General features: G+C 39.2%; 1 protein-coding gene and 1 long non-coding RNA gene across 10 annotated transcripts; one reads left to right on the forward strand and one right to left on the reverse strand.

Annotated features, from left to right (window-relative positions):
- Positions 1-4671: 4671 nt before the first annotated feature.
- Positions 4672-114200, forward strand: chd9 (chromodomain helicase DNA binding protein 9). 9 transcript variants are annotated; one of them, XM_038302987.1, is made up of 39 exons: positions 4672-4934; positions 26223-27826; positions 60441-60862; positions 75491-75599; positions 78074-78220; positions 80420-80488; positions 80595-80650; positions 81520-81637; positions 81971-82057; positions 82319-82456; positions 82935-83056; positions 83866-84109; positions 86573-86749; positions 86857-87000; positions 87268-87523; positions 90616-90826; positions 92007-92202; positions 92425-92607; positions 94139-94324; positions 94785-94895; positions 95002-95198; positions 95490-95689; positions 95806-95965; positions 100483-100572; positions 102451-102554; positions 102872-102989; positions 103072-103129; positions 106794-106842; positions 106963-107215; positions 107331-107536; positions 107805-108674; positions 108775-108944; positions 109350-109580; positions 110474-110651; positions 111239-111387; positions 111482-111703; positions 111807-111956; positions 112087-112191; positions 112364-114200. In XM_038302987.1, the coding sequence occupies exons 2-39, from the start codon at positions 26327-26329 to the stop codon at positions 113330-113332; spliced, it is 8955 nt and encodes a 2984-aa protein (XP_038158915.1). In that variant the 5' UTR covers positions 4672-4934; positions 26223-26326; the 3' UTR covers positions 113333-114200. The 9 variants fall into 9 exon arrangements, with proteins under 9 accessions (XP_038158915.1, XP_038158913.1, XP_038158914.1 ...); XM_038302985.1 differs by having other exon boundaries at positions 4675-4934; positions 110477-110651; positions 111206-111387; XM_038302986.1 differs by having other exon boundaries at positions 4675-4934; positions 80423-80488; positions 111206-111387.
- Positions 53978-56808, reverse strand: LOC119795146. Its single transcript, XR_005282298.1, has 3 exons — positions 56432-56808; positions 56161-56331; positions 53978-54277 (listed from the first exon to the last, which is right to left on the reverse strand). It is a non-coding gene; the product is annotated as an uncharacterized LOC119795146 (long non-coding RNA).
- Positions 114201-144179: the final 29979 nt, after the last annotated feature.

Here is a 144179-nt window from a genome sequence, read left to right on the forward strand (position 1 = left end):
ACTAATAGCTTCATATTCCCAGCAGGACCTTTTGCATTTAAAGGAAAGAATCAAAAATCTAACTTTTCTAATCAAACCCTAAACGTCAACCTTGGTAACCACAGGAGATGATTGTTAATATTTGCATGAAAAGCGTTCCGTCTTCTTCATGGCTGTTCAGTTATTGGTGAAGTTTAGAAAACATCCTGTAAAACCGAAATGACCAGTGCTCTGCTAAAATATGAAATCACCTGTCCTGTTGTCTGACACCTTAATTAAGCAAGGATTAACGTTTTGGTTGTGTTAGTTGTGACATCTCTAACGGCAATATATGATCTGATGATTACAGTTCAATCTGAAAAACTCACATTAAGAGAAAAGACAAATAGGAGAATTTTATTGATACAATTATCTTTGGCACTCAGACCTCAGCAGGAAACATGGTGCTTAATTTTGATATATTCTTTGCATGAACAGAGCAAAGAATAGGGCCGTTTTCCCCCAGGCCTGAAACTGGTGGAGTGGAGATAGATGAAGTTGGTCAGTCTGTAGACTGCTGGTTAGCGAGACGGTATGGGGAGATCCAGTGGATTGCGTGAGCTGATACTAGAGCTTCACTCATGGACCTGGAAGATGGAAGTCCAGTTGGATAACACAGGTTGAGAGAACCTGTCCATGATGAGCAAGCATGAAGCGACAGTGGAGAGGAAAAACTCCCTGTTGGGAAGAAACCTCTGGCAGAACCAGGCTCAACATGGCGGTCTTCTGCCGGACCGGTTGAGATGAGACTGGAAACGCAGTAGAGTCAGGAAGGAATGACCCTCTGATGAAGCTTTAGCTACGATGGTGGAGGTGGGGCTGCAGGTGGGTTGAAACAGGGTCATCTGAATAAAGTCACAGTGCATCCGCCGCCTGCCCACCGGAGAACACAAGAGTGGATCAGAGTCCCTTTAAGATGAACTTTGGATGTCGATTGGCTTTCGTGGAGGTTTGGTTCAAAGCTGATTTGCTGTATCACAGGTGGACGAAAGAGAGCAATAAGTTTCTTCAGTTGAACTTCCGCCTAGGCTCCATTTAACGTGTCACTGGTGCCCTGAAAAATTTATCTACGGTTAATTTGTTGTTCTGCGGATTGGTTTTGTTTTATTATTGGATAGAAACAAAGACCTGAAGCTATTATAAAAATAAAATATGGATGTGTCAGATATTTCTGTCATTCTAGTAAACCTAAAAGTAGGGCAGGACCATTAGAAAGATGCTGGGTGTTTATGGTGCCCAAGTCAACTAAACTAACGCAAAAGATAAATTGAAGAGGGTGCAAAAACATCAGGGAAATCCACAGCCTTGTAAGGATTGCTGCAAAGTCAAAAGAGCTATGCAAGCGCGTCCTCTGCCGCTGCATACTCATACAGGACGAGCCAGTTCTGCAAAGTTAATGACAATCTGCTGGGTTTCCTCAGAAAACTTTCAACCGATCCGTATGAACTGATTGAATCGACTCTGTAGAGTGTCTTGAAATGACATGTTGTGAATTGGTTCTATTTAAGGAAACTGGACTGATCAAAAGCTCTATCAAGGTTTAATGGAAAATTCCAAAGGTTTAGCTTGCTTCTGGAATCGAGTTGAGTTTCAAAAGGGATCACAGAAATGTTTGACATGGGCTGGAAATCATGCAAACCATCAATTTAACAGACAGGTTCAGATAGAATTAGGATTTCTGGACATTATTCCCTTAATGTGTCATTATTTAAAAAACACTTAAATACATGATTTTTAGAGTTTTTCAGTGCATTTCTTAACAGTGTTGTGTTTTAATAGCTAGTCTGATGATGCACATCTTTATATTATCATAGTTCCTGAAGATTCCAGAACAAATAATGCAGTTTAACTTCATTTTAGATGTTCAGTGAAGAAAAGAAACACTGTTAGCTCATTTTAAAAAAGAGCAAAGGTTTTAGGTATTCGTAAAGTGAAATTCCCCACACACATTTAAACAATGGTAATGAATCCTTAGAAAAACCTGTGGGTCATTTATTAATCAAATTACTTTTTTTTTATGAGTGCAACTGCTCTGTGGTCGTCCTGGAGTAACTTCTCCTCCTTTAGATTTACTTCGAAACTTAGTTGCACGAGTGCAGATGGGGAACCGTTAACCTCATCACCCATGCATCTGTAGTAAAACCTAAACAACTGAACAGAAAACAGACGTATAATTATAGGTGATAGTTATGAAGTTGATATAAGCAGCCTGCATTTTCCTGGTGGCTTATTGATCGTCAGAGTCCAAATGCTCAAATACATGAACATCAGAAATTAATTTAACTTGAGCAAATTAGGAAGTAATGATCAAATCTGGCAAGTTCTTTCTTCGGCAGATCTTAAACAATAGAGTAACAGTTTGGACGCGCTTATAAAAGTATTAAGGTGCAGTGGGCATTTTAGGATACTGCTGGTACTACTCAAGCACAGCAGATTTGTTAAATGATCACATTTGATTTAAGGTTTGTAAATGATGCAGTCAGACAGATGTTATGTGTAAATTATATTTGTTTTAAATTAAATAAATGAAAATACAATCGAATACATAATTACAGAATAACAAATTCACATAAAGGAAAAACCTTTCCAAATCAATTTCTTCCGATGTTAATCTTTGTAAACCCAATCCTGAGGGTAAATGTTACAAAATATGTTACAAAAGGATAAGGAAAGTCCACTGTTTATTGCATCTCACCAGATCTTAGAATAAATACAGTTACTCAGACTGAACAATGTAACCAAAAATCGTACTGAAGAAGGAGTAGTCATACTTCCCAAGAATATTACTCAAGTAAAAGTATGAAGTACTGTAGAGTAAAACTACTCCTTCAAAGTAAAAAAAGGTTTTTAAATTCTTGTTCAAATAAATGTTAGAAGCAGAAGAGTTAAGAAGCTTTATAAGAAAACAAACACTTCTGGCAAAGTGTTTAAAATTCAAAATCGTCACTTAAAAAACAAAGAAAAAAGCCACTGTTTTGGCTGTTTATGCTCTTGTAAAATCATACCGGTGGCTTATTGATTTTGAAGAAATGTTTCTATGCTCAACAAATTGTTTAGGTGATGGGTTAACTCTGGTACCATTTTGTGGCTCAAAATCCTGAAAAATTAAAATTTCCTTAAAATGTGCATAATTTAACTTTATCTAATCTGCCAAAAGAGAGATTATTTTAGCCCTTAAAAATTGTAATTATATACCATCTACCTGAAGATAAGATGAGATAGACTTGATTGATCTCACAGTTGTGGATTTCGTTTCGGCTCAATATTCAAAAGAAGGTGCCTAAAGGAGGAAAAGGTGCATGGAGGGGATTGAGAAAAAAGGAATAAGGCAGAGATTTAAGGTGACTTATGCACATTTAATGAGACCTACAGTATACACGTATGGATTTGGCGTTGTACATTTAAGTGGTACCAGCTAAAGAACAACAGTGAGGCAGTGAGAGAACTATAACAGCTGAACTCTCTTATTTAATGGATAATTTCTATTTTTTCAAATGTAAATGATCTTATGACCATGAAGGAAGGAATGTGGGATTACTCGGCTTCACTGACAAAGTTGTGAGTTGTTTGGGAGGGCCAGTAACATATAGGTGGAAAATTACAGAATTAGGCAACTTTTTACGTGCCCGAGGGGTCCCGGTGATGCTGTTTTATTAATGGAGGAGCAGAAGGTGATTAAAACAAGAGAGATTGTTTGGTCTTTAAAACAGACATGGTTACAGCTTGATGCTAGCATGTTTGTTAGCAGTCAGAATTCAGTCAGCATTCTTAGAAAAAAGTCAGAATTATGAGATTAAAGTCAGAATTCTGAGATTAAAGTCAGAATTCTGAGATTAAAGGCAGAATTGTCAGATTAAAGTCAGAACTCTAAGATTAAAGTCAGAATTCTGAGATTAAAGGCAGAATTGTCAGATTAAAGTCAGAACTCTGAGATTAAAGTCAGAATTCTAAGATTAAAGTTAGAATTCTCTGATTGAAGTCAGAATTCTAAGATTAAAGTCAAAATTCTAAGATTAATGTCAGAATTCTAAGATTAAAGTTAGAATTCTCGGATTAAAGTCAGAATTCTCCGATTAAAGTCAGAATTCTAAGATTAAAGTCAGAACTCTGAGATTAAAGTCAGAATTTTAAGATTAAAGTCAGAATTCTCGGATTGAAGTCAGAATTCTCAGATCAAAGTTAGAATTCCAAGATTAAAGTCAGAATTCTGACTTTTTTTCTCATATTATACTGAAATAAAATCTAAAAATCAGTTAACTTTTTTTTTTATTGTTTTCAATGGCCCTAATCCTCTTCCGTACAGGCTTTATTTGATGTAGGTAAGAAACATTTATTGGGTCATAGCATACTCAGTGCTACCGGCCTGTTTACGAATGGCTGCCTCCTAATGCTAGATTTCCGCTCTGCCAAACCACGCAGTGCTTTTCCATCTGAACACCACTAGAGGTCACTATAAACCCACGGTGAACACCGTCGCTCCCACTCCGTGACATTCTCCTCCAGAAGACGCTCCGGTCCATGTGCGAAAGTAAAACCTCTCCGGATTGGCTGCGGCAGCAGACGCGGCCATCTTATGCTCTCTGTCAGCGCGGCCACCGTCCAGCTGATAACCTGATTTAATCAGCGGATCTCAGGGGGGCAGCCGGAGGCGCGCCGCGCGCATCGCTACACCCGCGCCGGAAACCGGAGTTTTAATTCGACACGAAATCGGTGTAGTTTGAGAAAGTGTCGTCTTGTCCAATCACAGACAGAGTCACTAATATGCAAATGCGCTGTTATCGCCGTCACGTCAGCAGCAGCAGAGCCGCTGCGCCGTGGTCGCCAGCAGGAGTACAACTAACAACACAGCCCCAACTTCGCCCCGCACCACTCCGCCAACACTGACGCCTAGAGTTGCGCTTCGGGGTTACTTTCAGGTAAGAAATAAACCCTATTTTATTTTTTTTATTTTAATTAAATGGACGTAGAATTTCGGAGCGGTTCCGTTTCATTCAGGCTCGGAGCTGTCAAATATCGGCCAGTCAGTTGGTGAGGGTCGGCTCAGCTGTCTGATGACACACCGCCTTATCTGCCTGCGCGTCTATCCTCCTCTGCAGGCGACACAGCGGTGAAGAGCCAAACTTCACTTTCCCCTCGTTAGACAACATTAAAACAAGCCTTACTGGAAGAGTTTAACCAGAAACTAATAATAATAATAATAAATAAAAAAAAGTATTCTACTTCTTTCTTGTTGGAGCTGCTGGTGGTCCTGAACTGACAGCGACCAAACCGAGCTGAGCCAGAACCAGAACGGTATGGAAACACTCTAAAGATGTCGATAAGGTTTGTTTTTAATGAAAACGAAAGTCGAGTTGGTTATTATCACTGGTACCATCACCGGCGACCTCTCCATCCATCTTCGGCCTCATCTTCCTCCCCCCCTCCTCTTTAAGCGTGTCCACCGTGGAAGAACGTCACGACACCTTTTGAATCCAAATTGGAGGTTCGGCCACGTGTGACGCGCTCCTGTGGACAGCTCCAGGCCCGGAGTTCAGCCTTTTCAGGACAGATATCCCGCATGCATCGCTTGGTTTCTGCTTTTAAAAAGTAGCGCAACACATTGTTGCTTCATTGGTTCATCAGACAGAGAGCTGAAGCCAGAGAGATCAAATGGATGCTCCTCAGCACAGGCAGCAGGGCTGCTTTCCTTTCAAATTAAAAGAAAAAAACACATGAAACCTGTTGCTTTTGCAACTTTCCTAATTTAACCCTTTACAGGGCACCCAGAAAATCAATATTCAATAGTTTTATTGGAATCCAGGACAAGACCTTATTACCTTTGGAACATTAAAAATACGGATATTTCGATGGCAAAAATGTATGTCAATGTAATAACAAGAAACGCCAACTTGCCTGTATATTTTACGAAAAATAACAAAAGTGCTTCTATAAGAAATTTATGAATAAGAAACACATTTTGTTTTGGTCCAACATAACCTTAGAGGCATTAATGCTGATACTGGCAGTAGTTTATAAACCTAAATATATTTTTTGACTATGCTTATTAACTTTTTAACTTTTCAATTTGTTTTTAACCTTTTTTTTTTCTTGTCTTTTTTTAAAAACTTAAAAACTTAATTTACAGTAGGTAATATATAATTCAAGGGCTCATCGTCCAGTTTTTGTTGATATGTATCCCGTAACTGCACGTGCGTGGGCGTCACGATTAGAAGGAAACAGATGGAAACCCACGAAGGAGGAACAGCTGGGAGGCATTTTAATCCAGAAATCAGTCCGCTGAGTTCATGGAAAATATGACTTTAGTTAATAATGCTGTTATTCAGAAGGTTAATTTGATCATTTAATATTTAAATCAAACTCATTGATAGGATGAATATCATTATTCTGTTGTTTTTTTCTGTTCACATCACACAAGGCGACCCTGAATACTGAAGTATTCATACCATTTGAAGATGTTACGCCTCCTTTTATAGAACCAGCTTTTACTGCAATTATTGCAGTTTTTAAGGTACATCTATAGGCTTTAAGTATTTAGAATGGAAATGTTAACCTGTTTCAAGGGTTTGGGTTCTCTTATGTTTACTCGGCTAAGAGTGCTCACAGCAATTCTCCATTTTTACCACACAAGAGTTTAGATCTGGAGTCTAACTGAGCCTTTCTATCACGTGCGTATGTTTTGATCTTCATCAGAAAAAGCAAATCTGCCAAAATCCTAAAAAGTTTAAGCAGTCTGAATATTTTCTCAAGACCTTTTCTAAACATCTATTTCTGCTGTGACCTTTGATGTCATTTTATGTTGCATCTTCAAATCAAAATGAATTCCACTTCTTTCGTAAATCCAGTTTGGATGTTTTTTTTTCTCCTCTGCTGGACTCTTACAACGTCTCTGCTGTTATTTAACAAATTGGACTAAATAATTTGTGTTTAATATTCATTGGAAGTCCTTACCATGAGGTGCTATCTATTTTGTTGGTGTTAATTAACTTCTATGGGGTTACAGTCAAAAGGGCACACATACTGGATTTCTATTGATTGTTTCTGAACAAACCCAGAAGTGTCATCACAAACGATCGGGGCACATGAATCCATTTCTATCACTATTCAAGTAAAACAGCCAAAGAGATGAGGCCCTAAGCTACATACAGATGGTGGAATGCTAAGGGCCAAATCACACCGCTTGTGTCTTACTCCATTAGCTCCCATCAGATTTCTTTATTAAAACAAAGGCTCTTATCTGACCAGGGGCTTCTTAGGTTAAATATTCTAAAAAACGTAAAAAAAAACAATCCACTGGACTTTGTTTCCAAGTTTGAAGACGTTTGCTTCCCATCCAGGAAGCTTTTTCAATCTAAAATGTGAGAAATGGCATTGAGTTCCAGGCTTTATTAAGGGGACCAAAACCAAAGCCTTGTTTTGGCTTAGAAAACATGCAAATTGAACTGCACAAACGGGTCCGCCCCTTAGGAACGGACATTTGGTTGGGTTCTTTGTTAGCCTGCAATATCCAATGCTGGTCTATGTCTCTGAAAGGGGGGGGGGGGGGGGGGGGTTGGGGGAATTCTTTGCCTGGCTGAACAGGCAAGATATTCTGGTCCCCTGTATGGGGGTGGGGGTTGCGATGATAGGGGGGGACCAACTCAACTGTTGCATCCTTCCCGCTATCATCGCAACCTCCACCCCCATACAGGGGACCAGAACACCTCGCCTGTTCAGCCAGGCCAACAATTCCACCTTACTACCCCCGTTCAGACATAAAGACAGGTACCGGGTATTGCAGGCTAACAACGAAGCCAAACGAGTCCCATTTCAAAGGGGCGGACCTGTTCTTTTGGTCAATTTGCATGTTTTCTAAGCCAAAACAAGGCTTTGGTTTTTGGTCCGCTCTATAAAGACTTCAAGTCAACGCTATTTCTGACATTTTGAATTGGAAAAAGCTTCCTAGAGGGGAACCTTAACATCTTCAAACTTGAAAACGAAGTCCAGTGGATTGTTTTATAACTTTTTTGGAATGACTATGACCTGGATGACTGAGAATCTTCACCAGCATCTGATTAACATGATTGAGTTGTCGCGTGAGGGCCAGTGTGTGAATCCCAAAACTGCATTTGCTATTTGGACATATTTTTTTATATGACATAATTCTATAAAATTTTTTCTGCAAAAAAGTGTCTTTCCCACTTCGGCACAATCATTGAGCGATATAATACCAGAATAAGAAGAAAATTTAAATGAACCAGCGTAGAGACCAAGCCTTAAAGGTATTTGTTTTTAGGGCCAATATTGATTATTTTGACATGAATAATGATTCCCGATATGTGCTGCTACGTTTGTGCCAATTCTTAGATTCAACATTGCTTTTCCTTCCCCCATTTACATGATCAAAATGTTACACAAGCCTCAGTTTAAACAAAGAAGAAAAAATTAACAAATCAAACAAAAAGTTAACGAAGAATAACAAAATGGGGAGTGGCAATACATGAGCTTGACTCTCAGGGCATGGCTATTAGATGCACTAATGAATTGACCAACACATTCTGATTCAAGAAAAGATAGGCGATATATTGGTCTATCTTGAACCATGCATTTAAACCTAGGATGGGCAATTCCAGTTCCTGGGGGCCGGACTCCTGCAGCTTTTAGATTCATCCTTTGTCCAACATGCCTGAATCAAATGGCTAAGTTATCTCCTCAGTAGGGCTGGGTAAAAAAAACTGATTTAATCGATTTCGAATCGATTCCTTTACATTTTTGCAAAATCGATGTCTAGGGAATAAGATCGATTAGTTTTATAGTGACGTGCGTGACGTTCACATTCAAATGAGCAGGAAAGATGTACTTAAAATACTTCAAGCCAGACAGCTGCAAATATAGCTAATAGGTTGATTGAAGGCTGATCAGCAAACACCCTGTAGTTGTTACAGACAACGCTGCAAATATGGTTTGTGCAGTGGAGATAATGCAGCTCATGCATGTCCGCTGTGTCACGTCTGCTTGCTCGAGTGAGGCTTTTTCACTTTTCACAAACAAGTTTGCACTTTTGAGACAGTTTTGTTCACAGCTCAAGTTTAAACTGTCCAATTTACAAGTTTGCACTTTGTGTTTAATATGACAGGAAAAAATAAAATACATAAGTGTTTTGAAACACAGTTGAACCAGTTTTATTATTGTAAAAACAGATCGAATCGAAATTTATCGATTTAGAACTGTATGAATCAAAATCGAATCGATTCAGGACTTTGACGAAAATACCCAGCCCTACTCCTCAGTATGCAGTCTGTTTCTCTAGAGTCCTCTCAATCATTGAATTACTTGATCCAAGTGTGTTGAACCAAAGGTACTTCTAAAAGTTGCGGCCCTCAGGAACTGGAATTGCCCACCCCTTATTTAAACTATATTTGCACAAATCTGTAAGGCTGTGAACTTTACTGTTTGTGTAACTTGTTTTTGTGTGTAAAATCATTTTGTATTCATGATTTTCATATGTATGCATGCCAATATGCATTTATGAAACGTTTGGTCCAAAATGTTTATTATATAAAAAATCATGTAGTAGAAGTACCCAGAGCAAGAACAGACAAGGATTCGCCAGGATTTGTGTGATATAGAAACACTCTGACATATGCAGAGTTGTCAAATTTTCCAAACACGTCCAGAGAAGTGAAACTGCCACTATCAGACGTACATGGACCCTCATCGGATTAAGGATTGGCATGAACCACCCCTTCAATTAGAATATGATTTAAGTGTGATTTAAGTCAATATTCTGATCGGTCATTTTGCACTGATTATTTACATCCATGTAAACGTAGCTAAGATGACCAAGCAAGAGGAAACTGGTCTGATATTATAAACGAAGCACTGCCAAAATCAAAACGGGTGAAGCTTGATGTTTGCTGCCGGTGTGGAGATGATTGTGAACCTGAAATGTATCCTTTCGGTGACATTCCACTCATTACAAACAGATCTTTGCTTTTAGACTTATTTTGTTAAATGTCTTTTTGTTATTTCCTTAGAGTTAGAAGACAGCAAATAAATTAAATGACTCCAAAAAACTCTGAGACACAGGTCATAGATTTAAAATAAATCTTTTCCAATGCCACTTTTTTGTTCTTTTATTTAAATAGGAAAGTTTTGGTTTGCGTCAACGCTGAAAACAACATGGTTTCTATGCAAATATAGTTCCTTCAGACGTGCACTTCTTTTCATTCATTAATTAAAGGAAAGATAGTGTAGTGTGTTATCAGAGGGTTGTACTGGCCAAGGTTGTCTAACAAGCTGAGAAAAGATAATTATTGCATTTATATTATATTAACTCAGTCAAACTCTGTGCAAATGGGATGGATTGATACACATCATCAAATATATTAGCATTTAATAAACATTAAGGCAATTAAAGTGAATTTAAAAGTGCAAGTTTAGTTTGATAGTAATCAAATCCAGTTAAAAGGAAGATGAAACAAAGCTAGGTGACTCTGTCTAGTATAATTTGAGGTATAAATGTGAATAAGCAGGTTGAGTCCAGAAATCCACTGGGATCAGATCATATCCTGAATTTAAGAATCAGTGGCAGGCAAATTGGACTTCACATAACCTCCTATGGCTGCTTCCAAAAAAGTAAAAAACAATCCACTGGACTTTGTTTCGAAGTCTAAAGACGTATGAAGATGTTTCGCTTCCCATCCAGGAAGCCTTTTATTTCAAATTCTACTTTTGCTGGTTTAAACAGCGATTTTTGGGCTGCAGACGGCAAAATCTTATATAAATCTTAAATGTTATAGCTGCTATAGCCTGGTAAACGGTCATTGTACAATTTAAACAAACTGGAAATCGTGGTCTTTGGTTTAGTAGGTTTGGTTTAGTAGTGGTTTAGTAGATCCATGCAGCATAGATTGTCATGGAACAGTTTTCTTAGACTGCTGAAATCCCACAGTGTAGAAAAACATCCGACCTATTGACTCAGATTTGTTTCTAATTAGATATTCTGGCTTTTGGTCAAGCTTTTATTTCAGTATTGATGTTAATAAAGATGAAAGCAACATTTTCAGGTGATGAAATACAGATTTTTTTTATTCTGAAAAACAGGAAACCCCTGAATTTTCTTTAGGTAGGAAACAGACTTTCCTAGAAGACATACATTGCTTTCTGCTAATCAAGTTTTCTGGCATGTTGGAAGTCAGCAGGTTAAATTCTCATCTGGCTCTATTATTTAGAGCAATTTTTCAATGTTAAATCTTTGAGTTTTCAGATTCTGATTTGTTGATCAAGGTTTTGGTACATTTTTTTGTGTTAATTTCTTGATTTCTTTTGAAAGGGGAATTTTGATTTTTTTCATTGTAGAATATTTACAAATTAATACACAAAATGTTAAAACAGTTTGTTTATAAAGATTTGTATTTTATTGGAAATCTAAAGGTGTGGGAGGAGTACAGGATGGTGACATTCATCCAACTGAGATAGAGAGGCTCTTCATTATGATCTTCTTTAAAGGTTTTTCATTTTTTTCATTTATTTTCATCGCTGCTTTAAAATATAGAATTCTGTTGTATAAAAAAAAACTTTTTTTTTTTATATTTAACAATCAATTTTAGATTCAGATTTGTATTCTTTTTAATCCAATCCAGGGTGATCTCCGCTTGGATTGCTACTATTAAACACATTACTTTTAGCTGTTACCTGAAGTGCATGACTAATACTAATATTAACATTTATTAAAATTCAGCAGCAAATTAATATAGCATTGGTCATTGATGGCAGCTGTAAGACTATGGGAAACGCATTTATTAAATCGATCTTTAATTGTCCATCCCTCCATTTTTCCATCACGCTTTTCCCAGCTGGGGTCGCGAGGGGAGCTGGTTCCTATCTTCAGCTGTCCATAGGCGAGAGGCGGGGTACACCTTGGACAGGTCTCAATCTTTGATTGTATAAAAAGATATTTAGGAATTAATAAGAGGATTGATTAAGAATTGGAAAATCTGTTTTTTTTTGTTTTGTTTTTTTTTTAGATCTAGAAATAAGTAAAAACTTCTCAAATTAAGTGTATTTCCCAGTAATTTGAGTAGGTAAATGAGATAGTTTGCCAATGGAACGAGTATTTTTACTCTTAAAATAAGAAATTTAGATAAAATGCTCATGAAATAAGACAATGCAATTGTGTTTTCTTATTTTAAATGTAACTTGTCTTGTTCCATTGTCAAAATGTGTTTACCTCCTCAGTCCAAGAACACATGACTTATCTAGATTTCGTTTTTTTCCAGTGTGACGGATCTGTAATATTCTTAAATGAATTAATTTTGTTGTTGTCTGCATGAATGTACAGCTACATAACTATACAGTGTGTTCTGAATGTTTACATGCTCTCATTGTGGCATTGAATGTTATCATTAATGATGGAATTTTGCTTATTCATTCAAAGCAACCTGTAACTCTAAATTGATATTTGGAATAGTTATTTTTTTTACTTCAGTTTGTCAAAGTTTAACCTAGTATGCCCAAATATCGCCCTATAATTTGAAAATAATAATAAACAAAATACAGGATCTTAAAAAAAAAAATGGCAGTAACCACGAAGGGCTAAAGTTGATCATAAGCCAGATGATGATGCTGCTGCACTAGTGTAGCTTTCTGCCCTAAAAAAGTTCAACTCAAACTGAGAGCCGACTGATCAAGAACAAATTGCTCCAAAACAAACGTATCAAGTTCCTAACCCAAACTAATCATTTTATGTAGAAAAGTTAAACTCTGAGATATATGGCAATGATAGCACAGGGTTCTCGCGGGTCCTTAAAAAGTCTTAAAAGGCATTGAATTCTTCAAAATAAAACTAAGGCCTTAATTGGTATTAAAATGTCTTAAATCAGTCTTTCTTAGGTCTTAATTTTTAAAACATCATAAATAGGATTATTTTTATTACGATTTATTCTTGTAATCTAAATAAAACGGGGCGGCGGACGTGGCTGTGCTGCTTTGGCTTCGTCCGGTGGGGGGGCGGCGTGGTTCGCTCCGCTCTGGCTTTGTGCTGCCCCTCGGGCTGCTGGGGGGGGGTGGTTGCGCCGGCTGCGGTCTGCCCTTCTTGCGGTTTTGCGCCGGGCGGCTTTTCTGCTCTCGGGCTGATTCTGTGCGCGGTGTGTTTCGTTGCGCGCTGTTGGCGTCGGTCTTGGTGGGGTGGGGCTGCGCTTTTGGCCGGGGGGGCGTTTTGGGGGGGTCCCGCGGCGCTCGCGGCCGGTTCGCGGCGGATGCGCGTGGGCCCCGACCGCAGGCGGGGCCGCCTGAGTGTTTTTCCTGGGCGGTGCGGTCGCGGTGGGTGTTGCGGCCGGTCGCCGGGGCTTGGTGCCGGGGGGCGGGGCGTGTTTCGGTGCTCTGTGGGGCTGGGGCGTTTCGGTCGGTGCCGTGGGGGGGCTGGTGTTCGGTGTCCGACCCTACTTCGGGGTGGCCGGCTGCCGGCGGGGCCGGCGGACTCGTCCCCGCGGCTCCCCGGGGCGGTGGCTGGGGGGCTTCTTCGTGGCTGTCTCTCCTCCTCCCTTGGTGGGGGTCTGATTTCCGGGGCTGGCCCCGCCTTGGTGCCTTCGCTTCTGGGGTCCCTTTAGGCGCCTGGGGCTTTGGGTCTCCCGGCGCTGGACTCAGTGCTCTGGGGGGGTGTGCCTCTCCGGCTCTCCACAAACACTATTGAGCATTTTTTCTATGGTTAAAACTTTACATGCACAAGTTCACCCTCACAAACAACTACAGGTGCTAGGCTTCAGGTACTTAGAGATTCACTTCCAAACAGAAACCCCACATTCATATCTTCAGGTAACACAGAGTACATGTCAGACTTAATAATATTACTTTAGCGATAGTTTCAAGGTGTTTGCTTTATTGTATATCTCGTATTATGTCTTTTGTTTGTGCTGTTCTTTTTTTCATCTCATTGCAGGTGATGAAGCAGACTGAAAATGTTTTGTCATTGTCTCCTTCCTATCTCCTCTTTCTTTCATCTTTTGTCCTTTTTTTTTTCTTCTTCTTCTGTTTTTCTGCTCTACTTACATTGCAGTGTCCATATGAACTGTAAAACTCCCTGCATAATTATAATAAAGCAATTTATGTACATGAAACAAGTGGAGCAGTATGGCAATTGCCATACCGCTACACTTGTGAAAGTAAAATCTGTTGGGCTCCTTTTGGCATCAAGACAATTATTCTTATTGCCACCTTGCCAGACAGGACACTGTAGAAAAAATAAATAAATAAATAAAACGTTAAAATTGACAAAAATGTCTCGCCATTATTGGTTCCGTCCCAATAGCGGAACCAATAAAAGCGTTGTTGCGGCCGGGACATTTGGGAGATGCGCCATTAACTTTTTGACTGGAAAATATTAGTAAGTGTAAATGTATCAAAAATTAGCTACCCAGCCAAGAGTTTTCTCCATGGCTAAAACCAGGGAACATACATGAGGCTCAGTGGATTTTGTGCAAGAAGTCATTCAAGCTCGGAACGATGGGAATTAAGGCAGTGGAGTCGCACATGCGAAGCATGAAACACGTCAAAATGGAGTTACAGAGAAACAGCCGGTATTTCTCAGTTTAGTTCCACCCTTATCTCTGCAACGCCTCCACTTATCACCAAATCAAACCTACTAAGAAAACCATACAAAGAAAAATAGCTGCAAAAAAGACTTAGCACTGGTTATGTTGTAAAACTGATTTGTTTTGTTCCCTGCTAAAACAAAGTTTGTGAATTCAGTTAAATAATTGTTAAAATACATCTGTTATTTGTGTGTTTTTAGCTTTCTTCCTGTATGGGAAGCTTTTCAAATTTTGAAACATTAGTGCAGTGGTTTAGGTTAATATAAACCTTTGGGTTAGGTTGTCGCAAGCAGGTTTTTCTTGTGAATTTGGTCTGAAATTTCTATTTCAAGTGTCATTAAGAAGTCTTAAAAAGTCTTAAATTTAACTTTCCTTATGCTGTAGGAACCTTGTAGCAAGAAGTGTGGTTGGAGGACTAGAGGTGACTTGTAATCCTAACAACATTTGACCAAATGTCAAGCATGGTGATGGTTTGCTCTGTGACCAGTTCTATTTGTGTAATACACTACAGGACTAGATTAATAAAAAAAGGGATGCATGGTTTTTAACAGGAGCACTAGTGCCCTCAAATGTAAAAAATTAGGAGCACAGAAAAATTTTGAGGAGCTATGAAGTTTCTTCAATAGCACCGTAAAAAAAAAAAAAAATGTAATTAACCTAGGTTATAATTCATGTCTCGTGAGGCTGTCTTTTTCTTTTTCAAATGGGTCACAAATGCTGAGTTACCTGCCATTTTCTGCCCTTTGCGATTTAAGGATGTACTCAAAGTCAATCCAAGGGAAGAATTGGATCCAATCTGATTTAACCCACTAAACCTCGTTAGCGGTGTCGCTAAGAATCATTAAAACACATAATACTGAAGGCCTCTCCTGTTTGCTGACATCTCCCATTAAAAAAATGTTTAGACTTCAAAGTTCCATGCCTCATGTTGTCATGGTAATGCTGATATAACCCACGGGGTTACACTTTAGTTACGCTGAGGTTAGAACGCAGGTCTGCTGCTGAGGCCAGAAAGTCCTAATTCACAGCTGATCACTTTCAACCATTGTGTTTGAGGTCTTTGAAGTGTTCACGGGGATTGACGTCTGAATCTTCGGCAGGCGTAGAGCTAACAGAACTGGCAGCGTTGTGAGGCAAGGGCTCAAACATGTACGGCTGGAAGCCTTCGACACCAAATGAAGCTTCTGCCGCCCTGGCGTCCTCTTCCATAACATCTTCATCCCCGCTTTCCTCCTCTAAATAAAAAATGTATGACAGAGGAGACTCATCCACGACCTCATGGATCGTGGATACACGACCCATGTATGGAGTCCTTGGTCCTTGACGTGGCTGATCAAGGTTGGGATCCAGCCTGTGGTCCTTTTCCGCATGTCTCTCCCCCTCTCTCGTACCCCCTTTCCTGTAAGCCTATTGTCCAAAAAACAGCCACTAATGCTGTAAAAAAAAATATGAGAGGAAAAAGAGAGTGAAATCACAGTAACTATTATGTTATTTAAATAATTTTTTGATGCTCTAAACCCTGTGACGTAACGTGATGTGGTCTTGTTCCCTAAACTTGGCAGTTTTCATATATATCATTATATCAATATTATTTCATTATATCGATATATTTTAGGGATGCACGATATAATTGGCCCCCTATCGGTATCGGCCTTAAAACTGAATATCGGACATCGGCCACCCCACCGATATTTAACCCGATATTTGATCAGCTTCTGAGTTTCTAAAGTTAAAAAAAAAAAAAAAATACTACTTCTTCTTCTTCCTCAAAAACTGATTTTTTACAGACTTAAAAACTTCTAAAGACGAGGGAAAAAATATTGATACATTAAAATATCACAATATCTTCATATGCTGATATATTGCCATTTAAAAACACCATATCAATCTCTTTTACTAATGAAATATTGCTATATGTCATCGTTATGCTTCGTTATGCTACGAAATATGTTGATATATTGACGCGGTATCGATCTATTTTACTAACAAAATCTCACAAGAATTTGCAAAATATCACGAGAGTTTGTAACAGAACGATGAAATTTCACGAGATTTTGAAAGTAAAATAGATCGATACCGCGTTTTTAAAAATCTATTTGATATCAGCATATGAAAATATATTTGAGTATATTATTTTACAAAGTGTCAGAAATGGATAACAAAACTGCTATTTTCAATGACTACTTATTTTTGTCCAGCTTTAACATCGGTATCGATATCGGTTATCGGCTATCGGAATATCGGCATATCGGATATCGGCCAAAATCCCAATATCATGCATCCCTAATATATTTCTATTATAGTTGTAACAAATTTAGTTGAACTACTATTGAGGCGGGAGCGTTGTTTTTTCAAAGTTGAGTCCTGCGTTCAAGTTCTAGCAGTGCTTCTCTCATGCTTACGTGCAAATAAGGAGGAAAAAAGTGTGCACACTTTGATGCTGCATTAGATATTGCTACCTGAAACATTGAAGTCTTGTAACTTCCGTAAGCATTTTCCCCATGCAAATTTACCATTTGGCTTTTTGGAAAAAAAAATTTCTTTACATATGTTTTAAAAGACGACTAGATATCTGGTCGTCTGCGAATGAAAGGGCTGAAATCTGTACTTGCACGCATGCCCCTATTTTATTTTATTTTTTTACTACTCGTACCAGTCTATTTGTAGGCACAAACGCTCGCACTGTAGAGCCCTGCTCCAGATTAGTCAGTTTGACCTCGGTTTAACCACTTCAGCGGTGGACAAAGTTGGAGGTTTCAGCAGGTTAGCCCTGGCTTTGTTATGGATGAAGCTGGCGAACATTGAGCTTGTGGAATGTCCTAGGCCACGACCTGTTGACAAATAGTGCTCTATGCTTAACGAACACCCCAGTTTAAATGAGATCCGCTGTTGCTGTTAATAGAGGTCAAATATTCAGCTGGAAATATGTTTTATTATTCTGAAGGATACAATAACCTGTTGGGCTTTTGTCCTGAAATTTGAGGACATTTTTGGATGTCTATAAATGTAACACTTTAAATCTGTTGCTGAAATTGTGGTGTTGGTGCTCCACGCCTGACATTTGGTTTCCCGTCAACTAGTGCAACCAAATCTGCTTTTATCACTGGGGTTGCTGTGGCAATTTCAATATAATGTACATTGTTTTTTTCTTTTAGCCTTTGAATGTATGTTGTTTTTTTTAAACCTCATATAATTACAAAGCTGCCCTCAGTTCTATTCTTATTAAACTAATTCAGCCTCTTATATTGTTGGGGCCTATCAATCTCATAAGAGTGAGTGGTTTTAAATTGCTCCAACTTGTGAAATTCAGACCTATTATTATTCAAAGCCCAAGATTGCAACTGAATATATCTGCATTCATAAGCTGTGAGATGGTGTCGTAACACCTGTTGGGTACCTAAACTACAAGAAAAGTCCAAATTAGGCCAAGTTTTTAGGACTTCTGGTGATGAAGTTGTTTTTCTTTGATATTCAGAGGGGCCAGCTTTCTTTAATTGTAAAATGTTCAAAACAAACGTTTATATTTAAAAATTCTAACCTTATAATTATATGTATGATTCAATTCAATTCAATTCAATTCAGTTTATTTATATAGCGCCAAATTCACAACACATGTCATCTCAAGGCACTTTACAGTTCAACCAGATCATACAGTCAAATTGATACAAAGTTTTCTATCTAAGGAAAACCAGTTGATTGCATCGACTCAAATACAATCCCTCACACTAAGCATGCTTGTAGCGACAGTGGAGAGGAAAAACTCCCTTTTAACAGGAAGAAACCTCCAGCAGAACCAGGCTCAGTGTGAGCGGCCATCTGCCGAGGCCGACTGGGGTTCAAGGAGACAGAAGCAGAGATACAAAAAGCAGCTGTAAAAGGCGGCCCCGTCCAGGAAACACACAGCCAGGCAGACAAGCTCCAAGGCAGCTCCCATGCCAGAGGACGAAGAGAGCACATCCAGCCAGTCACGGTCAGAGAAACAGGACCACTCTGGAAAACAGGCCGATCTCCAACATCTATAAACAAGGGTGTTGATGGAAGCAGCACAGCTGATGTTTCTTTCCAGGATGACGTCACAGCCAAACAGGAACAGACGAGGCAAAGCTACTCTGAGGAAAAGCAGAGAGAACAGAAGGTTAGAGATTGAACTAAGAGATTCTGCAGTTAGGAGAACAGAGAGAGAATGAAGCAGAATGATGAAATGGGGGTCCCTATGTCCTCCAAAAGTCTAAGCCTATAGCAGCATAACTATAGAGATAGCTCAGGATAACCTGAGCCACTCTAACTATAAGCGTTATCAAAAAGGAAAGTTTTAAGCCTAGCCTTAAAAGTAGACAGAGTGTCTGCCTCACGGACTAAAACTGGTAGTTGGTTCCACAGGAGAGGAGCCTGATAACTAAAAGATCTGCCTCCCATTCTACTTTTAGAAACTCTAGGAACCACTAGTAAACCTGCAGATTGAGAGCGAAGTGCTCTGTTAGGAACATAAGGAACAATCAGATCTCTGATATAAGATGGAGCTTGGCCATTTAAGACTTTATATGTGAGAAGGAGGATTTTAAATTCTATTCTTGATTTAACAGGAAGCCAATGAAGAGAAGCCAGGATAGGCGAGATATGATCTCTCTTTTTAATTTTCATTAGAACTCTGGCTGCAGCATTTTGGATCAGCTGAAGGCTTTTAACTACAGTTTGTGGACTTCCTGATAGTAAAGAATTACAATAGTCCAGCCTTGAAGTAACAAATGCATGGACTAGTTTCTCAGCATCACCCCTGGACAGGATATTTCTAATTTTTGCAATGTTCCTCAGATGAAAGAAGGAAATTCTAGAAACCTCTTTGATATGGGATTTAAATGACAGGTCCTGATCAAAAATAACACGACAACAAATAACACAACAGATTTTTTACTTTATTATCTGAAATCAGTTTAATCCCATCCAAATGAAGTGACTGGCTAATCAGTTTCTTTTTCAGAGACTCTGGTCCAAAGACTATAACTTCTGTTTTATCTGCATTCAGAAGCAGAAAGTTAAGAGTCATCCAGGTTTTTATGTCTTCAAGACATGCCTGTAATCTATGTAATGGGTTAGCTTCATCTGGATTTATAGCCAGATATAGCTGGGTATCATCAGCATAACAGTGGAAATTAATCCCATGCTGTCTAATAACTCTACCAATTGGGAGCATGTATAAAGTAAAGAGAATTGGTCCTAGCACTGATCCCTGTGGTACTCCACAGGTAACCTTTGAGTGTGTTGAAGATCTATCATTAACATGAACAAACTGAATTCGATCAGATAGATAAGATTTAAACCAGTCTAGTGCTGTTCCTTTAATTCCAACAAAATATTCAAGTCTTTCTAAAAGAATATTATGGTTCAACTGTATCAAATGCAGCACTAAGATCCAACAGGACGAGCACAGATACAAGTCCATTATCTGAGGCCATGAGAATATCATTAGTGACTTTCACCAGAGCTGTTTCAGTGCTATGATGAGCTCTAAAGCCAGACTGAAAATCTTCAAAAAGTTCATTATGGTGTAAGTGATCGCAAACTTGTTTGGCAACTACTTTCTCAAGAATTATGGATAAGAAAGGAAGATTGGATATAGGTCTATAATTGACCAAGTCATCTGGGTCAAGAGACGGTTTCTTAAGCAGAGGTTTAATTACAGCAACCTTAAAAGCTTTAGGTACATATCCCTGTAACAGAGATAGATTAATCACATCTAAAATGGAGGAGGAGATCAAAGGGAATACCTCCTTAAATAACCTGGTTGGAACTGGATCTAACATACAAGTTGAAGGCTTAGATGAAGACAATAATTTTGCTAATTCAGAAAGTTCAACTGGATCAAAGCAGTCTAAACCCGGTTCAGATTCCATGACTACCTCAGGTACAATCGCGGATAGAGGAGTGCTTATGATTTTATTTTTAATAAGATCAATCTTATTTATAAAGAATCCCATAAAATCATTGCTGCTAAGAACAGGTGGAATGGACGGTTCAACAGAGCTATGGCTCTGGGTGAGTTTGGCAACTGTATTAAAAAGAAATCTAGGATTATTCTTATTCTCCTCTATTAATGAGGAGAAGTATGCTGCTCTTGCTTTACAAAGGGTCCTCTTATACAGCATTAAACCATTTTTCCAGACTAGGAAGGACTCCCGCAGGCCTGTGGAGCGATATTTTCTCTCCAGTTTCCTAACATTTTGCTTCAAAGTACGCAGCTCTGCATTAAACCAAGGAGCAAGCTTTCTATTTTTAACGGTTTTCATTTTCAAAGGAGCTGCATTGTCTAAGGCAATACGCAGAGAACTAGCAACCCCATCAACAAAATCATCAACCTGTGAAGGGGAATAAGCTATGCTTTTGCACTCTGCAGCACTGCTCAGCGACACAGAGGAGAGAGAAAGTGAAGCAGATTCTTTAAAATTTATAACTGCACTATCTGATAAAGATCTACTAAAATTGAACCTTCTTTTGGGGGAGGAGAACTCTGTTAAAGTAATCCTGAAGGTTATTAGAAAGTGGTCAGAGAGGACAGGGTTGTGAGAAAATACTGTTGTTTCTTCACATTCTATGCCGTATGTCAGCACAAGATCCAAAGTATGAAGATGAGAATGTGTGGGACTATTCACATTTTGAACAAAGCCAATAGTGTCTAAGATAGCATTAAAGGCTGCTCTTAAGCTATCGCCTTCAATGTCAGCATGGATGTTAAAATCTCCCACTATGATGACCCTGTCAGTATTTAATACCAAATCAGAAAGGAACTCTGAAAACTCATCTAAAAATTCAGAGTAAGGACCTGGTGGACGATACAAAGTTACAAAAAGAAGAGGTTTTCTTGCCTTGAAATTTGGATCAGGGAAATTAAGGGTTAAATGTTCAAAAGAGTTGTAGGTATTAACTGTTTTGGGAGTAATCAGTAAGTCAGACTGGAAGATTGTTGCTACTCCTCCTCGCCCAGAACTTCTGGGTATGTGAAAATTTAAATAGCTTGAAGGAGTTGCCTCATTTATGCTCACATAATCCTCTTGCTGCAGCCAGGTTTCTGTAATGCTGTGTTCAAACCGGGGGCAGCAAAAGCAGCAAAATCGCGTCTGCTGCTTCATTTTTGCTGCTTGTACCAGTAAGTTCTGACGCGCGGCTGAAGCAACTTTGCTGCTCTGCCTGCGCGGTCCAAAAGTGGCTCTGACGCGCGTTGGGCGGAGCTTCACTATCCTTTCTCTGCCTTGCAGCTATATTTGCTGTGATCAGTGGGAATAAAGTAGTTTTAATATATTTTTAAGTGAGAAAATACACCTGAAAACTTCATCAGTGCAGTCAGTTCATCCAGATTACAATCCTGCCTCCCAATATTATTTCTGTCGGAGCCGCTCAGACCCCCACATACCGGCGGTGCGCCGACAGAAGGAATCCATTCATCAGCAGCCTCTGGCGGGTCGCCTCCTCGCGGTTTACCGCGGCGGCTGGTAGGTGTTTTTCATCTAAATAATCCGATCTGCAGGCACCACAATAATAAAAGCGAACATATTCTGCCGGCAGATGTATATATTTTAAGTTAATCATGCGTTAATAAACTGTTTAAGAGGAGTAATCAGAGCGGTCTGTGTCATCAGCGCTGTGTCTCTCTCCCAGCCAGCTCCCAGATCAGCTTCTCTGATTGGTTTACGCGGCGCGTCGAGCAGCAAAAATTAAATTTTTCCATCTCGAGCAGCAACGCGTTTGCGGCGCGTCACGCGCGTCAGATGCCAAAACGCGCCCGACGCGCTGCTTCAGCTGCTCAGACGCGCTGCGCTTGCTGCTCAAAACGCGCCGCGGGACCTTTTGCTGCGCCTTGGCGCGCGTCAACCATTGACTTTGCATGTAAAGTCACTGCTTCTGTCGCGCCAGCTGCCCCCGGTGTGAACGCAGCAGTAGGCAAAACAAGTCAATGTGATTATCACAAATCAAGTCATTAACTAGTAGACTTTTAGGGGAAAGCGATCTTATGTTAAACAGACCGCATTTAATTGTTTTAACTTTTTCCCCAATTGGAGTTATTTTGATTTTAATTAGATTATCATGATTTACTCCTTTGGGAATCTTTGCTAATTTATTAGATTTTGGTCGTGGACAAGACACTGTCTGGATGGAGTAAAGAGTGGGTAACAGTAGAGAAGCTGCAGAGAAGTGTGTTAAACTACAACTCTGCTTCCTGGTCTGCACCCTGGGTGGTCAGGGTTTTGGAGGACTAATAAATGTGGCCAGATTCCTAGAAAGAAGAGCTGCCCCATCCAAAGTGGGATGGATGCCGTCTCTCCGAATCAGACCAGGCTTTCCCCAAAAGGATTGCCAATTATTAATGTTGCCCACGTTGTTTTCAGGACACCACCTAGACAACCAGCGGTTGAATGACAACATGCGGCTAAACATGTCATCACTGGTCAGATCAGGGAGGGGACCAGAGAAAATTACGGAGTCCGACATTTTTTTGGCAAACTTACACACCGAAGCAACACTAATTTTAGTGACCTCCGATCGGCGTAACCGGTTGTCATTACCACCAGCGTGAATAACAATCTTACTGTATTTAACCTTATCCTTAGCCAGTAGTTTCAGGTAGGATTTGATGTCGCCCGTTCTGGCCCCCGGAAAACATTTGACTATGGTCCCTGGTGTCTCTAATGCCACGTTTCTGACTATGGAGCTGCCAATCACCAGAGTGGGCTTCTCAGTGGGTGTGTCACTGAGTGGGGAAAACCGGTTAGAAACGTGAACGGGTTGGTGGTGACCAGTGGGCAGAGATCCACGACTACGCTTTCTGCGTACAGTTACCCAATCGCCTGGCTGCTCAGGCACTTTTGGAGGACAGCTACGTGGGGGGCCTACTTTAACTCCTGGATGTTCAACAGCCTGAAGCCTGGATTCTAACTCTGACACCCTCGCCTCCAAAGCTACAAAAATACTGCACTTATTACACATCCCATTATCACTAAAGGAGGCAGAGGAATAACTGAACATTTGACACAGAGAGCAGGAGAGAGGAGAGGAAGAAGGAAGAGTTGGAAAAGAGTCAAGGGAGGGAGAGAGAGAAGCCATAGCAATGCTAAGCTAGCGCTAGCCTAGGCTAGCTACTCCTTGCTATCAGAAATAAAACCGTGTGAAACTGACAAGTGCTCAGTAGAAAAGTACAGTAGAAGGTGCTATGTTTTAAAGTAGTCAGTTAGAGTTACTTAGATACAGAGATATCACAGAGAAAATAACTTAACTTCAGATGGAGTTCCTCTGGACAGCTGCAACAGCTGCACACTCAGTTAACACTAGAACTACTACGGAGGGGTCAATTGTCCTTTTTACCTAAAAGCCCTACAAGAGGGTCATTTGTCCCTTTGGACCTCCTGCGGACACTCCTTTTGTTGTGGAAATGTGGCTGTTAGCAGCTCATAGCTGTCACTTGAGTCACAGAGTCGCTTGAGCCTGTGTGGGGAGGCTACACAGGCTCAACTTGGCCAAGGCAAGCTTTTAGTATAGTTTTTAGTGGATTTTTACGCAGTGAATCATCAGGATCAACGAGAATTTGGGATCAAAACTCTAAACATCTATTGTTAAAAAAATACAAAACAAAACATATTTACAATGAATGCAAAAGCAACTGTTTTCCCAGTTTTCGTGTGGAAGGTTGTGGCATAAGTAACTTATTTCAGAGACTGAAAAGAGGGACAAGAGGGACTCTGGAAAAATTCAGACAATGGCTTGAGCTTTCAATCACTGCACTATGGAACTATTGATTACACTATGGAAATACTGACTTGAATTATGTCTAACTTCTTTTACTTCTATATCTCTATATTATATCATAAATGTATCTGTCAACACTCTTTCCTGGTCATGTTAATCTTGTCTGCCTCAACTGACCTAGTATGTTTTTTTGCACATTTTTTTGCAACTCATAGAATGTTCTTTGCACAATTATCTTTATTACTCTTACTTGTACATAACCATTTGCAAGGATGTACTAAATGATTGAGACATATACAAAAGCATTTGAAATTTGATGAAAGTTATGATAAATGCCATTCTGTTGTGAGGAACTGCAAATTAGTTTTGGGATTTGTCCATGTTTTGCGAATGACATCTCAATTTCAAGAAATGAGCCAAACCAAGGGAGAAAAACTGTACTGTAACACACTGGGGAGAAGCTGTCTGTCCCTGTTTGTCTTGGCTGTTACCACTGTGAGGTGTGACCCCCTCACCCCTCACCCCACACACGGCCCATAACAGCCTCATTACCATGACAAAATGAGTGAAAAGTGTATTCGGGAAAAGCCGCCGGGACAATTGACCCCTCCCTGGAAGTTCTAGGTAGGCGGAAAAATCCTGGTATTTCTAGTGTTAATCTAAACAGGAAGTGAACAGGTCCAAACAGGAAGCAGCTCATGGACTGACTGATATTTATGATGTATGTATGATGTTTAATAAGTTATGTTATAGGGCTGTACTATCACCGCCACTAAATTGTATGCATTGTAATAGGATTTATGCGGTAAAGAGAAAATTTATCTTCAGGAGAAAATTAAGGAATACATTGGTTTTCAAAACTTTTTTGCATAACAAACCACATGTGCAGGCATGCCTCAGTGAGGCAAATACTTTGCAGGACCTGGTTGCTGGAATTAGAGCTGCAGGTCTCATAATGATAAACATGCTTTACACATCTAGACAAACTCATATTCACTGGAAAGCATCTGTAAAATGTTATTTCTATAAGTCTGGATTTTAACTGATTAATTCTAACGTTTTGATGGAACCCATTTCATTGTAACTAGCTGTTTTTGTTAAGTGTTGTCGTATTGCTTGACTTTCCTCAAATTTAGTCCTGTTTTCTGCTCCATCCATCTGCCTCTCCTGTGTGTTCCTTGGTCTCTATGATGCTGTTTGTTGTTCTGTATCAAACCTCTAAGGCTTTCACAGGGCAGCTGCAAAAAGGAGCTGAATATAAAAGCATGGTATACCTCCTAGGTTTCAGATAAAAGAAAACCCCTACTTTCTTAACTTCATTTGCTGCTGCTACAATATAGCTAGTTTTAAGACTGGATCCCTAAAGCCATTTAGGCTGTTTACATATTCAAACAGAGCCATTCATTAAGCCCCATGTTAAACCTTTCAAATGGAATATGTCTGTGTTTGGGCTTCTGAGCGCAAGTCAGCATGTAATGACTGACCTGGGAAAGCTTCTGTCATCTTCCGCTGGTCTGTGGTTGCAGAGCACTCACATGCATGTGCTCAGAAGGCCTCTTCAAGCTCTGCCCTTTGCTGCTGAAATTCTATCAGCTGTCTGCACCTCCCACACATTCTGCAGTAGCAGAGCAGGCGGCTTTGATGCTTTCATAGGTGGGGGGTTGATGTGCATGTGTTTGTGTGTGCGTATCGGTGTGTATGCGTGTGTTTGTGAAAGGGGTGGGGGTACAGGAAGAGGAACCTGCTGTTGACTAGCGGATGGTTTACACCAGCTGCTTTGCTCAATACGTGAAAATAATTGCTGATAGATAACTGAGAGAATCAGAATTTTCATTGAATATTAATCAAGAAGTTGTGTTTTGCTTTTATCAAAAAAATAATATTTCTAATTTTACTTTTTGACAGGAACACGATAAGATGGAGATGCTCTAACAGCAAAGATTGTCTCACCGGGACCATCTTGGATCCAGGGTGCTCCCAAAGATTCCCATCACCCTCGGATTTCAGTCATGGACTTCTTTGACGATCCCAACCTCTTTGTTGGGGGTTTGGAAGGGCTGGATGAAGATGGATTCCATTCAGCACCTTCGCTCGTGGATGAGCTCAACCTTAGTGCTGGTTTCGAACCCCTCCAAGTGGAGGCACTTGGTCCAGGGAAGCATCAAGAATTGATGACACCAGTCTCTTCCCAACAAGCTGTGCCCAGTTACAACCAGTCCATGGTTCATTATACTAGCATCAAGGCACAGAATCCCCTTGGTCAGGTATTTTCTAGTTCCCAGAATACAGGTTGCGACATTGGTACTCAGCAACATGGCCAGTACCATAATGCCACCATTAGCCAAGTAGCTCAACCCAATGGGCTGTTTTGCAGCACTGGGAGCCCAATGTGGGGCAACCAAGACCAAAATGGGAATGTGTTTCACCACATGTCTCAGCATCAACAACTTTGTCATCAGCCACTGCACAACCAGCAACTTCACGGCAGACAACATACTCAACAGCAGCACCATTCTGGTCATCAACGGGTGGAGCAACAGCAGAGAATGCAACCTCTACAGCAGCACAGTCATCAGCAGCAGCTGCTTAACCAGCACCAACAAATTACCACAGCGAGTTCTTGCCTGCAGCAACAGCAGCATCACTCTTTCTCTTTCCACCAGGGAGGTCAGGCTAGCAGCCAGCAGCAGATGCACCATTGTCAGCATCAAGCACCTGCAAGAGAATCCCAGTTCCATTCCAGGACTCTTCCAGATAAACCTTATTTGGATTGTCAGAACACTTCTCTGAGCGCGACTTGCTTGCAACCGCGTCAACAGCAGGGGAACTACCAGTTGGTCAGGGGAGGTCCAGCCTTCTCTGGAACAGACTCCCGCCTGTCATTCCCCATACATCCATCGTCTGCAGTTCACTCCATGCCCACATGCTCTGTCAGTTCAGCTCATGCTTACCAAGCGGCTGAGTTCCCTGCCTATCCTGGAGAGCCAGAAATACCCAGTCTCAGTCAGCAGTCTCCATGTAGGCCCATCACTACTGCACCAATTACTACTACAGTGCCTAGGCTGCCTGGAACTGCATGCCAGTTCCAATCCACAGCACATGTGAGTCAGCTGCAGTCCGGAACAGCAGTGAACCAAGCAGACGAGTGTCCCTTCAGAGCCTTACGCTGTTCTGGAGAAACCCAGACCGTCTGCAAGTCAGAGATGTTTGAAGAGTCAGTGAGTTGCTATCCAGGCATGATGAACCACCTGCCCTCTGAGCAGCACATGAGCTGCGGGGTTATTAACATTAATGGGTACCAAGCTTTTGGAGACAATATCCTGCCATCAGAAGCCCAGGATGGAGACTTGGAAGACCTGGATCCTCCTGACCTCCTGCCTGACCTGCTGCCTCAGCTGGAGGACGCTTTCAGGCAGCAGGATGAATCCAGCTGTTCTTGGCTGGAGTCAGGTCAGCAGAACGGACATGAGAACGGGAAACCACCAGCTACTGAATGCAAGGATGAGAAGGTAAGAGTTCAGATTTGCTTTACAGTATCTTATTAATTGTCATCATGTGGTGTTTTTTTATTTAGGCATGAACAGGCAGGAGATTCTCAAGGTTTGGTCATCTTAAAAAAATCCTCATGTCAAAAACATGTTACAAAATTAAACAGTTTATTTTAAACCACAAAAGAACATATAGCCTAACGAGCACTGATGTAACATAGGATATCAGTAATTCGATTTTAATAATGCTGATTTAGATATATTTTTTTTATTTTACTTTTAGTACATAAACTTAAACAAAAATCTATAAAAATAAAACTTGTAATTCTTACTATTTGTGCTCAAGTGTTTATTTTGTATTCAAATGCATAGAAGCCTTTTTTCTGCTAGTTGATCACCAGTATGCAGCAACAGGTGGGGGAGCAGAGTCACCCCTAACTCTGGCACTTTCACTGGCATCAAGAGGACTTTAATCCTCAGAAAGAGGATGACAGAAATGGTTGGTGGTTTTAAAACCCTAAACTTTTAGGGCCTAGGTAAACCTTGTTATGATAATGTTCCTCGGTTTACTGAGAACACCTGTGCTCACTGCTCTCTAACAGTTTTCCTAAACTTACATGTATGCAGAGCTAACCAGCAGGATAAAGTTATCAGCTTAAGATAATTTTTTTTTTTTATTTTCCTTGTGTTTCATGGCACAGATACCAGTCATTTGTGTAATGTTTAACTATCCAAGGTAGAACATGTGCCTCTTTGCTTGGAAACCTGCAATCAGCGGTGCAGTGGGGGGAAGGTGGATATTAGGCGGTTCCTACAGCAGTTTGAAAGGCTTTCAACATGATAATGGTCAGTCTAGCCTGGCCTGTCTATCTGCCCTGTGCGCCGACAGCAGGTCAGGCCTGATTAGGCTAAGAGTGGCAGGAGTGTCTTCAGGACTTAGCTGTAAGCATACTTAGGGCTATATCAAGATGTGGGTCAGGGCAAGCCAGAGGCACTTGCTCACAGCCTCACTGGAGTGTGGGGGTGGTTGCACACTGTTGTGGTTGCTGTCACAGTTTTGTGTGTTTCTCCGCGTGCGAGTGGTGTGCACGTGTGAGAGCAAGCGGTAGAAAAAAAACTAGCTTGCTGTAGGAGAGTGGTTAGCACTTGAGAGACGCGGGGGAGGGGGGGGTTGGTTTGGAGATGGAGAGGGCAGCAGCTCATGGAAAAGGAAGAGAGAGCTTAGGAAAGAAGATGGGAAAGAGACTGAGAGGAAGAGCATGAGAGAGAGAGAGAGAGAGTGAATACAAGTGGAGGGGGAGGTGGAGAGAATGCATTAGCCGGCTGTAACAGGCTTCAGGCGGTTCTTGGACCTCAGTTGGCTGGTAACTCAGCAGCATCCATGCAGCTTCCTGGCCAATGAGTGACACATGACCAGCAGCACATGAGCAAGGCATTCCATCTTTCCCTTACAAACTCAAATAGTTGCAACTTTTGACCCTTCATTTGATCACCTGCATTTAAAAATATGTTTTCCAACTAATGCTAAAGTCAAAGGTAAAAGAGAAATGTGCATCTTGAAAAATTACTATATATATGTTTGAGATATTCAAGCCCAGAAGTTAAATAAATTATATCGATTTTTGACACACACTGATATATTTTAAGTATCCATTTCTCTACATTTTCATATTTGTCGTTTAAAGTTGATGAAAACTTCAAATGTACTTTTAGTGAACTTAGGAGCAATTGTTCTTTTCTGAAAAAGATATTTTTATATTGGTATACTGTAAAGCAGGGGTGCTCAAGTCCAGTCTTCAAGCTGCTATCCTGCAACTTTTTGATGCAACCCATTTTAACCCCCCTGAATCCAATGAGTGGCTCGCCGCCATGATTCCACTGACCTAAACGAGGGGACTGATCCTTTACATTCAAGTGTGTTAGAGAAGTTACAGGATGGTACTGTAGCTCTTTAGGACTTTACTTTAGCAACCATACTTTGTCGGTGCTTCTTTTGAATCAATTATTGCATCAATAGGTTCCCTTCCACATAACCCTTAAAGCTGGTTTTGATGCAACTTTCTAGCTCCTTCATATGTTGTGTGAAAGGATAGATGCAGCAGGGGGGCAGAGGTCAGCCCTACTCTGTTACACTTGTGACTCGCCAAGTGAGGTTTTCGAAGTTTCAGATCAGCTGACCTTTATTCAGTTCAATTCAGTTCAGAAATACTTAATTGATCCTAAAGAGAAATGAAATGTAACTCTGCTGTAAGGTTTTTCTCAAAGCGTTGTTGTATATTTCTATAGCTGTAGGCCTGAAGGGTCTCTAGCAGTCTATCTTACAGTTGATCTGGAGAAGCCTCTGACTGAAGACGCTGTTGTTGTTTAAAAATCTTGTGAAAAGGATGCTCAGTGTTGTCCACAATGTTCATTTCATGAAGAATGCTTCTTTGTGAAATAATCTTCAGAGGTTCCTGAGGAGGTCCTAAAACAGAGCCGGCCTTCTTTATTAGCTTGTAGAGCTTCTTGAAGTAATTTGTTCTGATGCTGCTACCTCAGCAGATGATGAAAGAGGAGATCACACTCTCCTCCACATACTGATAGAAGATACGCAGCATCCTGCTGCAAACACTGAGGGGCCCTAAGCTTCCTTAGAAAGTACAGTTTGTTCTGTTACTACTGCAGCTTCACAGTTTAGTCTCGACTTATTCATCTAAATATCCAAAATCCCATCATTTTTAAGCAATATTAAGATTGTGATTTTATTTGGATGTTCCTTAGCACTTACCACAAGGTTGTAGATATTTCATTTCAGGGTGTCATTTTATTTGTTCCCTTGAAACTTGTTTGTCCAGAGTCGGTTGTTGCAGGACTTTACTGTAATCCTTGTGTGCATGGATCTACATAATAGCTGCAACTCTCTCTACCTCTCTGTGTGGCAGCAAACCCACCTTAAATGTATTACTGCCACCTAAGGGGTCGCAGTGAGAAATGTAATGTCTTTCTCCTGTTGAATGTAATGTGAACAAAATTGAGAAGCTCAGAGATTTCAATTTTGTTTTGCGAAATTACGATAATATTGGAAATTCAATTAATTGCTCAGCCAGTCAGTGGTGTACAAAGTAAAAAGAAAGGTGACAGTAATTTCCCTTGTGCTTCTGTGCTGCTGACTACCGGATTAGAAAGCCGACTCTTCAGACTCATAAACTGTGGTCACAAACTTCACCTGGAGTTTCTTTCAAAGTTAGTCAGGCTGAATTGTGTTAAATGTTATGTAGCAATCAAAGAACATGATGCCTGCAGTACTGTCTGCCTTGTCTAAATCACAGTGGGTTTGTTGAAGCATATGTATGGCAATAAGGAAACTATTGGGGTCCCTGATATCATGGTTGCTTGCTAAAAAGGACAAATGGAAGTCTCTCTGGGACCTTCATGATGGACCCTTCATGGGATGTCAAGGCAACTAGTCTATAGTCACTGAGGAGTTTATTTATTTTTTTGTAGACCTTTAGATTTTAGACCTTAAGAAGATCTGATCTACAGTACAGACCAAAAGTTTGGACACATCTTCTCATTCAAAGAGTTGTCTTTATGTTCATGACTGTGAAAATTTAAGATTCACACTGAAGGCATAAAAACTAGGAATTAACACATGTGGAATTATATACTTAACAAAAAAGTGTGGAACAACTAAAAATATGACTGTGAAATATGACTAGCCGGGTCCTTATGATCCATGTTCCTGCAAATTTGAAATGTCTCTGCTCACTTTATATAAGTTGGCTGTGTTGAGGCAAGTAAAAGACCAGGTTTGAAGACCCAAGTTTTAGGCTCAACATTGCCCGGGCATTTCCCTTCAGACGGTGGTTCAGGAGGGGTTTAACAAAAGGGACGTGGCAGTTGTAGTCCATGTCGTAGATGCATCTGGATTTGGAAACACTGCATCTCCAGTTGCGCTCCCGTTTCCTTTGCTGTGGTGTCTTATGGGTCTTTGTCCTACGGCTCAATTGTCCATTTATATGATTTCATATAGCACTCTAAAGAGCTTTTTGGCAGTCACCTACTGCTGCTTATCATCCTTGTGCATCCTGTCAATATTTGTCAGCTGGAAAATAAAAAGTCAATCAGCCTTTCCCTTAACTTTGTAGGACAGAAGATAAATCCAACATAACAGTCCATGTTTAGAGTTCTCATTTTATTCGTTTTATACAATATTCTGTGTATCTAAGAAACTGAACATTGGGCTGGGAACCAAAATCATTAAATCAAACACGTGTAATATATCCTTCTGTGTGTAATGGATCTATGTGTTACAGGTTTCCCCTTTTTTTTAAATCAAATGTATTCGCGTGGTACATTTTATTTTGAAATGCTCCCATAGATGATAAAATCCTTTTTCAAAGCTTCTTTCTTTCAGCACAGAAGCATTTCTTGTTAGTATGTTCATCTTTTCTCATCTTTTCTAGTTCTGCTCTGACGTTATTTGTGTAGTAATCGTATATGTGACTATAAGGTTAGTGGACCAGCTTGAGTGACTAATTTCTGATGTCTGAAACAAGGTCCACTTCCTGACTGCAGATTCGTCACGTCCCACTGCTTCTGAAACCAGATCTGTGGCCCTGAGCCAAAACACAACCGGTGTTTAGAGTACCCTGACTTTTCCCCAGCAGGTGACAACAAAACTTATGGTCTGCCTTTACCGGCACTCATCCTTACTGCTCATGAACTCATCTGCAGAGGTCCTTGATTGAAATGGGGCCTTGAAGCAGAGCCATACACAGGAGCCTCCTCCCTGCCTGTGTCAACATCCAGGCCTGTGTTGATGCTTACAGGCTGACTGTGCTATTCATGTGCACCGATGTGTGAAGAGCCTGCTGATGGCGTGTTTGCTGAACAGGCAGGGCATCAGGGGAGAGCGACCCACTCTTTACTGCCCCCACAGTGAATGTGACTAATTAGGGTTTCCAGAGAGCGGAATGGTCAGCTGCAGATGTGATGAGCAGCCAAGGTTCAACACCGATCGACTGTCGCAGGAGTCTGTATTGTGCGTAAAATTTGAGTAAAATGGTCATGGCTGGTTGTTAGCTGGGGTCCCAGAATAGCGGCTAGTCATTCCTGCAATCAGAGGACAATTTGCATAGGTTGTCTGTTTGTGATTTTCAATGTCATGTAGAAAAAAGTATAGATTCTTTTTTAGGGCTGCAACTAGTGGGTAAGCCTTTTTTAATTATTTAAGAACCACAATTTTTTCTTTTTGTTTTCCAATTTATTTATTGGATTTTCATTTTGTTACACAAACAAAACATTCTGAACAGGTAGGTAAGCTGAGAGAGAAAAAATAAATGATTACTAATGTTAAGGGTGTATACGTATGTTGCGAGGAAAAGAAACTTAATCAAACAAAAAAAAACATCTAGATAAAAAAAATACAAAAAATAATAAACATAAGTACAATAGAATAAGTGAAGTGCATTATTATCAATGTTATCATTAATAAAAACAGGAAAACGTGATGATCAAGGGTCCCAATGTTTGAGCAAAAAATATCTCCTTTACCTTTCAAGTGGTAAGTGTGGTGCTCCAGTTGCATTGTGTCATTCATTACTAGCCTGATAAACCAGATTAAATGTAAGATTAAATGTGTAATTTAGTCTGGCCCAGATGAATGAGACGTCGAAGATTGTTGATGAGAACAACCGGTTGTTTTATCAAACCGCTGTCTGTGGCTATTGGCCAACGCTCTGACCAATGAGCGCAACTGACTGTGACATAAGCGCGAGAGAAAGCTGGTGGGTGAGTGTAAACATACAGCCTGTCGGTAAAACGGCGAATATGTCCTTAAAAAGGAAGAACATATTAACTCCTGCTCATGTGAGTCGTGGCAAAACATTAATTTTAAGAACATTTATTCGGCCATTAGAAGAGATGGGAAGCAGAGTCCAAAACTCCAATTCCTCTTTAATTTTGTTAAGTAGGGGGCTGGGGTTTATTTGAAATAAGTTTTTTTTAGGTTAGGAGAGACATTTATTCCCAGGTACTTAAATCCACCTTGTGCAGGTGAAGGGACAAATTCTTTAAAGTTAAATTGAAATATCTTAAGTTAAATAGACAGGCATTGGATTATATTAAGTTAATTTTATAACCTGAGGTTTTTTCAAATTTGCTAATTAGGTCCAGTACTACAGGAATTAATTTTTCTGGGTTAGACAAATATAATATCACATCGTCTGCATAAAGAGAAATTCTATTCTCTTTTTTTAAACAATATCAATGCCATGCATATCTTTATTTGCTCTAATAGCCTCTGCAAGTGGTTCAATAGCCAAATTAAATAAAAGAGGAGACGAAGGGCAGCCTTGATGACGGCCTCTAAAGCGGCCAAATATTTCAAAGAGCCATTGACACACACTTATGCTTGGGGATCCCTGTAAAGACACATAATCCACCTAATGAACAGTTTGTGACAATTAAATTTCTCCAAGACAGCAAATAGGTAGGACAACTCTACCCTGTCAAAGGCCTTTTCAGCATCCAATGAGATTAGCAGTGCCTGACAGGGAGAAAGTAGTCGATGACGTCCAATAGTCTCCTGATGTTGTCTGAAGCATACCGCGCTTTAATAAAACCAGACTGAACAGGATTAATTAACATGGGTAGTAAGTTCTCCAGTCTTCACGTGATCAGTTGGATATAATTTTAAAGCCAACTGTAAGTAAAGAACTTGGATGGTATGAGGAACTTTCAGCACTTTCTTTGTCTTTCTTGTGTACCAGTGATATTACAGCCATTTTTATAGCCAGGTAGCAGTCCTTTCTTAAAAAAGTCCTGAACCATGGACATAAAAAGGGGCTCAATGTCGGGCCAAAATCTTTTGTAAAATTCAGCAGGGTATCCATCTAATCCTGTGGATTTTCCTAGTGGTGAAGTAATGGTCTCTAGCACCTCCTCAGAGGTAACAAGGCAACATAAATGTGCATTATCTTCATTTGACAGTGAGGGTAGGGATAGTTGCTCTAGAAATTACTAAATGTCTGATTCTGAGGGGTTTTCAGAAGTGTACAATTTTTTGTAAAGATCTAGGAATGAAGACTGTAAAATTTGCAAATCATACCTTAGTTGGCCTGTTGCTTGATGTATGTGTTTTATGGTACAATCAGTTCGTTCTTCTTTGAGCTGGTGGGCTAAGAGTCTCCTATTCTTATTTCCATATTCATAAAAACGCTGCTATGTTAAAAATAAGTTTTTTTTTACTTGCTCTGTTTGAATGAGATTGAGATCAGTTTTGACAGCATTAAGCTTCCTCAAGTTTTCCTCTGTAGGTGCTTGCTTGTGGGACTGGCCAAGGGTAATAAGTTCTTTTTGAAGTTGAGAAGCACGTTCATCGGCAGCCTTTTTCTTAGCACTTTTGTATGAGATAAGATGTCCCCTAATGATTGCTTTAGCCGCGTCCCACATTACGGCATTTGTAACGAGAAAGTGCAAATTTAAATGACTATACTGACTTATCCATTGCTTAAATTTTAGACAGGCTTCAGTATTTAGTTTGTTGTTTCTGATGCCCTAAGGCAAATGTGAGGTACACTGGGGAATGATCAGATATAAGGATTGAACCCATAGTACAGGAGATAACAGAGGATAGTTGGTCTTGAGGTAAAGGAAAGTAATCTAATCTTAAATATGTTTTATGCCTAGTAAAAATTAGTAATCTTTGAGGGTTGAGTTAAATTCTCTCCAGACATCAACCAGACCTGCATCGCTACAAGCCAACTGTAGAGCTCTTGATGCATTTGGATTAGATATTAAATGAGATTATTTGTCCAAATTTCCATCCATGTTACAGTTAAAATCGCTAGCAACTATTCCCAGGTCTCTATGATGTTGAGTCATAATGCAACTCACCCCTCAGTTGAAGTGGCGTTTGCCCCCACCTGGCAACCCTCCCCCTGGAAACCCCCAGCTACGTTGCTGCGGTAGAAATCTTCAACGTCTCGCAGTGAGGAAAAGTGGTGAATCTTTTCTTCATGGAGTACTCTGAGCTTGCACGGATGAGGATGAAAGTCGCAGAAAGTCCCCATTTTCCAAGAACAGCTGTTTAACACTGTCCAACTTGCGTCTCTGTTGGATCTTTTCAGCTGACAGGTCATGGGTGAGGTAGATGTTGAGTTCGTCATATGTGATGTTGCGATTCTTTGCTGAACGGAGGACAAGCTCTTTATCTTGGAGTTTAAGAAAGCGGATGATGGCGGCTCTGTGCTGGTTCGGCTGTACTTCACCCAGAGTCCGATGGACTCTCTCTAGTACGAGGGATTGGCTAGGGTCCAGTCCGAGCCATACAGGAAACATGTCCCGCACAAAGTCCAAAAGCGGGTGAGTGCCCTCTGCGCCTTCCTTAAGACAAAATAGCCTGATGTTTTTATGTCTTCCACGATACTCCAAATCTCCCGTATTTGATTCAAGTTGTGCAATTCTTTTCATGGCCACAGCAAATGATGCCTCCATGCGACTTAGCGTGTCTTCTGTAGCAGATATGTGGGTCTCGGCCTCATCGATGCTTTTTCTGTTGGAGGAGACGTCTTGTCTGATGTCCGAAAAATTGTTCTCTAATGCTGAGATAGAATTGCACATTTCATTCAGACGGCCATCTATTCCATTGAGTTTAGATCGGAGAGCCTTGAGCTCGGCTAGCACCTCAGATATCGCCATGTTGTCGTCTTTGCTACAGCTTTCCTCCGCCGTTGCTTTCAAAGATTTCTTACCTGCTTTGCGTGCTGTTCTGAAAATGTCCCACTCCTTTGCAGGCCGGGGGTTTGGCATAGCCAAACCAAGGCAAAATGTCGGCAAGTGGCAGGTTAAAAATAAAGTTTGGGGTAGTTTTCAGTGCGAAGTTAACAGGACGTTCCCACTATGCTGCCATCCTCTACAGGGTAGTGAGCGCATCCAAGACACACGATTTTTGTTTAAATAACATATCTTAACATGCTTTTTTCCAAACATCAAAGCTCTTTTGTTCATATTTTACTATAAACTTTGCCTTTTTTTTTTTTTTAGATAAACAAAGATTTGTGCTAAATAGTAAAAGAAGTAAATCTTCATAGCAAAAATAGGTGACATGAAGCCTTGATCTGTTTGGAATAACTATCATTATTTAAATGTCAGCTTTCAGAATAAGAAAAATGACTAATTTTGGCCATGATTACGGAGTAGATGCTGCGCTATTCTGACATAGCTTTGTATTTATTTACCATCTGTGTGTTTAATGAGTTTCATCATTTGATCCATGAATATTGACATTTCCACAATCAGTGTCTCCTTCTTAGCTTCTGTTATTCCACATTTCTGCTCCTGTGTTACTCAATGAAATATGACTTTGTGTTTTTGTAATGTCACCCAAAAAGAAGTTCTCTCATACTTAAAGCACCTTTGATCATATGTCAGTAAACCAAACATTTAATTCGCCCTCTTCTTTTTTATAATCTATACGTCAGGACCACCTGTAAAAGATGCCCTGACCAGTTAGGGGCAGGCATGCATTATTAAACAGCTGTTGTCCAGACTCGTGTGGGTGTTGATGCCTCCTGCTGACGGCATATTGTAAATCTACTGACTGGAGGCCTGCTGGTGTGGATGCAACCACTGCAGGAACACAGGAGGCTGCAGTAGCTCCTCCTGTGCAGAGAGAATGTGCCCACCGGGGGAATTTCTGCAGCTAGGGGCTAGTACTGTTTAGGAAGGTGTAGAAGTTGTTTAACTGGCTCTTGGGATTCCCAGTGAATGGTTCTATATGGATATACAGATCGGCAATCCTAGAATAGATCCAGCAAGGTTTTTTTGCCAGGTGTATTTATCCTCTTTTAGACCTCTAAATCATTTATTTGTGCATAATCAGCATTTTTGAACTGCTGCTCCTGCTGGAAAAAGCAAAATAAAACCTACTTCTGCAGTGTCTGAAATTAGGCTCTTATAATGATAACTTGGATATACTCAAACATCTCTGTTTGAGTATATTCTTACAATATTGTACATATTAAAAATGTAAAATTATCAATTTTGTTTTTTAAAACAAGTACAAAAACTTTTTTTTTTTTTACTAACATCTAAAATTTCATGAATTAAAACTTGCTTTAACTTTGATACAGAAAATTAATAAAGACCTACCAGAAGTGTAGGTACTAATTGTGCCGAATATTTTAAAATTATTTTTCCTCTGCATTTTTTAAAGAGAAGCATATGTATAGTAAACTAACATTAGCTGGTTATTAATTAGATCTTCTGGGAAGATTGTGTTTCATAGATCAGGGAGCTGCTAGCTTATCAGCTGTAGTTTTAAAATCTAATTCTTTTAATAACCTGAATGTTAAAAATTATTAAGCATCAACTAATAACAATAACATTAATCATACAAGTACTACCACTTAAAGAATAAAACACCCTTTGCAATAATCAAGAATACAAACTGCAGTATAGGGAGGATTCATTATGTGGTCAGGGCTCAATGTTAACCTTCGCCCGATCTCCCGGTGCAAGTAGTTTTTATTGTTGGAAGAGTACAAATTTCATTGCATTTGCTCACCGGGCAAAAATTATGTTTCACTCAAAATTACTTTAAAATCACAGACATTCGATGAAAACGACCCAGAAGCGTTGCCGGCGCCATTTTTGTTGTTTTGTACACAATTTCGCGTGATTTGAAAAAGGCCAGATGGCGTGATTTTTGTCCACCTAGTGGTAATTTTGATGTAGTTACCAAAACGACAGACGGCTGCATTTATTTTGTCAGGGAAAACTAATCCTGAGTCAGTTAAAAGTCAGGGAATTCTGAAATTATGTAAGACTGTGGAAACCCTGTATAAAATAACTACCGTGTGTATAATGATTCTCTAGAAAAGTCACATTATATTAATAGTATTACCTTGTATAAACATACAGTAACTCTAAAATAAAAGTTATTCATTTGTGACATTGACTTCTGTCTTGGGATTTATCTTAAGTTTTTAAACTGTCAAGTTTTTTTTAGATTTTTAACATTACAATTTATATTTTTCCAAGCACAACAGTTTAAAGCAAAGTTTAGTTTGAAAAGAATGAGCAGGAAGGATTGAAAAGCATGTTAACACGGTAATGTAGGCTTGAGTTCATTATATGAAGCATGCATATACATAACAGGAACCTGGAAACTTAGAAAATACTGAATTACTAAAAACATTTAAAAAACAAACATGTTTCATTGATGTATATACAAAAATGAATATTAGGAACTATATTTATCAAGCATTATACTGGGCAAGTAAAAATTGTTTCTGGGCAAATGAAATGTGAAAGGCAAGTGGTAAAATTCCTTAACTCCAACCCCTGGTGGTACATATCAAAGAGAATACATTCATATTGTGTTTTTGACTTATTTTTGTTTTTAACAAGCTATGAACAGAGATGCAGAAATCTGCCCACACAGAATGGCTTTAGTTTAGTTCTATAGTCCTACCTAATCTGCACCTTTTCTTTGCAAACAGGAAAATTTCTACTCTGCCAGTTTCTAATTTATTGTTAAGAATAAGTACTGTAGCCTTTCAGTCTAGTCATCTGGAGGTGCACTACTAGAGAAGAAGTGAGTAATGCTGTAAAAACAGTGTCATGAGCTGTGATCAATGTTTCAGAAGAAGAAAGCTGTTAGGATATCACCGTGAAACACTGCAGTGAGGACTTTGATTAGGGTTAAGCCATATTTTCAACACTTCCCTCTTTTCTGCCCCCACTTCATCTCCACCAATCTCTCTGAAATGTAGCCTCTTCATAAAGAAGCTCTCAATCAGGTGAGCCTACTTTATTGTTTTGTTGCAGGGTTTTAAAGTGTTACCCACTGCTTACCAAATAGTGGTGTGAAAAAGTATTTCCACCCTTCCTTATAACACTTGTGTTTCAGAACATCAGCATAATTTAAATATTAGTCAAAGACAAAACAATGTAAGATGCAGTTTTTAAGTGAAGTTTTTTTTTTTATATTAAGGGAGAAAAGAAAATCCCTGTTGGTTGAAATGACTCTAGGAGCAAAGTGCTGACTCAACCAAGAGATCACAAAAGACCTCACAGCATCATCTAAAGAACTGCAGGTCTCTCTTTTTCCTGTTAAGGTCAGAGTTCATGCCTCTATCAAATGGAGAGGATAAGAATGGCCTTGATGGCAGAGTTTCAAGACCAAAACCACTGCTGAGAAAAATAATGTTAAAGCTTGCCTCAGTTTTTCCAGAACACACCCTTATCATCCCCAAGTCTTTTTAGAAAATATTCTGTGGACTGTTAAGATAAAGGCTGAAATATTTTTTTGGGAGCTAATTAAATCTGATGTAAATTTAACAGCATAAAAAAAAAATGGTGGAGGTAGTGTGATGGTCTGGGGCTGTTTGCTGCCATAGAACCTGGAAGACTTGCTGTGATGAATGAAAAAATAGATTCTGCTCCTAAAGGAGAATGCCCAGCCATCTGTCAGTGACCTCAAGCAGAAACAAACTTTAGCTTTTCAGCCTCACTAATTGGTTAGATGGAAATCAAGCATCACTCCAATCTGTCTTCATGTCTCTGCGCTTCTAGAGAAACATGAGGTTTGTTGATCCAAATGAATAGTTCAGACATGCTTATGCTGCTGTGTTTAATCTTATTTATGAACAATTTCCTGCAGCATCCTTAATACACATAAAATTTGAAGTGAAAGATTAAGTTTTAAAGTAAATTAGCAGTGGATAAAGAGTTTAAATGAAAACCAAGTCTTATGTTGGAGGCAGTTTTACTATGGTATCGAGATAAAGGTTTCAAAATGATAATTCGTAAACTTGAGAACTGTTTCGTTATGTAGTTCACACAGTTTAAAGCAGTTTATCTCAATGTTTAAAAGGAACTGATTGTTTTTTTTTTCCACAGTAAATGTTGCAGTGTTAAAGTACTGGGAGACCAAATGTACTTTGTTGTTGCTACTTTTTTACTATATATATATATATATATATATATATATATATATATATATATATATATATATATATATATATATATATATATATATATATATATATATATATATATATATATATATATAGTAAAAAAGTAGCAACAACATTATATATATATACATACATATACATATATATATACAACAATATATATATATATACATATATCTTTTTTTTTTCAGAAATTATTTTCAGAAATTATGCCCAAATGAAATCTACATCCATTGTACAATTGTGTTCTTTTTTTTTCTTTTTTTTTGAACCTCAAAAAAACAAAGACAACAACACTGTAGTAGTACTATATTAAGCATTAACCATATTTTGAAAGGTCAGAATTAAGAGAAAAGAGCAAAACAAAAATATTGGAATATATTGAAACACAGTAAAGATTAACATTGATCAGTCTCTCAGGTCTAATCTGGTTAATCTAATCTGGTGACTCCATATCCGGTCAAATTTAGCCAGTGTCCCACGTACCGAGTGGAGAATTGTTTCAGGAGTACAGTATGGCAACAGTTCGTTGATTCGATGTTTCTTGTTTGGAGGCTTCATAGATTTCCAGTATTTAAGTATACATTTTTTCGCTGCAGATGATGCTAACAAAACAAAGTATTTCTTGCAAGGATTTAATTTCAAGGAAATAACATCTCCAAGTATCCATATCCTGGGGTCAGGATCTAAAAAAAGCCGACAAACTACTGATGTTATCAGCATTACATTGTTCCAGTAGGTTTGATCCCCTACAGACGTCCTACACCTCTGGCATATGTCAATGATACTGGTATTCAGCTTATTCAACCTATATGGGGTATAATATATGTGGTAAAAAATATTAGTTACTTTAAAGGGGTATACAGTTTTTTTTTTTTTTCCTAGCAGCAGTTCAGCGGACAGGAAGAATGAATGGTAGCCGGCACGCGCGGATGATGTCATACACACTCTGCTTTGTTTTAAAATAATATAAATAATAAAAAATAAATAAATATATACATATATATAACCGCGGATGTCTGGGGAAAAGTGATTCGCCTACATGTTATGAATGCTGGCGTACCATAAGGAATAAATTATGAACAGTTTAGTTTGTGCCTTCAAGTCGTTAATCATAGGAAGACTTTACTTTGATATAACAAATCCGAATATCTTCAGAACGGCTCCAAATGACACAAAACTCATATGGGTGAGTAGAACATGATGTAATAACGTAAAATCAAGGGCCCAATGTAAAAAAAACTGGCTTTCCCCTCTAACACTTCAACATTTACTGTGTAGAGTGTCCTGGCTAACGAAACACAAGATTCTTTAAAGACGTAACATCGAAACTAAGAGAGCATCACCATCACTCTTCTTGGGAAAATTCTGTATTAAAACTACAGTTTGGAAGCCGTGAGCGCCATGTCTGTCTAACATCCAGCATTAGGCTCGACCCATGCAGAGATTCTAACCAGATAATAGCCACTTCATTTTACCTGTTAGTGTATAAAGAGCTGAATGGCAGTTAGCTGATATCCTGTCCCACAAGCTCTTAAAAACTACTGCTAAATTTAGTGTTTGTTCTAGATTTTATATTTGATTAATATAACAGATTACCAAATAATTTTTAAAAACAAATTACAATTAATAAATGTTATAGGAAATCAGACCTGTAATGTTCAGTATATTAGAATATTTGGGCATACTGTTGCTTTTGTGTTTATAAAAGAAGAAAGGTCATGTTACACATGTTTGTTTAAGGTTTTTCTACTAATAGCGTGATGCCATTAAACGTTTATCAAACCATGATGATCTCATATCGGTACCTACTTGGTCAGGGGGCAAACGGGGAATGCGTAAAGAAACAGTTTGTTTTTTTGCCTTTAATGACAATGAAAACTCTTTGTTTTTGGTTTTGTGAACTAATCCTTTTTGGATAACAGGTTTTTTTCATGTTTTTCCAATACATTTTTTTTTTATGTGTGTTGTTTTACACCAGGCTGAATTTTGATTTGTCTGCGCTAAATATGGGTGGAAATTAAACTTTACCCCAAAGGCAAGACAAAAACTGGTTTTGGTGATTTGTAGGACATCAGCATCTGAAATAGAGATGGTGTTTTTTCTTTTTTATCAGCTAAATCAGTTCTGACCTTAAGTTCTTAAGAAGTGGTGAACAAAAAAGGCGCTTTTGATATCTTGCTTGGCCTCTTTGTCATTTCTACTTAAAAACATCTCAATTTTAGTGCTTTAAAATACATCTTTGATGGCTATAGATTGGATAAATCTGCCAATTAAACCTTAAATCATTTCCTTCACAGCAAAAGCTTGTCTATGAAAAAAATATGGCACCTCAACAAACAATAAAACAAACCAAAAAACAAATGAAAAATACATTTTAATCATTTAAAACATTATCTATAAAGTGTAACTGACGGGTGGAATAAACGTTTATTTTTATCCTATAACAGCAATAAACTTCAGGCTTCAGTCACTGGAGTTACATTCCCATGTGACCCAAGCAGCTCCTCATTCACTGCTAGTTCTTCATTACTTCACTGTAAACAGATTGGTAGAAACAAAAAGCATTTCTTAGCACATCTGTCCATTTATACTTGTTAAAATGCTGCATGTATTTTTAGTATGTGGAGGTGTTGGAAAACTTGCTTTTTCTGTAAAATCTCAGCTCAATAAGTAGTTTCATATGATCCTGTCATTAAAAAAAGTAAAAAATCTGCCATTAATAATAAAACAGATTTTCTCAGAATCAGGATTTTATTTATTGATTTATATCTGACTGCTTTTACTGTGAGGTCATATGGCCCAGGTTCTTCTAATAAACGACTCTATCTGCGATTTTTTTTTTTATACACTTGTTAAATGGCGTAGCTGTCAGCATCTGTTTTGTCCACTTGGGTCCTGTCCATTTGATGTCGTCTTAACGCCTTTTGCTGTGATGCCCACCTTTATTCTCCCTTTGATGTGTAGTATTCTTGTTTCCATGCTTTAAGGAAGATTTTTAGTTTTATTTTTTTGCCGCTGCAGGATGGTATAGTTATTGCTCTTCGTCACAGCAAAGGCCTGAACCCTACGAACGCCGGCGGCGGCTGTGCTGAGTAAAACAGGAAAGAGGCGAATGTGGTGACTGGTGGACACTGATGGATACTGATGGCTTGGGCTGCTGTACTCACTAGAGACCCCCCCCTCCTGGCAATGACAGTGAGCAGGTGCTTCACTGCTGCCTGTCTGCGTCACTTTTTTTTTTTTTTTTACTGGGTATCTGCTGATCTGCTTTCAATTAATAAGAAATAAATAAAATAATGACGCTCTACTCAGGAAGGGTGGGAATTCATTTCTTTGAATTGATTTTAAAGTGCAGCTCTTTGTTTTTTTTTTGTTTTTTTTTTACCTACTGGAAGCTTCTATATTTCCTAGCCTGTGAGGCCATTGCCATAATCAGCTCTGAAACTTGACACCATGCTTCACCCTGGCTCTCACCCCAACAACCTCATGGGCTGCTCACCAACACTAGAACATTTTGCACACTCACACTCCTGGGAAACCTGCTGTTTCTGTGGCCACATGGTGGTGAGCTGTCTTATTCACACACTTTCTCTCCGCTCACCTCCCCCTATATCAATCCAGAACCCTCCCCGCTCCCTCCCTCGGTTTCTCTCTCGCTGTCGGTTTCATCCGGCTACGAGGGCGGAGGCGAGAAAAAAAAAAACGGAGGGTCAGAGGTAAACAGGAAGTCAGAGGGATTTTGCTTCTGCCGGAAGGGGAGGGCTTGGAGTGCACGGGGGAGGAGGGAGTCTACTTGGCCAGAGCGTGTCAGGAGCATGTGGGAATGCTCCAACTGCACAGTAGGTCTGAATCTAAACTGAACCTTTTTAAACTGCTTTTCTCTTCTTTCTGCTCTCTTTTGCCACTTTGTGTAGAAACGCATGGCTTTTTATCAATCCTCGAGGTTTGCTTGGACTGTTAAGTGCATGGAAAGGGTTCTCCTGCATTTGTATCTGACTGGAATGTGATACTTTCCTTGTGACGTGAAGCAAAAGCCATGAACTTATGTTAACCTTTCATTGGCAGGAACCAAAGCTGAACCACAGCAGAGCCTCTGATTATACAGCAACTTGATTTGAACTAGAGAGCTTGAATAAAAACTGGTAGATCAGCCGAGTGTTGCTTGACTTGGAATAAACCAGAGACATGGAGGTTTAATGACTCCTTTGTCCTTCTGTTTATACTTGACACAATGGCTAAGGAGTGTTTAAAGGAGTGTCTGAGAAAAAAGACCTTTTGACTAAAACCTTTGATATTATTTTTAGTCTTAAACCTGCTGTACTTCTGTCCTTCTGTTCCAGCTCATGTCTTTCTTCCTTCAAAGTAAAACTACATTAAACACAGAAGTAGTGAGCAACTTGCTAGTTACTGATTTGTTAGTTCAGCAAACAGGTTTTGTGTCTATAGGAAGTCATTGGCCTGTTGCCATGGATGCCTCTGTAAGTGGAGGCTTTGTTTCTTCAGAGTTGTGGTTGTACTACAACATAAAGTTTCAGCTGACGGGACAGTTTAATTGCTCAGTGTCTGCTTACTTGCACGAAGAAAGTTGCACGCATGATTTCAGAATCGGCAAACAGCAGGATTTAATTCAAAAATCTATGACTGAACTGACATGATGTGACACAACTGACAGTAAAGAAAAAATCCTCAAGCCAGTACATGCTTCTATGTGGCCCAACAAAAACAGACCAGAGGCAGAGGTGCTGAATATGCAGGGAAATGCAGGTATGTGCCTTGATTATGTGTATTATGGTTAAAAAAAAAGCAGAACTGTTTAAAAACAGTTTTGAAATATCTATACGGGTCTGGGATTTTAGTTATTTATTGAATATGTATCTGTTGTGGTTTCCTTGGTTACACTATGCTAACCCTTTACATGGTAAAATTGAGCTTTATCTGCTTAGACCTCTGCAGGATATTTCATTTTGAGCATTTTTTGTTTGCATGTGTTACTATTATTATTTTGCCATTCACCTGGACCTTGATATTTGTGAGTACAGACAATCTTTGCTTCCATGGATTTAGGCACAGTTTGTTTTTATAACTGTCATAGTACGATTTTAGAGGCAAAACAGATTTCACACTTACCTGATCAGACACACGTTTGTCTCTCTGATGTTTGATTTAATGTGGAGGGATGGATGTTTCCTAGTCTTTATTAGGAACTCCATGACTTCTCAGTCTGCTGGTCCAAAGTGTTTTGTTATCAGGTTTTAAAACATGTTGGGTTTAAATGTACAACAGTGCAATGGATCTATAGGTGGAACGTACAGGTCTAGCACCCCTAGTGACTAAAAGTGACACAGCGCTGCTTTAACAGGAGAGCTGTGTGGCTGGCTTTAAGGTTCCTGTGATCACAACATGAGATGCCTCAAAAAGACTGAATTTGTTGCTTTTTATGATCAAGTGAAGAATTCAGTAGACTTCTTTTAGCTAGCTGATGGGCAGTGGGCAGCAACAGTGGAGATTACAGCATTATTCCATGCTTAAAGTGCAGGAAAGAACTCTGGTTCATCTGGAACCTCCTCTGACATTAAAAGAAAAGGACTTTAAACTCTAGGAACAATGCAATGGAAAACCTTCTACCCTTTTAGCAATGGTAGAATCGGTTCCAGCTCTTCTCCTAGGGAACTAGATTCAGAATTTTGCACAAAGTTCATTAAGCAGCACCTCACATAGTTGAAAATCACAAAACAACCTTACAAAGATGGGAGGTAAAAATTTATTTTATGTTTGAAAGGGATAATTAAAAAAGGAGAAAGAAATAATGCAAATGATTAAAAACTGGCAGCATTTAAAAGATCACATGTAAAAGCAAAAAATTTCAGTTTCAATTAGGTAATTCAGTCATGAAATGATGGTCCACATCAAAGAGGAATATTTTTTTTCTGGTTCTCTAAACTCTTTCTATATTCTGCTTGCAGAACCTTTAGGCTTGGATTGGAGTATGTGGCTTAGACTATTTTGTAATATAATCAGCACAACTCTGGTCATGGACTGGTATGAAATCCAGGTGGTGTAACCGTAAGCAAAAATTACCATTCTTTGGCTACAATGCAAAGTTTTGTTGTTTAGTAATGTCTGAAGTATCCCCTCCTTCACCATCATTCAACCTGTAGAGCTAGCAGCTGCTGCACCTGATGGATCTGAACACACTTTCTCTGGCTAGATATCCATATTAAAATGGTTATATATATATATATATATATATATACGGTATATATAAATTTTTTTAAATGGCAACAACGTACCTGGAAAACCTTTTTGACACGTATTGCATCGCCTCATCATGATGCTGCAACCAATACTTCCTTTTTGTGCAGATGGTGTTTTTAAGCTCGTGTCCACCAAAACATTTCCATGTGAATACTTCTAGCTTCTCTCCTAGACTTAGACAACTTTTATTGTCATTTTCTACACACAGAGGGTGTTCAGAACCAAATTTAGTTTTGGACAGCTTTCAGACGGTGAATGAGCAGCAGCTTAGCAGTGAAATTAATATTTCCATTTCATAAAGTGTGAGGGAAAAAAAAACATGGTGCAAAAAATTGATATGGAACTCCAGAGCATTTCAGAAAAATGTATATGGTGCAAATATGCAGTATTTTGGTTTGGTGATGCAGGATCTGTGACTCTGGAGACTTTTTTTCCCTTTCAACAAAGTAATTTTCAACCACGCTTATTCTTTAGTTCAGATTTGCGTAGTGAACAACTGATATATTAGAGATCTGCAGCTCCTTCTCACCTGGAAGGGTCGGCCATGACTGGGTAGGCCTATCTTTCTGGTAAAGGGGGTTGCACATTTAAGATTTTTACATTTGTTATAATATTGTTTAACCTAATGCTGCTTCAAATCCAAATTTTTCCAATTTGTTCGGAAATTTTTTTCACCAAATCCCACATAGCAGTGACATGATTCATGTTGCCATTAAACCCCACACTGCAAAAATGATCTAAAAATGAGTAAAAAAGTCTAAAAGTAAGTGTATTTACCCTTAATTTGAGTAGGTAAATAAGATGATTTGCCAATGGAATGAGTATTTTAACTCTTAAAATAAGATAAATAGATATTATACACTTGAAATAAGACAATGCAATAGTGTTTTTCTTATTTTAAATGTAAATTGTCTTGTTCCATTGGCAAAGTGTCTCACTTACCTCCTTAATTTAGGGAAAAATGCACTTAATTTAAGAAAAAATGACTTATTGAGATTTAAATTTTTTGCAGTGCAGCAGCCTGGCTGTTTCCCTTTCTTTACTTTACAGTATCCTAAAGAAGTAAAAAAATAAGTTGTTCAATAAATGTTTATCTTCTTTCTAGACATAAAATGAAAAAAGAAAAAAAATCTATAAAATTTGATATTAGATAAACTAGATTGAGGTAAAGCTTTAAAGGAGACATAATTAAAAGTCCATTTAAAATTTATTTTATATGACCGCTACAATTTGTATTGAAGATTTAATATTTAGGTCATTTTGTGAAAGGGAACCTGAACAAGCCTTATATAAAAGTGTAGTTCGACGGAGGGGTTCATTTACCGAGCAGCAGAGATTTCCTCCATCGCCTGCCTGTGAGAGCAGCATGTAGAAACCAGCACAGGGAAAATAAAATCCTTGCTTCGTCTAATCCTGAAGGCTGGAGGTTGACTAAGCAGTGAACCCTCTGTGTTTTGCTTGTGCACCATTATGTTTTCACCACTGCGTGTCTTCCCCTACATGCAGGCATGGGCTCTTTTCTCTCCTTGCACAGCTTCAATATTAAAGCGAGCAGTAAAGGTCTGGCAGTAAGGCCCTACTGACCTACCTTGCTCTTTATTTCTCACTCATGCCTTGACCCTCCCGCTCTGACCGTCTCTCTCCAGTGCATCCTGAGGGACATCCTCTCAGCTCCACTCTTCAGTTTTCACCGCCGTTCTCGTTAATGAATAGCATCATCCGGCTTGCTTGTTTTGCACAGTTCAGCTTTGCTTCACTGCCTGCAGTCTGACCTGCTGTGCCATCTTTGATTCATAGAGCAGCACATCATTACTCAGAACAACCCCAGTTTTAAGAGCAGCCTTAAGGAGAAAAAGCTTTCAACTTTGCCTCTGGCACAACTTGTTAAGTCCACAAAGGCTTGGGCTGATTTTTTTCTGTAGAGTAGAATAATTATACAGTACCTGCAAAGTTTCCCCTTGTTCAGAGACCAACTGTATTCTAAAGGTCTACAATATATAGAATATAAAACAAAGAGGCATCTTAATGGAGATGGACAGCAATCAAGGGGCGTCAATTTGCTCTATTATTGTAGTACGGGGCAGGACTGGAATGGGCATGAGAGGGAAGTGTTGATTATTATTAGGACTAGCTTTAAGTGCCAGTCACTGCAGCTTTGGTTTGGAGGGAGCTGAATCAGCTGTGGTGCATCTGCCCCACTGAATAACCACAGAGCACCGATCATTACCGAGGATTTTCTTATAGGACAAAATATTCTGGCTCACACAGCTGATAATTGCACATTAAGAACTGAGCTTTAGGTCACTGGAAGCTCTGGCCAATAAGTCAGCCACGCTGTGGTCTTTAAAGCAGGTATTGCCGATCTGGGCAGATGCCAAGTCCTGCTGGAGGAAATTGGCATCAGAGAAGTTTATAAGCAGGAGGGAAGGTGAAGCGCTCTAAAAGAGCGTTGTGATAACTTTGGATATAACTGTGGCATCACCACTTTACAAATTCTAAAAGATGCTAGAAATTTTACATTTGATGTGACCAAAAAAGGTTGTTGTTGTAGTTCTTGTCTTTGCATCTTTTTCTACAACATTTTTTCTTCGACTCAACTTTCTCCTAATGTGTTCGGATGTAGAGTTCTGTACTGCCAGCTTCCTAAGCAATGACCTTTATGGCATATCCGCCTTGTGGAGAGTGATAATGACTACTGCAGAACTATTGTGTCAGCAGATTTCCCCATAATTGCTTGAACTACAACATGCCTAAAAGGAAACCTTTTTGTTTTTAGAAAATGTATTTTCCTCTTTCTTTTTCAGCTGTTAGCTATAATCATAAATGAACTTAAAGTGATTCGAGACTAAGACTCGTGGTGATCATCAGTAGATCTGTATTTCAGCTTAACTAAAGAAAACTAAAACATCATTTGATCAAGTTAGTTTTCATATTTAACCTTATTGCCACATCAGAGTGAAACATCTGATTTAAGGCATAGCTTTTTCTTTTATATGTAATGTATGCTTATTAGCAGCTCACCCTTGAAGAGCAAATGCTCTGGTTAGAATAACTGCTTTCTCTCCTCAGCCTCAGCGCCTGGTTGACGCTCAGCCAGGCCTTGGCTGCTTCCTGTAATGGAATCGTTTCACTGTGTGGGGTCTTCATTCATTAGTTCCTTAAGAAAACAAAATTTCAGTCTCTATTCACTAACTTAGCAAGGAGGCCTTTTGAAGACTGCCACTGGTAGCAGAGAGTATCCCCTAATAGGCTCTGGTTGGTAGGTCTGGAAAATCAGACCCCACATCTTGTAACTCCTTCATCAAGGAGCCCTTTTTTCGAGCTTATGTCTGATATATTCTGGGGGAAATGTGAATCAGCAGGTCAGACTAGATCGGTGCATTTCTAGGTATAGCTCCATGTTCTCTTGTTTAAATAGAGCAGTAAGTCAGTCAGTTTGTCTCTCTGTGTGGCAACAGGCTTAAAGGATGAGTTTGTAAAACCCGACTGACTCCCTGTTCTTTGCAAATAAATCAGAGTTGTACTTGCTGTTGCTTAACCAGTTGGTTAACTAAAGTATGATTTAAAATAGAACATTTCCCCAGTTAAGTGTATTGACTGTCTGTGTTAGACAGGTGTGTTTTTGTCTGGGTTTTTATTGCAAATGTCAAAATGCAGCACAAAACAACAGGCAGCACTCCAGTTGAAAACAAGCGCATTTGTCTGATTTGAACTTTGCACACTGCCCACCGATGGGTATTGTCCAGGCAAACCAGACGTGCAATACTGGAAACATGTATGAAGGGTTGCATCACTAAGCTCTGTTGGTCACATTAACACTCCTCACATTACCCAGGGGCTTTATTCTGTTCAGCTCTTCCTTTGACTTAATTACTAAGTTATGTTTTTTATTATTGCAAGAGCAGAAAAACCCTCTGCATCACTGATGGAAAGTAGCTGAGATGCCATGAACCCATCTGACCCATCTGAGGCAGCAGTCGGCTGCTGTGAATTGCACACATTTCATGCCGTCAGCTAGTTGGCGTCCTGTCGTAGCACACGCAGCCAGACTACAGTAACTGTGCTCTGTTATACTTTCAGCAGCCTTCCCTCAGGGCAGCACACTCAGCCTAGCTAGTTTTACTCTTGACCCTGAACCAAAGATCATTAATGCATGGTGCTGTTTTTAATTGGTTGAGGAAGCATCACTGTGCATCATGTCTCCTTTCATTTATCAGCTCCGCAGCTGCTGCCAGACTCTCAGCTCTGACTTGCAAACTGGCCTTTAGCCGCTGGACTAATTAACAAGGCTGTTTATTGTTATTTTTCTTCCTACACCTAGACACCTTGATTGTTTAATGAATAGGTATGACTTTTTTTTTATGGGTTATTCATCTGATGTCGGGTAATTATTTATTTTTTGTGTTAAACCTCAGAGGTCAGATCTGTTCTGAGTAACACTTGAACAGAAATGTGTTGTTTTTTTTTTATCAATTTTTGTGGTCAAAGTGAAGAGCTTTATTAAGCAACTGTTACTGCAACCTTCTCCTTTTGACTTCATATGTAAACAAATAAGCTCTGATCAACATGTCTTAGAAAAGCTGTTATTTAACCAATTTGTTGGCAGCCTGGAGGTGTCCAAGCTTCCTCTTGAGTGTTAAATCTTGTTAGAGACTGTTTGGTTAATGTTCTTCAGTTAAAGATCATAAACTAATTATTAGATAAGGCAGAATCCCACTTTTTCTTAGTTTATTAGCTGGTGTGAAATAACCTGTAAATACAGCTGATTGATGCTTGTTGATTTGGGTTTGATCATTTTGAGGCGTTTCCCCTGCAGGAATATAATCTGGGGCTCTTTTTCTAGCTCTTTTGTTTCCATTACAGAAATTGTGGCTATTAATGATTCACTGGAGTAGAATTGTACCCCAGAAATCTGCTCTGGAAGGGAAGTAAATCTTTCTGAACAGAACTGAATAAGAACTGTGCAATAAAACATTAACCATAAAATAACAATACATTAATATCAGTAGAAGAGACTAATTTCACTGAAATCTGATTCAGAACCCCATTGCATTCTGGGAGGGAAGGATTTACCCTCTCAACCTCTCGCAGCAAAGCAAAGCATGGTGGTAGAGCTGACCTGTTTTTAAAGGTTATGTTTAACTATAGTTACAATTTAAATTTAGCCTTTTTTCCTTCCCCTTTATTAAAAGTAGGTTAAAAACAATCTATAATTATATATATCTCCTACATGACACTTATATGGTGATGCATTATTCAATCTTATCACACAGACCTAACCAGAACCATAGCTGTGTAGTTTGTGACGGCAGGGTGTGAAATATTTCCTACTGGTTAAATACTCTTTCTGTAAACTTCTACCCTAAACCGATTAACTAGCAATTAACTTTTTTTTCAACTGAAATTTGTGATTCCACCATGTTTTTATTCACTGTTATAATGTCAGTTTACTCTCAGCCTGAGACCAGGATGGAAGAGAAGAGGACAATGCCATTATTCGATTTAAACCAGAAGTGTAAATAAATATTTTTTCAGTCAAACAATCTCAGCTCCCCAGGTTTATATATTATTAACTAATTTAAAGTGTGAAAGTAAGCAAATATAAAAATAAACCAAAAAACAGGAACTGATACAGAATTTTCTGATGTTAAAGTCACTTTGTTCCTTTACTGTGATATGAAACAATATAGAATCAGCTTTTCATAAAATTTTACCCTTATAAGTTTTTATAGGTGTCAAAGTGACTTTATGCAAGTTTCAAAGCATGATTGTTGTACCACAATAATTGGTTGTTTTGTTGTTTAAAATTTCGGCTTTTAATGAAGAGGAGTCACTTTCAAACCTACTGTTACCCTATTCACAACTGCACATTTAATTTACATAAGAATCCTGTTTATGTAACACTGTGGAAGGCCAGAAATTATCTCTGGGTAGCAGAGTTAAAATGCACTTTTATTGAAATATTTGGCTTTTAACTGTTATAAAAATGCTCATTTTCTAAAGTCAAAACCTGCTTTGAACGATAAAAATAATGCTCATAGCAGCCAGGCTTGGCCTTGAGTTAATTCAGTGGCTAAAGTGCACCTCAGGAGGGTCATCAAGCAATGTGAGCAGTGATATCTGCCCTAAAGGATGTTTCCCCCCTTCACTGTGGAAGCAGTAATCTGAAGAAGCCATTTGCCAGATCAAACGTCCATTGTTGGCTGCCGTCCATGATGGATCTAACGCCTCGCTCCCATTCAGTTAACCATCGATGGTGCTCTCAGTAACACTGAGAAACATCATCTTTCTCTCCTGAGTAGTGATTTCATCTCGTGTTTGCCCTGAAGCTTGGTTATGAACTTGCCATCTTGTAGGCTCCGGTCAACTCGCTGCTTGCTCTCTGCTTTCATTTCCATAATGATTAGTGAGAGAGAGGGAGAGAGATGACTCTTCCTTGTAATAACCGTGCTTCACTAATAGTATTTGATGGGGGTGAGATGGTCTTTAGAGACGGACACCTGTATCTTTGCAGCCGCTCTCCCTCCCTGGGCGGGAAGAGCAGTTCTTTTTTTTTTTCTCCCTTTATAACCCACTTCCTTTCCCCGTCACTGCCTTTCACTCCCCTTCCTCCTCCTCCTCCTCCTCCCCTCCCCTCTTCTTCCTCTCCACCGTCTCATCTGGCCTAAAAGGAAGCCACTCCCTCTCACAGAGAGCTGCCAGCCTCGTTTGCATATTAACTGTCTAGTCGCCAGGGAGCTGTGGCTTCGTGCCATTTGACATTCGAAGTCTGAGCTTTATTAAGTTGACTGTTGCTCCTTTTTCTGATTATTTTTTTCTCCAATGAGAGCAAATATTTTTTTTATAAAATAACTAAAAGACAAAGGAGGGAATTTAACCTGTTTTTTTTTAACTAAGATAGCAGAGGTTATTCACCTCCTGTTTGGTTTCAGCACTCAGACGGGAGAGATGCTGTTTGACTGTTATTTATTTATTCATTCATTTATTTATGGGGACAAGAAGAGAGTCTTGAGGCTATTCTACTTCTGCCCTGCATGTTTTCAACCCATCTCCAGGTACTTCACCCTTTTGGGCAGCTTGACAGTGGAATTGGGACGGGCCGTCCCGCTCAGCTTCCCTGTAAGCATGTCCTCTGCTTTACAGTCCAAACTCCAAGGATTTGGCAGGTCGGTACAAAGCCGACTACTGCCAGCGCTGCTGAAAGTTCGAAAGCAGCCGCTACCTTCATTCAAGGAAACCGTCTCCAAGTCTGTAAGAGATAGAAAGCAGAGAGACATGAAGCGACACAAACCACAGAGGGGTTCTGCAACAGCCTCCAGAAGCACTCTTGTCCACAACATCCTTATTATTAGTAACCTAAACCCATAAGGTGTTAGAACCTGCATATGGTCACCCACACATTTCACACTTTATCTGAGCAAACTTACAATGGAACCAAAAAGGTGGAAACTACATAAGCCAACATTTAAGTTATTCCTGGCCAAACTCTTTGATTTGCCTCTGTGTTGTTTTTGGTTTTCATTAACCGTCTTGAATCAGCTGTCTGTGGTCAGACTGACTGACTTAATGAAGGATGAGCTCAGCTTTTAACCTCATGTTACCACCAATCACTTTAAATCAGAGTGTTGCAAGCACACATGCATGGATTCAGCTACCGTAGATGCTTTTTTCATCTTCCTGCTGTGAGGATCGTTTGCATCATGGTGCCACTATGTCTGTCGAGTTGGATGCAAATATAAGATAAGATTTAAAGGCTTGGACAAAGGATCTATTAACATTCCTGAATTAATAGCTTCCATTCAGTTTATGCTAACTACCCACAATCCCCTGTTCCTAGAGTTCGAAGTTGAATAGATCTTAATAAGTCAGGCGTCAACAATTAATTTTGATGGAATATGTATTACTTAAGGAATGATACCTGCTCTACAAAACAGTGAATAACTTATTACAGTTAGAGATATTCATAAGGGACTGTTTATCTATACTTTAGATTTTAATTTTCTTCCCAGGCATATTAATATTTCTCCCAATTGTCAGCAATCCTATGTGCTCTGAACTCTTTCTGATTAGCTAAATGATCAGTCAAACTTTATAAACAGATACTTATTTTTTTCCAGCTTTTTTTTATTGTCATTACCATGTCATAAGTACAGAGCAATGAAATGAATTCTGCATTTAACTCATCCCCTTGGGGAGAAGAGGGCTGCCATTATGGGGAAAGTAACAAAATGATTATATTTAAATTTCCAGTAAAGCCCAAAAGAGTGTTACTGCACTTTAAAAAAAAAAATCTCTATTCGTTGAAATAAAATGACATGTTTATCTCATTTCAAATGTTTTATTTTCTTAGACCTAGCGTGCTTGATGTCGCGAGCTGGATGCACATGGCAGTGCTGAGTGTTGCAGCTGATTTCAGCTCATGTGTGAGCTGGTTCACATGGCTGCTTGGCGGTGGTGTCATTGGTTCCCCAAAGATGTTCATGTTCTCTCAGATTATGTTCTGTCGTTGAGCTTTGATCCAAGTTGTCCAGCTCATCCTGCCTTCCTTTGTAAACCTTCTTCTTCATCATTGCTGCATATTGACCCACCTGTGACCTTGTCAAAGCGCCAGCCTGGATTCCATTCCTCCTTTCGGGAGCTTGTTTAGTTGCATGTTTGACTGATGCTTGAGTAAATCAGTGTATTTTATGCAGAAGCCACTCAACAAGCCTCCAATTCTGCCGATCTAAAACGTGTGACAAAATCCAGTGCTTTGGGGGTTAAGTTGAGAAAGTTAATGTAATAACTGCTAGCACCATCTGCTGGCCTACTTCCTCACAAAGAGAGAGAGAGAGAGAGAGAGAGAGGGCGAGTGAGTGAGCGAGAGAAAAACGAGTCTGGGTTTTAACGACATCTCTAATATTCATGCTGATGCATTTTGCTTCTTTGTGCTTTCATTTTCCACGGCTCCGGTTGCCTGAGACTTAAGCTCTGTACGCGCACGGCATCCGAGCGGAGAGAAGAACAACGGGAAAAGGACCGGGAAAGGGACAAGTATAGGGAGGACAGGAGAGGGGGAAAAACCAACAACACCAAACAACCGCTAAAGGTCAGACAAAGCCTTTTCTGTAAGCAATAAGAGGGGAAACCTACCTTCATCTGGCTGCTGAAGGAGACGAGGAGAGAAGATAACAGGAAGGCGGCAAGGCAGAAATGGTGAACGGGGAGAATTAAGAGGAGCCGGAGAGGCACCTAGACCACACTCACGAGAGGAAAGAGGACTCAATGTGGGGGGGAGGAGAGAGGCGGCTGGGTAAGGCAACTCTGACACACACAAACAAGAGAGAGAGAGGAAAGGCTGAAGCCGGACTACGGTGAAACGGCACGCAGCAGCAGAATGAGAGCTTCCTGGACTGTCACTCACCTCCTCTACCGCCAACAGCGCTGCTCCCTCATCACCCTGTGAGGAGACGAAAGAGGGAGGAAGAGAGAAAGAGAGAGAGAGCTCCCCATGCGCTCCTCTTGAGCCCTGCCCGCTGGGGGAGGAGGCGACGGAACGGTTCCAGCATAGCGCTCACTCTCGCCGGAGGAGACGAGCTGACCGGGAAAGGAGGAGGAGGAGGAGGGGAGGAAAACGAGGAACAAGCAAGTGAGGGAGGGGAGGGCAGGGGAGGGGGGAACACCACTAAGCTCAAGGAAGAGTGACAGAAACCGGACTGTTGGGGAAAAAAGAGGAGTATTTGGAAGAGAAGGAGTTGGTGAGCAACAGAGAGAGCAGGAACACGGTGAAAGGGCAAGGCTTTTGTTAGCCGGCTGGAGAGGGGGAGCAAAGAGGAAGGAGAAAAAAAAACTCAACATGTCTACAGTGAAGAGGCCAAGAGGAAGGGTAAGTGAGCTGCTCTCAGAGGGAGGAGGAACGAGGGGGGAGGAGGAGGGGCCCGGCAGGAACTGAACAACCTCCTCTGCTACTGGCTCATGCTGCACTGCCGCCATCTTGAACTCATTGCTGAATTTTTTTAATTTTTTTTCTTTCTGTTCCTCTTTCCACTCATTCTTTCTACCGTGTGACATAATGAAGACCCAGTGGATTCGACTGATTTCCCCAGCCCCTCTTCAGCCTTTCATGTCCCACATCACTTTGTCGTTCTCCTGTTGATCTGCGCCTACAGCTGTCCTGCTCTGTAGTTTCAGTGTGTGTGTCTGTGTGTTTGCCCTCCACGAGTTGAGCCTGTCAGTCAGCAGAGAGCCTGCTCCATGTGGAAATGAGGGGTGGGCAATGAGGGGAAGGTGTCCCACCTAAATGGAGCTTACTTTACCTTTTCATGGTCTCTGTCGGTCCTCGCCGTTTTTCACGGGACTGCGTGCTGCGAGAGAGATTTAAATCACTGCAGTGCTGGCAGGCTGTAATTTCAGTTATTTATAGATGTATTACACAGCTGCAGCGCTCTCACTTTTGCTGCATTTTAGATTTTCTTTCCCCCAGCCTCTAGCTTTGCTGATGGAAACCCGTTTTGTGGAATTTTTTTTGCTCCTCCTTAGTGTTTTTTTTATGCATTACTTTCAACTCCTCCTTCTGTTTTTTTTTATTAACTTGAATGAAAACATTCCAGCTTGATCCAGTCAATTTCTTCCTAATAGCCTCAGCAGAGAAGCACATGTGAAAATTATAATGCAGCTCTTGTAAGCGTTTTCTTCCCCCATACTTTCTTCCAGAGGAATTGCTAATCATTCATTTCCCTCCCCCTACTTTGTCAGTATGGTTTAAGCTAATTCCTTTATTTTTCTAGCAGTGTAGAGAGGGGGTTGGAAAAAAAAAGCCACTAGGCGCGCCTGAGCCATGTAGTCATACAAACACATTTTTAGATCAGGTCATTCATTTATGGGTTCCCTTTCCTCTGGGCTGAAGGCCCACAACAGGGCATAACTGCAGTAACGGCATCCATTATTCACATATTATCATGTATCACAGAGGCTGGATTATTTATGTCTGCAAGATTCAATGTAACCTGCTGCAACGGGCAAATGCTTTAGACGCCTAACTCAAAAGAACTGGATTTACATCAGACTATTGGTGTCACCTGGTGTTCCCCTGATCTGAAAGCGATTCTCTGTAAGAAAGCTTCTATTTTTCTGTTTTTTGTTTTTAGTTTAAGTTAGATTAAGCTTGGAGTTGAAACAAGTAACGGGCAAAGTGGGACTGGTCCACCTCCAACCAACAGCATCAAAGAAAGAGGCAGCAACATGCTCTTCTGTCTGGCTTAGCTCCAAAGGGTTTCTGCTACCTTAAGAAGAAGCTCTTACTATCACTTATGTTTCCAATTCCTAGTTGGATCACTGAACCCAATATGGTAACGAGCCGAACTAGAGACGTTGATTTTGGGTCAATGTTACAGTTGTTTATTTTTTCTACATCGCCATTAGCTGATACCTGCTTGTTTGATTCATTAGTGTCTTTAGCAGCCATGACTTGAGGTTACATCATGTGAATCCATTGCATTTGCTACATATAAAGAATATGTTTTTTTTTTTTTTTTTGGATAAATTGAGGCTAGTGTTACATTTTTATTTGTTATGTAAATGTGGGAAGGAAAGCAATATTGGCTTCAAGAACCTGAACCCCCCTTCCTCCCGGGAATAATCAGTAACACCTATCAGAGATCACTTGGACTGCTATATCAAATTCTGGTTCTAATCCACTGGATTATGATTTTTTTCCCTTCGTCCCCCAGTCGTAATGTGTGACTAATAAAACATTTTATGCAATATATATATAATAAAAACTAACCATATAGCATTCATAATCTCATATTGAAGGGGACAGTTTGGTGCTGGTGACTGCTTTGGGTTAATTTACTATAAAAAAAAAACGCCTTTTTTTATCCTTACATTGCAATTGCCTTTCATTTTTATGCCCATATACAAGCCAGTTTATATCAATGTACCCAAACCATTGGACAATGTTTAATTTCTCTTTTAAACATAATGATATCTTACAGGCAAATTAATTCGATCTGCTCTTTTATTGGTATTATTAACTCTTTTACAAAACATGAGATATTATGACCCCTTATCAAAGCCGAACGGCTTTTTTTATATTGCACAATACAATAGTGGAAAAATACTTGCTTGTCTAACCAATTATTGGTACCATTGCACGAAAAATTGCAAAGGTACAGAATGGCAAAGGGCCAAAAAGAGCGGCTAATTGTCAAGAATTACTGACTCACTCTGTCAGATCGTTCTACGTCTCATGGTAAAGATAAACATTTGCTCTATCTATTGACTTCTCTGCTAGCTAAAAATGGTTCAGTTTCCCAGACATTGGGTACTGAATGAATCACATAGTTGGTTCGAACCAGGATAATGGTAAATGGTAAATGGCATGTACTTATATAGCGCCTTTATTCAAGTTAGGAGACTTGACCAAAGCGCTTTACACTACATTCATTCACCCATTCACACACACACTCACACACTGATAATATGGAAGACATGCCGACCTTAGGGACTAGATCTGGGCACAACCGAATTCAACTGATGTTGAAATGTTTGTTTAGCCTTATAGGGCTAAATGTCTCTAACAGATAGGGGACAACTCTGGGTATAACCTGTCTACCAGGTTGTACCTTTGCTGTTTTGTCAATGGCTTTGAAAAAATCCTTTGTCATTTATTTTGGTCAGATTGTTTACCGCCAAGGTGTTGTATCTGCTTTAGAAATACACAACTTAAATACATTTTATATAATCTGCTACTAATACACAAATGGGGTGTAATGGATACCACAAACTACATGTTTGACAGTAGGTAATCTCCAGGTAAACTATGTAGTCAATGATGTCGGTCTTTAACATTAACTTTAATGTCTCCATACTCTTAATCTATACGCTCTAATTTGTTGATTGACCCCAGTTTCCATACCAACCGCTACAACTATTCTGTAAATATTATGGATAAGAAAACTAGAGTTGGGATTGCACAACCCATGTATGGAGGCTCCATCCATAGCGTGGCCATCACAGGTTTCAGTCCTATTGTAGCTTCTTGACCTTTGCTTGATGCACGCCCCACTTTCCTTGTCAGCTGAATTTTCAAGTCACTGTTGCCAAAAGAAGACGACTAGATTTGCAGCCTCATCTCTATCCCCAAAGGTATTCTATAAGGTTTAGGTCCAGACTCTGTGCAGGACAGTCCTGTTTCAGCTGTGGAGGTGATTGGAACATCTGAAGCCATTCATCATCCGTGTTATGACCCGTTTTTTTGTTTTGTTTGGATAATAGTGGTTCAGTTTTGTTTGTCATTCTTCATGTCTAAAATATTTTTTCAGATAATTAATAAAAGGCTAATTTAAATAATATTTGTAGTATTTATTAAATATACTTTTAAAAACATTAAAATGGTTATCTTCATCCGCTTCTCTTCTGTCTCCCTTTAGCCTCGAAAAAACCCCAATGGTTCCAGTTGTCAGGTGCGGGTCCTCAGCCCCACAGTGAAGAGCAGCCCTTCATCCTCCTCCTCCTCTTCGTCGTCTTCTTCCTCATCTTCATCCTCCTCCAGCTCCTCGTCGGAGAAGAGGGTGCCAAGGAGGAAGCACCATCAGATGGAGTCAACTGTGCATGAGAAGCAGGAGAAGGCCAATAGGATAATATCAGAGGCGATAGCCAAGGCGCGACAAAGAGGGGAGAAGAACATCCCACGGGTCATGAGCCCGGAGAGCTTCCCCAGCTCCTCTGCTCAGTTCAAGACTCACCGTGAGCGCGAGCACAAAGGAAATGGCAAAGCCCGGACCAAAGAGAAGGCCTCCAGGAAGGCCTGCATCGTACCTTCATCAAAGCCCAAGCAAAAGACCAAGATTGGGTAAGTAGATGGCGTTCAATCTGTGTCAAACCAGCAAAATGCACAACCTATTAAAGAATAATCCATTAAGTAGAGCTTTGATCTTCTGTTAATTCAGCGCCTGCCTGAATCTCCCCAGCAATACATGAGCTCAAATTAGCATGTGACACATGCCTCTGGTTGCTTGCTGCTGCTGCTGTGCTCCAGTACTTTAGTATAAGGCTGCAAATCCTTCTTTGTTTGTAATGATAATAAATCATTTATAGCAATCATTTACTCTTCTAATGAATTATTTATTTCTTAGTACAGCAGAGAGTCGACAAGGATACTGTTAGTAAGGAAAGGAGAAACCTAAATTTATCAAAAGCAAGCCTGCCAGGAAGCAGCAGGGCAATTTTGTATTTTGTCTCTGTACAATCTCTTCCTGTGGCTACCAAGATGGAAGCTCAAAGTTCAACATTTACTACATGCCATAACAATAAAGCATGTGTAGTCATCCCTCAGTGCAGACATGGAACACAAATGCTGCGTTTACATGTGAGATACCGCTGCTTCAGACGTTTGGGCGAAAAGTCCTGATATTATAATCTGCCTACCATCCCCCAATGCTTAACTGCTATATGCAAGTGTGCAGCTATAAGCCACACCCCACATAAGCTATTAAAACATCAGTTGGTGCAGATGTGAATGCAGAGGCATGGAGACAAAGGAGCGGGCTAATGTTTAAATGCAGTAAAATTTAAAGCTAGTTGGACCGTGGGGGATGGGTTTGTTCATTTTAAACAGCATATAAACAGCCAATTTATTTATTTATTTTTTTCAAGCTGATGTGGTAAACAGACAGCGGTCAAAAATCTGCCTGGAAGCTGGATTGATTAATAGATCAAGGCTGTAACGGAGGAGAGGTGTTGAACATGCTAGATTTTACTCTGATTTCTGATCACTGATTGATGTAAAGCTGATGCTATTTTCCTTTAAGAGCAATTTGGAGCGGAAAAAAAGCTTTCTACTTTCTGTATAAATTAAAAATTAATTGTCCAGATTAAGTGTTTACCCTCTAATGAAATCATGGTTTTAAAGCTGCATTACTGGACATACTGTAAAATCCTCCAGTTTATTGGACATAAACCCAGCTGATAATCTGTGCAAATACAACACCTTTTAACCCTGTAATGCCAAATGTATCATATTTGATACAAACGGTTTCTGAAATGTTTTGCGTCTGACACCTTTTGCATAATTTAATGGTTAAAAACTTTGCTCAAAATCCTATTGTACACAATCAGATATACGTGATAACAGAGGGCAAAAGACTACACCAAAAATAATCTTGACTTATTGCATAGTAATAAATTATTAATATCAAAAATGTATTTCTGTTTTTTCTTTTTACATATTTTGTTAAAAGGCCGAATAAGGACTTCAAACCAAAAAAAAAAAAAATTTTCTGTTTTGTTTTATTCTTGGATCGGGCTTTAAAGGGTTAAAACATTTACAACTTTCACAAAACAAGTGAGCTTCATCACAAGATTTTACCATTTTTCTTGAAGGTCCATTTTAAATAAATACAGTAACCTGTTTTACTGTTAAAGCGACGGGGAAAAAAGATTTTCCTTTCTTTTTTTTTTTTTATTGTGCATTAATTGCTAATAACTATACAGGCTCTTAAAGCAGCTTTTCACTAATGATTTAACGTTGGTCAGTTCTGTTGGTGCCAAAGGTAGTGTTCCTCAAAGCGACACAGTATCTCATAGCTCTGCAGATACAGATTTTGCTATTAAGCCAAAGACCAAATGGTTAGGCGTGACATTCACCATCCTATATTGGGGTAAATTACGATTAGGATATTTAGCTTTTTTGCGACCTTTACTATTAGAGCTGATAACACTTTGCCTTAACTGTGATATTTCTCAAAGACTGTGAAAAGAAACACTAAGACTGAAGAACTACGCTCTGATGCGTTCAGCCTCATGTTGTTGGCAAAAGTCATCCATGTTCTGTAAACTACCAGCCTAAATGAACGTGTCACAAAGCTGCATGGAACGTTTTCGTTCTAGTATTTTGTGATAAAGCGCTTTGGAATCTACACAGAGAACATGTTTTTAGTTGATTATCAATGACGTAAAGATGAGATGCTGTATGCACTGGAAAAACTATCTAGAAATAAGTAAAAATACTGTAAAATAAGTGTATTTACCCTTAATTTGAGTAGGTAAATTAAATGATTTGCCACTGGAATGAGGTATTTTTACTCTTTAAATAAGATATTTAGATAAAAGGCACTTGAAATGGGACAATGCAATTACGTTTTCTTATTTTTAAGTGTAATTATCTCGTTCAATTGGCAAAATGTATCTTTTACCTCCTCAATTCAAGAACAAATACTCTTATTTTTAAGAAAAAATGACTTTTCTAGATTTAGATTTTTTTTTCCAGTCTTTAATTTTATTTAAGTGAAATTTTGGACTCTAGAGGAGTGTTGAAATACATATAGCTTATATCATCTATAATCTTTTGAGATAAATGTTTGTACTTGCAATCAGCCATACAACATGCATGGTTTAAAAGCACAAAAACCAAAAAAGTGGAAACGAATTTTGTAAAGCTGTTGCTTTCAAGATACTAAATTAATTCAAATCATAGTATTTCCATGAAAGCAGCATCTAATCGATGCCTGTTTGGGGATTTTCTTTTTCCAGAAAAAAAAAACTCTGTTCAGGCGATAAATTAGTTTTTATATCATTCCAGCCTGGTTCTTGTTGAGATATTTATGGACTCCTCGTTCATGTCACTAGCCAAGTATCAGACAAAGAAAGGCATTTTTGACATTTCTTTGGCACATGCTTTTTCATTTGTTGCTTTCCTCACTCCCTCCTTTTGTTTCCCTTTGTTTTTATATCGTGGAGGCTCTAAGCTCAAACATGGCAGTGACGTTAAACTGTCTGATTATTACTAGTGGCCTGTGGGAGTGCGTTACAGTCTCATCTAAGGTGTTAAGCTCTACAGGCATGAAATATTTCAAGGCTATAAATCTTTTCCTTCTCAGGTAATAGGAAAAAAAGGGCAGACAATTATGGTTTCTTTTAAAGGTGAAGTGTAGATCATGCTTAAGTATGGGTTAAATTTAAATGAGGATATTTGTTAATACTAGAGTAGCCAAAAGAAGAATGCCGCTAATAGGTGTGTTTAACTTTTTAGTATGAGAAAAGCGAGAAATCCAGTATGTTCAGTTTTATTCAGCCGTGACGGCAGGTTCTTTACCGTGTAAAGTAAAAACATAAACACTCAAATGTTTGCGGCGCTGCATCTGAAACATGAAAACCTGAATTTACACACCACCATATTTGACAAAAAGTTCTTTAACGTGTCAAATTTCAACCCTCTGTTTAGAGAATAACTCCTAAGAAAACAGTGGACAGGTTCTGTTTGAGCTCAACGAATCAAATTACAGTAAATCGGTTCAAAGCGGGGTGTGACTACCTGCACGGTTTAGACCAACAGGAGGACATTTTCTAGTCCGACGGAACATTCCAGCTGTAATACAACACCACTTGCATGTAGCTTTTGTTACAAGCGTGTTAGCAAAGCATCTGCTGCAATAAATTTTTAAGGCTGGCATTTGCATTTGAATTATAGACTCTCAGGTCTGTTTTTTGTACACACGATGCATAAAACATAATTGCCCCATGGCCATGGGGAATGGTACAACGTTTCATAATCCCTATTGGACTTTGCCTCTTTGTTGAGCATGTATCATGAACTTGGGTCATTTTCTCACTTGAACATGGAGACATGTCAGCAGATTTGTTGAGGCAACGTTGAACTTTGTTCCTTACAGTTTTTTTTTATTTTTTATATTTGAACAGCTGCTACAAAAAGCATACATTTTTGTCAATCATTATTTTTTTTATTTAATCCAAGTATATCACTCTAATGGGGATTATTAGATGCCTTTTGAATTTCACACATGAAGCCGATATGTTTCTGGTGGAAAAATTAACCGCAGTAAATGATCTGGTTCATAAGCATACATCATTAGGATCTCCCTATAATGGATCTTTCCTCGGAGCAGAGGTACCAACCTACTTCTAGAGTCTCTACTTTAGCCTCAATCTGCTGAAGGAACGTGCCAGACAGGGCATGGAAAACCTGAGGTTTAATGTGGTGTTCACTGTGTGCTCAGGCTTCCATTGCATCATCTCACAGTTCCTTAAGAAAGGCCTTAGAAAAGACTATTACCCTAATTGTCTGTGCACTCAACGTTTTTTATGTTTGTTTAGTTTTGTTTGTTTTTTCTCGGAGACCACCATCCAGCTCTGTCACACTTGAATTAATCCTTTTTCATTTTTCTCACAAGTGTCGGATTGTTTAGCTTGTCTGCTTTACCGAGGCTTCGGGAAGAGAAGAAAAGGTTGGCATCATTGAAAATCTCCCTGACTGATAATAAAAGTAAATAGAAGCAGCAACTACATCCATGTACCGGCAAACTTGTACAGCTATATTAAAATGATGGATATTTGTCTTTTTATTTTAATACAGTCATAAAATAAAGGAATCTAAGCATCACTATATCTCCCTGATTTGAGGGTTTTCGATACATTAAATGGTATAGAATCCAACGGATTAAGTTCCAACAAATATTAGTATCTCCTTCAAAAAAGCTTGTTTATTGTGACTCCTAATTATTGCATTAATTTCAATGTAAATCAATAAATAATAATATGATGATGCTGCATCAAGTTGATCCAAGTATCACAAATCAAATAAGATCAGAATGCTCACACTCTAATGAAGATCAAGGCTTTTTTCTTCATGTCATTATTATAGATACCTTAGCAGAAGTTTTTTCTCCAGACAGTTGTAGTTTAGACAAACATAAGCACATATAGTTTCATAAAAGATACAGAGATGCTTCTCTAGGATTTTATGGCTTCCTATCTGTAGTTTCTAAACAGCTTTACCTGCCAAAAAAAATTTCTATCACTTGATCTAACGGCTCTCTGGCTCAAGTGGTAATTCACCCGTCCTGCGTTCGTATCCCAGCTGGGGGGACTGAGCTACCAGTGTTGGTCTTTAGGCAAGACCCTTCACGCTAATGCCTGCTCTGGGTAGTGGCAGCCTAGTAGTTAGGGCAAAGGGCTTGGAATCCTGAGGTTGTGAGATTGAAACCCAGTCCCACAGACTGCCATTCTGGCTCTCTGAGTAAGATCCTTAACCCAACACTGCTCCCCTGGTGCCGCAAATGGCAGCCCCCTGCTCCCCAATGGGAATGGTTAAATGCAGAAAGTGACTTTCGTTGCACTGTACAATATAAATGCAGTAGAAGTGCAGGAACAAATATCAGACGTTTGGTTGTTTTTTCTAGCTGGGGTTTGCATAATATGTCAAGTTGCAATGAATACTATTTTGGGTAATTGCTCAAATTTCCTTTCATGACCTTTAAGTCTTCCTGCCATGATTGCTCAATGTTTCTATTTGGTGTGGAGTGATGTCAGACACCTTCACCCTTCCTGTTATCTGCTGAAAGTCTTGTTCTCTCTCACTGTCTTTGTAAGTCCAAGACATGTCTTAGGAGGTTAAACAAAATGCACTTCCTTTCTCAATATTTTTTTTTATCCCCTTCTGGGTCGATGTTTTCTCTATCCCCTGAAGCTTTAATGCGTTATGAAGCTATAATTTTTTTTCATGTTCAAAAGGACATTTATTTATTTTTTTAGGCAATCTCGTGTGTTGAGTTCTTTTCAAAGCCGACTGGTTGGGAATTAGGTTGAAATTTGAGCTAAACTGTTTCTAATGTTGATGCTGATGTTTGATTTGATTACATGAAAACAGTTCAGCAAGTTTTGGTCTTTCACTGGCAGATGATGTTGCTTAGATTTTATATAAAATTTTACTGGCGAAACTGAGAGGGTGTAAATTGTTGGATTGGGAATGCCTTTTTAATGGATTATCAGTTAGTCTTCTTTTAAAAGAACAAATCTGACCAAATGCAGCTATAACATCATTAGATTATACATGTGTTCTATGTTTTTGTGCGAGGTATGGTTCATGAAACAATATTAAACATCATAACCTACCCTGGATACAGCTAGACCGATCATGGGTCTCTGCAGACTGAAATGAGCTTTTCTATGCAGCCTACCTGCTACAAAATCCACTCGTGTTTACCTGATGAATGCACTATGCCGCTCATCCCTTTTTTGTTTCTTTCACCCCCCATCCTCTTCACATTTTTTCCCCTCAGTATAAATGTAGATTATCCGGCTCGCTGAAAGAGGTGCATCCAGCGTTTCCTGAGAGCAGGCATATTCCAGATATGCTTACATTACAAAGCAGCAGGGTAGCAGGAAAATATCAAACAAAATGGAGCTTGTGAGATCAATTACATGATAGAAAATGGAGGTTTAAGTCTAGTGTATATGCGGCATGAGGATAGCTGTTCATATTTCAGAGCATGCTTCCTTGGTGTCTAATCTATTTTCCCCTCACTTTTTTTATCACGGAAGCCTGAAGCTGTTTTTTTAATTGTTTTTTTCCCCTACTTAATCCCCTGCAGGGTGCACACGTGTTCACGTGTCTTGGTGTGTGGTTTATTTGAACATGTTTGTGGCTCTCGGGTTGTGTGTCTGTGAGGAAGTGAGACCAGGAGAGCTGCCCATTTTTAATGCTTTTGCTTGTGTGGCCATGTGCACCGTGTTGATACGGTATTCGTCTCTTAGAGGGGGCCATATTGGTGCTGTTACTACCGTTTCCTCTTGTTAGCTGTGTGGCTCTGAGATTATAGCCTTCCATTCATAAGAAGGTGGGGATTTCCCAACAAGAATGAGCACAGCTCTGTGGGTAAGTCCCTCAGGATGCCAAAACAGAAGCAAACGCATTCAGAGCACACCTAATGGCAGATTTGACAATAATTTGGTCCTATCGAGCAAGAATTTCCGAGGTAGAGCAACAAAAATGTGATGCAGGCAGTCTCTGTGGTATTCTGTGGGAGCTTCATAGCCCTAGTTGGTGTTGATTCCATTAAAAATCAAACCTCAGACGCACACTTCTCATGGCTGCAAGCCAACTAGGCCAGGACATCACCGTGGGGACGAGGGATAGGGGTTATTTGGCACAATTGGAGAAAGAGAGCCAAAAGAGCTTTGAAAGGCAACTAACCCTTTACTCTGAGGAAAAAGACTGTGGTTATAGATCGAGTATCACTAAGCAATGTCTGATCAGGGGCAGCTGAAGTCTAATTAGAAATGCAAGGTGACTGAAATTCCTGATAGAAAACCTACGAGAGAAATTGAATTTATATTAGAAAAATTATTTGCAGACTTAAACCTAGAGGAAACATGTCCTTAATTACAGACTCAACTTCATCATTAGAGTATCATCAAGATTGAACTGATTTTGTTAATTTGGTAATATTACACGTTCAGATAAATTTCAAGTGTTTTTGTGTTCTTTTTTATAATAACGGCTTTATTAAATTCAATTCAGTTTATCTATACAGCGCCAATTCACAACATGTCATCTCAAGGCACTTTACAGTTCACCAGATCATCCAGTCAAATTGATTCAAAGTTTTCTATTTAAGGAAAACCAGTTGATTGCATCGACCCATTGACTCCAGTGCAATCCCTCACACTAAGCATGCTTGTAGCGACAGTGGAGAGAAAAAACTCCCTTTTAACAGGAAGAAACCTCCAGCAGAACCAGGCTCAGTGTGAGCGGCCATCTAGCGAGGCCGACTGGGGTTCAAGGAGACAGAAGCAGGGATAAAAAGCAGCTGTAAAAGGCGGCCCCGTCCAGGAAACACACAGCCAGGCAGACGAGCTCTGAGCCAGCTCCCATGCCACAGGATGAAGAGAGCACATCCTGCCAGTCACAATCAGAGAAACAGGACTACACTGGAAAAACAGGGTGATCTCCAACATCTATAAACAAAGGTGTTGATGGCAGCAGCACAGCTGATATTTCTCTCCAGGATGGAGTCACAGCCAAACATTTAATGCTCTTTAATACTTAGAGGGGAAAAAATATGAACACTCTTAGAAAGTAGAATATGACATGCAATCCATTGAGTTCTGTATAGAGAATACTGATAAATATACAAAAAAGGTTTTTCATATTGAATACAAAGATTTTAAATACTTTTCAAACTTTGGTACAATCACTGCTTTGAGTTCAGCTAATAGGATATGTTACAGTCTCTGTACGCCAGTAAATGATTAATCAGTTACTAAAGTAGGTGACAAGTATTTCACTGATGGATAAATCACAATTAATCTGATTGCTTCAGACCCAGATCAAACCGCAGCACTTGCATGGATCCCAAAATCATCACTGAGTGGGATCTTCATTTCCCAGCTTGATGCTAATTTTATTTTCATCTGAAATTTGAATATTTTAGCCCACCAACTGGCACATTGATTTTTCATTTTTATTTCCAACCAACTTTCCATCAAAATATCAGGATATAGCACAATCACGCCATGATCCTTTAGGTCATACTTTGCTCCACCCCACCCCTTCAAAAGTCATTACACTATACAGTCAAACTTTGTGGGAGTCAAAGCTGGAAGTCGCCATGGATAAGGCTCTTGCCAAATCTTCCCACTGTGTTTTTTGCCCATTACTCAAGACAAAATGCCTTCATGTTGCCCCAGCTCCTTTTTGTTGGTTGGTTTTTACTTGTTAGCCACAATCTTTAAATCAAACTATGGATTCTCAGTTGGCTTCTCAATTAGGGCTGAAACAATTAATCTGATTATTCAAGATTAATCGACTATCAAAATATTTGTCAACTAATCTAGTGATAAATGAATTGTTAACTGTAGTGTAGAAAATGTAAAACTTGTCTTAAGCTGACAGAGAAGTAATATCAAAATTGTAAAAATATATATAGAAATTTTGTATTTAAGATAAGAATATATATGTATTTTTGTCTGACTATATGCTCTATCCAGGAACCTTTTGTGAACTGATTATTAATTGGTTAATTGAAACAATAATTGATAGATTAATCGATTTGCAACATAGTTGTTAGTAGAAGCTCTAGTCTCAATTAAGTGTTGCTTTAGCAGAATGCTTTGGGTCATCAAAACACAGACCAACTGACCGGTTTTGCTTAAAAAATCTTTCTTTATTTAGCAAAAATTATAATTTACTTGAAAAGTTTCCCTTTACCTACTAAAATCCCAAAAGCATGATGCGCCCAATACAATGTTTCATCATGGGATGGTGTTCTTGTGTTGGGACCTGTTGGGATAACGCCATCTTTACCATTTTCCTCAGTGTCCAAGAAGTAGTGTTGTGCCGATGCAAATTTTTGGCCCTGATACCGATACCTGGCTGTGCAGTATTGGCCGATACCATCTGTTTGAAATTGATGTGTGTGTGTATATGTGAAGAACTGCATACTACTTGGATTTAAAATAATTACCATCATGACTTTGTCAAGCTGCTGCCTACCTTTGTGAAGCAGGAAAAAGGCTAATACAAAGTGAATCCAGTAGTTTTCATTGCCTACCTGGAATGGGTGACAATAGTTGAATAAACTTTTGCCTCTCAAAACTGTATCGGTGCCCTATTTGTTGGTACTCACCGATAAGGATACCACCATTTTAGTGCTGGATTGGGGCCGATACTGGTATCACATCGGTGCAAGACTACCAAGAAGTTTTTTTTTTTGTTTGTTTCTTTTTCCTTAAACTTGCCCTTTTGGAAAACTCAAAACATCTTTATAATTGAGAAAGGACCAATTTAGCTTACCACCATTGGCATATAAATGTTTTTATGAATGGTTGAGTCCTCAGACTTGAGTGCTGTAAAAGTGCAAGTGATTTACCTCTGGTCCCTGAATTGTGTTAGACCCCTGGATAGATGTCAAGAAATCTTCAGAAAAACTTGCTGAAGATTTGGCTGTCGCTGATTTAAGCCTGTTTGCGGTTTGCCAAGATATTAAAATCATTGTCATCGAACCTTTTGTACTTTGGCTTGAGAAGAGAGTTAAAATAGTGCTGAAACATGCCCTGAGGTACTTCCCTTTTTGTGGTGTACCATGCTTTAATGTTCTTGTTTGTTTTCTTGGATATAGAAACTGAACATACAGTGTCCCTTACCAGACATTGTGTGTAAACATAAAAAATATAAAAGAAAATGATCTAATTCAATCAATTTCAAAGATTTCTCACTGGCAATAAAACGGCAAACAAAGCTGTTGTTTGTACAGTAACCCGATAATCTCAAATTAGCAACCATTTTGGAAAGAAACAGTTTAACGAATGAAGTCTAGAGAAATATTTATATATTTCCAAAGCACATTTGCTTGCTTGTGTCCCTGCTTTCCCACAATATAATTAGACATCGTTCACACAAGCTAGGAAACTGTCTCCGTCTCTGATCTTAATAGGAAAATAATTTAACACCACAGTTACAGAACTGGAAAGAGAAAAATTCAGTTTTTTACTTGCCGATAACGTCACACTTGAATAAAGACTAAAGCTTTTCTTCTGTGTTTCATCTGTAGTCTGATGAATAATAAAACAGAGGAGGGAGGAAAGGGTGAAATTTTTGTCTTACTGTGTCAGTGCGTGGAAATATCTATTTGATTATCAGTCCTATATCTGTAAAATAATTATAAAAATGGAAATGAGAAGAAATATTATCTTTCTTTGCTGGGATTTTTACTTCCTCTTTCTTTCAAATTCTTTGGCCAGGTAACGCTAAACACCTTCACTGTCTGGACTGGTTTGGTATTCCTTAATTCTATCCAACTTGTCATAATCTTCCCTGTAGATGGTGACCTGCCTCCTAGTATTCTCTTTAACCCTACTGTGACTCCACAGTTAAACACTGTCTGCTATTAAGCCAACCTTTTGCCTCCTCTTACAGTTCTGATAGGAATATCAATTTTTGTTTGGTGTTCCAAATGCCAAAAGGAGATATATTTTAAGTAATTATTTTAGATGTTTACATGCATTGAAACTCTTTGACTTGGATGAACTAGTTGGATATCTGAACATTTAAGTCGTATGGAAGCGACAAATTCCAATGGTTGCATTTCCAAATTCTCCCGAGTGGTGCCTGACGTTACATGAGTGAATATAGTGAATGTGATTGGTTGATTATCAAGGGGGCGGCATTGTTGTGGCGGAAGGTTCACAAGCATGTTTGGTTGTGGCCTGTTTGTTGGAAGCATCTTGCTAACCAGTTAGCAACTTAGTGCTAGTAGGTTCCCAATGGGAAATTACATTCTGTCCAAGTAGCACTTAACAAAAACACAGTCAAGGAACGCTATGGACAGCGGAAACATGCAAGAGGAGGAGAGTTTTATGTCGGAGGTCGTGGATGAGTCTCCTCCATCATACATTTTTTATTTAGAGAAGGAAAGCTGGGATGCCAGGGAAGTTTTGTTTGGTGTAGAAGGCTTCCAGCAGTACATGTTTGAGCCCTTGCCTCGCTACGCTGCCAGTTCAGTTAGCTCTACGCCTGCCGTAGACACAGACGTCCATCCCCGTGAATACTGGGATGGAACTCAATGGGAAAATAAATAATTCTTATTTCTTATTGCGACCGTTGCATATATTAGCTGGGACATATGATGATCCTTTGACCGAAAACATTTGATTGACAGATGACCGTTGATATATGATTGGCCAGATTTAGGCGTACAAGCTGACGTATAACTAAATGGCCTATATAAAAATACCAACAGCCACGAAGAAGCCCCCCAGCCACCGCCATGCCGGCGCCCCGGGGACGAGTCCGCGGGCCCCGCCGGCAGCCGGCCACCCTGAAGTAGGGCCGGGCACCGAACACCGCCCCCCCCACAGCACCGACCGAAACGCCCCAGCCCCACAGAGCACCGGCACCAAGCCCCGGCGACGGGCCGCAACACCCACCGCAACCGCACCACCCAGGAAAAACACAGAGGCGGCCCCGCCCGCGGCCGGTTCGCAGCGGATGCGCGTGGGACCCCCCCAAAACGCCCCCCTGGCCAAAAGCGCAGCCCCACCCCACCAAGACCGACGGCAGCAGTGCGCAACGCAACACACCGCGCACAGAATCAACCCAAGAGCAGAAAAGCCGCCCGGCGCAAAACCGCAAGAAGAGCAGACCGCAGCAGGCGCAACCACCCCCTAGTTCTGTTATTAGTATGGCTGGGACTTTTACAAGTTAATTTCGATTAATTAATTAGAAACATTTTAACACATGAAAATGCAGCACTACAGTACCAAACAAAAGTGAAACATTTCTTATTTTCAACATTGTCATATGACATTGTTTCGCCAAAATTATATTCATCACCTCGACACAATTTGTCTTTGAAACAGCCACTGGAAACAGAAATGTAGTTCAATCCATCTGCAGGGGACCAGGAGATCAGGATTATACCACGCTATGGTCTTTACCACGCTTGGAAATTGTCTTCCTTCAGGCAAAACAATACAGCTTTATCGACTAAAACTGGAAGTTCTTATGTATTTAATAATTGAGGATAAAAAAGTTTTTGAGTTGAAAAGGTAGTTTATTTTGTCGAGATGTGGTTTTTAAAATGTGATTAAATAAGAACAGACCCTGTAAATAACTTGATTAGAAATGTCTTATTGCGGTCCACTACCAGTTATTTTGGCACTTTCTTCCTGAAAGTACCGGCAGCAGTCTTACGATCATTTAAAATTTTCAGGGCTAGTTTTTGCCCAAATGTTGACCTTCTGCCTGATGTCTTGAGATTTCACAATTTTTTAATTAGTTAAATAGTTAATAGTTAATTAGTTAAATCGTTAAATATGTTCTTTTATAAAAATAGCTTTCAAAAATGGTTCAAATTTTATATTTCATTGTATGTTTAAACTTAAAAAAGGAATTAATATGTAATTCCTGACAATCCATCTCTGTTTCAGATAAACTTTGGCTTCTTGGTAAATAAATGTTGAGGCCTGTGTTTTTATTAAAAGTATCGATCTTTCTTTTTCATCATGGGCTGATATTTCGAAGGACAAGTTACATGTTTGTCAGTTTACTGATTAAGAACTTATTTGCATTAAAGCGGCATGCAGAATAAACCTCTTATGATTGTTTGAATGCCTGTTCTGATCATGAGGCTCCTAAATGCCCTGTTGTGTTCAACTCTGCATTATTTTATCCTCATTTGATTTGGTAAATGAATGCAAGCTTATGAGAGGGGGAATAAAACTGTGGTAGATGGTATGGCAGCAATATTTGTGTTCAGATGCCAAACTGAACATTTGGTGTGTCTGACTTGCTGGAGATAACGCAAATAGAGGAGAACTAGATAAGATGTTTGCTGGTTTTATGAGTTAATATATTCATGAAGGTCACAGAATAATAAGACGGAATGAAAAACAAAAACATTGCATGACTTGCAGTAAGTTTAGTTTGTTGCTGACCCAATATGCTTTTCTTTCCATCTTTGAAGCCTCATAAGACAAAAATACTAAACCAGCAGTGGACCTGGGTTTACTTAATACTGAGTTTACGAAATAACCGGAAGTTTCTGTAAAGCAAAAAAGATAAATCCTAAAATGACAGCGGCTTGAATTGCAAAGATTTAATTAAAGGAAGTAAAACACTCTTTGAACGAGATTTGTATTTGATCCGAGTAGTTGATTTGAGTGTGTATGTATGTATTTATGCGTATATATGGACAAAATGAGAACATTTCATTTTGTCTCTCATAGTTAAAGTTTACCTATGGTGAAAATTACAGACCTCTCATTATTCTAAGTAGGAGAACTTGCACAATCAGACTAAATACTTCTTGGCCCCACTGTAACTATAGTTGAATAAACTGAGGTGTTGTATAACACTTTCGAATGTCTAGCCGGCCCGCTCAATGCTGGATGCCTGTCTTCAATAAAATAAGTCCTCATCTTGGAAATCTAATTAATTTGTCACGAATGGCCCCTCTAACCCACATAACTGACTGAAACAGTAAGAGATTTAAACGTTTGGATATAAACTCCCTCTTATCTGTGGCGAGGTGTTGCATGATAGAATAGAAAATCCCTTTATTGTCCCACAATGGGGAAATTCTGGTGTTTACAGCAACAAAAAGATTATAGAGAAAATGGTCACACAAATATGGACGGAAGTGTATGGCACTACCAAAACAACTGGAGCAACCTTTAGCCGTTTGAGTGTTAGACTTTCCTCTAGGCTTTCATGGCTCCTGTAAATGGTCAGGTTTTTCCTTGCCGATTTTGATTTTTGACCCTTTTTATTCTAAACACTATCTGCATATGAAAAAGTTGAGCTCAAGTTCATTTGATTAGTGGTAATAAAGTTTCAGTTTACCTGAAACCTGCTTATTAGATTGTTAGTTAATTCTGCTGCTTTTTGTGTTTTGGACTGAAAGTGGTGACGTGTTATTTGGGTCATTTCTAGTATTTGCAGGTGTTGCTCTACCCTTGCAGCATGCTTTGGGTTATTGGGGCAATAATGTTTCTAAGAACATTTGTTCTAGATGCGGTTGGTATTGCTCAAAGCAGTGTTACTTCAAAACGGTCACAGCTCAAACTTTAGCTTAGGAGATTAGTGTAGCAAATGTAATGATTGGGACTTTTCTTCGTAATTGTAAAGCTTGGAGTTTAATGGATGAACTTTGCTTATAGTTTTTTTTTCTTTCTTTTCCTGCAGGAAAATAGTAATCAAGATTGGAAAAAGGAAAAAGCGAAAGCCAGAGTCTTCAGAGGAGGAGTCTGATGATGATCCCCCCCTTTGTTACGCTTCTAAGGATGACGACTCTGTAAGTAGCAGCTCTTTTGGTCATGTAGAAAGCTTGAAGCAGCAATAAGCCCTGTTCCATTTCCCTGTGTGCTCATTGCATCAGGTGTCAACGTAGTTGCGTTTAACTGAGTTAATCTGGTTCAGATGTGGTTTCGGTGTTGCTGCCTGGGGTGTCACACATCGGCTCGCCATTCGGCTTCTTCTATTGCTGCTGATCCTCAGAAAACTGAGCGAGGATAGTGGTTTGGTCAGCCTAGCTGCTGTTCATGCTGCTGCTGAGCAGAGAGGAAGGCTCACAGCTTTAGCCTGAGCCCTTTCAGGATTGACTGTGGTTCATTCAGAGGTCAGATAGTGGGTGGCTATCTGAATGTACACATTCCTTCTGTATGTCAATGATGGAGGAAACCGACGGTCCAGCTGTACTGTTTAAAACACACACAAAAAAAATCAACCTCATGTGAACATGTTTTCTTAACTTCTTCTTTTATAAATCAGATTTTTACTTTGATTTTTGGGAAATATGCTCTCAGATATTTTTGTAAATAGCTGACGTTGAATTTAGTGCAACATTGAGATTAAAGGTCCCAGATGTAATAGACTGAGATGTGCGATCGACATGTGGAGGAGGCATTGTTCGCTCTCCACCCACGCTTCCAGCCCTCTCCCCCTCGTCTCAGACCTATCCGGACTCTATCCTATAATGTAATTACCCTCGTTAAACGGTGCCCCTGGCCTTAATTAAAAGCGTCTGTTGATGACTCATTTAAGATGATCCAGTGACAGAAGTGGAGGTACTGCGTCCGACAGCGACAGAAGCGTGCTCTCCTCCGGGCTTCGGCCTTGCTGAGGTGGCATGTGGCAGGTTTGACTCCCAGCTCGTGGTCAGCTTCAGTTTGCAGATTTGAGGGTCTTTCTCCCTCAGGGATTTTGTAATGCACATCTAATTAACTTTGGCTCAGTGGCATTTATTCCTAATTAACTACATATTATCTTTAGGAGGGGCTCGTGCATTGATGCAGGATGCAGCAGCCCACACATAAGATAATTATAAAAACTTGACAGGAAGGCAGAGACAAAAGCTGGACTTCAAAGCTCTCATTGTTTTGATTTATATGCGTTTGCTTTTCCCACATACATTTTTTTCTTTCGACTTTTGTTCTTAACTGTAATTAAAAATAGGTTTTCAGAACATTGTGAGAAAATAAGTGACATATCTTATAATTTTATCACAGGCGTCCCCATCAAGATTATTTGACCCCAAAATGATCAAAGTCCTTTTATAAATACTGAGTCTCAGTTTGATACAACAATCCTCTTAAACTTTTTTTTACAGCCAAATATTATAGATTTCAATAACTAGTGATAGAAATGCATGCATGCATTCAGTATTACTGTAGATGTTATGGCTAAGAACCAATATTTAGAATATACTATATCTTTTTCCCTACCCTTTGGATGCCATCAAAATATCATCGCTACAATTTCTTCTTTGTTTTAATTAAACATGCTTGAATCCTTCGTTGCATCACTATCACAATTATTCAGAAAGGCATACATCACTGACAGCAAGACGAAAATAAACATTAGTTGTTATACCGGCCCAGTTTTACCTTTTGGATCAATGCTGATATGTTTAAAGGTGACTGGTTACGCCTGCATTTGACTGGATATTAAGTGCATCCCTAAACAGCGGTTCAGCTGCTTTATCTACGTCATTCTCCTATGCAGGTTTCTCTCTTGAAATTATATCAACAATTTTGCTCAACAGGCGGCGTTGCCCAGACTCTGATCTCTCTGTCAATGTTATTGTTGTCATAAAGGATGAATGAACTTTGATTGTTTGGGAAAATCCTGATTTGGTGAATTAATAAAAATGTGTGCATGACCTAAAATACAGTTTTCTAATCTGTGCTTTGGAAAAACGGGTCATAGACATCCTGCTGCTAACTTTCAGTGCGGCTAGTAAGCTGTTCCAATCAAAACGCCAACAGCAGATGTCAGGAGCTCAGCATATCCAGCTCCAGGAGCTCTTCATCACCAGCTACTAAAACGTTGGAGGCGTTTATGTGTTTGGTTCATGCCAATGGAAACTTTCTATGCTGCTTTATTTTAATTAATTATTTTAATTTAAATATTATTGAAATTATTTCGGATTTCAGTTCAGACAAAAAAAAAGACATTAGTCCAAGAAGCGCAATGCATCTGGACCTTATCCACACATGTTCATGTTTACACAGTAATGGTTGTCAGCCAAATGGAAAACAGTAGTCTTGTATTAGGAAGAACTTTCTTTTTTGTTAATAGAAATGTTTCACATCATGCTTTGCAGCCTTGTTAAAAAGAATCTCTTAAAGAAATCAAACCAAATCATTTCCTTCATTAAAGCCAGTTTAAACCTTTTTTTTGTTACATTTTTATGGTTTACCCCAATATGCTTCTATCGGTTCATTATTTTGCATGTGAATTTGCCTCTTCCTTGTTATTGTTCTCCAGAAGAGGCGGTCGAATCGCCAGGTGAAGAGGAAGAAGTATGCTGAGGAGCTGGAAGCCAGGTTGTCAGATGAGGATGTCAAAGTCATAGTGAAGGCCAAGAAAACCAACACTGCTGCATCCAAGGAGCCTGCTGTTCAGCTCTTTGTGGTGAGTATCAACAAACGGTTTTAATTAAAATTTGCATCATCAACCCAAAAAAATCTGGTTGCACTTAACAATCAAAAATCTTGTCCTTACATCAAATTATACATTATTTTATTTATGCAAACCTACAATTGAACTACAGATAATTTTAAAAATCCCAAATATATCTAAGATGTTTTTTACTATGCACCCAGTAGAGTGTCATTCCTCTTTGGGTTTTTCACAGAATTTTTCCCAGAGTTTGTGTTCCTCTATAGAACACTCTATAGAACCTCACACTGGAGGCCTTGATGCTCAATTCCGATTTTTTGGTGAAATACGTTTTTTTTTTTTTTTGGATTGCCGTTTAAATTTCCAAATATATGCGACTTCTATGTGATCTCCTGTGTGAACTGCATTCCTACAGTTTAACCGTCCCACATGAGCAGTAGAAGACGCAATGACGTCACAAGCCAGCAGTGCTGGAGCACATCTAGCGATCTTTCCTAACCTTAAAACCTCCATCTTTTCAAGATGGTAAAAAAAAAAAAATACTGCTCTGTGTTTTTTTTTTTTTTGCCGCTTCTGTGTAGGAAGAAGCAGAATAGTGACATAAGTCGGTTACCAATGGCGTTCAGGTCGGATGAATGCGACCTGGCCGTTCTGATGCAGGTCGCATTTGAAAAGATCAGATTTGTATCGGATTCAGGACCACATAGCCAAGCGGCCTGGGTCGCATTGGAAAAAGTCGGATCTGTGTTGTTCAGACTGTCATGAAAATATCAGATACAGGTCACATATGGTCAAAAAAAAACCTCAAGCTGCTGTGTGAACGTAGCCTTAGTTTATATATAAAAGGCCAATTCAAAACAAGGGTCGTTATGTAGGCTAAAAGGCAAATATAGTCTAGTCTTATGCACAGATTCCAGGTCCAAGTACGTAATGCAGCATTGTTTTGTTTTAGTAACCAGCCCCAGAAATCACTTGCACACTTTTCCAAATAATATTTATGACCACAATGTGACAATGTCAGAAATCAGAAGGGCTTATGAAGAGTGTAGCTAACAGCGCTTACAGATGGAGCTGAAAATGGCGATTGCAATGAACTGACCCACATTCACTATGTGGCTGACTAAACCAACGGCAGGAGGAGCTTTTCTTATTTTAGTCCTAATTAAACTGATTAAAGTGAGGTTCAGTGTTTTTTACTGCTTTGGTCTTAAAATGGGCAGATTAAAAGTGAGATTAATTTAGCCTCCGACGCTCTGATTGATTGTTTGTCATCATAAACCCACCCCAAGCAGGGCTAACTGTTTGGCAGAGAGAGAAAAAACCCTCCGTCATCAGCCAGTGGCACGGTTAAATAGGTTCCTAATGACGTGCACACAACGGAGGTGCCAAGACTCTTCGGTGAACACTATTATCACCTCGGTGCCATATTTAACAAGTTTTCAGTTTTGTGAGCAAGGTTTTCATAAAAGCAACTAAGGAAAACCGTAGCAGCTTTGAAATATAGCACCTGTTCTGCTGCAGGCAGGGAAAGGGAAGAATTCCTGTTGCTGTTTTATATCATGATGACTGTAAATCTTCCACAAATGCTTTCTATTAATTATATCTGAATAAAAAAAAAAAAGCTTAGAGTTAGCTTGAGTTCTATCAGTAATTCAGTTGCCCTGCAACTAAAGGAGACGTGGGTGTTGGACAGAAATCAAGGTATTCAGTTGCTTATGTAATAAAGTGCAACAAAAAACAGTTAGAGCTGAAAATACATATAAATATAGCTGAAAATAGTGTAGCTCTGTTTGATTATTTTAAACTCAGGGAAGGCAGAAATGGATTTTGAAATATTTCTGTCAATTTTAGCAGGACATATTGGGTTAATGACCTTTTCCCTGAAAAAGAAAACCCCAAAATAAAGTCATATATTCTAATAAAGTAGAACTAATAGTCTTTCTTTCTTATTAATCCTAGGCTTCAAGATAGAGAAAATATATTTTGTTGTTTTGTTTACATGGAGGAAAATGTTTTAAACATTCTACAAGTTATCTTAAATGTTTTTTGGGTCTGTGTGTGCGTTTTGTTAAGTCTAAATGTATTTATTCTGGATGAATTTTCAAGTCAATATATTTCTAAGTTGAACTTTGTGGGAAAGTTGGACCCAAGATTCTGTTCCCCAGGCTTACGTTCAAAGTTATTAAACCTTAAATCTGTCATGTCTCTAAGGAGAATCCAACAGAGGAGGATGCTGCTGTTGTCGACAAAATCATGTCTTCTCGTATCGTCAAGAAGGAGGTAATTACCCATCACTTTTTATTAAAAAGGTCATTTTTCAGAATCCGCTTAATCTTCATTTTCTATGATATTTATTGTCAAAATCTTTCCTTTCAACATCTTCTAGGTCTCTCCAGGTGTGATGGTAGAAGTGGAGGAGTTTTTTGTAAAATACAAAAACTAGTAAGTTTTACTTACTTTGCTTCTGTTCTTTAAATGTTGATTTAAAGTTTTAACGGAGCATAAAACTACATAGTAGCCCAAATTTGATCATAGGATGTTATATCATTTTGACACTCTTCATTGTTCCAGGTAATTCTGGTTCTTTGCTTTCTTGCTAATATCCTAAACCTCTGTCACTTAATTGGAATCAGAATACCTCCAAAAATCCTATGGTACTAATAACATACGGGAGAAAAACTAAATTTTATTTTCACTAAGCATTTTCCAGGACTGGAAAACTCCTGGACTTTGTATGCTTTTTTCACACAGAAAATGTTTTTTTTTTTTGGATTTGCGACTAATCATGGATGGTTTTAACTCACAAATGTCCCCAGTTCCATTAAAAATAATAAAAAAAAATGAATATGAAGGACTTTGTTTTGCCTTTAAAAGAAAACGTCTGACAACGCTAACTTTAGTTTTAGCAGGATGTCTGATAACATCCAGAAAAGTCCCAGGGGATTTTTACATTGAGAAAATTCTAAAACACCACTTACGTGGATACGTGGCGTGCAAAAATAGTGCATAAATGTCAATTACGGGGGGGGGCGGGTGCTGAATCACTTGAGGGAGGCGTTATATAGGTTGATGACAGGTCTGTCAAAAAACAGGTCTGTATATACTGCATGTTACAAACAAGGAATGCCAGGTGTCAACTAAAGTATTTTAATATGTTTTTTCTTTTTTTTTCTTTTTTGGCAAAAGCCTAGCCTTTTTTTCTATTTTAGAAATGTCTAAAATTATTTGAAACATGGGTAAATGTGATTAGCTTTTCCTCAGACTCTGGGTGCATAAACAGATGCTGATTGTTTTCTGTGTCTGTGTATCAGCTCCTACCTTCACTGTGAATGGGCCACAGAGCAGCAGCTAGAAAAGGACAAGAGGATTCAGCAGAAGATCAAACGCTTCAAGATGAAACAAGCACAGAGGGCGCTCTTCTTCACTGATGTGAGGCTGTGTGCCTGGAAAGGGGCTCTCCCCTCCATTTGCACAATGCTTTATTTTTTCCTCTGTCTAATATTTCTAATTAGGCCATTGTTCTTTTGATCGTTTAGGACCATTGCGTTTAGTATGCAGGTGTTGCAGCGCTGTGTGTGGATATGAAAACACTCTGTGTTTGATTTGTGTGGGATGGCACATCTGTGTGTATTCATGTGAATTTATTCACTTACTGAGTCGACACAGGAGAGTCGTTTGTTTCCAGATGAAACGTGGGAACTTGAATTTGTTCACTTATTTAGCATCTGTTTCATCTCTTTTTGCGTCTTCTGTCTCTCTTAGATGGATGAGGAACCTTTCAACCCTGACTATGTTGAAGTCGACCGAGTGCTGGAGGTATCGTACTGCGAGGACAAAGACACAGGCGAGGTAAAATAAGTCTTCTCCCTTTTAAGCACATATCAGCGTAGCCTGTGCGTTTCTACCTTTTATTCTGGAACATGTTTTATCCCTTACCACTTTAGTTGGCTTTCTTCCTTTTAATATGTTCTACAGCGTAATGATATCTTTGAATCATAGAAATGCCCAAGGCCACCCTAATGGCCTGCCTCTCAGCCTTTGAGAACGCTACAAAAGCAGAGCTTGGCCTCGCTCTAGTCTTTTACAGTGACTCTCTTCTGTCTGCTGCAGGAAGTGGTGTACTACCTGGTGAAGTGGTGTTCTCTGCCTTATGAGGATAGCACATGGGAGCTGAAGGACGACGTTGATCAAAGCAAGATTGAAGAGTTTGAGCGGCTGCAGGCAGCCAAGCCAGACTCACGCAGAGTGGTAAGCCTAACAGGGCTTCACATCACATCTCATTTAGAGAAGCAGAGACCGATCTTCTCCCTTGTTTTAAACACGTAAAACGATTGTTTTCTTTTTTTTTTCTCCTGTTTGTTAAAACTAAAGACCATCGCTATGCCTTTAAAACTGTGCTGTACTGAGATGAGCAAATTATTTCTTTTGGTCTGCTGCCTACTGGTTGTGCGGGGAATCTAATAAACACATGACATGTTCTCATTGTTATTCTGCTGTTTTAAGAAGATTTTTCAGTTTTTTTGGAGGATTTCTATTTTGCGTTCTTTAGGAAATATCTTTTTCTTTCAGAATAGTCTTTTAGTACTTTCAGAAATTATGTAATCTTGTAAGATTTTTTAAAGGCATGTCTTGAAGAAAACATTTTATTCACGTTTTTTTCCAGTTATTTGAAGTGTTTGAATGGTTCTTTTGTAATAGTTCAATGAACAGCGTTTTTGTCTCCTAGGAGCGACCTCCAGCCAACCTCTGGAAGAAGAGGGAGCAATCGAGGGAATACAGGAATAGCAACACTCTCAGGGATTACCAGCTGGAGGGGGTCAACTGGCTTCTTTTCAACTGGTACAACAGGTCAGTTTTAATCCATGTCAAGGAGAGTGTTTATTTGCAAAGGTAAAGAAATACTTTGTTTTATGCTACATATGATTTTTTTTTAAAATATACTTAAAGAATCATATGCCAGGTAATACATTCCGCTCATTTAAGACAAACCTGTGTGTATTCAGATTATGGTCATCATAATAATAATTAATTAGCCCTCCTGGTGACGTGGAGGATACTTATTTGGGCTGGTATGTGGTGAGAGTCAGAGAGTCAGATTTGCTGCTGAGATGCACACAGCTGCAGAAAAGTTCATTTTTTATTTGTTTCTTCAACCATGACTACTCAAGCAACAACTTGCATCTGGAGCGAAGTGTCGGTGCTTGCTTTAACCCGGGAATTGCTTTAGTTATGTGTGAGCGTGCAGGAGTTTGCTTATGCCTACGCAGAGAGATTCATCAAAACTGGAGGGCTGCTTAGGAGGCCTGTGGGAATATCTGCACGTTGCAATTAGCGTGAAGACATATTACCCCCACCCACTGGACAGCTAAATAAATGGACTGTAGAAGCACACCACACAGCTGAGAGATTAAGGTTGCATTTCAAATGTGTGTTTTTTTGTTGTTTTTACTTTGATTACCACTGATGATGTCGTTTTGTCCCTCGGTGTTCAGTTTATTGTTTTAGTGTCTTGGGAATAATTTTCATTTCTATGTGTTCTCGTGATAAATGTACGGCACTTTCTTTCTGTCATGCAGCAACATGGGAATATCTTAAGCAGCCCAAAGAAGCATCGCAGCTGTTTACTCCACTAACCATCTTCTTCTCACCTCTGTCAGGCGGAACTGTATCTTGGCTGACGAGATGGGCCTAGGAAAGACCATCCAGTCCATAACATTCCTGGAAGAGATTCACCGTATTGGCATCAAAGGGCCCTTCCTCATCATCGCCCCCCTCTCTACTATTGCAAACTGGGAGAGAGAATTTCACACCTGGACTCACCTCAACGTCATCGTTTACCACGGAAGCATGATTAGCAGGCAGATGCTGCAGCAGTATGAGATGTATTTCAGGGATGCACAGGTAACGTCATGTCTCAGACGACTCCCGGTTTAATGTTTCCTCACTGTGGCTGCATGGCTATAAAAAACGTTTGATGACAAACATTTTGAAGGACATGGGTCATCCAGATATATATATATATATATAGCTATCCGTCACTAATGCAAGACACTGGTTTTTATATTATTTCTAAAATATAAACTTGACTTCATTAATGAGAAAAGGTTTGCTGACGTCTGTTGAAAAATAATTTTACTTTATTTCAATCAAGATGATTGAATAATTTTATCTATCAATTAATCTCTATCTATTAAAAAAATCAGATTAATCTTGTTTATACACACAAAAATTTGACTTTTTTAAACTTCTCAGGATAAACATTTCCTTTCATAAAAGCATTAAAGAAAAAAATCTGAAGAAAAGCTTAAAGCTGATGAAATAATTGATCTTTTCTATACACACAAACATATTATGACTAATTAAAAACATTGAAGAAAAGTAAATTTTAGTAAAAATTGCTGTTGAAGAGGACGTTTTCTAAAATAGATGATAAAAATGAAAAAAATCTGCTTTTCTTTTTAAACGGATTTAAACATTAAATTCCTGAAGAATTTATCAGTGGATAACAAAGGTAAATATAGGGTTATGGCATTTCTCTAAGTGGTAAAAAGTGACTTTAATTTGTGGGGTGGGTTTGGGTCGACTAAATATTGAACCTAGAAAGGAAGTGTGTTCAACCATGCATATGGCTACAGGTTATCCAAAGGTTGTGACTTTGTTTACATGTCAGAGACTTCCAATGGAAAAGATGTGTTCTAGATCATTAGCATCAAGTATTTCATGACGGAAGCTGTTTTTTGTTTAATACAGGCAGTTGAAATATGTAATCTTTAAAAAGAATTAGTTTCAAATGTTTTTTATTTAAATAATTTAAATACAAGTTGAGATTAATCCTAGATTGTCTAAAAAGCTTTATTATTTTCCTGAATATAAACAAAGAAGTGACCTTCTTTAATATATTTCTGTCAGATTGTATGAATGATAATTTTGCTCTAAAATTATCCCACGTATGCCAGACTAAATGGTGGAAAGCTCATCATATTCTGGGTCCTCAGTCATGAAAGGATATAGTTTTGTTTTTGACTGAATCTGTTGCTGCGTGTTGTTGAAGAAATTTAGATTTTCCATGAAACGAAGCGGCGACAGTAGGGTTAAAGTCAGAAAGCATAGGATTGTTACGTTTTCAGTACTATAAATGTACAAACATTCAAAGGCTCTACAGAGTTTGAATAATACCTTCTGAGTGTGTAAAGGTAATTTTTTTTTTTTTATACAACAGGTTTTCCTCCCTATTAGTGATGAGATCATTTTAATGAGGTTTTCAATATCAAGGTGTCATCCAACAGGAACCAGCGAGTGGCGCTTATGCTACAATTAGTCGACCGAGAGGTAGTTAGTGAGCCTTAGACAGAGGCTGTCTGTGGTTGGCAGGGCATGTGATATTTTGAATCAGGCAGTTAGGAGCTCTTAGCATTCAGACGAACCGTAACAGGAATTAAGGTGAGAGAGAGGAGAGCAGAGCCGCCATCCGGCTGTCTCCAAGGCAGCCTGTGATGTCATCGTCGAAGGGGAGCTCGCTGTCATTGCTGTTCAAGCATATCTGCACGAGTGGCTCCTCCACAGTCGTCTGCCGGCTGGCTGGCTGTGGGAGGGAGGGAGGGGGCACATGGGCAGCAGAGTATCTCTTGAGGGCTGTTGTCATGGCAATGGATACAAACGGAGAGGCAGGACGAAGCAAACCTTCCCAGACACACAACAGATAAATGGCAGTAAGACCCAACAAGCAGGAGGCAGTGTACTGGTTGGAGTAGAGAAGACGACCTCACGCAGTGTGGTATATTTAGGCTGCTTGTTTTTTTGTTTTTTATTGAAAGTTAAATGGATATAATTAGTTTCATTTATTTTTATAGTGACCCTTTGGAAGAAACATCATCTAAAGACATTACATAAAAGGTCTAATTAACCTATACTGCAAAAATGTTCTGAAAATAAATAAAAAGATCTGTAAATAAGTGTATTTAGCCTTAATGTGAGTCGGAAAATAAGATGATCTGCCAAATGAGTGAGCATTTTTATCCTTAAAATAAGATAATTGGAAATTATGCACTTTAAATAAGAAACTGTTGTTTTTTTATGTTAAATGTAATGTGTCTCACTTACCTGCTCAATTTAAGAAAAAATACACTTTAAGAAACATTCCTGACTTATATTTTAATTTTTTCCATGTAATCAAGCAAATTCTATATACAATTTTAGAGTTATAAATTATTTAGATTATTTTTGCTGGTGCAATTCTCAGTCATCAGGTCACATGTGTTTTGGAACATACTTTTTGTTTTTCTATGTAATATTTGAGATGCCAATAATGTGTGTCCAGTTGATAAATTACATACTTAAAGCGTCTTTATCGTTCGTATCTTAAAGGGTCGCCCCATTCGAGGTGCCTACAAGTTCCAGGCTGTTATCACCACGTTTGAGATGATCCTGGGAGGCTGCCCCGAGCTCAATGCCATCGAGTGGCGATGTGTGATCATCGACGAGGCCCATCGTCTGAAGAACAAGAACTGCAAGCTACTTGAAGGCTTCAAACTCATGAACCTGGTGAGGGAATCCTCCACTTGGATAGCTGCTCCAGGGTGTTGTGCAACTTTGAGTTGTAATTGGGAGAGTTTTTTTCAATTTTATTTTTTTCTTTCCTACTCTTTAAGGAGCACAAGGTCCTATTGACTGGAACTCCTCTGCAAAACACAGTGGAGGAGCTTTTTAGTCTGCTGCACTTCCTGGAGCCAGGGCGCTTCCCCTCTGAGAACAACTTCATGCAGGAGTTTGGTGACCTCAAGACAGAGGAGCAGGTAGGCTCATATTTTAAAGTTTTTGCTCGATAGTCTAGGGACGCAATAATTTATGTCAGCTGGAACTAAGCAGGTGTTGCTACATCTAAAAGCCACAGAAAATGTTTAACCTAATTCTTGGGAGCTGGCAGGGCCATGAAGTGACATAGTTTCAGTGCTTAAGCTTTCAACAAGGCCTTTTATTACTTGGCAAAAAAGGAAACAAATTTGCACCTGTTTGCGCGGCTTATTATGTGACAACATGCATATGACCTGTTTGAACCACAGGTGCAGAAGCTTCAGGGCATCCTGAAGCCCATGATGCTGCGTCGTTTGAAAGAAGACGTGGAGAAGAAGCTGGCCCCTAAAGAGGAAACCATCATTGAGGTGGAGCTCACCAACATCCAGAAGAAATACTATCGCGCCATCCTCGAGAAGAACTTCTCTTTCCTGGCTAAAGGGGCGGGCCAGTCGAACATGCCCAACCTGGTCAATACCATGATGGAATTAAGAAAGTGTTGTAACCACCCCTACCTCATCAAAGGTACGTCTGATTGAGATTGTTAAAGCTTCTGGTTGTTTAAAAAGTGGTTTTGAAAATTTTTCAACACATCATCTCAACAGATATCAGTATATTCTATTGGAGAGCAACATAAAGAAGGGTTTACACTGTGCAGTTAAAAGAGGACACAGATGTTTTTACAAAATAAATATTAAACTCTTGTTGGATGGTATGGCTGCAGTTACAGCTGTCTCTGTCTGTAGCAACATCTGTTAGCTTTGAATGTATGCAGACATTCACAGCTGTCTTTCTCACTACAGTCCTGAACACTGAATCCGATTGTGTTTCCGATCCGACAGAATATCATGTCGGACCAGGTTGTGACGTTTAGCGCTCATTGAGAGTTAAAGGGGATGATCATACCTGATATGATTTTCTGCAAGAGGGCTGCCTAGCTTCGATTGAAATCAACCCCAGATCCATTTTAGGTGGTTTACGCAGCAATTTGGCGGTAATTTAATTAAACGGACAGGAAAATACATTTTCCTAGACAGTTGTACAGCAAAATACCTCTGCTTTGTGAGAAAATACAAAATAAAACCTGTAAATCTTACGGAAAAACAGTCAGTTTTGGAGTTGCAAATCGCATATATAACAGGCATGGGAGTCGGGCACATAATATCAATGAAAGAAATAATAAAAAAAAAAGATTTAACCATAATAAGAGTTCAGTTGGAAAGAAAACGGACAGAGTAGCGATTCCCTCTGAGCTCCGCCAAAACATCAAGGGGCAGTAGAAAGCACAGTTTTTCACTCTGGAAAAAAAAAAAAAAAAATTTCTACAAGTTCAGGAGGACAGAAAACAAATTTAGTAAAAAAGTGATGCTTTGAGCCTCAAAAAAGACAAAATGAGGGGCAGATAGAGCAGATAAGGGCTGCTTATCAATCTCAACTTTTTAAAACAAAAACCTTGACAAACTTCACAGATCTCTCTCTAAGAGTCAGCTCTCACTAGGGATGGGAATCGAAAACCGGTTCCTGTTCAGAACTGGTTCCGTATGTTCCGATTCCATGGCATCGTTTGGCAGCTCGCTGAACGATTCTTTTTTCGATTCCCGCAGCACCAGAGCCTAAAGTGCCGGCTCTGGGGAGCACGACTTGCGTCACGTTTTTTACGCAAGTTACGCAAGTTGGAAGAACTATTCGAGGAGGAAGACAACGAGCTGCGGTCACTTTGTGAATCAAAGCCCCGTCTTTCCTTAGCCCAGAGGGTAGATCAGGAAATCCAGCTCTATAAAAGCTTGCCCTCCATCCCCTGCAGGGATAGCGCCACACTGTGGTGGTGGAACAAGATACGCTGCCCTTGCTATCTGGACTGGCTGAAAACTACCTCTGTGTGCAGGCTTCCTCCACCCCATCTGAGAGGGTGTTCTCCACGGCTGGAGACACCTTAAGCGCTGAAAGATCCCATATCTTCCAGAAAAAGCAGATATGCTCATCTTTCTGCAAAAGAATTCATAGAATCGAAAAGGGAATCGGAATCTTGAAAATCTTTTCAATTCCCAAACCTAGCTCTCACTGCCTCATCAAGTAGCTTTATTAACTGTGTGCCACAGAGTTAAATAAACGTTCTTCCCATTATATTTATAATATAGGCTGATAAAAATTCTCTTTCTGTTCTAGTTGAAGGGATTCTGCACAGGACTCATTAAGTGGGGCTTTGCTCTGTAACCATTTTTTTTTTTTTTTACGGTTTTATTTTTAATAACGCTTCATAATCCATCCCAGTCATATGTGGGAATTTCTCTGTCACAGATACTGAAGTGAACAAAAATCTGCAGTCGCAGCCTTTCTATACACAGACAGGGAGAAAGTCGGATTGGAGATTGAAAAGTCGTACACAGCTGGTTTGACCCTGCCAGAGCTTAAAGTTATTTTGGACATTTTCTGCGAACTTTAATGTTTTAGATACTTAGAGTTACAATAGATTTAACACCTGGACTTTGACTGGGCCATTCTAAATCATTTTATGAGCATCTGCACATCTGCTCTGATTCTGCGCAGATGGATTCACACAAACATTTTAGTGACTCACTGCACGGCTCCATGGGAAAGTACTTCTTACCAGGAAGTAGTTGTCATACAAACAGGTGATTGCTGTTAGCAACACATTGCTCAGAGCAGTCAGTCACAAGGACCTGCAGCCTCCTCACCAACAGCTGTGCATTGGGAGAAGAAACAGTGCAAGTTGCTTAACTAGGCTTCTTTTTAACTTTTGTCAAGCTAGATGACAAATGTTAGACGACGCTATAGCAGTGTGGGAAATGGAGGCATTTTTTTATGAGAAATGTATGAAGTATACACTTTACTTTGGGAGCTTACAGATACCAGGGAACTCTGCACAGCTAGTAGTATGTACGGGGTCCTACCTCGTCAATATGCCTTGATCAACACCTTCTTTAATAACTTTAGCTTTTTGTTTTGAGTGGTCATCCTGTTCAAAGGTGAACCTCTGTCGCCATCTCCAGTCTTTTCCAACCTTTACCAGGTTCTCCATCATTCAGGTGCAGTGGTCTTTACATCAACTCTGACCAGCCTACCTGTTACTTGTAAAGAATAGCATCCCCACAGCATTATGCCGCCACCACCATGTTTTAGCATGGAGACGGTGTTCAGGATAACAGTCTGCTCTTCTAACTAATAGTTGTGTGACAAATTCCTCAGTTTTATTTATAAAAAATAAGTTAAATAATATTTCCCCTTAACTTTGCAGTGATCTATCACTTTGTGTTTCTCTAATATTAGAAATTCTGAGGAAATGGAATTTGACAAAATGTGAAAAAGAGGTTCAATACTTTGGAAAGGCAATTTTTTAGCTGCAGTTTGCATTTCATACCTCCTCTGTTTGTTTGTCTTTTGATTTTTTTGCTTTAGACCAATATAGAATTTTTTTTTTTTTGTAATTTATTTATATTTTTATATTTTCTGTTTGCATTCCAAAAAGTGTACACAGTTCCTACACTTAGTCTTAATTTCAGGAATAAACTGAGTTGAATTTGTGGAAGATATGAAGTTGAGTCGTGTTAAAAATGTCACTCTAGAATCTGCTGACAGATTGTTCTTTGATGCTTTAGGGGCTGAAGAGAAGATCCTAGAAGATTTCAGGGAAGTGCACAGTCCCACTGCCGCTGACTTTCACCTTCAGGCCATGGTTCAGTCTGCTGGAAAGTTGGTTCTTATTGATAAGCTGCTGCCCAAGATGAAGGCAGGAGGCCACAAGGTGCTCATCTTCTCCCAGATGGTGCGCTGTCTGGATATCTTGGAAGACTACCTCATTCAGAAAAGGTAAAATACGTTAAATGAAACTGGCCTGCTTTCATTATTTATATTAATATAAATATTGTTTCTTTTTTTTTGGGAGTGGGGGTGAGGGGGATCAAATATGTAGACCTTAGAGACATGATCTTCTCTATATGTAGATCTTCTGTGGTTATGCAATAAGATTTTTCAATGTAAAGAGACCGTCACCTCTTGGTTTGTTCTCTAACGGTTACAGGAGGAGAATGTTAATATAGTTGGACACACTTTAAATTTATACTATAAACATCATACATTAGTTTTTCTTGCTATCCTGTTGGTTTAATCTGACAAACATTTAATTCACCAATAATATTTGTATCACATTGAATGGATTTATAAAGAATACTGATGTTTGTGTTCTAAAAATAAACCACAAACTGAATGTATTTTTAGCTGCAAAAGGTACACAGGAGCTGTAAAATAGTGATTGAGAATAAATGGACTTTAATGCCACTGATTAGGACAGATTTTTAGTTTGGGCACAACTGCTCTGCTTTTAAACCAAAGTACTATGAGCTCTCGCCCTGTTACTGTGTGGGTGGGCGCCTTTTACGTGATGTCTTGGGTAAAGCTCTCAGGTCTGGTTATAACCTAAAATGGAGTGAGGACTTTAGATTATAAAGTCATCTTAAAGTTTATTATTGTGACTCAGAATTGCAGCTTCTCCTCAGTTTTTCCACTTTGCTGGTCTGCAGATCAGTTTTTCTTATATTTTTTTCCAGCTTATTCGCCTTGCTTTCATGTCTTGTTGCGCTCCTTCCTCTCCCTCTTCGCTCTGGCTCCATGCCAGCCTTTTCAGCAAACCTGAAACGGTTGTAAGCACATGAGGAGCTGAACGGATCCGACCTCGGACAGAGTTCAGTAGCAGGTTACAGAAGCCCTCGGGGTACCACCGCTTCAGACGAGCTGGAGAGTCTGTGTGGTTTCTGTGGAGTGGAAGTGGATTACACTGGGGAGGGCAGGAGGCTGGGTGGTGCGAGGGCATGAGGACGGTAACCACTCTTTGAAGAAGCACTGTTTGAGGATGTTCCTCCATTTTGAAGGAGATTAAAATACATTTTTGAGTTTTCAAAGTCTGTAGACTAAGGTCAAAACAAAAGTATATATATATAAAAAATCCCTACTCGTATTTATTGTGGTTTGATTTTGTTTGCATTGGCTGTAGGTACTTGTATGAGCGCATTGATGGCCGCGTTCGTGGAAACCTGCGTCAGGCTGCCATAGATCGCTTCAGTAAGCCCGACTCGGACCGCTTCGTTTTCCTGCTGTGTACAAGAGCCGGTGGCTTGGGCATCAACCTGACTGCAGCAGATACCTGCATCATCTTTGACTCTGACTGGAACCCTCAGAACGACCTGCAGGTAAAGGCTTACATTCTCAGTAGATTATATATATATATATTTAATTTGTGGCATGGAAGCAGCATAGTATTGGAATCATAAATAAAATGCTTATGGATAAATTTTTATTCCTGTTTTTTTTTTTGTCTTTACACTACGATCTAAAGCCAATTACTTTAAAGTTCAAATGATAGATTAGTGTCTTCTCTTTTGAACACATTTCACTTTTTCTTTACCCTCCAGGCTCAGGCTCGCTGTCATCGAATCGGTCAGAACAAGGCGGTGAAGGTGTATCGTCTCATCACCAGGAACTCGTATGAGCGAGAGATGTTTGACCGGGCCAGCCTCAAGCTGGGCCTGGACAAAGCCGTGCTGCAGAGCATGAGTGGCCGTGATAACAGCCTTGGAGGAGGCACAGGAGGAGGGGTGAGGCAGAGAACTAGCCAAATAGTCTCAAATGCAAAATGCTTAAACCATGCAATATTAAATTGCCTCGCAGAGGTATTCATGTTCCTTTACTCTTTTAAATTGAATCCTGTATAGGTTACACTTTCACCCCAGACTCAAGTCTTATTCCCCGTTTTTTTTTTTTTCTTTTGTAGTGTTGATATTTAACAGCATCTATGTTACAATCAGTCCTGACTAAATAAAAGCATTCCAGCAGCATCACTCTGGGGATGATGTGTTCGGTATAATCCATAGACCTAGTGAGTTTACCCTGAATAGATATTTTTGTGTCTAGGTCAAACTTGAACCTGTTGAGGTCTCACTTTCAGCAGTGGGTTCCCTTCATGCCACTCTTTCATTAAGGACAGATTATTAGAATCCAGAATTGGTAGTTTTCCTGTTCAGTTTCTTCCATTTGAGCTTTGGGTTCCTACTTTATCTCCAAGGTTACATTTCGCCTCATAGATAGCTCTCTGATTTATGCCTCACTTGACATTTCAGCTGCCTTGTGTTGGTAGGTTTGCAGACGAGCAAAATATTCCTTTCTAATTTTTGGACAATGCTTCTTATATATGATCTAGAATTTGGATACAGTTTTCTAAGCTGAAACCTACTTAAACTGGATTTAATTTTCAGGCAGAATAAAAAGCGTGTATACCTCTGCACTCAAGACTGTTTAGATTTTCATAAAAAAAATAAATAAATAAATAAAAAAACTCAACTAAACAATAGCTTAAATCCTATTATATTAAAGTTAGCTTTTGCACCAAGAATCAACTTTGGAAAAACTCATGTAGTAAATATTTCTTGATGCTTTAGTTTGATTCACAAAGTAATATATTTATTTTCTTTAAACATTTTTGTCACGTATCTTTATTTTGCTCAGCTCAGCATTTAATTATCACACAAAAGAAGGGGAGTTTGTAACGCAGAAAAGTTTAGACCCCAAAAGTGTGTCTTTTTCTGTTGTTTTAAGTAGATAATTAAATTGATAAAAATATATATAAATAAGTCCCTTCTCATATAGTCTTAATAAATGTAAATATGAATGTTTATTTTTATTTTTTTTTTAACTAAGATGCATTAGAAAAGCTGGTAAACGGCTACAATGTAAAGTCAGGCGAAAAACCACAAAATGATGAAGGTCGTCGCTGCAATTTTCTCCCAGTGTAACTGATCCTATTAGTTTAATCTGTTCACGAGGGAGTGTGTCAGCAGTGTGTAGAGTGTAGGTGGATGTTGAGTTGCAGTTTGAGTCCCTTTGAGAATTATCTGATCTGCATGGGGGTTGAGCTATTAGGCTTTTTTCTACATCTAGTCAGGCTGAGCATATTTGTATCCTGAACAGCAGCTGGGGTTAGATAGGCTGCTGATGATGAGTTTTTTAATAACAAACCAACATGTGTGGATGTGTTTTGCTTCTCCCGGTGACACTAGGTCTCAGTGCCCTGTATTAAAAATACATTGCATTTGTTAAGTTCTCAAAAATAACAGATCATTCTTTCCATAGGCTGCTCAGCAGCAGTTGTCCAAGAAAGAAATCGAGGATCTTTTGCGACGTGGTGCCTACGGAGCCATCATGGATGAGGAAGATGAAGGGGCCAAATTCTGTGAGGAAGACATTGATCAGATCCTCCAACGCAGGACAAAGACCATCACCATCGAGTCTGAGGGACGAGGATCCACTTTTGCTAAGGTTAATAAAACTAATGGAGGAAAAGTATTTAGCACAATAATTATTAGATAAAGATGCAGCTATCAGGCTTATTCTGGACAAAAAAAGTTTTAAGTCTGATTTACTGATTCTGATTTTGACCAGTTCATTGAAAAATAGAAACAAAAGACTGGGACCAAAGTTTTTTAATACAATTAGTTTAAAATTTAAGAGGATTTAAAGGATTAGAAGATAAATGTAAATAATGAATGGTCAAAAAGTGCAAAACCAGGACATTAAGAGTAGATGACCTTTCAATTACTTATTATTATCCTGATGAGGGAAACCTGTCTGCTTCCAGGCTGAGTAATCAGTGTATTCTAATCAACTGGTTTTAATATCACTCCCAGTTCTATAATAAATTCCTACCAGCCCCAAATACAGCCAAAAAGACTGAGAAGTTTTAATTAATTCTTTAAATTAATTTCATTTTTGCCTTCAGGCAAGTTTTGTGGCATCCGGGAACCGCACCGACATCTCTCTGGATGATCCTAATTTCTGGGACAAGTGGGCCAAAAAAGCTGACATCGATATGGATATGGTCAACGGCAGAGTAAGTCCTGCGCTCTGATGGATGTAGATTCTTCATAAAGCTGAAGTCTAGCTTGAACATTTCTGACATTTCTTGAAAACGTGTGTTCTCCTCTTCCTCACTGCAGAACAGCTTGGTGATCGACACTCCACGTGTGAGAAAGCAGACCAGACCGTTCAGCGCCACCAAAGATGAGCTGGCAGAGCTGTCGGAGGGGGAGAGTGACAGCGATGAGACCAAGCCTAAGCTCAGAAGAAACGACCGTCCCAACAGTTACGGACGCACAGAGTGCTTCAGGGTGGAAAAGAACTTGCTTGTTTATGGGTGAGTTCAACGCTTAGAGAGACTTTGATATAAAAGGGAATGTCAGATGAATTAGTTTTTAGTAGGTCAATCAAAAAAAAAGAAACATTTACATAGATTCACTGTGAAAAAGGAGATTATTACATACGTTTGCACTCGTATATCAGCAGTGTCCCCCATGAAATAAACAATTAGACCACTTTATTTGATGAATCTCAAAACAAGATAATTTGTGTTAAGTTATTGTCGAATATTTTTTGGCATTTTAATGTACGGACATGCATTCTGAAAGGGTTCGTAATTGCTTTCCAGATGGGGTCGTTGGAAAGATATCCTTAACCACGGTCGTTTCAAGAAGCAGTTGACCGAGCGGGATGTGGAGTCCATCTGCAGAGCCCTGCTCGCCTACTGCCTGGTCCATTACCGTGGCGATGACAAAATAAAGAGCTTCATGTGGGACCTGATAGCTCCCACTGAAGACGGGCGCACCAAGGAGCTGCAGAATCACCTCGGTGAGTGTTTCCCATTCACTTCAAGGATTTATTACCTTCTCTGATAGCAAAACTATTCACACCTTTGACCTCTCAAAGCATTGCCGCACAAGCTGATAGTTCTTCTTTTCCACTAGGCCTGTCAGTCCCAGTACCTCGGGGCAGAAAGGGCAAGAAGATGAAGACCCAGACTAGTTCTTTTGATATCCACAAAGCTGAGTGGCTCCGGAAGCACAACCCTGAGCACATGCTGCAGGACGACGGCTACAAGAAGCATCTGAAACACCACTGCAACAAGTAGGTGTTTGGCTATATTCCATTATACACGCAGCCCTGTTAGAAATGCATTGTTGTTATTCAGTCTCATGTACTTCCACACGTGTTATTGCCATAGGGTAAATAAGTATCTTGGTTTGTCGCTGGAAGACTTTGGATGCACTGTAAATGTTCTAGTAGATGACTGATGCTGACTGTATATTGCTGGATAGATTTTGTGCCTTTGGTGGTAAGAAAAGAGTTTGCTCTTTATATTAAAGCCTTTAAGCTGTTATAGCTACTAGCAGGTGGTGATTATTCTCTCTTAACTGCAATTTTTTTCATTTATTTCTTATAGAATGAAGGCTAAGTGAATAAAAATACAATTTGCATGTGGCTCAGATTTTAACAGGGTTACTGCCAAGCCACAGTAATTAGGAAGCACTCCAACTTCTATTGGAGCTGACAGCCTACTGATTGATTAACAGACGTGGATCGCATGTGAATCAGCTGGCTCTAAAGAACCCCATCAAAGTTCAGACCAGCTAATGGTCATCATAGATCTCTCTTATTTTAAGCTGGATGTGAGTGCTCAGCTCTCATTGAAACGCTGGTTTGAGACGTTGGAGAACAATAAAGTGTTGCTTCTCTTCGGGATGGAGGCAGTTGGTCGCTGAGCTCTGGCTGCAGAGCTCTGCAGCTTCCATAGAAAGTTCTCCTTTGTTTCTTTGTCTAGTAGCGCTGAATCTCATGATTGTGTGATGTGTGACATGCCGGGCATTTGGGGACACGTGCTCAGCAGAGTTTGCTGACTCGTGCATTCTCAGTCGGAGGACCTGGAATGTGACTGGCGGTCTGGGGGTGAAGGGTTCACCGGTGCTCTAAGCAGAGCTGCATGTTTGCAGAAGCACATGACTCCTTTACAGCAAAGGAAAACTTTGAGAAGCAATTATTTCTGATTGGTTACAAATAAAAAAACTCAAGCACAGAAGTAGGTAGACATTTTACCCCTTTTTTAATTAATCTGCTTATTCAATAATTAGAAAAAGGCGGAAACTCCTTTAGATTTTTTTCCCCCTAGTTAAAATAGGGTCTTACAGTATGATGGATTTCATGCATGCTCCTCTCTTCAGAAGTGCTTTTCTTATTAGCTTTGGAGAGGCTGCCTACAGCTGTGTAGAAGAGATGCACCGAAAATTTTCGGCCACCAAAAATATTCGGCCAAAAATGACCAAAAAAAAAACCTTCTCAGTTTAGGGCCAATAGACATTTAACACTAAAACAACATGGCCAAAACTTGCAATGATGTGGGAAAAAAACGCAAAGCCAGCAAGAAAGAAAAAAGATCGCAAGCAAACGGCACAACTGGCACGCAGAAAAGTTGTGGAGCGCATAAAGAAAGGACTGAGACCACAGAGCACAGGTAGCAGGGCAGAGTTTTTTAGCTGACAGGTTTTGAGTGAGGTGGGACAAATTTAAACACTGCACACCGGTCTCACTGTGCGCTCAGATAAGTGGCACAAAATGCCATAGAATTAAAAAACATCCCGATCACCACTCTGAATATAAGAAGAATAAAACACGGAAAACAAAACTGACACCAAACATGCCCACTCTGTCTGGGTAAGAGGTGTCTGAAAACACAAGAATATTTTCCTAAGGTAAAAGACATCACAACAAAATTTCAGTCGCAAATACATGTTTTAGTACTTTTGCTATTGAATATTTAATTGAAATGCCTCGAGTTAAAAAAAAAAAGTTTTTTAATAGGATTAGTGCACATTGTATAATATTTGACATCATAACTTCTTTCTGTGTTTTGGTTTTTTAGCTTCGGTTTCCTAATTTTTTCGGTTGCAGCTAAGAACTTTCATTTGGGTCCATCCCTGCTGAGTAGTGTTCCTCTGAAGCCTCTAAGGATGAACTGTGTCTCCCAGACACCACCCACCAAAAAAGGCTTAAGAGCGATTTTGATGAAGGGCTGCAGTGACAGGCAGAGGACAGGCAGCTGCTCCTGGTCGACACTGAAAGAGGGAGGGAGCGAGATGCTGCTGACGTCATTTTTGCCAAGGCCTACTGTTGGACCTTGAACGCTGAAAAACTTCAGGGGTTTTTATTGGCATTTTATGTGATAGAAAAAATGCAATCCAGTCTGTATAGAAAAGAAAAGGCCTGCGTGGGGCATGATGTGGCAGTCCACCTGTGTGTGATTTAATTTCAGTAAATACAGCTGCTCTGTGGAAGCCTCAGATGTTTGTTAGGAAACATCAGTTAGCTAACTGCATCATGGAAGCCAAGGAACAAAGAGTTGGGTTATTAAAACAATATCACAGAGCATCGTCCAAAAACAGGAGGACGGCACATCTGCAAACCCACCAACACATGGCAACTCAAGTGACATTTGTGGCCTAAATGGGACAGGCAGCTGAGAGGCCTGTGGTAACCTTGGAGACACAGCAGGCCTCCACAGCTCAAGTGGGAGAATCTGTTGACTAGACAGCTAGTAATCATGTGTTCTACTTCTGAAACTGTAAATAGTACCGGCAAAACCTCAGACTTACCCAGGCGAAGCAGTCAACCTGGACCGACAGGCTGGGTTAGTAAGAACTCAGGAGGAGCTGCTGATATAAACAGAATAAATGGAGGAAGTTTTTCAGCAGGGAAAATGATTTGTTGCACCTTTCATAAAAGAAAACGGTTATCATAAATATTTCACAGACACAGCAGACGTGCAAAACGGGGCTCTGGTGAGACATGGTGGTGGCGTCATCATGCTATGAGAACGCTTGTCCCTAGCATGGACCACAAAGCTGGTTTATAGAAGGTTGATTTAGCTGGATATGGGTGTTTGTCTATTTAACCTGACAAAATGTGAGAAACCTTAAACTACCATGTGCTATTTTCTAAAGTAGAGCACTGGCCAACCCTCCACTCACATCATACCTGCTCCCCAACTCTGCTTGGAGAACCTCGTCGTTGTTGGTTTAGAGGCTTACTTAAGTCCTGCTATGTCTAGCCTCGTGAGACCATCCTGATCTCGCGAGCTTTCAAGGTTTCACTCTCAGATCAGTGTGGAGACTCTCCGTTAAATAGAAAATTTGGAGCCGTTCACCAAACGAACGTCCAATCTGCGTTGGCTTTGAGGCGGGTTGAGGTGTGACGCAACGAGAAGCGCGACAGTTCAGTCTAAAGAACATGGCGGCTTCAGCCGATGAAACTAGCGTTAGCGTGGCTATCGAGCAAGTTTTATCGGAATTACAGAGTATTTCTTCTCCCGACTGGTTTGGGCAAGAGAAGCCTGGCTTGTGGTTGTGTTTTCGTCGTCACTCTGTTAGTACGTCATATGCTTCGTTGATCTGATTGGTTTATTTGGCCCGTCTATCACCAACATAGGCCAATCAGCTAACCAGTATTTTCGCCCCTTCCCAAAATTACTTCAACGGAAGGTTTCCAGATGGATATGCGGAGCAAATCCATCTGGCGGAGTAAGGTTATTCTATGTCACCTCCATCAGGCAAAAAGGCATTTTAGGCCAAGAAGTTTAATATTCATTTTTATTTAAAGCAGAACTACCTTTGAAGGTTTTGCTGAGTGGTTTAAATTAGAAATAATAAATCAATTTTTTTTTTTTGAATAGTATTCAGACTATTTAAGCTGTAACCTGAAAATGTATTTCTTTTATTTCCACTCCTGCACTTTTTTGTATTTATAAAGGGTAGTTGTCACTTAAGATATTTTTTCCATCTTTTAAATTCAAATGCTAAAACACCATTTTAATGTTTAAGGTTTTCTCTTAAAAACCTTTTCCATAATAAAACCTTCACTTAACATTGATTTCCCACCATCCTGTGAACCACAGCTTCACATCTTCCCAGCAGACCATAAGATGAACCTTAAAATCATTTTTAAGTGGTTATTTAATTTTTTTTTTTTTTGCATATGGAGAAAAAAAAAAAAAGACTCTTCTCTGCTGGTTTTTAATGCAGAGTGGCGCTCCACTGCTACCACCACTTTAACACTACTTCACTCCAAAGCTGACGTCTGATGTGCGATCATGCATTATAGAGCTAATGTCTCCCCTGTGAGTCATGCTGTCTCCAGCTTGTCAGCCCGAACTTCCCTTCCTTCCTCTCCTTCCAGGGAACAATCACGACACAACTGCAGAGGTGCTGTCGTTTTACTCTGTCCTCAGAGTCTCGTTAGAGAAGATGTCACAACTCTCATTTCAGAAACTCTTTGTTATTCAATGTTGCATTGACAGATATTTGTGTGTTTTACATGTTTTTCTTGATCAGCAGAGGGTGTAATGTTTCAACCTCAGATATTACAAAAAAAAAAAATTGTTTTTGATTTTAATGTGGGTGTGCAGCAGTGAAAACTGTTTGGACCGTGACCGTACAGAACAAGCTTTGGATTACAGCTCGATTGTCACACATTTAGCTCATTTGCATTGTATTTAGCAGGTGTCTGTGCGTGTGAGTGGGTGTGCTGGATCTGCTCGCTCAGCGTTTGTGGATGGACGGGGCTTTGTTGTGATCTGCGGCGTTTTCTCTCTGCAGGGTGCTGCTCCGGGTCAGAATGCTCTACTACCTGAAACAAGAGGTGATCGGAAGTCAGGCCCAGAAGGTGCTGGACGGCGGCGACTCCAGGTGAGCTCAACTACAGCAATGCTCTGGTGTCGATTTTATGCCTTTACTGAAAGAGGGAAAATAATCTCACCTATTTATAAATAAAATAAGCAGAAAATTAAGGTCTAGTTAGATGTAGATGTAGAGCTGCTGAAAGAAAACAAGTCTAGGTTGAAGTACTTATAATTTTGAATTACATTTTGAACATTTAGATTGATGTGTGTGTTTGGACATCATTTCAACTTGTTGAAGGAGGAAACTCTTGCAAAGCATTCATTAAATGGAGGCACAGCACACCCTGCTGGTGAAATGGGTTAGAACACCTTAAACATTAAAGTAGGGTTTCTGAAACTGCACGACTTTAATCCGTAAGAATTCATGATTATTTTATGTTGTTTAATTTATATTAAAGCTATCCTTAGTAGTGTATCCTTTGTGGTTACAGTAAACGGAGTGATGGGTAAAAAACCTTTAAAATTATTGAAATTTTACATGCAGCTTATCAATGCAGGAGGAGGTTAAAGACAACGTGCATCTCAGCAAATTGGAATGTCATACAAATTCTATATTTTCATTAGAGAAAGATTTAACTAAAGCATTTTTTCTGATTGTTCTAATCTAGTTAAATATGAGCCGTTTGCTGATTGGTTGCTGGTTTTAACCTCTGCTCTATCTTTGTTTGTGTTTTTGCCCAATTTTATGCCAACTCCACTTTTGTCATTCTGCCCCAAAGTAGCTGTGGCTGCCATGTAGCTAACCACCATCAGTGCAGGAATGGATGAATGACTCAATGTAGTATAAAACACTTTAAACTCGGACTCGAGAACATGCTAAATAAGTCAAGTTCAGTTAGTATTTTATCAGCAATCAACAAGCCATATCAACAATTGCAAACTTAAATGGAAAGTGGGAATAGTGTGATAGTTATCATTATGACTTGGAGGGAGTTTTCTTTAGATGTAAATGAATTTGGCTTTATTTTTGGCTGTCACATTGTCATCATCTGGAGGAAGAGTAAAGAATCAAAGAGCTGATTCCATGTCAGCAGTTCCAGAGCTACCAATAACCAGAGATAATAAGTACCAACAGGTTAGGTGCCACGATATTGTAATGCTGTGAATTTAAAGAAAGAGCTGAAACAATAGCTTTGTTCAATGAGCAGTGGCATAAAAACATACATTTCATTTGGCCAGCATCCGTATTTGAAAATATCTTTTTTTTTTGCATGTGTTTTGCGGTGGGATTCAGAAAAAACCTTCAAAACTATCACAAGTAATGCTTTAAGTATTTTACTTGGTGGGTAATGAATATATATGAGTTCTGATCATATTGTAATTATCATCAACCAGAAATCAGATTATTTTTTCCATGTTAAAACGTGTTTGTTGGTGTCGAGTTTCAGTTTAAACTTCCTGGAAAATCCAGACTGTGAGACGGGCTGGGTTTTTTTTTTTTTTTTTGGACTCGTTATTCATACCAGAAACGCCCATCAAAACATGCTCTCCACAAACTGAGACTTTGTTCCTCCTTCTGTAATGACATCAGTCCTGGCAGGGTGCTAACATTAGCCTGCCTTGCTATCACCACTCCTGTCTCTTACCTGCAGGTGGTGTTGCTATTTGTGTAAGAGACCAGGAAACAATGGTAAACAAACATTAGCTAACTGCTAATGTTGCTAACGCTACATCCACATTAACTTAAATACACACAGGTCAAATTCTCGTGCATTCCCTCGTGGGAAAACAGGGATCTGAATGAGCCGTTTCATTGTGGTTGTCCTGAAAATAATTAAACTTGAATTTATAGAATTTCTGAAGGATTGTATTTAAAGTGAAATGCACCTGTGTATCATCCTTATGCAGATTGGTAACCATATTCTTCTCTCTCTTTGTTCCACAGTGAGGTTAAGATCTGGGTGCCGGACCCGGACCACTCGGAGCTCCCGGCCCTTTGGTGGGATGCAGTCGCCGATAAATGTCTTCTACTTGGAGTCTTCAAGCATGGTACAATAAAAACAAGATTATTTTAGGGGGAAATTAAAGTCTTTAAATGTATTTGTGTTTTTTATAGAACTCAGGACTTGATTTGATTTTATTGAAACTAATTGCCAGATGCGTTATTTTGAGTTGCAAACTTATCTACTTGATAAGTGGAATAAATTTAGTTTTGTTGTCCCTATTTTTAACCTAGTTATCTTTGCTCCCAAATGTTTGGTGTGAATTCAGACAGCTTGTGTGTGTTTCCTGATCACTATCCACAAGTTTCCATATATTATCATCTGCTAAATGTGCCGTTTTGTTTGCCTTTCTGCTTCTCCCAGGATATGAGAAGTACAACACAATTCGAGCAGACCCAACTCTGTGCTTCTTAGACCGCGTTGGTCGGCCGGATGAGAAGGCCATCGCTGCTGAGCAGAGGAGCAATGACTTCATGGATGGGTGAGTCCGGAGCCCGACTGCTTTTGTCGTACTCTGCTGTATAAAGGTGAACTGGTAAAAGCACTGTGCATTTTGACTGTAGGGATGTGGATGATCCAGAGTATAAACCTGCTCCAGCCCTTCTGAAAGATGAGATGGAGGTAAGCCAGCAGATATAAGAGGAAATAGGAAGTGGTTATTACTGTAATGAATATTTCTAATGAAGGACATATCTTTTTGACATGCCTTTAATAGTTAGAATGGATGTCATCTTTGTTCTCAGAGTCAAGTTAGTTCATAGATAAAGATATAGATTATCCAGAGCCTCTTATATCTGGCTCTGAAACGATGGGTGTCATGATTATTAGACTTAAGCAACATCATACACACAATATTTGGACAGTTTATCCTTAAAGTGTTTAAGTTTCCTGTATGATCTCATCAAATTGTCTCTTTAAAGCGCCTTGAGATTAGATGTCTTGCGAATTGGTGCCATATAAATGAGCCCAATTAAATTTACAATCGGAAAGTTGGAAAAATGGCCACTATGATAGAAATTATTTAGAAGTGTTTTTTTGTGTGTTAAGATGGCCACTGATTATTTATTAAGAGCAGCTATTTAGAGAGTGTGGATTAGCAATGCTTAAAGTGACCATAGTAATATGCCATGTATCTCTGGAGTAAAAGGGAAAAGGTTTAGGTTAGTTTCAAAATGAAGGGCATCTTAAAGCCTCAATCAGTGGGCTCAACACTGCCCCCCTCTGACTGTGCCACACATCACACAAGTTGATTCTCTCTAAACCAGTTAATGGAAATATTTCTCCTTTTCTGACCAAATGATAGCTTTGATAGAGCGAAAACTTAATAAAATTGAACTTTTAGTTATTTTGGCCATGAACATTGGGAGTCATTTATCTTTGAGTCGCATTACAACTTTTCATTCAGTGTTCAGCATTTTTTTTTTTTGGGGATCTGTTGATAATAAGAGGAACTAAATCTATAATGCTTGATCTGAACTACAGGTGCTGGTCATAAAATTAGAATATCATGAAAAAGTAGATTGATTTCAGTAATTCCATTTAAAAAGTGAAACTTGTATATTATATTCATACATTACATACAAACTCATATATTTCAGATGTTTATTTTGTTTAATTTTGATGATTACAAATGACAACAAATGAAAATCTCAAATTCATCATATCAGAAAATTAGAATATTACTGAAGACCAATAAAAACAAAGGATTTATAGAAATGTTGGCCAACTGAAAAGTATGAACATGAAAAGTATGAGCATGTACAGCACTCAGTATTTAGTTGGGCCTCCTTTGGCCTGTATTACTGCAGCAATGCGGCGTGGCATGGAGTCGATCAGTCTGTGGCACTGCTCAGGTGTTATGATAGCCCAGGTTGCTCTAATAGTGGCTTTTAGCTCTTCTGAATTGTTGGGTCTGGTGTATTGCATCTTCTTCTTCACAATACCCCATAGATTTTCTATGGGGTTAAGGTCAGGAGAGTTTGCTGGCCAATTAAGAACAGGGATACCATGGTCCTTCAACCAGGTACTGGTAGCTTTGGCACTGTGTGCAGGTGCCAAGTCCTGTTGGAAAATGAAATCTGCATCTCCAAAAAGTTGGTCAGCTGCAGGAAGCATGAAGTGCTCTAAAACTTCCTGGTATGTGGCTGCGTTGACCCTGGACCTCAGAAAACACAATGGACCAACACCAGCAGATGACATGGCACCCCAAACCATCACTGACTGTGGAAACTTTACACTGGACTTCAAGCAACGTGGATGAAGTGCCTCTCTTCTTTTCCTCCAGACTCTGGGACCTTGATTTCCAAAGGAAATGCAAAATTTACTTTCATCAGAGAACATGACTTTGGACCACTCACCAGCAGTCCAGTCCTGTTTCTCTTTAGCCCAGGCAAGACGCTTCTGACGCTGTCTGTGGTTCAAGAGTGGCTTGACACAAGGAATGCGACAGCAGAAACCCATGTCTTTCATACGTCTGTGTGTGGTGGTTCTTGAAGCACTCACTCCAGCTGCAGTCCACTCTTTGTGAATCTCCCCCACATTTTTGAATGGGTTTTGTTTCACAATCCTCTCCAGGGTGCGGTTATCTCTCTTGCTTGTACACTTTTTTCGACCACATCTTTTCCTTCCCTTCGCCTCTCTATTAATGTGCTTGGATACTGAGCTCTGTGAACAGCCAGCCTCTTTAGCGATGACCTTTTGTGTCTTGCCCTCCTTGTGCAAGGTGTCGATGGTCGTCTTTTGGACAACTGTCAAGTCAGCAGTCTTCCCCATGATTGTGTAGCCTATAGAACTAGACTGAAAGACCATTTAAAGGCTTTTGCAGGTGGTTTGAGTTAATTAGCTGATTAGAGTGTGGCACCAGGGGCCATCAATTTTGAACCTTTTCACAATATTCTAATTTTCTGATATGATGAATTTGAGATTTTCATTTGTTGTCATTTGTAATCATCAAAATTAAACAAAATAAACATCTGAAATATATGAGTTTGTATGTAATGTATGAATATAATATACAAGTTTCACTTTTTAAATGGAATTACTGAAATCAATCTACTTTTTCATGATATTCTAATTTTATGACCAGCACCTGTACTGTTAAGCAGCATGGTATTCCTGCAGCTTTCTGTAGCACTAAAGGAGATACCTGTTATCTAGTCAGTCAGTCATGATTGGTTCCCACCTGTATACAATACTAATAAAGAAAAAACAGTTTCAAGTGTAGGAGTCTTCTGTTAGTCTGTTTACCAACAGAGAAGGAAGGTTGCTGGGGTGTTGAGCCACACTAAACTGGAATAAACTGGAACCACTGACTTTAAAAAAAAAAATTTTTAAACTTCATGAAGAGACTTTAAACCCTAAGAAATTTTTAACCAAAAGTTTTAGTGTGTTTTTAGCTATGAACTTTTTTATTTATCTTGCTGGCATACGATATAACCAACATCTTATCAGTAATCAGCCTGGGAGATAGGAGGGGTCTAAAGGTAAGATTCCAGTTTACTTCATACTTTGGCTTTAACATCAGGGTTCAGTAAGGTTTTGGGAAAATTATAAAAAGTAATTTTTTTTTTACTTCCTTCAGCAATAATAGGACTTAAAATTTAACTTTTTGAGAAAATAGTTAGATTTTCGAAGAGTGGCTAATAAAGAACTGACCTGAGATCTGGTTTTAATTTTTTAATTTTCTCTCTTTAAGATCTATAATAAAGCGTTTTTGCACAAATCTTACCGTCTTAAATACAATGATTATTAGTGTTGGTGTTTTGGTCGGGTTAAAAGCTGTCATAGGAAGCGTATACAAATTTCCAGCCAAATAGCCTGATTATTATTTCCTTTTGTTTCTGCTGACTCAAACGTTAGCTGGAAACGGCAATCGGATGAAATATAAGGGTTTCAATATTTCAAATATTGGGCAAAACTGTGTAAATTCTTCTCTGAATGAATAAATAAATAAACCATCATTTTTTTTACTTAAAATTCAGTTTAGGAGCAAATGCTTTAATGCACAAAGGTAGACCAACGATACCCTTTATTTTCTGTTGCTTTAAAAGCTACTACCCTAAACAAAGACCCTTCAGTCCTTTTATATTATAATATAAAAATAATTATATATTAAATGATAATAATAATCTGAATTGACAGCTTAGAGGTTTAATTGGTGGTCAGTTAAGGCCATAAAGAGCCTAATGGCTCCATTTCTGATTCTATAAATCCACTTCGGATGAGTCATAATAATCTCCTTGTTTCCTATAAAGTTGATGTATCTAAAGTGGTTGATGTCCTGCAGGATGACGCCTCCTCCCCTGGAGATTTGGTGGTCTCTGATAATGCTGGAGGTGGGTATTAAATCTTTGCAATCCTTCGTGGTATTTTATATTTATTTCAAGCAAAGCCTTCCTACGCAGGGCAAAGCATTAGGATCTTGTTTCCACATATATTTTTTTACTTCATTCCAGATGCACCTCTGTTGACGGAAGGCCAGACTGCTTACTGGCCCTCCCCCTCAGTGCTCACAGCCAGACTGAGGCGACTGATCACAGCCTCCCAGCGCTACACAAAGAGTCGGCAGATCCTCCACATCCATCAGACTCAGTCCCACCCTCAGACCCAGCAGGCCATGATGCTCTCTGCCCCCGTCTGCCCACTGGCCCCCACACTTAAAGACACGCTTAACCCTAAAATGGCTGCAAAGATTGAACGCCAGCAGAGGTCAGAAGCTGAGGAGATTGATAAATACTGAAAAGACAATCAAAACATGCTCATGTTATTGGAAATGCAGTGATTGTTTATGTTTTTATCTGTAATCTACATGCGCTCCCTGCAGATGGACCAGGAGAGAAGAGGCTGATTTCTATCGGGTCGTCTCCACCTTTGGCGTCGTTTTTGACCCAAACCTCGGGCAGTTTGACTGGACAAAGTTTAGGGCCATGGCTCGGTTGCACAAGAAAACAGACGAGAGCCTTCAGAAATACCTCTGCGCCTTCACCGCCATGTGCAGGAGGGTGTGCCGCCTGCCACCCAAAGATGGAGGTCAGAACCTTCCTTATTTCTAGCTTTTTGCATTCACGCATGTATTTTCTTGTTTAAAATCAGAAAAGAGGCTGGGAATAGTTCCAGACTGTCTGCTTTTAGAGTAGTCAGTAGCTGTTTGGTAAACAAGCTGTCCTGCCACCTCAGGGGTACAGCTGATAAGGTTAATCATTACAGGAAAGGCAAATATTGTGACGTTAAAGTTGTAGGCACAAATAAGCCTACAAGGTTGTATCTGTAGAACAAACATCATTTCCTCTTGTTCCAGATTCGGCAGTGGATCCTTCCCTGACCATCCAGCCAATCACAGAGGAGCGAGCATCCCGTACCCTGTACAGAGTAGAGCTGCTTCGACAGGTCAGGGAACAAGTCCTCAGACACCCGTTACTGTATGAACGCCTGTCCCTGTGCCAGATGAGCTCTGATCTTCCTGTGTGGTGGGAGGCTGGGACTCACGACCGTGACCTGCTGATTGGTGCTGCAAAGCACGGCGTCAGTCGGACGGATTATCACATTCTTAGAGACCCCGATCTCTGCTTCATGGCAGCCCAACGCAACTACAGCCAGGTGAAGGCTGCCCAGCAGCAGCAGCGCACAGCGACCCCGCTGCTGCATACCCAGTATCAGGCTCCCAGCTCCTTACCGCCAGGTTCCCCACTGCCTCCACCTCAACACAGAGACCCTGATCCCTGCGGACTTGTTCCAAAAGTGGAACCAGCCTCGGAGGAGGAGGTAAAAGAAAGGCAGGGGGAGGGATGGAGTCCCCATCAGCTGCCAGCGACTCCCACTGGCCTGGAGGAAAAGCCGGTTTTAGGGGCGAAGGACAGCGAGAGGCAAATGGTGGCGGCGCGAACCAAACCGCTAACGCCCAACTCCACAGAAAAGAAACCCAAGAAGGCGAGCAAGAGGGGCCGCAGGGAGGCCCGGCGAGGCTCCGAGTCCGACTCGGATCGCTCCTCCTCCAGCTCTTCCTCACGCTCATCTTCATCGTCTTCATCCTCCTCTTCTTCCTCCTCGCACTCTGGCTCAAGCTCTTCCTCCTCCTCATCATCTTGCTCCTCCGGCTCTTCTTCGTCATCGTCGTCCTCTTCCTCTTCTGATGACAGTGAAAGCGAGGGAGAGGAAGCCAAGAAGAAAGGTGAGTTCCGGCAGGTCTAAGGATGTAATACTTCCTGTTTGTCTTAAGAGGTCATAAACCTAGAGGCATGTTTTTGGAAACCTTCCCCTGGTTTTCACAGTGCCTGTAACCGCGAGTGTTAAAGGTTTCGACGAGGACAGCGTGGCGTCTCTGAGCACCACCCAGGACGAAATGCTAGACTCTCACATGTCTGAGAACGGAGTCGCAAACAACTCCTCCCATCCTTTCCAGGGAGGAGGCTACATGTTGGCTGCATCGTACTGGCCCAAGGTAAATACTGTACCTCTCTTGCTTTTCATATCTAGAGCTTGTTAAGCTCTTAGTAACGTTTACATTTCAGCTGAAAGTTCAAATTCTGATCACCTATCACAATGTTCTCTTCTATGTCTGTTATTTTCCTTTGATTCTAATCTCTGTTTCAAATGTCAAATGGCCATAATGGGGCTAAAAGGCAGAATTATGTTTTTAGAAAATAATATGCAGTTAATTAAGTTGCAGTTGATTTTTTTAAACTCTTTTAATTAAAATTTTCCTATATGGTTTAAGTGCATTTAAAAGAGTTTAACATTACAAAATGGCCACTGTTTAATGGGAATAAAAAATGCTGAAGAGCTAAATTGATCCCTGGGCTCATTTTTCCTTATTTGTTTTTAACTTTTCTGTTTCCTCGACTAGGACCGTGTGATAATCAACCGCCTGGACAGCATCTGCCAGGCTGTGCTTAAGGGCAAGTGGCCTGGCCACCGCCGGGTCTATGAGCCCGGCAGCACGGTCGCCTCCTTCTACACCACCAAGCTGCTGGACAACGCCAACAGCCTGTGCGAGGACCCCTCTGCCTCTCCACAAGGGTCAAAGGTGACCAAGCATGTTGCAGAAAACAAGGAGTTCTCAGTAAAACTCAATGATGTATGTCTGATTTCTCAATTCCTCCCTCCGCCCCCATCCCTCCGCTTCAGCCCTAACTGTAGGACCCTACCTACCTCTTCTCTGCCACGACCGCTGTTAGCTGCTGCGTTCAGCATGTCTCTGCGCTCTCCGACCCGCTTTCCTTTGGGGATGATTAGCGGTTTGCGCTGCCTGGCAGGAGGAGAGATTAATTTAATAACAGCCTTCCCGTCTTTTCCCACGCACTCTGTTTGAATTGGGCTCTCAAGCTGTGATTATATGAACACCAATCATTCAGGCATGAGTGTATGATAAGCTTCCGTTTGATGCCCCTCTGCACTGAGGGGTTCTTGCCTGTAATCTGACTGGAATGGGGGACTTTTTAATGTTTTTTCTAATATGCTTGTTGGCAACATGGCTATAACCTAAGGAGGAATCATTTTTCCTTTTAATCCTTTCTTGTTGCATTTTGATAAAACTGATTCTGTTTTTTTTCTTCAGAAAGCTGCTTGTTGTCTTTAAATGGGGACATTTTATGCTGAGAGCAGCTACTGTAACTCTTTGGCATGACTTCTAAGCACAGTCCAGACTCCAAATAGACTTTACCCACTGCCCTGCTCAGCACCACCCACTGTGTGTTCATGTGTCCCACAAGTACTAACAAAAAAACACCCTGAAAAGTCTTTGCTGTCATTGTTTGAGAAAAACTTTCATGAAATTGATAGATTTGATCTTAAACTTTTAAAAGCTTTTAAAAGCAAAATAAATGAAACGAGATGTAACCTGTTTTGTGAAGAGTAGGTCACATATTTTTCAAAATCAGAAAAATAATATAAGAGCCTTTGAGGTATTTTCTTTGTATTCCATGATGTTTTTAACCTCAGTCTGATTAACCTTCATGTCTGTGATTGTAGCAGGAGGGCGGACTAAAGCTGACCTTTCAGAAACAGGGCTTACCGGTAAAGAGGCCCCTTGAGGCCGAAGAGGGCCCACAGGCCCAGCAGCAGTATCTGGCCCGGCTCCATGAGCTGCAGAGCGCTTCAGACACAGGCCTGGCTGACATAACCAAGCCCCAAAGCAGTTTCCAGACTGGTAGGTTGTTTCCTTTTTTATTTAAGCCTGATATGCCTAAAAAGACTTTAAAGTGCTTAGACTGTTCTACTCCTCTTTTGGCCACTAGATGGCAGCAGAGCATAGTGTTACTGAACTGAGACTTTCAGATGATTTTATATATAATTTATAATATATAAACAGGAAAAAAATATATATATAACATAGATTATATATATATATATATATATATATATATATATATATATATATATATATATATATATATATATTAATATTATTATTTTTATTTTTTTTCCCAACACAAATTTATGTTTTTTCATACATAAACCAAAAACTTCCTAAACATTAAAAAAAGACCAATAAACAAAAAAATATTTGTATTTAAATTGAGAAAAGCTCCTTTGTTGCCTCTGCAATTATGTAGAGGATGCCCAGCAGTCATTCTAAGCTACAGCGGAAGGAAAACGTAACTGCGGCGTTTTCCAATAAATACATAACCATGTCTGTCAAGTTGAGACGGAACTTTTAAAGCAGCTGCCAATACTCTTCTTTTAATTTGTTCTTTCATGCAGACGTTCACAGCAGCCATGCTGTCTCTCCTTCAGTTATTCCGGGTGTTAGTGGTCAGATGAGGCTGAATGGAGCAGTGGACGGTCAGCCCATGGTTAAGAAGAGAAGGGGAAGAAGGAAGAATGTTGAAGGAATGGAGCTGCTCTTCATGAATAAGAATAAATCACCTATTAATCCAGATCCGGTAAAACTTAATTAACTCCTTTGTAAATATTCTATAAATAATAAAAACATTACAAACTACAGGAGGAAAACATTCTGTTCTTATACCCGCTCAGGTGGCTCCAGGATGGGGTGGAATTGGTCAGGTGGGAATCCCAGGAGCTGCTGTACCAATGAACTCCAGTCAGATCCCTGCAGACACAGACACCAGGGTCCCTGTTATCAACCTTAAAGATGGCACCCGACTAGCAGGGGACGACGCTCCTATGAGGAAAGATCTAGACCAGTGGCTTAGGGAGCATCCTGGTTTTGTGGCGGATACAGGAGCTTTTATCCCAGTGAGTTTCTTTTTTTTTTTTCTTCACTCTCAGCTGCTCTGGGTTTTGTTTGAAAATTCAGAATTTCATTTTACTGAAATATCCTTGTTTTCTTTTTTTCTAGGGGGTGAATAAGATGCAGATGCAGTTCCACTTCCAGGATGGACGACCGAAGCAGAAGAGGCACCGCTGCAGGAATCCCAACAAGATCGACGTGAACAGTCTAACAGGGGAGGAAAGGGTGCAGATCATAAACAGGAAAAATGCTCGAAAGGTGAGTTAGTGTCTAATTATGAAGCTCCTCTCCCAGTACGTTTGGTCTTTCTTTGATAATCTTTCTTTCTGTGTGTTTAGAGTTTGGCTCTTTTTCACAATGGTTCATGCGGTTTGCTTTTCTTCTTTAGATCGGTGGAGCTTTTGCTCCTCCTCTGAAGGATCTGTGCCGGTTCCTTCAGGAAAATCCAGAGTATGGGGTCCCACCAGAATGGGCTGACGTGGTTAAACAGTCGGTGAGTAACAGTAGTTGTTTTCTCTTTCCACGTTTAGTTCTGTATTTATTTATGTTTTAGTGAAATTGTTATATAATTTTGCTCTAAAGTTGGTATTTAGATACATTTTGAAGTAAAGGAATCTTAGTTTTGCTGTGTTAACCTTATAAGCTTGTCTGTTATTTAAAACCAGGGTTATCTCCCTGAGAGCATGTTTGACCGGATCCTGACGGGACCCATCGTTCCTGAGGAGGTCAGCCGACGAGGACGCCGACCCAAAAACCCTCTGGCCAAGGCTGCGGCAGCCGCAGCGATGCCCAGCTCAGCAGGCTCCACCCTGGGTTTGAACCCTTTGCTGGCCAACGGCATCCTCTCTGGAATGGACCTCGGCAGTCTGCAGGCCTTCCAGCAAAACCTCCAAAGTTTACAGTCCCTGCAGCTGACCGCAGGCCTCATGGGGCTGCCGCCCGATGCAAGCAACCTGGCTGCTAGTAACCTTGCTGCCATGTTTCCCATGATGCTTTCTGGCATGGCAGGATTGCCAAACCTGCTCAACATGGGCGGCCTGCTTGGAAAACCGACTCAGGAAGTTGCAGGAGGTTCTGAAGAGAGGGCGAAGGGAACCGACACGAGTGGAGCTACGGATCAGTCGAATGCCCCGCCTCATAGTTCAGAAACCAAAGGAGAAAGGACAGAGAGCTCCAACGTGACTCCTTCCTCCACTTCCAGCTCTGCTTCCTCTGCCACCGTCACACAAAGTGCTTCAGCTGCCTCTGCAGCTACCAGTCACCCACTTTCTCTTAACCCCTTATTACTCTCCAGTATGCTTTACCCAGGGATGCTTCTCACTCCAGGCCTTAACCTTCCTGTGTCTGCCACACAGCCACAGAGCCCAAACAGCGACCCTTCAACCCTTCCACCCGCTGCTCCTTCCGCTCCTTCAGCCTCCCAGTCGTTACCGACTGAGGCAAGGCAGCCATCCGGAAAGGGTGAAGAGGAGGGGCCAGAGGAGGCTTTGGATGAAGAGGAGGAGGACGAGGAATCTGCAGAACCGAGAGAAAACAGTGGTCCCGAATGTTCAGCGAAAGCGGAGTCCTCTTCATCAGAGTCTGGGAGCTCCTCCTCATCCTCCGATGATTCAGACTCCAGTGACGAGGACTGAACCGATGAACACAAAATAAAAAAATTTATTTATGTATTGCCTAGAAATGTAGACATTTATTCACATATATATGGATTTTCCAGCACTTATGTTGCGATTTCTTTACGTGTAAATATAAGAACTAACTACGTTGTGTAAAAAAACAAAACAAACAACAACAAAAAAAGACTGTAAAAAACCCTAAAAAAAACTGAATTAAAGGAGCTGAAATAAAATGTTCATGTCTGTTCACAAGGTACAGTCTTGTTTTGAGACAGTTTGCATGTCAGACTTTGGTACTTTCTGAACTTTGTGAACTTGTAACGCTGATAATGTACAATTGCAACAGAAAAAAAGGCATTATTGTAATTATGCTAATTATGTCAGGATTAATTTTATTAAAAAAAGATAAAACTACATCAACTTGCTCGTTGAGCAGTACTATTAATATATTTTGATTGTTGTGGCGGTTGACACTTTACAAACACTTGGGTTCACTTGTTAAATAGCCAGTACATTTGCAGGTTTGTTGACACTTTGGCTTTGCAGATAAACGTTGGATAATGTCAGCAATAACCTGGGCAGCTAATGAATGTCACTGAAGCTGTAGATTCTCTCATCTGCCATGTTTCCACCCCCAGTTTATAATTCATACATACTGCCCCCCCCACCCGCATTCAACCCTTTTTATTTATCTTAGGTTCCGGATTAAACATTGATTGGGGAAATTAGTTAGTTTTCTGTTTAGGATTGATCCAAATTTTAGAGATGCATCCCTTTCAAGATGCACTTTATATCCTTAAATAAGGCAAATGTTTTTTTTGTGTGTGTGCAGTTCTTAGATGACGTTATCTATTGACAGGAATTAGGTTTCTCCGGTGTGCCAAAAGAAAAAAAACAAAAAAAAAAATGACCCCGACGTCCTGAAAGTGTTTTGTGGATAAAATTCCTTAAATCCCATCGTATTTGACCGCATCTTTACCTCACCTTTGGCTCCACTGTGCAGAAGTACATATGCATGTCTGTCCGTTTTTCTTTTTTCCTGGACCGTGTTTAAATGCGTCTCTAAAGCCAGCTCTCCCTCATCCCCTCTGTGACATCACGCCGTCTCCCGCTGTCCCGTCTTTCCTGCTTCCAGAACTTTTCCAGTCCGAATGTTTTGCGTTCAAGGAGCTTCACTGGTTTCGACTTGTGATTACAAGTGTTCTTTATCTTCAAACATGCCTCTTCAGTCATCTGAAGGAAGTTTAAAGTGTTTCATGAAAGCCTGTGGTGTTAAAAACGTTCAAGTGCCACAAGCACAACATGGATCAATCCTGTTTAAGACTGCGTTTGATTGTTTATCATAGTTGAGTATTACAGTTAGTGCTGGACGGGCTTTGCTACAGGAAGGGCTTTATCATTTCAAATTATGTTTATTATGCCGGGAGTCTGCAGCTCTGTGTCGTTTATCTCACACCATTCACAAATCTGTTTTGCTGACAAACTGAGCTTCAGCTAGATGTAGAAGTGCCCTTATCCTGCACCTCATCCTCTCATTGAGCCGCTCACTTGCCATGCTTGTGTGTTTCCTTCAGCTTTCCATGCACACGTCCATTTTCGGAGCTGTAACCAGGTTACACATACAACACTGGACTACACTCGAGCCGAAGTACCTTTTTTAATCCTCTCCGGCACAACAGTGCTCTCTAGGACTGCTGTTACACCGTTGACTGTTAGATATTTCCAAGGAGAAGGGGGCCCCTGCATAAACTGTTGAATTCCTGAGTATCTGTAGCACCTCTCTCTCTCTCTCCAGTGGGCCTAAAATAAAAAAATTACGAGGTCTGAAGACAAAGACTGAAGACTCCTGTTTTCTAATGTTGCTTTAAAGTGGTTTTCTTGTATGCCTGCTCTATATAGACCTCATCATGGTTTGCTTTCAATACAACTTACATTTTTCTAATGATTACCAACAGTATGGTATTTTTCTATGTCTGAGTAAAACGTACCACTGTCATTTTGTAAATTCACACCACTGCTCTGTTTTAACTGGTAGTGCCCTTATGCAAACACCCAGCCGCTGCTCCGTCTGCTGTAAGCCACTGATGGAATGATTGTCGCCCCTCAGCGAAGCCTCAGTGGAGTAAATTTGCGAGCTGCGGCTTGTTGGAACAGAAGTCGGAAGGGGAAAGGACCCGAATGAGAAATATTTGTATTCATATTGTGGCGTGATTGAAGTAAACAGAGACCAATATGCAAGGGGAACGACAAAACACTACTGCTGTAAAAGGATGACACAATGAGCAAACGTGGGATTTGTATTTTCAGTTCAGCTTGATAAGACCGTAAAATGTCACCTTGGTCAGTTTGTCTTTATTTTTTTTCTCATTGGAAAGTTGTAATTCTTGCAAGATGTGGTCTGTGTAGTCAAAATAATTATTGTAGTGCAGGAAAATGCGTCTTAAAGTCATTTGTAATTTATTGGATTACTTTCTATGAAGTTCTATAGAGGAAATTGAGGTTTAATTATTTTTTATTAAACATATTCTTCTGACTATTCATCAAATGTGTCTGTGCTTTTTGTTTTAACTAATGATTTTGATCAAATTATTCTGTTCTTACAGGAATTTAGAGACTTCTAAACCAGTCGAAGCAGAAATATTTTCAAAATCTCTAAACGTGCCTGAGCATAAAAAAAAGACAAGTTTTAACCTATATTTAATTTTCTGTCTTACTTCTTAAATGCGAGAAGGTATCAATATTTTTCTGATACAGCAGTCCTCTCATATTATGACAACAGTTCTAATTGGAGAAACTTTTAATTGGCTTAAGCCTAATCCTCTCGGGCTTAAATTAAGTTGTAGTTGCAGGACAAATCTGATATTTGGAGAAAACGATCATATGGGGTAGTAATATAGAATTCAGACTTTTTTGAGAGAGAGACCTTAACATGCAATGAATTCTGGGATGTTGCAGATTTGCAACAGTGGAAAAATAACACTGAAGACTGAATTTGAAATTAACGTTAACTTTATTTGAATATCACAAACAAAAAATTAACAAAACAAAATTCGAAAAAAAAAATCTCCACCGACATCTCAAAACCTCTTGAGAAGGCCGTTTCTGATAAAATGGTGCTCAAAATATAGGCAAACTAGTAGATAAAGCATGTAGCATCCATTGGTACCTGTTTGGGCACACGTTGCGAATCCACAACATTGAAATCGAGATGCCTCTGGTGAAAAACCCAGAGGTGATAAAATCTAATTTGCATGTGTCATATCTATACACATTCATGATTCTTCTTATGTAGTATTGATTTCAAAATAATGGAAATTGGATACTTACATGAAATTGGTGCTTAGAAAATCTGTTTCAGTGACACCAAGGACTCAGCCATGTTGAAAGTGAGTCAGCAGTGCTTTCTGGTGAGCTGGAGAGAAACTGTTTGTTGCAGATGCACAACTAAGTCCTTCTGTTGTACTTCTGAGTAACAAAAGCTCTTAAAATATGGATGTGGAGTAATTAGCTAAGTGGCATTTAGGCTGTTGCAAATCTGCAACATCTACCTGGAGAGGGTTAAGAGGTTCCAATTTCCTACACAGCAAACTGAATTGCTTAAAGAGAAATTGTGCTACATTTTATGGGCTGATGAAAGTGAGATATTTATAGCTGTAGCGGCCTGAGATGCATCACTCAATAAAACGCAAACACTGAATCCAAGCCCCAAATGGGCGTCAAGCAGGGATGAGGGGGTTCAACATGACGACCCTAAACAGGCCGGTAATAGAGCAGCATGTTTTTCTAGACCACAGGTCTACAGGCTGCAAGCACTGTTCTCTATTCACTAGATTGCTGTTCGCCCGTTGGTAGTATGGGCTTGAAGTGAAGCCACCGGCCGCCATATTGGTACTCCCTAGTTAGACCGGTCACAATATAAACAACACATGAGCTACAGCATTGAACAACGGTGATTTTCTCATGTTCTGGGGAACTTAAGATTTTTATAATAAAGATAAATTCATCACTTTGACACACACTAGCTGTCTCATAGCATAAGCTGATTACTTTAACTTATAATAAAAGAAATAGGCACATCTTATTGCATAGTCATTATGAAATCAATGAAGTCTCTAAAATCATGTAATATAACATATTATACAAATCCATCAGCACAAAATGAATGTGTTAATTTAGCATTATAATACTGAAGTTCCAAAAATGCTAAATTGAGGATGCACATGTAATATACATGTATTAATAACATTGTTAAGGTAATTACATCTTACATATATGGGTAAAATGTTTGAGTTGCTTTTTTTCCATTAATATAACATGCAATATATTTCAACATAAGACTTTTTCAAATGAGAAATACAACAAAAACTACAAAAACGACAGCATCATCCACTAAATAAAGAATTACATTAACATTTCACAGTGAATTACTTTCTATTTACTTTCTTACGTTAGACATAATGTCAATGGCTAATTTAGTCAATATCTTCGAGTCAGTCCGAGATAGCCAGACTAATGTTATGCTACATACTATGCTGTAGGATACATGGGCGTATATATTGATTTTCTTGGTTAGTACATCCACTGACTGTGAAATAACCAATGAAACATCTTCCCACAGCCGACAAACTGCTTGTTTTTGCAGCCAAATGCTACACATGTAGGCATTTTTGACTGCGGGAGAGTAGGGAGTACCAGCATGGCGGAAGGTGGCTTTACATTTTTTCAGGCAATCAAAAATCAGGTGTATAAATAGAGATCAGGGGCTCTTTGGGCCTTCTACGATTGACCCTAATACAGTTAAGATTAATTAAAAACAACATTGTTGGCTTCGCTTAATATAAATGACAATCTTTAGAAGTTTTTTTAAAGAATATTTGAATTGAATTTTCTCAAAAGATTAACATTAAAAAAGAAATACATTTTCTTATTTGTTTTTAATGTAATTTGCTTGGAAATTATTTTCCACAATTATTAAAAAACTTTTAAGAAAATCTGCTTCCTGTTTTATAAAACATCCAGTCTCTTTTTTCAAAATCATGTAATGTTATTTTCATTACATGATTTAGGCAACTCATGTTGCCTTCATCCTTGATGCTATTGAAGGAGAAGCACTTTTGAAAGGTTGTCAGAAGGTTTAATATGGTGTTTAGTTCCCTGAGTGAGTAAATGGGAGGAACCAAAACCCCAAGCAACATGACTGGTTTTAGTTAATATCAAGGTCTGCAGATGATATGCAATATTTAGTAAAATTAATGAGGCCCAAACATGGAAGATAATGAACCTTAACACATTTACTGATATGACCTTAATACAGGAGATTGGAAGAGCTGGAAACAAACCTTTCACTGCCCAAATTTCAGAAATTGGTAAACTGAGAAAAGTAAACAAGGATTGGATCGCTTGGTGACAGAAAGACAGCCAGAAAGACAGAGTCTGCAAAAATGAATGTATGTGTTTGAGTATAGTAGGTCATAACTCTGACAGAGCGCCACCAGATTCATCAAATGCTGCACAGGGAATAAGAACAAACAAGCACCAATCATGACTATAAAGCTTCTATATCCTAGGCAATTATAAGATGCATCTTTAAGCTTCTTTAAGATTAAATAATTTACTATTAATGTTACATCAGTGAGCTTTGAGGCCAGTTTCTGTTATTATGAAGACATCTGATACTAAATAAAACAATTTCCCTCAAACACCTTTTATTCATTTGCAGTTTTGAAGGCCAATAAAACAAAACAATATAAACTGTTTCTTTATATATATATATATAAAGAAACAGTTTATATTGTTTTGTTTTATTATGATGTCCTTGCCAAGAAAGAGATTGTCCATGTTTATTTATTAGGTCCCCTGTTGGTTCTTGTAAGATATGTTAGATGCCTTACTAATCCCTAATGATATTTCAGGAAGATTTAGTCCTTCGGATTAAGAAAACAGTTTTCAAATTCTTATTTTCAGGAAAGTATTTCTTCCTACTTCATAACCTCAAAGGATTTTAGAGATAAACATGCATTTGTTTAGAATGAGACAGTTGGATTTAAAAAAAAAAAAATTATGCACTAGCCTTTAAGATTTCAAGAATGTTGTTTACATGTACAAAGCTAACTAAGGGTGGCGTAACACTCACTATGAAACGATTTATCTCTACCTCTGAACCAGAAACTTTTGATGCAATCAAAGTTTTTGATTTTCTTGTCTCCTAAACCTTCTGTGACTACTTTAAAACAGGATTTACAACATTCAACCATGTTTATTTGTTCGTAGTTTCACCATTAAATATTTATTAGAAATGCTCCAGTCAGATACACACATTATTTTCTATTTAACGGATTGAAGTCCTTAAAAAATCTGAGACGACAGATCAGGCCTCATTCATAATCAGGAGTTGTTTTTACATGGAAACCAAGATGGATGCATAACAAATGTCTATCTATCCCACTGTCCCTGAGTGTTCTTGATGTTGTCTTCAGTTAATTGCCCCCTTCTGCTTTTGCTATCTACAGAGAGGAGTTCACCATGGCAACCACACCTCAGCATGGAGAAGAAAAGCTGAGGCTTGGCCCTAGAGACCTACTGATCTCTCTGTTCAGTTCAGAAAGTTTGTGTTGAACATTTGAAACAGGCCTTTGCTCTCATTACGACATTTGGTTTAAACACCAATTTTCTCAATGTCATTGAATACTTTTACTAAACCATAATTTGTTTTAAATGTTTTTGTGAAAGCTACTGAATCCATGAACTGGACTGCCCATGTTTAATTCTTACTGTCTTTTTACCATCTTGATGCTTATTCATAAACAAATACAAGCATATATTTTATTTATTTATTTTGGTCTTGAATGAAAAACACTTGAATTTAGGAATTGTTATACAAATTCAAAGCAGGGAATTGAATCATGCTGCCAGAAAGAACTTAACAATTAGGAAGAGATCAGAGCATGATGTCAGTGACATCTGCCAGACTATGCTGCCCTCTTGTGGCCATCTACAGAAATACAGCTACATTTAAATACCCTTTAGTCACAATGAATAGTGTATGCTACTAAATCTACTCAAACGAAACTTTATCCAAATTCAAACAAAAGCTTTACAGACTATGGTTTGATCCACAGACTTTTACCTATTAGAGGAAATCAGGGGAGTGGTGGCCTGAGCAAGAGCCATAACCCCACACTGCTCCCCGGGCGCAACATAATGGCAGCCCATTGCTCCCAAAGGGAATGGGTTAAATGCAGAGAGTTCATTGTGACAATGTAATGAGAATACCTGCTAAAAAAAATCTGAGTAAATGCTGTTTAATCACCTGATCTTCTACCAAAAGATCTGCCATCATTACATCATTAGAAATACTCCTCTCCTTTAAAATACTATCAACTGTTAGGTCTGTATCAGAAAGACAAAAATATTGTTTTACAGCAACTCTTTTTTAATCTCCCTTAAACAACTGCTTTCATCTACAAACTTTGAAGGTCAGCATCTGACCCTAAAACAAGATATACAAAGCCTGATAACTCTTCTTTCTATTTAAGTTTGTTGAGAAAAGATTAAATTAAAGCATAGATTAAAGTGTCAGCTGTTTATTTATCAGTAGATGTTAGGTTGGAAGTAGAGTCCTCTGGCAGCACAGATCAACCACATTCCTCCTCGGCTGTAGACAGACGTCAGAAAGCCATTTATTTAAGTTTACAAGTTCTTACCTTCTTATTTTTTTTCTCCAGCTTTTTATTGTCATAACACTGTCACAAGTACAGAGCAATGAAATTCATCCTCTGCATTTAACCAGTCCCCTTGGGAAGCAGTGGGCTGCCATTGTGTGGTGCCCGGGGAGCAAGGTTAAGGGTCTTTGTTCAGTCTCTATAACCTAACCACCAGGCCACCACTCCCCTTAACTTGCCACTTTAATAAAATCTGCATTGTACAGCTTTGCTTTGTCTTGTCATCAGGTTCAGATTGTGATGGAAGAGCGTCTGATGGAGCGGCATTCCTAGACCTCTGATGGATTGAGGCCACTGATGTGGACCTCTTGGATCTGGATGGTAGACCTCCACCTGAACAAGCTAATCATTATGCCATATAAATCACAAGGTGGGCTTTGCTTTATCTAAGTCAGTTATTAAAAATTCATATGATCACATACAGTGTTACTCGAAAGTTGTGAGTCAGTCCTTTGTTTCTTAATTTGTTGCAGTTGCTTAACTAGATTTACTTCTGTGATGTACCTGGACTTTTCCTTAACACAGCCACAATTCCTAGTTTGTTTGTTTTTTGCTTTACCAGCAATTTTTTGTTATGTTTATCTTCCATTTTATTTGTTTTATAGTTTAACTGCAGCTGCACAAAATGGAAGGTGAATATATGGTTGTTTGTTTCTCTTTTGTATTTTGTTTCTTTTATCATGCCTGTGCAAATTCCTAGTCATGGCAAGCAAACAAACAGGCTTAAATCAGAGGACTGGACTTTTGCTCAGCTTCCCATCTAGGAAACTTTTTCAACTGAAAAAGCTTCCTTCAAACTTGGAAACAAAGTCCAGTGGATTGTTTTTGTTTTAACTTTTTTGGAATGACTATAGACCTAGATGCCTGAGAATCTTCACCAGCAGATAAGACAGACTTTATAATCTCTGTGGAATAAGTTCCAGGACAGAGTTATGGATGATTTGAAGCTGAAACTGCAGCTCCCCCTCTGTTTAGTGATGACTTTTCTATTTTTTTTTGTTGAGTTTATGCAGCACAAGTGGCTTTTTTTCCCGACAGTAAGCTGACAAGAAAAGGGCTATGAGAGAGGGGGAGAGAAATGATGCAAAGGACCACAGGTCGGATTCAAACCTGGGTCGGCCGCATCGAGGACTAAGGCCTCCATACATGGGTCTTGCGCACTAACCGCTGCTCCACCTTCATGCCCCAGACCTTTGTCTTTTAACAAAGATGTTTTCCTTCATCCCTCTTTCAAATCATTTCTCCAGTTTGATCCGTCTGATGGAAGTGATTGGGCTCATTCCATTTGTTCAGGTCTGCGCTTTCTAACAGTACCAAGTATTTCCAGATTATACGCTAATAGTGTTACTTGATTTAAAAGGCCTTGTGTTCCCTTATGTTTCTACAAACACATGAATTAGAGGTGATCCTCAAGCACCTTTACAGGAAAATTTGTTGCCAACTCATAACTGCCAAAAGCTTTGACCAATCAGGATAAAGCTTGTCAGAGCACATCCCCCAGTAAGAAGCTAAAAGCTCACCAATGCACAGCTCTCTCTAGGTCCATCCTACTGCGGCTTCCTGTTAGCAACAGTGCAAGCATCTTTAGTTTGGAAATAAACTCTTTTTAGAATATATCCAATTCTATTTTCTATACAAAAGTTATGAACTTAATACCTATGGTGTGTAAAAAAATTACCGGAACTTCTACTAACAAGATACTGTCACTGTGTTTGCCATATTTTTACTTGACCTCCAGATGACAAGGCAGAATCCACAGGTAAAAAATAAGGTAAGTGACCACATTAATCTGACAGAGGATGATTATGAACGCGTGAGTCACTAACCTGGTTTAATAGTTCAGTCCGTGCCAAGAAAACAAAGTAGGATCCAGCCAGTGAGCTGCCAACAAGATGCGACGGCTGCCACCCAGAGTGTCCCAGATTCTGCAGCCTGGAGGACAAAGAAAAAGCAGGAGACTAGATCTGGGCAGAAGAAGGAAGGCAGGACAATCCAGAGGGCCAAGGCAAAGCTGGGGGGAGGATGTGCTCAGGATTCAGAACCAGGAGATCAGAAGTCCGAAGAGGTGACAGGAAGCAGCTCTAGGTTAAACAAACAGATAGAATCCAGCAGGAGAGACTGACCTGTTTCCGAAATCAAAATGAAACAAGCCGAGACCGAGTGGTGTTATGTATATATCCGGCGGGAAACTTGGGACATACTGAACGACCACAATGACCAAAAAGTGCGCAGCGCCCCCTACCGAACGAGATGGGTAGCCCGGTCAGCAAGGACCTGAGGAAGAGCAGCTGCTGACGTCAGTCTGCTGCGCTCGCCACTCAGAGCACAGCATTTCTGGAAATGCTTTTTCATTTTCAAATATCACATTTCAAATAAAATTTTGGTATGTATTTGCTGGTGTACATTTAAAAATAAATCTTAAATGTCTTTTTCTTTTTAATTTTAATTAAGTAAAAGGATGAGCAGCGAACTAATTTGATGAGCAATGAGCTAATTTCATATATGAGTTAAACAATGCAGCCACTTTCCTAAATTGAAAAGCATTTCTGAAAATGCTTTTTCATTTGAAATATATGGTAACGATTTGCTTCCATACCTTCGTCTCGTTTTTGTAGCCGAATGCTTCACATGTAGGCATTTTTTCTGCACGTCTCCATTGGAGGGAGGGATACCAGCATGACGGATGGTGGCTTTACCGTTTTTCGGACATCAGCAATCCAGTGAACAAGCTCCATATGCTTTGCCCTGTCACCTAACAGCTGACTTGAAAGCCAATGACAACCTAAGAGCTTTTCAAAATAAAGCACATAATTTCAACACAACAACAAAACACTGATGTGGCACATCACTCATACAAAGGCACAGCAGTGGTGCAGCTATGTAAAAAAGACAGAGTAGAGGCCAAAGACTCAACCTTCCACCCATGAGACACACGCAGAGGCAGCAGATGACAATACAGAAAAAGGAAAGAATGAGGAAACCAAGAGCAGCAGCTAGATTTCACAATCAAATTCATGCTTCAAAGTAAGGCTTGTAAAAGAACTAAATTATTACTAACATTTGTCTCCTTTCATTCTTTTTCTCTTCAGTAGAATATAGTGACATCTAAAGCAAACGATTTATGGCCATTGCATAGAGGTCACATTGATAGATCCACCTCTGTAACTTGAATGCTGTGTCTCTGAGAGGCTATTTCATGTGACAAATGGGCTGCAAGGTGACTGAGATGTTGTCTGTGACGCTGTGTATACAGATTGGCCTTTCTAAGGGAGAAGGAAGCCCTGTCAGCAGCAGAATGCAATGCTGCACTGGTGTCCATCAACACCCCTAAAATAAGCTAATTCTTATGGTCATAGTACAGTTTCTTTGATTTTTCTTTGTTGTTATTTAACCTAGTTTCCACTGTTGCTTCCTGAGAATCCCTTCCCTTTCTCTGCCTATTTTTTTTTTCATTTACCCTTATACGAACTTCAATATAGTTCTTAAGATCTAAGTACCAAAAGTAAATATTAAATATTTTTGAAGAAAAAGAAAAAAACGTTGACAATTTCTGGCTAATAAAAACACAAAGTGCAGGATTAGTTTGTACTCCTTTTCAAACACGTCTCCCTCAACTTTTCTATGCCTACAAACAAACAGAGGGCATTATTCTGCATGTTGGCTGAACCCAGTCACCAGTGGTTTTCTTCTTGCCACTCTTGCCACTCACAGAACAGCTTTTATTTGTTTAAAAGTATAATTTCTTCTCTCAAGAGTTTTTTCTTCCAGATGATGTCTGCAGCTCCTCGAGTGGTTCTTTGGGCCTCCCGGTTGATTGTTAGTTCCTAAAAAGGTTGAACCAGATTGTTTCAGTTTTAGATGATGAACTAAAAGGGCTTTGGTTTAGTTTGCTCACCAATGTAGTCAAACCTATAAGGCCTTCAGAGAATATATATTTACATATTTAGGTACTGTATGTCAAAGTAAACTGGACTGAAATCAAAAGAATGCTACACATCTCAGACATTAAATTTAACCCATTTACACTATATTTAGGATTATGAATGTAGCATCAAAATAACAAACAGTAGAGTTTTTGTATTTGCAAGGACTTGGTTATGTGTCTGTTTTAGCCTTAGGTATTTGCATAACCCCTAAGGCTCTGCATCTTTTGCCTTTGTTTTTGCATCCATGAATGTGTTTCTCCTTTCATCCTCCCCAATTCTGTTGACACACCTGTACTCACAACCAATAGTTACAAAACACTCTTTCATACATGTCTAAATGTGCTGCAGGCTTATGTCTCATATAAACAGGTTTTTGTACCTAACAAGCTTCTGGTGTCTGGATATTTAGATGTAGTGGGAACCTTACCCAGCAAATGATCAGCTGCAGATTAAATTCTTCCTGTAACAGTTTGTTGTTCTTGCCACAAGGGGCACGAAGTACCATTTGAACTATTCCTGAAGTCTCCACCAGAGAGCAGAAGTGATCTTTCCACAGATCGCTGAGACATCTGAGACTGGCTCTATTTGCTGAAGACATTTAATCTGAAATATAGGTTGTAAGTTTATTACCAGCGAATGAATGGAGCTGGAATGGAATAATCATTTTACAAAACCATATCAAAAGAACCCCCCAAAAAAACCCATCTCTTAGGCAGCGGAAAATTACATGAAAATATTACCATTACACAAATGGAAAGTGTGATTGAATAATGTGCTGGAGAAGATAACTGAAAAGCACTTTGTTGGAAAACGTGGCACTAAATAGGTTTTTAATTTCAGTGGTGGGATAAAAGAAGCAGATTTTTTCCCCCATTTCACCGCCAAATGATTAGTGGTTCCACACCTGCAGGTAGAGAGAGGCGTTATCATCTCATTATCAGTTAATTAATATGCATGCACACATGCCAATTATCTTTCCTCTGCCATTTAGCAGAAATAAGACATTGATGTTTTAATGGTGCGGGAATGGATAACTCCTCTGTTGCTTTAAAGATGCATTGACTGACATAGCAGAGAAATGTTGAGAGACAATTGAATTAAGAGGAACCTGATATAACCTTGATAATCATATTAATACTTCCCAGCAGCCAAGGTATGTAATGCTGTTTGCAGTTGTGCTAATAATGTGATCTGAAATTTCTATCTATCTATCTATCTATCTATCTATCTATCTATCTATCTATCTATCTATCTATCTATCTATCTATCTATCTATCTATCTATCTATCTATCTATCTATCTATCTATCTATCTATCTATCTAACTAACTAACATTTTATTTGAAGGACAAGCAGAATAAAATTTTTCCTCTGTTCCATGACTATTAAAGGGGCCAAGGCCATGGTCAATGAAGCGAACCCAAGATGAAAGTTATATTAATCATTATTCAGTTTGCAGTGCTATGTCCACTGAATTTATGTCCGCGAGTCAAAGGACATTGCTATGTGCCAGAGAAATACACAATATTATAGAAGGAAGCTCTATTGACATTTTTCATTTCTGCATAAATGAGACTGGTTGCACACAAAGCCCAAGGCTGTTAGGTTTTTATTCACACATACATGCATATATGTGTGTACCCTGCAGTCCTTGCAGGCACTTTCTATTGACTGCCATTTATTTTGCATTGCTTTTTTGTGGCCTAACCCAATGATTACCAACACATACCAACCCTAAATGCAACCTAAACTCAATTCACACCTAAGTTCTAAATCTAAGAAGAGAATGTCTACCCAGGGGAATTAGTTATTGTTTAAATACATGGCAATACGTCCCTCCTACACAGACCTAAAGAGGCATACTATCACCAAAGACAAAACTGTGCAAAATCCTTGAGCCAATCTGCATTGTTTTTTGCAAGTTTTTTTTTTTTTTTAAGGTTAGGTTTGTTTGTTCCTTTTTTCAAATATGAACTGATCTTTTCCAGAGAAAACATACAGGATAAAATAAAACATAGGTTTTGCATCATTCAACAGTGATGAATAACTGCATTATTCCCATTTATCAACTAGGGAAAATATTCCTTTTTATCATTTTAAATGCTTTTGACTGATATGTTCATATAAAACATATGGTGGGAGGTCTTAGCTTTGATTCCTTCAGAAAAGGGCTGTTGGAACAGTTCTATTTTGGAATTTTGATTTATTTGTGAATTCAATTTATTCAGTAAAAATTAAGGTCAAATAAAGGTTCAAATAAAAGTTTGTATTCTATGTAGTTATGCTAACTTTTTATACCAACAGCGACTGGAATGCATTCTCTCTTTTATTGGCAAATAAAATTGCGAGAAGTGTAATGACTCAGAATGTAGAACCCAGAATTCAAGCGAGAAAGACAGTTGAATAATTATGAAACATTTATTTTAACACAAGCGGATCTGCGGAAATCTGACTGTGAATTTGTGACAGAAGATGATTATGCAAGAGCGAGTCACTAACCTAGTATGACTTCTGTTCTTTGCCCAAAGAATGGTCAATGGTTGACTGAACAGAAGCAGCGGATGCTGTCAGTGCTAGCAGGAGATCGGATCCGAGCTGAAGAATGACAATGCAAAGGGCGAAGACAAGAGGCAGGTTGAGGTTAAATCCACAATAGAGTCCGACAGGAGACCGAAGAGAGGCAGGCAAATTATCAGACAGGGGGCAGACAGGCTCAAAGGTCCATAGGCAAATACAGGTCAGGATCAACAAGGATCAGGACAATTAGAACAATAAATAATGCTAGAATAACTCGACACCAAAGGCTCAAGAATAATCTTGCACCGGTGGCTGCGAAACAAGGAGCTTAAATAGGAAACCAGAGCAGGTGGATCTGATGAGAACAGAGCAGAGCCATCAGCACAAAATCCTTTTTAAGGCCTTCTTAATCCGTCTCTCCACAAACAACGAAATATCACAATGATAACAAAACATAACTTCCTGAATGCTATGGGCGCCGCCATGTTGGTTTACTTATTTATCACTAGAGAGCAGTAGTACCGGAGATCGCCACTAGGAGGCTAGGAACCATGCTGGTCAAAAGGAACCGAGCTTGACACAGTTAACAGATGCAAGCTCGGCACGGATTGGTTTTCAGAGGGTAGTGTAAATGGGGCTATAATGGGGCAGTTGGCTCAGTGAAGGAGTTCATCTCAAAAGATCTCCCCTCCACCTTCTTTAGGACAAGTGGAGGCCCATGTTAACCCCCCCTAAACCCTAACCCAGTCCGAGTACATGAAACCCCCTCATCCCCATGCTAATTATTACAGAAATTATCTTACTCGGGAAAACCTTGGACCCCTAGAGGAAGATAGTAATACAATCTTTGTGATGATATGTGACAGAAAGAACAAGGTAAAAAAAAGACAAAAAAGAAAATACTTTTAATTTAAAAGCCAATTTTCAAGTACAACTAGACACAGAGCTGATGTGATCTACATTCAGGCAAACCTAAAGTCAGTGATCGAGGGCTGCTGTTCTACAACCTTTCAACATTTCTTGGCTTCTGCACAGTCGATTCTGATGATTGCAGTTCAGCAAAAGCCTGTTAATCAGCTATCAATGGAAATCAGCTGTGCCAAAGCAGAGAAACCTCTGTGCTGAACATCAGAAACATCCAAAACATGCAAAGCAGTGTGCCTTGAGGACCAGGATTGAAAAACACTGCCCTAAGTCAAATAAAAAGAGGTTATTGAACATAGATCTCTTTCAGGAAAATTCTTTTAATCCATTACCTAATTTTTACCATTAACTTGATATCATATGTTTACATAAGTGTTGTTGCATGAATTTAATGAGGCACAGATTCCTTTAGACAAAACTCCTCCAAACTATAATTTTCTTTTAGAAAGCAGACAGCAAAGGAAATTTGGGGAAGTGCAACCTTGTTTAATGATTTAAAAAGTGTGATAAAGTATGAAAAGGTATTTCTGGGAAATCTTTAAATAATATTATTTAAATGTGTTTTGCTGTAAAGAGGCTAGTCCATACCCTGTTCTTAAATATTTACAGCCCTCCTAAGTAAAAAATAAAATTGTTTTTAATTATTCTAATGATCTCTTATCAGTTTTGTGCAATAATCATATTTATTGCCCACCCCAGTAGGGGTGGCAAGTTTGTTATTTAATCAAATAATATTTCGATTGTCATACTGGCTGTTTATGCATTTGACACTTACAGTAGCTGTACATTACAATGTCACGAGGTGACTAAGAGCCCATTCAAGCTTTGGTTAAATGCATAAAAGAAATCAATGCAAGCATGTGTTGAATCAGTACAAAACTGAAATAAATATTTTTAGGACCAAAACAAGAGCATTCAAAACTGGACACACAGCTTTGGTTAATGCAGGTAGAAACCTCCAATCAGGCTCTAGATCTGGGTGTAGTGGTGGACAAAGAGCTTAACCTCTAGTCGGCCTTCTATCAACTAAAGTACATCTCCAGGATTAAACAACTAAAGACTCAGCAGGACCTTGAAAAACTAATTAATGTGTTCATCTTTAGTAGAATTATTGCAACATTGTCTTCACAGGTCTGTCTACAGAACAATCAAACAGGTGATCCAAAAATAGTGCCTCCTCACCTACTGTAAACAGAGATAGTGGAGCACAGGAGTAACTTTCTAAAGGACTTGCGGAGACAGTTCCCACCAATAATTTCCGCTCCATCCGTTGATGGACGGATGGATGGACAGACAAGACAGACAAAAAACAAATGAAAACCATTCAGGTTTGCGTAACTGACACCACTCGAGTGTCCTCTCCAACTTTCATCACAAATTTACACCCTTGCAGTGGAGCTTATAACCCCAGTTCTAAAATCATTACATTGGGTCCTTGTGTCTCAGAAATTAGACTTTAAAATACTTCTGTTAGTCTATAAATCACTGAATGGCTGAACTCAGAAATACATACCAGACTTGCTGTCAGTGTATTAGCTGCCCAGATCTTTCAGGTCTTTGTGCTCGAATTCGTTCTGAGGCTTTTATTTGGTTTATATTGATATCTGTATTATTTTTTTTATCGAAATTAAGAAATACATGGTAAAATACATTTTGACCATGCTTTCCAGCAATTCCTTTGAGTTAACCCATTAAATGACTGGTTGAACAAATGGTTAACCATTTATTCTGTAAAATGCAGGTAACAGTTTGACCAAATGCAGGTCAGATTTTTTAAAGGGTAAAAACTTTGATAATACAGTGACATTTATTATATTGATTAGTGATTATTTATTCCAAAACATATTTATAAATTAAAATAATTAACATTGACTATTAGTACAAAAAGAAGTCCTCCACAATTTGGAAAATCATAACATTGCTGCTAAGTTTAATTAAGGATTGTTAACTGATAATCCCCATTGTTATTAATTACAATAATTAAATGCTAATGGCCATATAATCCCAATTCTTTGGTTTAACTTAAGTATCTATCTGTTGTCAATGGTTCTATTTAGGATTATTAATACTAAATATTAATACTAATATAATACTAAATATTTTACACTAGTTACTGAAAAAGACAAACCAGCAGAGGTATATTACGACTAAAGTATTTCTAAAATATTTATATATATATATATATATATATATTTTGTTTTTAAACATAAGAATAAAATTGGTGTCCAACTAGGCAACGATAATCACAATAAAGTTTGGAGAAAATGTTTAAAATGACATTGTGACTGAAATAAAACATACCAGCTCTTTTAGATACATTCGTCAGCACAGCCGTTACCCTACACATATGTAAGATCATAATTGAAATGTGTGATGTATTCATAAATTTTATTTGTGCCTTTAAGTAACACAATCTTATTAGTTTTAAATTAAGCTGCTTCCATCGCACCATAGTTTGTTCTTAGAATATTTAAAAATGTTGCCGCTATGTTTAATTCCTGTATGAGATAATAAAAACTGTCTGTATGGCATTAAAATCTAATAGCTCAATTTCTTTCATATATGATTTATCAAGGAAGACATAACAGTCCCAAAAAAGATAGAAAAATAAAAATAAAATGAGCAAAGAAAAAAAATCGCTGGAGCTTAATCTTCTCACTAAGAAATGGATCATTATTTGACACATATAATTGGCCGACACAAGTATTCCAAAGTAAAATCCTTTTTTATACCACACTGTCTTTAAAGGCACATTCTTCATAGAGCATCTTTTTTGTGAGAATATGAGCAGAGGAATGACAGCTTTGCTCTTTAATCTTACACTGGCCTTGAAGAATGTCACAGATTCCAACAAGCTGGCCCCCACCCTCCCCTCCATCTATTCAACTGCAGCCTGCAGAGAGGATCTTTTTAACGCTCAGCAGCATCGATTTATCTGGATTTTAACATGGGTAACAGGTTCTTCATGTTGCAGTTTAAGCAAAAGATTGTGACCCAAATAAAAAAGCCCCCCCCAAACAACACACCTCTATAAAAAAAACATAAATACACTTCAAAGTGTTCAGTGCTTCCTTTCATAAAAACACTGACACTTCTTCAGCTTGGTCACCATAAATGAATCTTTAATGGATATTTGGCAGCAGCTTTAGAGAGCTTTGTTCTGCAATGTATTATATAAATAAATCAAGGCATGCAACCATCTGTTAGGTTGGTACTCAAAACCAAGTAATCCAAAGTTTCCATGCTGATCTTTTTTTAAATATTATTATTATAAACTTGCTTAAGTAGACATTGAGGAAAAATACATAATGGGAACCAAACTCTTAATCATGAAAACCTCAAACTCGCTCAAGTAAGCTAGTTTAAACTGCAGGTAGTATGGTTAAAAGTATGGGAGACGGTCTGCTCTCTTACAAAACTGTCTTAATTCTGAGGATCCCAAAGGGCTTCACAGTACATTCATTAATTTATCCAGCCACACCTGATGATGGTTAGCTGCATTGCAGGCGGTTAACCAGTTTAACCTGATCTTTCAGTCAGGTTAAACTCTGACTGAAAGATCTGGGTCTTTAGAAAACACAAGAAAGCCACTGGATAGTGCTGAGATGGATTTTAATAGGGAAACTATATCAGCTTTGTTACAAGGGTTGCCTCTGTTGTTTTTTGCCAAAATACAGAAATTCTAATAAAATCCGCCCTCTTTATTAATTTGAATAATATCTTTGAACTGTCTGTGTGACAAGCCAAAGCTTTATTGAATTATTCCAGCTGCCTTTATCTTGTTTTCTTGGTTATCGGCTACTTCTGCTCCCCCTCAGTGGACTGTGGTCAATGATAACAAACAGCTAGATAAGTACCTTTTCCATTCAAACAGGACTAAATGACTCATAAGATTGATAGCCCAGCTGATGCTAGCAGAAGATAACAGATCAACTGAATTATAACTGCAGCCCATTTGTCCGTCTTGAATCTTTCCTCTAGCTTGGGACTTTCTAAAGAGCAGAAACAAAGAAAAATGTTCAGCAATGATGACTATTTTATTCTGTAATTAGATTATTCATTGTTAACCTTTTCTGAGTGCATAAAGTTTCTTTTTATTCATTTTTATCTCGGTTCCGATTCATCGTTTTGGAGCTGCTTAATGAGACATATATGAGGGTAAGGTAAGGTAATCTCGATCAACAGTGGGGGAAATTCCCTGGAGCAGAATGGTTCTCACAAGCCATCAAATCCAAATGCATCTAAATAGCTTCACTTAAAGTCAACCACAAATTAATGCGGGGGTTGAAATATCTTACCGTGTTTTTTTTCTTTCTTTTTTCATTTTTTTGGTCAAATGTCATAGCAATGAAAGTCTGTAGGAGACTACAAATAGATTATGAAGGAGTCGAAAACCCTATAAAGTCCTGAAGGCAAATCAGATTTAACTGAAGATAAAGGTCAGGGCTCCGGAGGAGAGATACGGAGAGGCATTAGAACAAGGATGACTTGATTAACCTGGATGGGAGCACAAAGAAACATGTCCTTTTGCAAAAGGGATGAAAAATGAATACCACTTTTTCAAATCAGAAACAGAAGAGTCGTCGGTAAATCTTCAGAAATTCCTAGAGAGGAGTTTTATGTCCTTATTCTAACCAAATCAATCAAGGTTTACCTAGATATTAAATCAATATATTATTATAACCATTGAAATTTAATTATCTCCTGAGCACTGGTATTGTCTGCTTATACTAATAAGTGCCTGAACAACATTTTTCACTTTGCTCAGCAAGTTTCTGGGTCAAATGGAGATCACACCTCACGTTCTCAATTAGAACGTACTCTTTAAACACTATGATGGTGTTATTAGTAATCATTAGTTTTTTAGGTTTTATTTAGGACAGGTGCCAACAATATCATTACAGTTTCTCTTCCTCTGATGATTTGTTATTTTTTAACCTTTTTGATTAACACTAGCTTGCCCTCAATAGTGTCAAACTTGTGAACAAGTCATGGTTCTATTACTTGCTCTCTATTGTTCAGTAATTAAATCTGCACTTACACTGCTGTTGGAAAGCTAAGCACCTTGTGAAAAGCAATAGGTTTGTTGGTCCTCTACGAAATCTCAAGCATTTCTTCCTGATTGTTGCAATAAGACAGTTATTGATGGGAAGCGGTCTTATGTTAGTAATACCATAAATCAGAGTAAAAATAATGTCAGCATTTTATTTAATAGTGTAAACTGTAGTGGATCTTATTTACATCAGCATTCTCTCTCCTCCCCACATGATAAATGTAATGTGTTCCTCAGTTTTGTTCATAAAGATGTTGATATACCTGAGTGCTCCAGAGGTTTGTCTAAGTTCAGAGATGCTCTTTAGTGCTCTGAGTCACTCCTTGCAATGGACAGAAAATCGCTTTAAGCAAACTCACATCACATCACTTCAAAAAAGGATCTAAAAATAAGAAAAATGTGATTCATTTAAGTGTATTTGTCCTCAATTTAAGCAGGTATATAATGCAATCTGCTGATGGAATGATTATGCTTGACCTAGAAATTAGATAATTAAATAGTTTGCCTATAAAGGCATAGAGGATGATCTTTTATTTCCAAATGGATCATCTAAATAAGTGGTCCTCCTAATTGTCTATCATTCTGGTGATATGTGTATCTATGGCCATCCTATGCGCTTGTCCTATTAGCTATCTTTTTGTGCACATGCGCACTTTCAGGCGTATATCTGTGGTGAACTACGGTTTGAGACAGTCATTGAAGCTCACCTTTCTCACTGCAGTTCTTTGAAATTGGCCGAGGGTTTTAGGAGAAAAAGTTTCTACGAAGTGTATGAGAAGAAACAAAAAGGCATCAGAAGAGGCAAATATATCCTGGAATGCTTTGCGCGGAGAACTCTCCTCTCAAAGTATTATGGGATTTGCTGTCACAGGGGCTCGCTGTAGCCATAGGCTGTCGCTACCCGACAGCGGTGACTAATAACAAAGATGGCGCAGGCACCGCATAGTGGAGGAGGAGTTACATGACCAATGTAGCTAAAACGGTAAATTAACTGAGTTTACAATAAAGTCCACTATATTGTCCCCGATACTGTTTGAGGGATTTAGGGGTTAGGGTGGATTTTCAGGCACAAAAACCTTTCATGAACAGCAACTTTAAACAGAGTGTGCATGAGGAGAAAGTGGAGAGGGCAGGTCTTTTTTTCTTTTTTATTTGCAAAAAATCCTCCATTATACCTTTAAACTAAGATACATGAATTGTTGATTCAAATGTGAATCTTCTTTTTCCACAGGGAAACTACTTTACCTGCTCAAAAAATTAAAAAAGTTACCTATTTCATAAAAGCACTTACTTAAAAACAACAAAAAAAATCACTGTGTAGTGTTCCACATAGATTTTAGACTTTCTTTTAAAGCTACAGTGTGTAATAATTACAGGGATATACAGTCAGAAATGTAATATATTATACATAACTATGTTATTTTATCATCATCTACGAGCTCAGCCTCTTAACCTTAATATTTGCGTTGCCTTAGAATTCGTTATTTATAATTACATAGGAGCGGGTTTGCAGCCATGGAGGCAGACATCTTTGCGCTACGGCAGCGCAGAGCCAACAAACTAGCGATTGGGAGATCGCCAAAATGTCACAACGATGTAGAAAAAATAACGGGTATATTTATTATCTTAAGTCTACATGAAATCTATACCCTACACAGACTAATGAAATACTATCTGTAAAATTATCTATGTAAACAAACCTCATCACTTGAGAAGGTAGGTGATGTGGACGTCGTGGAAGACATTTTGTCCCGTAACGCTCGCCGTACTGTTGGGGGGGAGAAGCGGTGGGGGGGAGATGTTCATGTTGCTGCAGCCTGCAGTCTGACCGCTAGATGTCGCTAAAAGTTACACACTGTAGCTTTAAGGGACATTAAGACTGTGTTCATGCATCTACATTATACTTGTGTCGTATTTTTAGGTCCATTCAGTTTTCACTACCAGCCATCTACCATTTGTTGGGTCTATAATCCACACAAGTAATTGCACTCTCCCCTAGGATCAGAACCTCTTTGGGGTACTTTAGCTCCGGTTAGTATGAAGTAGGATAAGCCAAAAGACTTTGTCACGGGGGTAATCTCTTTCTGTCTATTGAAATGACAAACACAACAAAATGATTTACCTGAAGATAAAGCTTAAATGACAACAAGCTTTATTATAGATGTGTTGATATAACTTACTGGCAATTGTTTTGATAGTGATACGGAAGAATGGCACCCTAGTGGTTAGGGAAGCTTGGAATCCTGAGATTCTGAGTTCAAACCCCACTCGCAGACTGAGCAAAGACCCATTAACCCCACACTGCTCCCTGGGTGCCGCACGTTGGCAGCCCAATGCCCCCCAAGTGATGGTTTAAATGCAGAGAGTTCATTTCGTTGCTCAGTACTTGTGACAGTTTAATGACAATTAATCGCTGAAAAAATAAGGACAAAACAGTCTGGAGTGCAATGAGTTTGTCTTTATGGCTACATGTATGAATATGCAGAGTGGATTTGTGCATGTACTGTTCATGTACCGTAACAGCTGTCAAAGAGAATGGGAAAAAATAAGAAATTGTACTCTAAATGTCATTCATTCAGCTTGGATGTCGAGGTGACCTTCAGCAAAATCAGCTCTTCCATTGTAAACGGAGACAAGAGTGCTCTGTAAAATATCAACTCTGATAAGAAAAACAAAATGTCTGTTGGAAAGCAAATGTGTGATGGAGGCCACCATATGAGCAGTGTGTCAGATACGACTGTGTTATTTAGACAGATTGGACACTATTGTGCATGATACATTTTGTGTTGCTCTGTTTAGGTCCTTAGATAACCTCTGCAAATACAAGATAAACCTTGAAACACACTAGGACTGTTTATTTTTAGTGGGCCTGATGTTATAGAAGGAAAACATTTACTTTCAAATCAAACTAAAAAAAAAAAAAAAAAACCCAGAAGCTTGGTTTTGTTTTAAAGTGTGACCGTAAATCATCTTTCACTGCTTGTTGTAGTGAAGGGAGCTACCCATTGTGTCTGTATCAAAGCTAAAAACACAGCTTAAATATAGATTTAGAGGGAAACTTGTATGTTTTCGATTCCACTGTGGGAGATGTCAACTCATGGGCTCCAGTCGTTCAGAAAACTGAGGCATATGTGTTGGATCATCGCGTCCTTCTCCTGTTTCACCTCCAGCCATCCATGTCTTTCAGCATTGTCCAGGAGGTGGTCTGTGGTTTTCACATTGTGGCTGCTTGTTTTTTTGTTATTGCCACTGTGAGCTTGTAAACTCAGATTCTCACTGACACTAAAATTTATTAGTTTAAAACACTAAAATTAAGCTGGTTTCAGTTTGTGATTTGGGCAATCAGATGCATTCACCGTTCCTTCACAGTTTACTAAAGTAACAACGAAACAACATCAGGTATAATTTATAACATATGAAATCAGTGAAATCCAAAAAGAAAACCATATGAAAACCTAAAGTCACAATCATTGAAGACATTTAACCTTAAAGCTGTTTAAAATTAAAACTAAGAGCTATGTGGAGATGATAACCCAATCTAAAATGGCAGCCTTTTGCTTTAAAGGTCATTTTTACTGCATGATAATCAGTCCAAATTTTAAGTCTTTTGTAACCTGAGGTTGCAAAACATTTATCTTTGAGGATATCCCTGTAATTAGACAATTTAATCTTTACATCAACTTTATATAGCTCTCATATTACTACTACTAAGAGAAAAGTATTCCCATATCATAAGGCTGACACTGCCATGTTTCCTAGCAAGGAATGTGGTTTATTCTGGCTGACGTGCAATGTCACCCTGTCAAATAATCTGACTGCTTTAATTATTATTCCCCTACTCAATAAAAACAGTAATAATTTATGATTATCTAGAGCAGGGGTGCCCAAGTCAATTCCTCAAGAGCTACAATCCTGTAACTTTTAGATGCATCTTTTTTTCTAGCACCCCTGAATCTACAGCCTAAATCCTCTCATTTAGCCCAGCAGAGGTGTGGTAATGAGCCACTCATTTGATTCAGGGGTGTTAAAAATGGTTGCATCAAAAAGTTGCAGGATAGTAGCTCTAGAGGACTGGACTTGAGCAGCCCTGATTTAGAGACTATTAATACCAGCAGGTAAAATATAGGTCCAGGTGAGTCAAGTGTGTTGTGATGTCATAAGTAACTGACAGAGATTTGTTCTGTGTGCTCCCGTTCTGGCCAAGTCCATACTTTCCTGTTCTTTTCAAGAATGTACTTGTCGGGAACACAAGTCCATACCCACGTTGTTGTGAATTGAGAATCGAAATGACTAGAGCCTTCAGGTAGGAAGTCAGTTGCTAAAAAACAAAGTGGATCTGGTGGAGTTTCAAAGTTAGACATGGCATATGAGAACTGTGTATTTCATTTTACTCTGAAACATCAAAACAACAGAGAGCAACTGAAATGTTTACTTTAGAGGTGGTAAAATAAACCATTTTACATAATAAAATTCTTCCATTTTATACACTAGATAACATCAGAAAGGAAAAGGCATGTGCTAAAATTGCCCAAACATTTGGTGAGTAACATTATTTTCATCACGATATAACCACATATTGCAAATAGTGGTATTTAAAGCTTATATGTATACTACTATCCCACAATGAAAATCCTTGCATGATTCAAGTCTGCCGCTCTGAAGTCCTCCACTTATAAACACTCCCAGTGGAATAGTGTGTTTGGCAGAAACCGCAGCGGGTATTATTTGGAGTCATGGACTCAAATTGGACTACAAAAAACGGAGGTTACAAAAATGTGACACTCGGCAGAAACTCTCCATTATAAAACCCTAAACAAAAGAAGGTGAAGGTCTGACACATGGTACACATAAAGAGTAAAAAAGTATTTTTCTTAAATTTCATGAGATGTGTTGTGCCTACATGTCCTGTCACACAAAGTAATGTGGGGAACCATATACAGTAGCTTCTAGTTTAGGAACGTCAGGAAGTCCCTATGCTGAATGAATCGGCAATAGGAAGCACACTGCTTCCGAGAGCTGGGACCTGGTCCTTGGTTTGCAAATCTAGAGTAGGTCTCAAGTCAAGACAGGTTAAGTACTTTCATGTCTTTTTTTAATGTTTATTAATTATATGTTAAATGTAAATAATTAATAATGTTTTCTTTTTTATAATCTGTATTAATACAAAAGTAGCAAATACCTGTGCAACTAAGAATGTATTAAAAAAAATAATGCACATACATAAGGTGGAAAGACAGAGATGGTATTTTATATCATAGGTGTTTTAAACTTTAGATTTGAGTAAACATATTTCCAAATAAACACACCCAAGTCTATTTCAAGTCCTAAGTCATTGGTGTAAAAGTCTAAGTCAAGTCACAATTCTCTGAACATTTTATAAGTTAAGTCTAAGGGTCACAAAATGAATGACTTGAGTCCAAGTTATCTGACTTGGGCCTCCAGCTCTGCTGTTTCGTCTTCTCAGCTCCTTTGTAACTTGTAGCACCATTCAAATAGCACCTTTAAAGGCGTCTGTTGGCACTTCCGCCATGGCTTTGTCATCGGTAAAGTTTCTGATTTGAGTTATTTGAGCTATTTGTTTTGAGCCTATGCTAAGATGATGTGCTCAGTTGCGTTTTACTCCTATTGGTCATCAGATAAATGTGCGAGCTACAAATCTCCCCTCTGCCCCCGATTTTGGGAAAAAGAAAATGTCTGATGTATTTTAGTCCTTTTCCTTGACATCTAACATTATTTGCACAAGCTATAAAAGGGAGGTAGAGACAGGCAGCAGTTTTTGCAAGTGACAAAAAAAAATTGATCTTTGAGTCCCTATGTGCTTGCATATTGACCATGAGGTGTCGCATTTGTACTTCCAACAATATAATCAAAGACACACTACATACATTTTCTTTTATCACTGTTACTAGAGTACAAAAAAAATTAATTAATAAACAAACAGAACTCTGCTTGGCAGTAAGGGCTAGTGGGGCCACCAGTGGGTGAACCTTGTGTTATTTAGGACATTTAGGAGTAAATGGGGCATAAATTCACATAAGAGGTGCAGACCAGATTTTTTACATTTTTATTAGTCAAATAGAAATCAAAATCAGAAACTGATTAGTAAGCTGCTAATCATACAAATTATCCTATTTTAAACAGGTACATTTAATGTAAATGTAATTTAAATGTACATCATAGGTACATTTAAACGATGAACGACAAAATAGGAAAATAAAAATCCAGGAAATCACATTGCAGGATTCTTAAAGAATTTATGAATTAAATAACCATTCCTCTACATCTTTTAATGAAAAGATGAAGCTATGTTTGCTGGATTAAATGTTGCGGTTTGCTTTTTCACTCGAATGTTCAATTTATGTCATTACAACAAATCCATTAGGACAAGAGAGGTTTAATATCACAATCATTTTCCACAGCAGTTTGCTGAAGCCTTTTGTGTTCTGCATGACAACAGGCCCTAATACCCTGAGCATCACTAAACCATCTGCTGAAGGCTGTCTGTATGCACAACAAATAACACTAATAGTCTGCTAATAGCATTATTGCCCGCTGTGTCATCACAACGTAGTTCTGAATGCCTCAGAGGAATGGAAAGAAAAATCAGGTCTGTTGTTCTAAAGTAAGATCTCTCATGGTTAAAATATCAAGAAGATCTATTATTTATTTTCCTCGCTGGGCTTCCACATTTGTTTGCTGGAATTTGATCATTGTGGCATGAGTAAAACGAAAGAGGCAAAGAAACTGAACCATTACTCTTTAGCCATTATATTTGTTATTCTTCAGATTGTTAATAACAAGCTCTCCTCACTCCTCGATTAGGTCATGAGGAATGTGACCTCAGCCTCGGGGAAAAAATAATTAACCAGAGCACTCTCTTGTTTCTCACAGCAGCAGCGCTGCACAAAGACAGTGCTGCTGTCTATGTTTGCACCAACTTTATAAGATTACCCAGACTTTGGTAACAGCAACATTTGCATCATCTAAAGAGGTGTAGAAATATACAGTAGTAATAAATCAGGAATAGATCGATTGATTAATAATTCTGGAATGTTTGCTCCATAAGTTTATTCATTTGTATTGTTTTTATGATGTTCAAGTTCTAACCAGACTAATCTTCTTTTATACTCACATTTCAGATATATCAATAAAACACAAAAATGTTGAATTATATCCTGTATGTCCAAAGCTCAGTTTTTGAAATCTTTCCTCCTTTCTGCTCTTTCTTCCTGTCATAATTTTTCCTAACTAGTTAATCCTACAAATTCATCTTCCTTATCTTTCCACATTTTAGATTTATGCCATTCCTTCTTCAGTTTCAATTAATATTACCTCTTCTCCCTTATTTAATTATAGATTGTACTGCTAGGCTCTTCCTTTAGTTGCATGGATTGCATTACCTTTGCATTAGATAAAACTACAGGAGTGACCTGCTGCAGTGACATGCCAATCCTCTGCTTCTGGTAGCAACTACATGCATATTAAAAGTTATAGGATTAAAAATGTTGCATATTTGAGCATTTAGTAATGCTCAGTAATACTCAGATCTCTTGAACGCAAACATTTATACTAGTATGTTTTGGAAATGCTAATATTGTTACTCATAATCATTGCTAGAACTGCACCTAACTAGGCCACATCATTTAAACAGACTTAATCTTCTAGAATAACTGAAAAAACTAGAACTGTCAGTAAAAAAAATCTCTCAACACGATGATACAAGTGCAACAACAGCTTGACTAGTGATTGTTACTTTGATCATTATCATCATTTTAGAATAAGATGTAAAACTTGCTTTTTTATGTATTGAATCAGAGCCAAGTAAATGCAAGTGGTCATTTGGAAGACACAGTATGACAGTCTTTTAATTAGCTGGAAAGCCTTTAGCCAAATGACTTTCATTTCCCATTCTCCAGTCTCTGCATGTGAACTACTACAGGATCTGGCTGTAATTGTTCTGAGTGCCAATTTCATCAAAGCTTTTCTGTATCTGACTGCTACACTGAGGCCCAATTGCTTGGTGTGTGTGTGTGTGTGTGTGTGTGTGTGCAAGCAACTGTGTACAGTATATAAACATTAACTAAAGTTAAAGCCATTATTTTGTTTATATCAACCATAATAATACAAAAGTGAGTCATCATTATGATTATATACTGTACTGAAATATAAAATATGCCAGACTAAATGTTTGATGGGATTGGTCAAGGATAACTATGAACATTTAGCACATTATCAGGTTTTGCTGTCGATAAACTAGCAATGAAAAATAAAAGTAAATAAATTACCATTACCTTACCTTCAAGAGCATATTCCAAAACATACTGGTTAAATCCAAGAGTGGAAATTTAAAATGTCCTCCTCCAACTACAATGGCTGGTAATTTAATAGTAATATTTTGTTATTCTATTGCTGGAGCAACATTTTTATGACTGTTAATCTATACAGCTCTATGTAAATAATCTACATTAATGTTACTGAACATAAATTTATTTTGTATATGAAAGATCCACGAGCTCTAAGGTTTTACAGTTTGTAGTTTTGAACATCAAGCTTTATGCAGATGTGTCCAGTAGACGTCTGGTCTGAGTCTCCATTGAGCCTGGTATGATTAAAGAAAATCACTGGACCAGAAATATCACTATCGAACAATTTTGTGAGAACTCTAGGTTTTCCGCTTTTGGACTTTTTGAGTTTCTTTTTATGTTTTTAGTTATTTACGTCATTCTGTCTTGTTGGTTTATTTTCCATTTTCTGATATATTTTAGCTGTCCTGCATTTTTTGAGTTACTCTCTGTTGCCCCCTTGTGTGAGTCTCCTTTCCCTTAGCTCCCTTCTAGTTACTTCTACCCAATTCAATTTCAATTCAGTTTATTTATATAGCGCCAAATTCACAACACATGTCATCTCAAGGCACTTTACAGTTCAACCAGATCATACAGTCAAATTGATACAAAGTTTCCTATCTAAGGAAAACCAGTTGATTGCATTGACTCATTGACTCAAATACAATCCCCCACACTAAGCATGCTTGTAGCGACAGTGGAGAGGAAAAACTCCCTTTTAACAGGAAGAAACCTCCAGCAGAACCAGGCTCAGTGTGAGCGGCCATCTGCTGAGGCCGACTGGGGTTCAAGGAGACAGAAGCAGAGATACAAAAAGCAGCTGTAAAAGGCGGCCCCGTCCAGGAAACACACAGCCAGGCAGACGAGCTCCAAGGCAGCTCCCATGCCAGAGGACGAAGAGAGCACATCCACTCAGTCACGGTCAGAGAAACAGGACCACACTGGAAAACAGGCCGATCTCCAACATCTATTAACAAGGGTGTTGATAGAAGCAGCACAGCTGATGTTTCTTTCCAGGATGACGTCACAGCCAAACAGGAACAGACGAGGCAAAGCTACTCTGAGGAAAAGCAGAGAGAGCAGAAGGTTAGAGATTGAACTAACAGATTCTGCAGAATAGGAGAACAGAGAGAGAATGAAGCAGAATGATGAAATGGGGGTCCCTATGTCCTCCAAAAGTCTAAGCCTATAGCAGCATAACTATAGAGATAGCTCAGGATAACCTGAGCCACCCTAACTATAAGCTTTATCAAAAATGAAAGTTTTAAGCCTAGCCTTAAAAGTAGACAGGGTGTCTGCCTCACGGACTAAAACTGGTAGTTGGTTCCACAGGAGAGGAGCCTGATAACTAAAAGATCTGCCTCCCATTCTACTTTTAGAAATTCTAGGAACCACTAGTAAACCTGCAGATTGAGAGCGAAGTGCTCTGTTAGGAACATAAGGAACAATCAGATCTCTGATATAAGATGGAGCTTGGCCATTTAAGGCTTTATATGTGAGAAGGAGGATTTTAAATTCTATTCTTGATTTAACAGGAAGCCAATGAAGAGAAGCCAGGATAGGAGAGATATGATCTCTCTTTTTTATTTTCATTAGAACTCTGGCTGCAGCATTTTGGATCAGCTGAAGGCTTTTAACTACAGTTTGTGGACTTCCTGATAGTAAAGAATTACAATAGTCCAGCCTTGAAGTAACAAATGCATGGACTAGTTTCTCAGCATCACCCCTGGACAGGATATTTCTAATTTTTGCAATGTTCCTCAGATGAAAGAAGGAAATTCTAGAAACCTCTTTGATATGGGATTTAAATGACAGGTCCTGATCAAAAATAACACCAAGATTTTTTACTTTATTATCTGAAATCAGTTTAATCCCATCCAAATGAAGTGACTGGCTAATCAGTTTCTTTTTCAGAGACTCTGGTCCAAAGACTATAACTTCTGTTTTGTCTGCATTCAGAAGCAGAAAGTTAAGAGTCATCCAGGTTTTTATGTCTTCAAGACATGCCTGTAATCTATGTAATGGGTTAGCTTCATCTGGATTTATAGACAGATATAGCTGGGTATCATCAGCATAACAGTGGAAATTAATCCCATGCTGTCTAATAATTCTACCAATTGGGAGCATGTATAAAGTAAAGAGAATTGGTCCTAGCACGGATCCCTGTGGTACTCCACAGGTAACCTTTGAGCGTGTTGAAGATCTATCATTAACATGAACAAACTGAATTCGATCAGATAGATAAGATTTAAACCAGTCTAGTGCTGTTCCTTTAATTCCAACAAAATATTCAAGTCTTTCTAAAAGAATATTATGGTCAACTGTATCAAATGCAGCACTAAGATCCAACAGGACGAGCACAGATACAAGTCCATTATCTGAG

This window comes from Cyprinodon tularosa, unplaced genomic scaffold, assembly GCF_016077235.1.
Source record: "Cyprinodon tularosa strain WSP-4 unplaced genomic scaffold, ASM1607723v1 ctg50, whole genome shotgun sequence".
Lineage (NCBI taxonomy): Eukaryota > Metazoa > Chordata > Actinopteri > Cyprinodontiformes > Cyprinodontidae > Cyprinodon > Cyprinodon tularosa.

Coding starts and splice junctions, on each gene's coding strand:
- chd9 (XM_038302984.1), top strand. CDS start 26,327: ATGGACTTCTTTGACGATCCCAACCTCTTTGTTGGGGGTTTGGAAGGG. Junction 81,638..81,970: donor GGGCGCTCTTCTTCACTGAT/GTGAGGCTGTGT, acceptor TGTCTCTCTTAG/ATGGATGAGGAACCTTTCAA. Junction 83,057..83,865: donor CTTTTCAACTGGTACAACAG/GTCAGTTTTAAT, acceptor CACCTCTGTCAG/GCGGAACTGTATCTTGGCTG.